Source organism: Phoenix dactylifera, chromosome 10, assembly GCF_051530095.1.
Source record: "Phoenix dactylifera cultivar Ajwa chromosome 10, Ajwa_hap1_PhDact_Kaust_v1.1, whole genome shotgun sequence".
Lineage (NCBI taxonomy): Eukaryota > Viridiplantae > Streptophyta > Magnoliopsida > Arecales > Arecaceae > Phoenix > Phoenix dactylifera.
In genome coordinates, this window is record NC_143199.1 from 29352501 (window position 1) to 29486191 (window position 133691).

General features: G+C 39.4%; 9 protein-coding genes, 1 long non-coding RNA gene and 1 pseudogene across 24 annotated transcripts; 4 read left to right on the forward strand and 7 right to left on the reverse strand.

Moving 5' to 3' along the window:
- Positions 1-1298: 1298 nt before the first annotated feature.
- Positions 1299-4761, reverse strand: LOC149752753 (uncharacterized). Of its 4 annotated transcripts, none has more exons than XR_016396703.1 (3): positions 4248-4761; positions 1763-3318; positions 1299-1618 (listed from the first exon to the last, which is right to left on the reverse strand). It is a non-coding gene; the product is annotated as an uncharacterized LOC149752753 (long non-coding RNA). The 4 variants fall into 4 exon arrangements; XR_016396705.1 differs by having other exon boundaries at positions 4244-4761; XR_016396706.1 differs by having other exon boundaries at positions 1763-1904; positions 2498-4761.
- Positions 4762-10572: 5811 nt separating this feature from the next.
- LOC103723976 (transcription factor ILR3-like) lies at positions 10573-13242 on the forward strand. Of its 2 annotated transcripts, none has more exons than XM_008815092.6 (5): positions 10573-10965; positions 11225-11287; positions 11718-11795; positions 11929-12091; positions 12724-13242. In XM_008815092.6, the coding sequence occupies exons 1-5, from the start codon at positions 10862-10864 to the stop codon at positions 13006-13008; spliced, it is 693 nt and encodes a 230-aa protein (XP_008813314.4). In that variant the 5' UTR covers positions 10573-10861; the 3' UTR covers positions 13009-13242. The 2 variants fall into 2 exon arrangements, with proteins under 2 accessions (XP_008813314.4, XP_038971331.3); XM_039115403.3 differs by having other exon boundaries at positions 10602-10965; positions 11210-11287.
- Positions 13243-14675: 1433 nt separating this feature from the next.
- LOC103724361 (uncharacterized) lies at positions 14676-25428 on the reverse strand. Its single transcript, XM_008815594.6, has 12 exons — positions 24721-25428; positions 21344-21460; positions 21040-21229; positions 20647-20813; positions 20307-20478; positions 18983-19050; positions 17203-17284; positions 15829-15886; positions 15604-15728; positions 15415-15507; positions 15244-15314; positions 14676-15158 (listed from the first exon to the last, which is right to left on the reverse strand). Exons 1-12 carry the CDS (start codon positions 25215-25217, stop codon positions 15032-15034), a joined length of 1767 nt encoding a protein of 588 aa, XP_008813816.4. The 5' UTR covers positions 25218-25428; the 3' UTR covers positions 14676-15031.
- Positions 25429-27836: 2408 nt separating this feature from the next.
- LOC120104396 (Pentatricopeptide repeat (PPR) superfamily protein) lies at positions 27837-30043 on the reverse strand. The gene has a single exon (XM_039115405.3). The coding sequence runs from the start codon at positions 29807-29809 to the stop codon at positions 28004-28006; it is 1806 nt and encodes a 601-aa protein (XP_038971333.3). The 5' UTR covers positions 29810-30043; the 3' UTR covers positions 27837-28003.
- A 258-nt stretch (positions 30044-30301) lies between these two features.
- LOC103723745 (vacuolar protein sorting-associated protein 41 homolog) lies at positions 30302-57069 on the reverse strand. 2 transcript variants are annotated; one of them, XM_039115404.3, is made up of 19 exons: positions 56512-57069; positions 53469-53738; positions 53183-53362; positions 52092-52352; positions 42551-42683; positions 42352-42442; positions 39818-39920; positions 38783-38886; positions 38615-38708; positions 38348-38503; positions 38195-38257; positions 37808-37873; positions 34735-34935; positions 31946-32023; positions 31744-31863; positions 31539-31619; positions 31351-31436; positions 30875-30956; positions 30302-30781 (listed from the first exon to the last, which is right to left on the reverse strand). In XM_039115404.3, exons 1-19 carry the CDS (start codon positions 56866-56868, stop codon positions 30419-30421), a joined length of 2889 nt encoding a protein of 962 aa, XP_038971332.3. In that variant the 5' UTR covers positions 56869-57069; the 3' UTR covers positions 30302-30418. The 2 variants fall into 2 exon arrangements, with proteins under 2 accessions (XP_038971332.3, XP_088562000.2); XM_088705874.2 differs by lacking the exon at positions 31946-32023 and having other exon boundaries at positions 56512-57053.
- A 1411-nt stretch (positions 57070-58480) lies between these two features.
- LOC103723737 (uncharacterized) lies at positions 58481-70912 on the reverse strand. Of its 2 annotated transcripts, XM_008814759.6 has the most exons (9): positions 70770-70912; positions 66000-66359; positions 65356-65481; positions 65129-65174; positions 64745-64827; positions 62025-62102; positions 61853-61906; positions 60991-61125; positions 58481-60906 (listed from the first exon to the last, which is right to left on the reverse strand). In XM_008814759.6, exons 2-9 carry the CDS (start codon positions 66309-66311, stop codon positions 58867-58869), a joined length of 2874 nt encoding a protein of 957 aa, XP_008812981.4. In that variant the 5' UTR covers positions 66312-66359; positions 70770-70912; the 3' UTR covers positions 58481-58866. The 2 variants fall into 2 exon arrangements, with proteins under 2 accessions (XP_008812981.4, XP_088561999.2); XM_088705873.2 differs by having other exon boundaries at positions 58481-61125.
- A 10139-nt stretch (positions 70913-81051) lies between these two features.
- On the forward strand, positions 81052-92069 carry LOC103724294 (BTB/POZ domain-containing protein At3g19850-like; annotated as a pseudogene). Its single transcript, XR_016396707.1, has 4 exons — positions 81052-81655; positions 81696-82715; positions 89818-89967; positions 91498-92069. The product of XR_016396707.1 is annotated as a BTB/POZ domain-containing protein At3g19850-like (transcript).
- A 5595-nt stretch (positions 92070-97664) lies between these two features.
- On the reverse strand, positions 97665-99130 carry LOC103724284 (pentatricopeptide repeat-containing protein At2g18520, mitochondrial-like). The gene has a single exon (XM_089925903.1). It carries the CDS (start codon positions 99087-99089, stop codon positions 97923-97925), a length of 1167 nt encoding a protein of 388 aa, XP_089782029.1. The 5' UTR covers positions 99090-99130; the 3' UTR covers positions 97665-97922.
- A 3491-nt stretch (positions 99131-102621) lies between these two features.
- Positions 102622-118528, forward strand: LOC103723727 (synaptotagmin-5-like). Of its 5 annotated transcripts, none has more exons than XR_015969462.2 (11): positions 102622-103898; positions 104208-104449; positions 113034-113052; positions 114790-114995; positions 115385-115494; positions 115573-115671; positions 116392-116842; positions 116943-117048; positions 117241-117469; positions 118198-118219; positions 118492-118528. XR_015969462.2 is itself a non-coding variant. In XM_088705875.2 (9 exons), exons 1-8 carry the CDS (start codon positions 103087-103089, stop codon positions 117029-117031), a joined length of 2028 nt encoding a protein of 675 aa, XP_088562001.2. In that variant the 5' UTR covers positions 102622-103086; the 3' UTR covers positions 117032-117048; positions 118198-118528. The 5 variants fall into 5 exon arrangements, 1 of the variants encoding a protein (XP_088562001.2); XR_015969461.2 differs by having other exon boundaries at positions 117241-117337; positions 117413-117469; positions 118198-118528; XR_015969460.2 differs by having other exon boundaries at positions 116943-117469.
- A 2134-nt stretch (positions 118529-120662) lies between these two features.
- On the reverse strand, positions 120663-121253 carry LOC148702350 (uncharacterized). Its single transcript, XM_088705323.2, has one exon. It carries the CDS (start codon positions 121251-121253, stop codon positions 120663-120665), a length of 591 nt encoding a protein of 196 aa, XP_088561449.2.
- A 3079-nt stretch (positions 121254-124332) lies between these two features.
- LOC103698781 (delta(24)-sterol reductase-like) lies at positions 124333-131337 on the forward strand. Of its 4 annotated transcripts, XM_017840972.5 has the most exons (4): positions 124385-124967; positions 125098-125217; positions 128961-130215; positions 130682-131337. In XM_017840972.5, exons 3-4 carry the CDS (start codon positions 128977-128979, stop codon positions 131123-131125), a joined length of 1683 nt encoding a protein of 560 aa, XP_017696461.1. In that variant the 5' UTR covers positions 124385-124967; positions 125098-125217; positions 128961-128976; the 3' UTR covers positions 131126-131337. The 4 variants fall into 4 exon arrangements, with proteins under 4 accessions (XP_008779051.1, XP_017696461.1, XP_008779052.1 ...); XM_008780829.5 differs by lacking the exon at positions 125098-125217 and having other exon boundaries at positions 124333-124545; XM_008780830.6 differs by lacking the exon at positions 125098-125217.
- The last annotated feature ends 2354 nt before the right edge of the window (positions 131338-133691 follow it).

A 133691-nucleotide genomic window follows, 5' to 3' on the forward strand; every position in this document is an offset into this window, starting at 1 on the left:
AAACATGCAACAAAAAATATATTTTGATATTCTAAATTAATGTATCATCTATCTTGCAATTAGATTCAGAAATAAAAGCTTGACGGTACGAGGCTTCCAATTAATATGTGAACTCTTATCGCATGGCATAAAGGAATTGGTGCAGCTCCTGACGTAAGTTGCCATGCATGCGGTTATTTGGTTATGAAATTGCCAAAAATCAGCTTCCGCAGATCTGATTAACTTTTATGTGCTCATAGTATTTTTCAGGGCAAAATTACCCCAAATATCTATTGTCCTGGAAAAATTCTAAAAAAATTAATACTGAAATATATTTTTATGCACCCAAGATCTGGGCTTCTCTCCTTTTGTCTCCCATGTGTTACCCGATCAATATAAATCCAATTCTCCTTCAAACTTGGGGTTTTCAGGTTGCTCCCGTACGTTCCCCCCTTCAAGCACTTCGATAATCTGAAATCTAGTCTCTTAAATACCTCCTTTTCTTATTTAACCCTCAGTTTATTGTTTTCATCGAGACAATGTTTAATCTCTGTGTTTCTCTTTCTGTGCCATTACTAGAGGTTTTATAAACATTTATGCTAATAGTTTATATTTTAAGAAGTATAATTGTGAGGACCTGTACGGACATGTGTTTAGTCTCACATTGGTTATTCGCTAGATAAATCTTGGGTACTCATACAGGATCAAGAAACCCAAATCATACTTTCTGGCTAGCTATTTTGAGTGGGTCTTGAGTTATTACTAATAGTATCACTGTATCACAGCGGACCCAGCCCATAACCTCACTACAAGAAAATACATATTCAGCGACTAAGATTCTAGTCGCCGAATAATTATATTTGGTCGCCGAAACCTTTTCGTGACTAGCATACCCTTCGTCGCCGAACCCTAGTCACTGAAAGGTTTTGGCGACCAATATTGTGTGGTCACCTAAGGTACACCAACAACGACCAACGTTTGGTTGCCGAAGAAAATTTTCAGCGACCGAATCTGTTGTCGCTAATTTCAACGTCAACCAAATAGTTGGTCGTGGAATGTTTGTCTTCCGCTACCAAAAAAATGGTCACTGAATGTCTATCTTCCCCCATCAATAGTTTGGTCGCAGAATGTATTGGAATGCATTGGCAACAAACATTTTTTGGTGGCAGAAAGTATTAACCTGTATTTAATTAACAATTCAAATTATATGCTTAATATTTATTTTTGGGCTCGTTCCAAATCCTGTACAACCAACACAGCCTATCCAATATCCATATTACATAATACATTTGCTCATCCAAATAGAAGTATACACAATGTTGGAGAATCCATAATCATTCATTATAAATATCATCATCTATAAGTCTAAAGTCAAGCATATCTATTAATACCATACATCACAATGTTTCATCCATACCATATGTTAAGGTGATAATCATCACCAAATACATCAAAATGTAAATTAAAAATCCCAAAATATCTGATCTTGCTATTCATCCAAACAACCATCATGTAGACAAAAATATTTTTATACCAAAAACTAGATTCTGCTTGTAGACAACTCCACCATGATCATCTGAACAAAAGCTATCCATGTACCAAAAACTAAATTTCACATGCTCATAACTCCACCATGTATCTGAGAAAGCAAAAAAGAATACAAAATTAATAACTACATGTGAAAAATAATAAACTAAAATTCAAGTATAAGTTCACAATGACATTTCGCTTAATTTGGTCAAAATCTCTAAATAACCTATGTAATATAAATGAGAATACATACCAACGAGTATTTGTACCACCAGTTGAATACATGGCCCCATCATGATGGATAGATGACTTGTGCGTTTGAGTCTTTTTCTTTAAGAACTCTGTCACCAAACTTGTAAGATGTGCAATTTACTTCTATTCTTCCTTTAAGAACTCTGTCACCAAACTTGTAAGGAAGGAAATGTTACAGATTTAATGAAGATTTGCAACAGTGAATAAACCAAGAAAGCAGACAACATGTGCAATATCACTGTCAGGCCTTGAAACAACAATATAAAGGGGATAATACTCAGGTTATAAAGGCTTCAACTGCAGGGCATAGTTTGAAAAGGCAATAATTTTCTTTGAGCTGAAGATTGGATAGAACACAACATTCCCAACCAAAGACATGCAATGGAAAATAATCTGATCACTTTTTTCCCCTTTTGGTTGGGCATGAGTACATGAAAATTGAGGACATGTGCCTTAAGATTCAAGGGAACTTCATAAAGCTTCAGGCAAACTTTTTCCATTGCATTATGCAATTGTGTTGCAGATTTATAAGCATGCACTAAGTTGACGATCAATAGATCTTATAAAACTAATGAGCTAAATTGAATATTCACCTAAAACAATAATCCAGCATCTGTAACTTTAAGACACATAGAGGACCTCAGTTATCAAATATGTAATGATAGAAAGAGCTTTAGTAATGTATTATTCATGCAAATAGTAAAATCAAGATTTTATCTAAAAGGAAATATACTACCTATAAACAACACACCAAAATTTTCAATGGTATTCAAGCTCCGAATCAGCTTTAACATATGGAGAGTGCACTGTGTTTGCTGAGCTGCAGTCAAATTGAATAGGAGGTGTGCCTAAACCTTGTTGCTGATCAGATTGTGGATGTAGTTGATCTGGTGGTAGATCAAGTCGATGCAAACTAGAGAATAATTGAATCCAACCTCAATGGCAAAGTAAGTGATAACACTGATTAGCTATCTCTGCCTGGTTGCATGTGAAATATGACAAATAGAATGTACTCTACCTAGAAAGCAGAAAAATACTTAGAATGTGCATATAAACAGAAATGCTGTATATATTCAGGCATGCATACAAAAATTTATCTGCATCATCCAAGTAAAATTATTTTCTTTGAATTATTTCTGAAAGAGCTGGGTTCTCCCATCAACTCTCATCTTATTGAGCTACTTGTGCTACAGCCCTCCTCACTGCACCAGTTGACCGCATTCATCTCCACTAAGAGCAGGGAGGAACCATATCTGTGAACTGATTGAATTCAAAATATGGAAGAGCTAGAAAATGGTTATTTCGACTGCACAAACTGCTGTCATTTTGTAAACACAAATCGCAGCATGGATCTCTCAAATCAGATGAGTTTTTAAGCAGCAGAAATTAAAGCTCCAAAGCAATGGCCACAGAAAGAGTCAGACTAACATACATCCCAGATGCTAGGGCTCTGCCAAACAAATTCTTCCATGGCCATTTATTATAGTTGAAGCAATTTCCATCCATCATCAGATCAAGCTACCAATCCCTTCTCATGATCACAATGTGGAGTAAACGCTGCATGAGCAAGTATAATTATAGTTGAAGCAATTTCCAATTCCATCAAGATCTAGCTACTAAACCTTTCTCATAGTTGATATGTGGAATAAACTCAGCATGAGCAATTATATTTAAATAAAATAACCAGAAATGTTTTCACATATAACACAAAGTGTTAAATAAATACTGCACCAGAAACAAAGTCACTGCACTGGATACAAACAAACAATTGCATGACATTGATTACAGAATCTTTTTAACAAATTCTGGCCAGTGAGACTAGAGACCTCTTACAAGAGAAGCCTGGGTAATGAGACAAGCAACATTGGTTCAGTGGTTCATGCTCAGCCATGTGGCAACTGGCAAGCGATAATCCTAACATTTTAGAAATAGTATTGGAAATGAAACCTGGTATTACACTCCCAAGCCATGAGATTGTTTAAGAAACCTCCAAAAATATTGCTTGAATTTATGCAGTTCAGGCACTTTACCAGTGGGAAAAGCCTAACCCAGAAAAGAATCATCATATGTTGGATATATGGTACATAGATCTATTTTTTTCATATCGAACTTGCCAGCTTAAGTAACTTTGAGCCTGAGAAAACTAATATCTCCTCAGCATACATATTCAGCCTTCTTATTACATAGTGGAGAAGAAAATCATGAGAAGTGATCCAAGAATCTCAGCCTCCTTACCGAATGGAACTATTCAAAAGGTGATTTTCACAGAACATATGATACGATTATAAAAATATAATCCCATTTCCTCCTGTGAGGAAACAAATAGCATTAATTATCCAACATATGAGAAATTTTTTCTTTATTTCAATATTACACTACCTACTTGAAGAAAGCATCTCTTTGTGACTCAAGAATCTTTACAATGAGGAAATTATGATGTAACAGAAATTAAGAGAGAGAGAGAGAGAGAGGAGAAATTTGCCTACGTTGGAAGAGAACTGGACCAACCGGTACCTCTCCCCATCCGGAATCGAGTTTGCGAAACCTCGATGAAGAAGAAGAGCAGCAGAACCCTAGGCGGCGGAACCAGAGGGGTCTCTGGTGGCCATCGAAGCAGCTCCGCCTGGCCGAGACGGAGGATCTCAGGGCGGCAGCGGAGAAGCGGCACTGGCACTGGGAGGATAGGAGGGCCGCCATGGGAGCTAGGGTTTCGAGAGGAGAGGGATTGGGGAAGCTAGGGTTTTGGAGTTAACGCAAAGGAGAGAGGAGGGGTTAGGGAGGAGGAGGAGGAGGGGGAGGGGTCATCCCTGCCGTGGACGGCCTTCCGGTTAGGGATTTGTTGGATTTGGGTTAGGGAGGAGGAGGAGGAGGGGTTAGGGATCGCTGGGGGGGGGGGGGGGGGGAGAGGAGGGGGGTGGGGGGTGTGCACGGGTTGAGGGGCGGCTGCAGGGCTGGAGGATTAGAATTTACCGTTCCTTGCTTTCGTGTTGGCGCCGGACTGGGGGGATTTGGGCGGGGCACACTTAGTTTCATTCTAAATTTTTCTTTTTTTATTTTTTTTAATTTATAATTTTTTAAAAATAATATTTTTAATATTTTTGGAATTAGAAATTAAATTTAGTGACGGAAATTTCTATCAATAATCCGTCACTGCCAAAAATAATCTTTTAAAAATTTATAAATACTTGGGTTACGATTTTTGTGACGACTGAATTTGTCACTGTCTGGTTGCAGTTTTGGTTACCAATTTTGCGACAGATATCCCGTCACTACGGTGGTCACTAAGTTTTGGCGTCCATCCTATCCGTGTATTCTGTGACCGGTCTGTCACTAATCTGTCACTAAGTTCACACCACGGTGACCAAATTTCTGTCTGTCACTACTCCATCACAAATAGTGACTGATAACGGGCCGTCACTAGTTTTCCGTCACTATACGCTTGTTTTCTGGTAGTGTCCGCCGCAACCGGACATGGTCTTCCTCTTCTCCAGATATAGGGCAAGAACTCGGAAGCGAAGAAGGCTTGGCTAGCACCGAGTGGGAGGGATTTGGGATTCTGGATAGGGGAACGGCGAACGGGCGAAGGAATTAACTACGGCGACGGGTGAAGGCAAGGAGTTAAAGCCGAATAGAGGAATAGGGAATTAGGGTTTGTTTGGTTTCTCGCACGACGTCCCTACATGCATACTTTTCTCGACTTTTGTGGGATTGAGATTTAGCCGAAGAGACGAGGATATGCCTAAGTGAATTAAGGTGTTAAACGGCACCGTTTGAAAATAAGCCGTTTTTTTTTTTTTTTTGAACTTAGAAATTAGCATCTTACAGGGGCTAGTACAACATCGTTCGGTTTTACGGGAACCTTCCACTACCAAAAGTTTGGTCACTAAAAAACTCAAACTTTCTGCCCAATTTTTTCATCGAAAAAAGGCGCCATTCGTAAAAGTTTTCCTGGACTAAATTTTTTTTAGTCGCTGGAGGTGAACCTTTAAGGACCAAAATTTAGTCGCCAAAAGTTTTACCTCCAGCCCGCCAACTTGGTATTGCTTTTCTGCGACCAAATATGCATTTAGTAGGTGTAGGACAATTATTCAGTAACTAACAAGAATGTTGGTCGCATATAGCTTTCTTTTTAGCGACCAAACTTTAGTCACTAATCGTTTTACCTCCACCCCGCCAACTTGGTTTTGATTTTCCGCGACCAAATATACATTTAGTCGGTGTAGGACAATTATTCAGTAACTAACAAGAATGTTGGTCGCATATAGCTTTATTTTCAGCGACCAAACTTTAGTCACCAATCGTTTTACCTCCACCCCGCCAACTTGGTTTTGATTTTCCGCGACCAAATATGCATTTAGTCGGTGTAGTACAATCATTCAGTAACTAACAAGGATGTTGGTCGCAAATGGCCTTATTTGCAGCGACCACTATTCATTTAGTCGCCGAAAGTGGTCGCTAAAAGTGTATTTTCTTGTAGTGCCTATGTGGACTAGGAGACACTGCAGCATGGATCTATTAGGGCTGACTACAGGCCAATCGTGATAGTTGTGATTAGATTTATATAGATGTGCTTTAGCCTGGCGAGGACGTCAGAGCTTCATAGAAAAAGTATGTTAAAACCCGTGCAGGCGTGTATTTAGTCCTACATTGGTTATTCGTGAGGTAGATATTGGATACTTACCACCTCCATACATTTAAGTGCCATAATATATATAGTTTTATTGATGCCTATTTCCGTCAACCTTTGCCTGATATTCCTATTATCATCCCAGTTGTTATATAACATGGTGGCGATTAGATTTTGGCATGCATATGGTTGATTGAAGATGGTTTTGTTGAAATTTCCCACCTAAGGGAGAATGTAGTCGATCTCTAGTGTTGATAGATTCTTTTCTTCATAGTGTGGGTACAAGATTCATTTTTTACTACCTGACATGTTGTTTACATCATTGCTTTTCCTGTAGATGGATACCACTATACTTCTCTAATTATCTATCATTTTTTGTGATTTAGAATCATATTAAATGACATAGTTAACTAAATCGTGTTAAGAATCATTGCTTATCCTACTTATGCTAAGATTCTATTTCTAGTTTTATTCTACTAGAATTTTTAATTCTTTAGTAATGATAAGTCTTATCCTTATTCTTTAGTAGTCATAAGTCTTATCCTTATTTTTAGCAGCGGTAAATCTTATCCTTATCCTTTATTAGCGATAAGTCTTATCTTTTAGTAGGTGTCGAATTTGGGTAGTAATCAAATATCCCATTCTATTTAAAGAGACCTTTAGTGTGGTTTAAGAAATGGAGAGTGGCGCGAGAAAAGAGAGAAAAAAATAGAGTGAGAGTTGTTCTTCTTGGTGAGCAGTGTGAAAGAACTTTTTCATGTGGTTCACTTTTTTAATAAAATATTTTTTCTCTTCTAATTATTTTTCTTCCAGCATATCTTTTTTGTTATTTTTTTGGTGTTTGTTCCAGATTTTGGCCCAGCATGATTGATCTACTCCGTGTAACGTGCCATTCTACATGATATCGGAGCAAAGTTAGAAAGTGGTTAAGCAATTTGCGGCTTCGATATTTATTCGGAGCGCAATTTTTGGAGCAGCGACTTGATTGTTGGTGGTTTGTATGTTCGTAGCTCGTCATGGTTGAAGAACTTCTAATAATTCATTGTGCAGTAGTGCAAGCGTGTGAACTCTTGTTTTAGTGATTAAAGAGATGAATCATCATGGATGATGCTACTATTTTCTCTCACAATGGGTTCGACGTGTCTGACTTTACCAACATCAATATGGCTACTTTTGTTACTACCGCTTTTCTTCGTAAATTGAACAATTCCTGTTATCCAATTTGGAAGGCTATTGTCAAGTCTTATTGGAAATGGCAAGATTTATAGAATATCCTAGACGAGTCAAAGTCGATGCTAGTAGATACTCTCAAGTTTATATATAGATACTTCAAACTCCTCAAGTAGGAGAAATGGTCAATGCTCACATTGATTGCAATTGGCAACTTGATGTTCACATTTTCTGGAATCTCGACATTGTGACCGACTGACCGTAGAGTCAATGCTAAAGAGAAGTATCTAAACTATCACTTTTATCCAAAAGTGTGCCAACTGATGCTCGAACAACATTAGGTTATCATAAGTACATATACATAAGTACACGAAGGCAATAGAAAACCCAAAAACTCAACCATGATTGTCATAAATAAATTTACAAACACCAATCTGTGCCTGCTTAGAACTAAGGAGCGCCAACCAAAGTGCCTTTGCTGCATAGCACAAAGAAAGCTATTAAATTTTGTACCCCTTGTATCTTCCATGAAATATTCTTTTCCAGATATTTTGCACTTTTGACTCATGAACATCGCAAGAGCATACACGACCTATTCCCACTCTCTCTTCAATCAAAATCCTAGATAAAAATATACATCTTGTTTAATACAACCCAACATGACATTCTCATGCTTCTCTACCTCATTTTTTTTGCTCCTTTTTTCTTTGTAACTATAGACAAATACTATAAAACGTCAAAAGAGAAAGCTAGGACCATATTTCTCCATACCCGGTCTATACCTTAATATATGAGTCTCTATTTTCTAGGCTGGAACCAAGGAGCTACAGACTGAATCCTTTCAACTAAATTAACCTAGATAATAACATCAAAGTGAAGGCGTGTGCGTGTAAAACCGGCAAACCAACCCGGCTTCCACGTGCTATAAGACCCCTATTTTTTTTTTTTTTTTTTTGCTTTGGAGCTATAAGACCCCGATTAGCTGGGGTGGTTCTATATACACCCCCCCTATTGCTCAGGACACCCCCCAAAAATTAAAAAAAAATTAAATACTCTCTACACCCCCCCATTTGCTAAGGACACCCCTAAAAAATTAAAAATTCCTAAATTACCCCCCACCCTCCCCACCCCCTCACCTAAATTGCTCTCTACACCCCCCAAACCCCCCCCCCACCCCGCTCTTCCCCTCCAAAACACCTCGCCAACGCCCAAAACCCCCCGTTCCCCCTTTTCCCTCTCGTCGCCGGCATTCTCCCGATCTCCGACCACCTCGCCGGCTTCTCCCGGAACCACCTCGCCGGCTTCTCCCGAAATTTTTTTTTTTCACGGTTCGTGCTCCGTTCGGCACTGGATCGCCGAACAAAAGGCTTCTGTTCGGCTGAACAGTGCCGGACAGAAGCCTTCTGTTCGGCACTGTGCAGCCGAACAGATCTGTTCGGTTGAGGGTTGCCGAACAGAAGGCTTCTGTTCGGCACTGTTCAGCCGAACAGAAGCCTTTTGTTCGGCGATCCAGTGCCGAACGGAGCACGAACCGTGAAAAAAAAAAATTTCGGGAGAAGCCGGCGAGGTGGTTCCGGGAGAAGCCGGCGAGGTGGTCGGAGATCGGGAGAATGCCGGCGACGAGAGGGAGAAGGGGGAACGGGGGAGGAGGGGTTTAAGGGGGGTTTTAGGGGTGTTTTTTTTTTTTTCTTTTCAAAACGAAACGGAGGAGGAGGAAGGGGGGGCGTATGAAAAATTTCAAGGGCAATATGGTAATTACACTAAAGGTTAGTTTGGGTTTTTTTTTTTTTGGTTTTTGGGGGGTGTCCTGAGCAATAGGGGGGGTGTATATAGAACTACCCGATTAGCTGTCACATTTTTAACAAGTCGTGTCGCGCCGCATCCCTCCTCCATTTTTTGTTTTTCCTTTCTAAACCCTGACAAAAGCTCATTTTAAAAAGCGGACCACATGCTCCATAAAAAAGAGTTGGACCATATGCTGCACGCAACCAATTCCAACCCCTAACATATAATTATCCCCATATATAATCCTTCCCCCTTTAATCAATGTACCAAAATCTAGTCTTAATCTCCCATAGAATATAGTCCTATTTGCTTAGAGAATAAAAAAATTATCTTAGAATTTATATTTTTTAAATAAGTGTTTTTCATACAATATTTAAGTAGAAAAAAATTGTATTTATATTTTTTATGCATTGAAAAATAGCTTCGTAATATATTTTCTATGCTCTTTTTCATTACTATTTCCCAGAATACTATGTTATTATATAAATATTATATTATATAATAATAATATAATATATATTAAAATAATATATCGTACTTTAGTAAAATAATATTATATTAAGTTAGAATAATATGATAGTATATTATATTCTAATATTATATTAGAATTATATTACATTAGATTATCGTATAAGGTATTATAAATTATAATAAAAATGTAATTCATTACATTAATATATAACATATATTATCTATACTATATATTAGATATTATACTATATGGTTAGGAATATTTTAGAAATAAAATAAAAAAATATTGTTCAGGTTGATGAAAAAAATGATTTATCCACCTAGAAGGTGGATAAAATTTTTCTTTTATTTTAAGAATAAATGCTATCTATAGGAAATAACTTATCCATCCGAAGAAGTTAAAAGAATGCAAGAATAAGAGTAGCTTATCAAACCTTTATATTTATTCATCAAAGAAGCAGCGGGTATACGGTGTTGGGTCCGAACAGCATTAGAAGAATAAGATAGCGACGGCCACTGACTCGTGGGTGACGTCAGCACACGAGGCGGCCACTCGATCCGTTCACGAATCCGCACGCGAATGAGACATCGGTGGTTCCGCTGCAGGTGGGACCCTCAAAAAGATGGACCGGCATAAAGTCCATCAAAATAACGGCCAAGATCGTCGAGTTAGTTACTGACCTGTCAATCGGACCGTCAATTGCGTCTATACAAAATTTCTAGTGCATGTATAAGGCCGCTTTCGTTCCTTTACGTTCAAACATTCCGAGCCGGCCCACATAAAAAAAAAGGAAAAAAAATCTTCTCAAAACCGCTCGTTCCTCTTCCCCTCCGGTTTCTTCCTTTATCCCTCTCCGTCCCTAGTTTCGGAAGCCCTAGCCCTAACCCTAACCCTAACCCTAACCCTAGTTTTTCCGGGGTTCTTGGGAGCTTGATCTCGTGGCCGTTTCCCTGCCGGAAAAGGGCCGGAAGACGGATCGGGCCCGGTAATTCGCGTTCTTCTTCCCCGGATTTGGCGGAGGAGGCCGCGGGGGATTTCGATCTGCGATGGGATGCAATTCGATCGAGGATTACTGGATCGATGGCGGAGGGTCGGATGGAGAGTTGCGCTGCGCTCTAGAGAGTTTCTGCGATTTGGCTCCGACATCCGGGTACGACAACGGATTTTTTTTTTCTAGGTTCCTTACGTTCAGTGCATCGCCGTGTTGTGAGGAGTCGAATTAGATCAGGCACCGATCACGCCCAGTAGCCAAGATTCTTGGGGCAATCGGTCATGCTCTGCTCAGTCGATTCGAGCTCGCCCCGAGATTCTTGGGATACTGGGGTTTCCTTTGATATTATCGTATTTGTTTGTGTAGTATATGCGTCTTTCTTCCGATGATCCAATGGTTTCAGTGAAAATTTTAACAGAATTGGGATTCAAGGGGCATGCATAGATGTTTGCAGTCTTGACCAGGCCAGCTCGCGCAAAAGGTACAATTTTTTCTTGATTTTGATATTATATGATGGATATATTAAGCATCTAAAATGGAAAATGCCCTGTTTTTAATAGCCAACATCGTGTGCAGAATATCGATTTTTAACTTGCATAGATCGGTAATTTCGTGGCCAAGCTCTACAATTTAGCTAATTCTTTATCTTAATCTTGATAAAAAAGTATTCTGATCACCTCTTAACCATTTCTTAACATAAAGCGTCTATCCTACGTCCTTTTATATTCTTGCTTTCTCAAAATTGCACAAGTACATTATATTGTTATTTCTTTTATTTATAAATATTTTGCATCATAATATTTTGAACTAATTTGCACCATTCTAGTTGGTATTAATAAAAGCCAGGAGCCTTTTGCAAATTTCTAGCTGAAGGGAGTATATCAAAAACTCACGTTCTCTAAATTTTCCAGGGTAAGAGATGAATCATGTTCAGGACCCAAGACTAAAGCGTGCCGTGAGAAAATGCGGCGGGATAGGCTAAATGATAGGTACTCCATTAATCACACTGAAACAGAAATGTGGAAGTGCTAGAGACTAGTTAGCAGAAAAGGTTTTCTTCCACATCCATTATTCCATTCTCACTTATTATTGTTTGATTAACTTTCGATTTTCACATTTTAGGTTTTTGGAATTGAGTTCCATCCTTGATCCTGGTAGGCCTCCGAAGTCTGACAGAGCCAGTATTTTGAGCGATGCGGCTCGTGTATTGGTACAGTTAAGAAGTGAAGCACAACAACTTAAGGAATCAAATGAAAATCTCCAAGAAACAATTAAAGATCTAAAGGTCTTACCATGCCATTACGCTTTATTCTCTTTCTATGGACATAACACAGCTTCTGATAGCCGACTTAAATTTCATTAGGTTATGTTATTATAAGTTTCTTGCTGAAGTATAGTTGTGTAGTTTGACATTTTAACCCCTACAGGTGAGGGGAAGGACATAAGAAAAGGTGGAGATACCATATCAATCATCTAACAGAATATATATTTCTTCCATAACTGAATGAATGATGCACATAATTTTACCAAAAAAAAATGGTGCAGTAATTTCCTTCCAGAAAGATCAATGTGCTTTTTGAGGACTTCTCTTCTACAGAGGTTTTGATAGTGAAGCATGATGTTGCCACAGCAAGCAGCCTTAAATTGGAGAAAATGTTCGAGCAATTAAAGACTTAGTGAAGTATATGAACTGCAGGGTATAAGCTAAGTCTCCAAAAGACAAAGAATATGTGTGAATAGATGAAAAACAAATGCTTTTCTGGAATATGTGATCAATTCACTTTGAAATGCATAATAAGTTAAGGTATTTGTAGATAAATTGTCCAGCTGATCTTTTTAACACAAGTTTGTGTTTGCATGACCAAGTTTTACCTTATCTATATGTGATATTCTTATGCATCTTCTTTGTTTTTTCAGGTGGAGAAGAATGAGCTTCGGGATGAGAAGACGAGGTTGAAGGCAGATAAGGAGAGATTAGAGCAACAAGTCAAGGCCATGAGCGTGCCTCCAGCAGGATTTATGCCACATCCAATTTCATTCCATGCTGCTGCTGCCCCTGTTGCATATGCTCCGCATGGTCAGGCTCCAGCAAACAAAGCTGCCTCCGTTACTGCATTCCCTGGTGTGGCCATGTGGCAATGGTTGCCTCCTGCAGTTGTGGATACCACACAAGACACCAAGCTTTGGCCTCCCAATGCATAGGCAGTCAAAGAGCAGCCATTGCATCATTTTGCTGACTGTTCTTTTGCTTCATTTTTCTCTTGTGCTAAATTTTAGTATGTATAGTCTCTAATGGGAGTTCATGTGGTCCGCTTGTGGCGTAGTTATTATGCGGCAGTCTAAAATGATGCTGTGACATTTTTACTCGATTGGTGATTTTGCAAGGATTATGCTTGTGTGAGTATTTCAAAACCCATGCAAGCACATTGTCTTACAGCTCTATTACTTCATATTATGGGATTTCTGGTCCGAAACAATCCTTTTATCAGAGTACCATTCAAGATTGAAGAAAACCATGTTACCACTTGTAAGTGCATCATTCCTTAGTTGCCGTAAGCTGCTGCATTCTGTGCAATTATACAACTGGATGGCTTCAGAGTCCTGTTCTCTACTAAAAAGAAAAGGAGAAGGAGAAGTTTTTCTTGCAAGAGTCTAAAATCACTTTTGCTGCGCTTGAAGTTTGGTATTGAAATACTCTTAACCTTATTGGACAAGCGGGAGTTGAAATTCAAAAAAGTCATCTATATCAAGCCAGATCTTATGGGCAACAAATTTAGAAAAATTCTGTTTTCTTTATCATTGATGTATGTGTTGCCGATCAGATCTGATTTGATAATGACTGATTTTAAATATGAATTTCACCTCTCTTTTGTCCAAAATTGTAGAGTGTTAAACAGTACTTAATTTAAAACTTAATTACTAAATAAGAACAAGAGACTGAAAATGAACAAATCTTTGATGATAGTTTATATATTTCACACAAAGAGGAGGGGAAAGATACTTATTATTACTTTTGCTGCTGACATTAGACCAACACAGGATTGGTGAAGTGTAAGGCGCTCACGCAACATGGATATATGTTAAAAATCCATAGATTTGTTCCCAAATCATCCTATAAGTGAAAAGGGAGGCATTTGAATTTTTTCTTTCTGAAAAAAAGTTCCTTCAACCTTTTTCTCAGTGATGCAAAAAGGTAATAGCAAAAGACGTAACCAGGGTACAATTTTCACTTGTCTCAGCATTGCCGATCTTTGGTGATGTGAAAGCATGAAAGAAGATATTTCTAATGTTCTACACTGCTATCCGTCAGTCTTATTCTCCGGGCCCTTTGGATGGTTTTGGAGTCCCACGTTTCCAACAATAAGGGCTTTAAAAGATGCGCCCGAGTCCTAGTTTAACTGCCCTACTCTGTTACACACTATTACACGGTTAGCGGGCCCTCAGTATTCATTTCCAAATTCTTGGCTTTGGAAACTTTGCTCAAGACAGGGGTGCCCTGAAGGGAAACTTACCTCATGGTTTCATATATAGTTTAAGCTCATGACAGGAAGAGACAAACCTTTAAAATCACTATTACCGTAATTAGTAGCAAATCTTAAAAAACACTAAATCAACATTTCGACCAAGGTCGGGAACCTGCCCTGTTCTCCAGATGGGGGAAGATGCTGCCGCAAAGCATCGATAACCTGGTCTGCCTGATAATTTGCCTCTGGGCTTGCACTGTAACATAGTTTTAGCATATCTAATGATTCCTACAAGGCCTCAAATCTAAACTTGAATTCAGTGGGCACTAAGACATATCAATAAAACAACCAAAACAACAGTGTACATCGAACAATAACTAGAAATAATCACTTAACCCAACATGCTTTGCAACGTCAACATAACTAGCCATTTGACTGGATTCTGCATATCACAATTAGTATTAAATTTCTTAGTCCTTGATCTCTATTGCACACAGCAGGGGTGCAAGGCACCAGAGACAGTTACATGGGACATCATTTGCCGGTTACAACAGCTCTGTAACACTGGCCTTTGATTTTTACAGGATTTGAGGGCTTATATTGGCCCCAATCCTCTTTTCTTTCTTCTCCCTGGCAGAACAACTTCAGAAAGATACGCACGTACATGGGGATCCGCCAAAAATGTACAATAACTGGCCAAAGAGAGGAGCCACATGACCAAAGCAGGCAGAGGATGCAATAAAAGTATCCATGTGATTCTGTCAACTGCTGCTCTGAAGCAGTGGTTCTGGCTGAGCCCTGTCATCAGCTTGAGAGCATGGGAGTTTCTGGAGAGAGCGGTATTGCAAGCGTACGCTTTCTCCACTGTCAAGAATCTTGAGGAGATACCTACAAGTCAGATCTATGGTTTTAGAGACTTGCTACATTTCAACACACGATACACTTAAAAACCGTAAAAACCCTGCAAGGTTACCAGCCATTCAAGCATTGGGATGTGATCACTGCTTCCCTTCCAACAAATTTGTCAGGGGTCCTCCTGTTTCCCTGTATATTTTCTAGTGTCAACACTTTTTCTCCAGAAGTATATCATACCATGGTACAGGCAATAACTTTATAAGTATAGGCTTGTAGCAAAAGAATTCACCTTGATCAACACTTTCTCATTCACTGCAAATGGATATTGAACTCCTTTTAGCGGTCTAGGGCTGTCACTGTCAACCGCCACCTCACCATTTTCCTGATAATTTCACAAAATAAATAAAAAAGTTGTAACAACCGTGGAAACTTATTTTGGCCACTAAATTAGCTTTGCAACAGATTGTCAGAAGTGTACCTTGCCTAGTTTCTTCAGGGCATCCATCTGCTCGCCTACTTCTTTCCTGCGTTTTCGGAGAGCAGCATTATGGAAGAGTCTCCTGTCATCCTCCATCTTCACTGCTGTAGCTGCAGCTCTCAAAGCTGTAAGAAAATAGGATGAGGAAAAAAAAAGTTAATAACTAGCCAAAAACGTACAAGGATCAAGCTTTACTGGAAAATTTTGCACAAGATCAGCAAGTACCAAAGTTAGGGACCAAGGACCCCGGATCTATTTCAGAACTGCATAGAGTACATCTAGCCTGATTGAAAAAGAACACAGCAAAAAAGATAGACATTGATTATTTCTTTATGCTGACAAAAGAAACCAAAAGATATGAATCAATAGTTTCGTAAAAGAAGCCAGACAAGAATATACAACAGGTCTTGAATTTCGTTAATCAAGTTTGTATTAGAATTTTGCTGAAGCAAAAATAGCACCCTTACAAATACAGAACAAGGTTCATAGTAAAAAATACCACAGTTGCAGATTATACCCTGGGCAAAATAGTCCAGAACACCCCCAATAACCTTTTTTTCCAAATTGCTAAATGTATTTCCAATTTAAACCAATACAAAGCCCTGAGTCCTTCAGCCTAAAATCCTCTCAAAATTCAGATGTCGTCACTGTTCCTCAATCCACAGCAGGGTTCTTTTTTTATCTCTCACACCACTGCTGCTACTATAAGCCTATACTGATTTTTCGCTTAAATTTGCAGTTTGAAGGAGAGTAACTACTATAGTAGCCCTAAGTCCTGCCTAGAATCCTCTCAAAATTCAGACATCATCACTGTTTCCCAATCCACAGGATTATTTTTTTATCTCACACCACTGTTGCTGACATAAACCTATACTGAATTTTCTCTTAAATTTGCAGTTTAATGGAGAGTAACTACTACTAGCCTGCAAACTTTAATCCACTTTGAGAACTCATAATTAGGGCTAACAATTGGGTCGGGTCAGGTCAAAAAATCTTTCAACCTGAATCCACCCTATTTATTAAAAACCTAGACCTGAAACTGATCTCTTTTTATTTATTGAACAGGTAAACTAACCCGACCCACACAACCCATATCATAAATGGGTTGAATCAAGTTAAATAATAAACAGGTTAAGCGGGTCTTAAATGGATTAAATAAACGATTAAGTGGGTCTTAAACGGGTCAAGTGGATCGGGTTAAATGGGCCCTAAGTGGGAGTAGCTTTTAAATGGGCCAAAACAAGTCCGAGGTCTAAACCTAAAATTGACTCGCTTAATAAATGGGTCCAAGTGGCTCGACCCGTTTATGACCCAGACCTATTTATGCCAAACCCGAACCCATTTAAAGTGGATCAGATGCGGGTTAGATCATAACTTGCCACAGTTATTCATAATTTTTCCCTAGTTCACAACATTCAGTTTTACTCTCACTTTCCCCCTCCTATATGCATTATCCGATTAGTTATTTTCTATTACCTATTGGAGGCTAAACTAATAAGTAACAATTTAAGTTTGATTACTTGAATCATATCACCATACTTCATATACTGCTTGTTCAGAGCATTACATGAAGACCAAATGAGAAGGATCCACACATACCATTTCTATGACTTTCTTCAACATGTGGCCACCAAATGAATGCCCGCAAGATACAACCATAGCATCCTCAAGGAATGCCCCCCTGTAACAACAGAATTTGACAATAAATCCATGAGAACCCATATCACACGAACACAAGATTGGAAATAAGAATAAGTCTGTCGAAAATTCATTTGCGTCGCACAAGCATCCAAAGTCAATAAACATCTGGAGCCTCTCTGCCAAACGTAATCAGAAAATATAGCATTTGGATAAAGTTAAGCGCTCTACTTCCATGTGATAACAATAATAGTAGCAAAACCACATAAATTTTCCTATACACATCTATTATGGGAAAACAGATAATATATGTAGAGTTATAGATACATGCATGCACACCCATCAACCTGCAGCATGCATTACACATATTGAAGAATGCATCAGAAGGGTACAAGTTCTAAAGGTAAAGAAGCTACAGAAAAGAAATATTCTGGTGAAAAATTGAGGTTCAAATGGAAACTACAGGAAAAGGTTATCTTGAATATCTTCTTCAAGGAGTGGCTAAAGATCCAGCTACATGAGCACAAAAGAAGATTAACGTAAAGTACGTTTGGCTTTAATTCCACTATAAAAAAAGGTATATTTGGCTGTTTATGATTTTACAAAAAGATAAAGGGGATCTGAACACCACTCAAGCCACTCAAGATTGATAAAGTGAAACTAGAGATGTAGATAATTTTACTGTACTAAGTTGGATATAATTCAATCTAAATAATTGATGATAATTATGAAAGATAGAAATGATCTCTCAAAGAAAAGGAAAGATGGAAATGTTCTTTCCAGAAGTTGTTAAATGGGCTCCCAATAAAATATAATCTTAGAGAAGCTACAAATAAGGTGGACAAAGATGTACAATGGGTCAATAAGGATAACTAGCAAGGAATGCGAACCCGTCCCGAATCGTGCTAGTGGCGGATCGGAACGGTTCCGGCATTCAAAATGGTAAACTGGCAAGTAGGAAGAGAGGGAGAAGGAAAGAGAGGAAGAGAGAGAGACAGGGGGGAGGGGGGAAGGAAGAGGAAGAGGGAGGGAGGGCCATTGGAGGCCTCTGAAGAGCGTCGAAGGGGCTCTGCCCTCCGGACCCCTGTTTCGAATAAAATAGGGGTCCATCGAGGCCCCTTTTTTTATTTTAAAAATTTTAAGTGATGTCGGCGATGGAGCCCCTCCGGCGACCCTCTCTCCCTTCCCCCCTCTCTCTCTCTCTTTCTCTCTCCTATTCTCCCTCTCCCGCTCCCTCGCCCTCTCTGCAGTGACGGTACGGGCCTGACACGGAATGACACAGAGGCGCACCGAACCGTGTCGCCGGCCGACCGGTATAGGCTTCGGTACCAGCACAACAAACCTTGATAACTAGACTAGAGATCAATTTTGAGAAATAAAAAAGTTAAAGTACTAAGACTAGCTGATACACATGAATATATGGAAAATCATAGAAGAAATTGTGTTAGTTTTGCTATTCGCTTATTCTATGAGATCTTAATCATGCAGAAGATGACATCGATTGTAGAACAACTATGGGTACCCATTTATTGAATAAGGTCGACTGCCAAAATTGTAACTAATGAAATCAAACTTATGAGGCACACTTCAATTTATGGGATAGGGTAACAAAATAATATCGACAAATAACAAGAACTAGTCTGATTATTCTTCCTACTCCCTAGTACGATGGTTCACAAAAAGAACCAATGAGAACATCAAAAAAAAGTAAATAAAATGTAGAAAGAGAACTGAAACTTACGATAGAGGGTCTGAGAGGACACTTCTCAATGATGGTTCCCTAATTAGATTATGATCATCGCATGCCACCTAAGAGAGAATTCCAAACAGGAAGAAAAAGGCCAGAAATCAGTCTTGTGTTATCAATGTAAGGAAAATGCTAATTGGTACGTTAAAGTTGTGAGAAACATGTGATACATAATAAAATGGAATATCCTCTGCTAGAAATGGTACTATAAATCTTTTTAAAAAATATGATGAGAATGTTCTTTATAGCTCAATTGATATTATTGGATAATTTTAGATTTGGTGCTTATTTATTGTGATCCTTTTATGTTAGTGCCATGACCATGACCAGATAAAAACAACAGTATGACAAGGGCATAGAAGAGATGAATGATAAGGAATCATTACAAGTAATATACAAAATATGAAGCAATAGGTCATTAGAGGGACATCTAAAGTAGTTCAAAAGTCAGGAATCTGAGAAAAGTCATATAAGGTAATCCATAAGTTCTTGCTCTGCTAAATAGGAGTTGTAAATGATGATGGAATAGGAACCGTGTCTAAATAATATGACAGGTTTTTTTTCCTTCATTCTTTTCTCAAATTCTAGCTAGATTCCTCTGTTCTCTTTTCTTTTCTTTTATTGCTCTTCATTCTTCTTTGCATCCTTAACTTTCTTTTTAGTTTTTACTACAACAGACTGAACTGTCATCCCTCTTTCTCCACTTTCTGTTCAGACCTCCTTTTTTTTACTCTTTATCTGGGATTCCAACTTCAGCTCCTTATGAGATTGTATGTAGTGACTGTAAAGTTGTGAAGCACTAACAACATCACACGATGTGGTAATGATTATCAATCGGGCATTATAGATCCTTCTTACATTTCTTATCCTTTTTAGATATTTTCATATTTTCTTTTATCCAAGATTTCCACCTAGATGTGTCCCTAATCTCCTAGCCCTAGGACCCTAACACTTTTGGCTCCAAGACTCCAACCAAAAAAAACTCTGTTTTCTTGTTTGACATAAATTCTTTACTTTGGGGCAAACTCTTGGATCTCCCTGGAAAAAACTTTGAAATGATTTCTAGTTTCTAGCTTCATTTGAAGCTCAATTTTATAACTTGTTTGCTTCATCTATAACCAGCAGTAATCATAGAACTGATACAATTTTTTAGCATATCAGTCTTCTACAACAGTGGTAATTCTAACATCCCATAATATCTAGTCAACAGTATAGAATGAGATCCCCTATCTTCACAATTAAGTACGGAATGCTCACAAGATGAAGGAGAAGGAAAAAACAATATGAAGATAGGAGATGCTTAAAATAGTAAACTCACATAGGTATTATCAGGAAGGTTGCACACATCTTCTTCAGCAGACAAGTCATCCATGAACTGGCTCACAGATATTGGTTGGTAACTTTGTGGGATTACATGGCCAGCAGCTGCAATTGGGGAGCAATCTAATATAGCATTGCTTTGAGGCATTAGTCTAAATGTCAGTGATGCCCTACAAACAAAGATAAAACAGGTCAGGTATTAGGAATAAATCGGGTATCAATTGTGTGCACAAAGCCATGAATTGTCCACTTGAAACTCCACTGTTATTGCATAGCAAGGGTCTAGCTTAGGCAAACTTATGTAGATAAGTTATGAGCAGATTGATGTAAATTCAAACCTTCCAGCAGTCATCATTCCTGAAGAATAGTCACCAGCGATCCTATATGAGGCAGCCGGGCGAAGACCAGCAGTAGCATGACTAAGTGCCCTTCCCGTAACCAACAATAGGTCACCAGGACCTGAACCACCATCGGCTAGGTACCAACGACCATTTGGGTCACAAACCTATCAAAGCAGTAACTGAGCAAATGATTTCAAGGAACAGAAGTATCCAAATACAGCGATATAATGATGTCAGAGGAAATGCATACCAGCTATCTTCCTTATAGTTAGAAAAAGTTTAAAGCTAAAATGAGAAGAGAGAAGAAGCAGAAGCATTGGCAGGTGAAGCCTATTCCAGAACCCTATAACTACTAGTTGCTCAAAATTCATACTAAAAGAAGCTAAATACCTGAATCCCAGGACTGTCAGAAGCAATTAATGTCAACATCCCTTTTTCGACTTCATTAGCCAAAGATTTTCCTGCTCCAATAGGCCCCTTGCCATTCTGTAATGAGGCATGAGAACAGGCTGCAACCAACACTGATGAAGAGACCTCATTGGCAGGTAGTGGGGTATCGTCAAGCAGATGGTTGAAAACACTGCCAAAATTTCTCACTATCATTCAAGGGAGAAAATCACTGAAAAACAATTCAACCACATGCAACCATTTCATAGATATCAGCTAACACTAACATCCACAAAAACTATCTTACTCGCTGCGTAGACGAAGATGTCTTGCTATCGCACAGAGAGCAGCACGAGCTGCCTTTCCCATACATCTAAAAGCATCATTCATGCATGCGGGTGACAGGTCTCCATCTTCCAAAGCCCTAAAATGCATTAAAATCAAAACAAAGAATTTAATCATCACAAAATACAAAAATGTAAATCACCCAAATATTAGTGAATTTTATGAAAAGTCATGCCAAATTGTACAGATGCACAAGGAAACATTTTGGCACAGTTTACAACCTTTCGTTTCAATCAATACAAACGATAACTTTCTCTTCACCCTAGTGGCAGACATAATGAAGCATCAGATGGCTTGAAGCCTTGAACATTGATGATTTTTTACCCCGTAAAAGTGTTTGATGTTGACTAACACTTGTATATAGTAAAATATTTTATAAAATTGCTCCAATTCTTATATTTTAGCCTTAAAAATAGATAGCACTGTTCCTCTTTATTTATGATATGACCAACATAGATAGCAGGGTTAGAAACAAATTCACTGTTTCCCTATACCCAATCATGGAGGGTGTGACTGCTTTTACACATACCCAGTCGGCTCTCTTTTCTTGACAAACACAGCATTTGAACCTGGAACCTCTCATCAGTGCATGCCAACAGACAGATCCATGTCCCTTTCATTTAGCTCTCTTTGAGCAAACATGTAATGAATATACATTTTTCTCGATTATGGAAAGCAAGTATGAAAAACATTTAGCTAAGGTGTAGAATATCAACATACAATAACAGAAAAATAGAGTCAACTCCAGCAAACCATCGAAACCCTCAGCAAAATACGATCCTTAAATAAGATTATTAAACAACCCCATCCACTGCAGTCCCATCTGGAGCCAACATGTCCATATCACAGTGCCATCTCTAAAGACATCAAAGCTAATTCTCACCTCAGCATGCTCCACCACATCAAACCATTGCAACACCATCCATGATACATCATTGTCAACTCAATATACATCATAACTGGCTCCTTTAGAGCTCGAAGCAATAATTAATGCCTCCTTAAAGTCACTGAAGCCAGCTGATGAATGCCTACTTGGAAATCATGAATAACAGAACCTATTAAATCCCAAATTACCCAACAAAAACCCATCAACTTAATGTTTTAAATACATTCAAGGAGGATATGAACAAAAACTAGTAGCAAAATCTATGACTTTGGCATTCTAATCAACTATTACTCTCTGTATAATTTTGGACAAACATCAGTTGAATACTTCAAATTTCAGATGACTTGGACTAAATTCCGAGTAACTAACAAACTGAATTATGGAACTTGGTGCAAAACATGGCTCATCAAGAATGATAATTGCATCCTTATAAGTATGTCAAATGACAGTCAAATAGCTTAAAAGCAAAAGAAACTTAAATTTGGTGCAAAAGAAAATGAATAAAAAATATCCTCGAGTAAGTTGAGAATCATCGTTGCATCACTTTTAATTGATTGGCAAACCCTTGGATCTAGGTGGTCGGCCATCTCACTAAAGAATCAGCAAAAAGTTCAAACACTTGTTCCTATGGTATATCATGTCCCATAAGCACATAATGCATGATCATTACCCAAATATGACATACAGTTATACATGGCACAATCAAGGAATAGGAAAAATTAGGACCATAACATAAATCATATAACAAGAGGAAGGACATCCGTCAATACTAGAAAACCTAGTTAAGGAAATCCTCTCGATGTATCAAGGCTTTAACTCAACAAACATATTACCAAATAGCGATCAGATCTAGGTAACTAACTAAGTGATCCAAAACCTCAAATAAGTTGTTGACAGAATATCATCAACACCACCCAAAAACCCTAAAAACATGAACATATTTATGTTGCTTCGCTCATCAAACCAGATATCTAGCTATAAAACATAATATATGCACATCTGTAAACAGAACCCTAAAAGACAAACCTACTAAACAAGCACTTTCTTGCAAACCCTGTTTTGAAGAAAATCAGTCAGGCCTGTTGAACCAGCTTTTTTATGAAGCACATGAACCATAATAGTGAGATGCTCATTAGTATTTCTGATGCTTATTACGTATAATAGGGATGTTTTGCACACACAATGGTGACTGGGAAATGTCAGAAAAGCAGCTTGTAAAATGGTAACCACAAAAATCAAAAGGCTAATTTGAGAAATGGGAACATGCATAAACCCATGCAATCTACACATGGGGGTTAGGCTGCATATGTTGGATTCTTTGCATACCCCCACAGTGGCGGGAGCCTCATACACCGGGCTGCCCATAAACACATACAATACAAGAAACTAGACGGCAAGTTTTATTCTGCTGATCCAAGGCTGTATAGATGAATCCACTTCTAATCCTTGCTCCAATCCAATGCCAAAATTTCTCTGAAATGGAAGTTTTTGAATCCTCTCCCCTTGATTTTATTCAAGCTTCTTTTGACTCCTTGATTTAAAAGTTTGTCCAATACACGAATGAATTTTCCAGATGTCATGAAGATTAATTCAAATTTATCTTCCACCACCTAGCTCCTGTCACTTCTTATGCTCAAGCCATAGTTAGACTCCTCTTAAGATCTGCCTTCTTCTCATAAGATAAAAGAAACCCATAATGTCACCTAAACACTCCATAGTACTTACTAGTATACATAGATCAAACATTTAACCAGAACAAGGGAATGTCCCGTTCTTCAAATAAACAAGTATGTAAAATAAGAATAAAAATGCTTGTAACCTAACTCACATAAGGTCCCAATTTTCCACTTATCCTGTCATGGTATGATAATATATATTCAAGGCCCAGAGGGGCACACCAACCAATATTTGAAGTTATAGGTAGTCAAGCTAGCGTCAAAACAAGTGTGCACCTGGATCAGATGTGTATGCACCAATTCATGACTTAAATTAGTATTTGATAAAGGCAATATGCAAAGCAGAAATATACATCAACAATGACGCAATATCAAAAGCTCCATCTGTGGTAATCCCTTTGCTCATAATTACAGATTTTTCGAACAAGAATGCCTTTTGATTATATCTTTAAGACTGGATATATACGATCCAATCAGGCATCTTGATAACTCACTGCCAAGTCAAGAAACCAAACCGATCCAAAAACAGCACCTACTTCGGTAATCTGACCCACAAGTTGCTTCCATCCATGCATTTAAAACAATAAAGTTCCATGTCTGTATTTCCCTTATCATAATGGCAGCATAAAAAAGACTAAATCCCCTCCTAAAATAAAACTTCTTCTAATTAACTCTTAACAAATTTTTCATCATGTTTCCTATTTTCAGCAATCACGAAAAGCTAAAAAAGACAAAAAAAAATACTAACTTTTATGCAACTTTGCATCAATTTCCTACCTCCCAGCGCGGTAGATGTAAACCCCGCGGCTCGCCTTCCCCCAGCCCGCCACTCCCCCACCGCCGCTGCTGCTCCGCGCTCTTGCTTTAAAGTACATCCTCACCGACTCCAGCGCGCACCGCACCACCACCGCCTCCTCGCTCCCGAGCTCGATCACCACCGCGTTGTGCCTCATCAGCGATCCCGACAGCGACTCCACAGCCCTAGCATAGGCGGCTCCCGGAGCACCCTCGTAGGGCGCGACGTCCGCCAGCCTCACCCTCGCGACGGGCGCGCCCTCGGCCGGGTCGAGGCCGGACGGCGGCGGGCGGGTCGTGGACCCGGGAGGCGGGATGAGGGGGAGGGGGAGGGGGAGGAGGCCGAGGGAGAGAGGAGAAGGGAGGTGGGACTGGAGTGGCGCCGGCGGCGATCGTGCGGCGGCAGCCGAGGAGGGTGGTGGGGCGGAGAGGGCAGCCGGGGCCATGGGGGTGGACATCTGGATCCGGGGGCCGTTCATCGGACATCGTGCGTTCGCCGGGAGGGTTGGAGCTCGAGGATGGGGATGGGGATAGGGTTAGGGTTTGGAGGGAGGGGATCCATGGCGGATATCGGGCATGTCGAGCGTCTATACGAGCTTCGCTAGGTTTTGTTTTCTTTTTAATTTCTTCCTTCCGTACGCGGACTAGCGATCAAACTGAAGGCGAAAGGAGGGTGTTTATTCTTCCCCACGGAACACAAGTCGGAACTTAAATTTTGTACTCGACGATCCCCGAAGAGCTGAGGTGGCAGCTTGAGCACTGGCGGTTCCGAATGGGTAGGTCCATGTCGGAAATTATTTGGCTGGTGAGATTTCCTAATTTAAGATTTTTTTATAAATATTATTCTAAAAATTTAAATTTGTATGTATATTTTTTAAAATTTTTAATTATTTTTAAATTTTTATTAAATACTATTTTTTTTAGTACAAGAGCAACCCATACACAACGGATGTGGGTGCAGCCCATAAGATCAAAAAGGATAAAAGAGTACCAAATGAAGCCTTCGGAACGTTAAGCCACAAAGGATGCTACCCAGTCCCTAACATAATAGTTCTTTTAACCCCATTAATAAAAATTATATTTATTTTAATTAAAAATAAAATAAAATTTTAAAATTACTTTTTTATCCTCCATCGCGATTGCTTTATTAATATTTTTTTTTTTACATCTACTGATTAAAAGTATTTTAGTCATTTTAATTTGAAATCATTAATTTTTAAGGGCACTAAACAGCATGGATGCATATTAAAAAATAAGAATAAAAAAAGATAGTATAACAAAACAAGTATTTTATGAGGGATACATATAAATATTAATTTTGAAAAAATGTTCATACAAATTTTAATATATTAGAGGATATTCATGAAAAAAAAAGAAAAGAAACTATGCTGTTGGTGTTATTAATTTCTTACATGTTCGACCGGCTATAGCTTATTTGGCCCTACGAAGCCCAGAAAGAGACAGCAGCGGCATCAACAGTAGTAATAAATAAAAGCTTTCATTGCAACCATGTCTTTGAAGGTATAAGGTGATGCAAATTCATGCCTCGGGGATGACTTGGTTGCCGGCGAGGTTTCTTGAGACATAGAGAAGATTTATCTTCAGTCTTTATTACTTATCAATATTTACGAGGCATGTTTTACGATAATCAACAAAGTGTGTTTAACTCGTTATTTTACTAGACATGCAATGCCGATTTCGAATGCTCCTCCCTAAGTGAAATAAAATAGATCCATCTCTTTAAGTTTAAATTCTTATGTAATCAAAGTTATATAAAAAAAGAATGGTAAAATGTTGAAGGTAATTAGATTTCATGATTGCCTCTAATCGTTGAGTGCATCGAACACTTTAGAGGCGGATGAAACTTTGTGGATTATAAAACTTTGATGTTTTTGCTTTAATCTAAATAAAATAGTTAGAATTAACGATTATGTTTTTCAAGACTTCTTAGTAAGTTGAAAATAAATATTAACTATATATTTATTTATTATATCGAGATAGATCAACTCGAACAAGCCAGGTCTGTTCTTTCTGAAACTCGGAAAAGATCGGATACTTCGGCTCGTTCATTCTCTTGTCGGGATGGATCCTTCATCACATCCAAATAGTGGATTCAGTGAGTCAGAATGGTCAAGCAAGAGAGATTGATTCCATGTGAGATCTCAAGAACGAGTGGAAAGTCAAGCGCATTGGTTCCAGTTCCAGTAACTTAAAATCTATGGCTTATATTCAACTCATTTATTTATCAATCAAGTTTATTGCAAGTTGAATTTTGAGTCAAGCATCCCTGCTTGAGAACAACACCTATATGACATTCACGGTTATGTGTTGTCGTATTTCATTGATAAAAAGTTCAATTGATGTAAAGATTTTCTAACCTTAGATTGAAATTAGGAAAACATCTAGATAAAAATTATTTTTTCTCATTTATATGTTTTAATTATTACTTTTATTGGATGTTTTACATTAATATATGAATCAAATAATAAATATTCCTTTTCATGTGCAATATAAGTTGACCGTGAATCCATTAGTTATTCAATATCATTAACTTTTGTGTCTATCTATTAAAACCTGCAAATGAAAATTTAATGATTGCTTAACTAATATAATTATACTATTGGTAGAGTTTGTGAAGACTCTTGGAGTCGTCGAAAGAGATTGTGTTTTCGATCCTACTCTCATCCTGATCAGGCTTCCACTCATGCTAGTTGTCAAAGGTGTTCTATCTTGATTAAAATAAAAGTATTTATCATATTCATAAACAATTGTGATAGTGAAGGTTTAAAGCATACTGTTGCTTAGCATTCTGGTGGTTCACTGTGAGATAGTTATCCTCTGACTTACGTGGATGTACTCATACTATAGTAGGATGGTTGCTGCTCATATATAGTTGGACGATTCCTTTGTAACTCTAGTAACTCGGTTGCATTAAAATGGTTACATGATTTGCAAGATTGGTTCTCAGGGCTTGGAAGATTGGCAAGAGATAAACGTAGGCTGTCTTATTGAGCTCTGGAAATGGTGGATCGGTCCAAACACTGGAAGATGACAAAGAAAACAGAGACAAATCATAAAATGGTAAAAAAAAAAAAAAATGCTGCTCAAGTACTCAACCAAATTGAGGCAGGCTTTCTTACAAAAGACTAATAGAGAGCTATGTAATGAGAGTATTTTGAAGCTAAAGGAAACAAAGACCAGAAATACATTGAGAATTAATAATGATTTTCATTTACAGAAGAAAAAGAAACATAAAAGACAAGCTTCATGCCTCATCCAACTTTATCAACTTGGTCAGTCCATCTAAAGTTTCATACATGTTATTGGATTCTGAATGCGACTCGTCGAAGGCAACAAATTCATGCATAGCACCAGTTACTTCTATCCAACTACATCCCCTAGTCTTCTCCACCCTTCTTCCCTTCATGGTCATCCTTAGACTGGCAGCTTCATCCCACTTGTGAGAAAGAGAATAGATGTTGGCTAAAAGTACATATCTACCACTGTGATGAGGCTCCATTCTAACAAGATGCTTCCCTATCCTTTCACCCAAATCAAAATCTTTGTGGATCATGCAGGCATTAAGCAAAGCTCCCCATATGCCAGCACTTGGCTCCATGGTCATGCTTTCTATCAAACGTAATGCTTCGTCTAACCGTCCTGCTCGCCCTAATAGATCAACCATGCAGCCATAATGCTCTAACTTAGGTCTGATCCCATAGTCCATCATACAATTAAAATAACTTTGCCCTTGACCTACTAGTCCCCCATGAGAACATGCAGAAAGAACACCTATGAAGGTAACCTCATTAGGCTGTACCCTTTCCTTTACCATCTCCGAGAAGAGATTCAAACACTCCGAGGCACGTCCATGCACTGCCATTCCACCAATCAAGGCAGACCATGAGTACACATCCTTCTCAGGTATTGCATGAAAGATTGTGAACGCATCATCTATGTGTCCGCATTTAGCATACATGTCTATCAATGCCGTTCCAAGAATGGAGTTCAGTTCTAACTTGTTCCTTTCTACATAACCATGAATCCATCGCCCTTGCTCCAATGCCCCCAGTTGAGCGCAGGCTGTCAAAACTGTGGCCAGCGTCGCTTGATTGGGTTTCACTCCTTCGACGAGCATATCTTGGAAGAAAGATAGAGCATCCGCGAACCCATTACACCGAACACAGCCAGCAATCAATGCACTCCAAGAGACAACATTTCTGCAAGGCATTTCTTCAAACAAGCTTCTAGCATCATCACAATAGCCACATTTAGCATACATATCCACAAGTGCACTGCCTACATGCGCATCCCGCTTCGCCCTCCCACACTCCACGTAGAAGCCATGGATGCATTTCCCAAGCCAAACATCCCCAACCATTGCAGCACCCTTAAGGACGCTCACAACAGTCACCTCATCAATCTCAACACCGGCAGTCCTCATCTTAGCGAAAAGAGCGAGACCCTCCACTGCTCGATCATTATCCACGTACCCATGAACCATGGCTGTCCAAGAGATAAAATCTCTAGTACGAATTCCATCAAACAGCTCACGAGCAGAGCCCAAGTCACCAGCTTTAGCATAAACGGCGACCAAAGAATTCTGTACAAAGGAGTCATTATCAAACCCAAGCTTCGAAATTTGGGCATGGATTTGGTTTGGACTTCTGTTTTGAGATCTGGAGAGGGATTTGAGGACCAAAGGGTATGTGTGCTCGTTAGGAATAACTCCATCTCGAAGCATTTGGGAGTAAAGAGTGATGGCTTTATCATGGTGGGAGCGCAACGAGTACCCTCTTAGGATGGCATTATAAAGAGAGGCATGGGGTCTGTAGGTTTGATGGAAGATGAGAGAGGCGTAGGAGATGTCAGCGGGCAGAGAGAGGGAGGCCAGATGGAGGATTTTGGCAGTGGGGAAGGCTTCTCCGGGGAGGCCAGAGGTGACGAGAAGGGAGTGGATTTGCTTGAGGTGGTCTATGGTTCGGCATCCTTTCAGCAAGGAGAGGAGGTGAGTTTGCAAGGGTGTGATTTTAGCGGCTACTGCTGCAGGCATAGACTTCCTGCGGTACATGTACAAATTATTTGTGGTAGGTGATGTTTCTCATAGAAGAAAGATCAACATATAGAGAAGCCAAATTCGGACAAAGAGACGCTAGGATTGTCTCCAGTGTTGCAATTTAGTGATGCAAGCATGCTTCAAGCCTGAGAGATGCCTGGTGAAGGATACAGATCAAACTCGGACAAGAGTTCAGGTCAGGGGAAGTTGAATGATTTTCTTTTTATTTTCCCTTTGTTTTTTTTTTCTTTTTCGAAACAGGATAGAAGGAAAGCTAGCTGAAATAGGATGAGAACAGGAAGTTCGGAGGCAGGTTATTGATGCCTACTTTCAAAGACTTCACCAGTTACTCTAGTTAGCACCCTGAAATGTATGAATAATGAAGAGCTTTCATGACCAACTTGAAAGGGCCAAAGCAACTGCACATACCCAAAAGTTGCGACTAATGATTCAACACATTAACTACTGACAGGCCTTTTTTATAAGGAACAATTGGAACAATCACAATTGGCAAAACTAATGCATTGAGAAATTTTTATATATTAATATTGATATACAAGATGCCAAATGGGCGCAAAAAAAAAAAATCTCACTGAAAAACACATCCACATCACAATCAAATGTTTACCCACCAGCAGTAGTGCATAAAACGCAACGCATTCGGGATCCACCATCATCATCATTATTAGATACATTGCCCACAGAATCTGAGCCATCCTGGAGACAGGGGACATGATATGCATGGCAACAAAAGAACACGACGACATTGACATTTTGTATGGACAAAGGATCAAAGCACAAGCAACACCTCCCATTGCCCCTTGTTATGGATTGAATTACCATCATTCTTGCATTTGCTACTCTCTCAATTGTTGGAGCAGAAGCCTCATTTTCCCTCTTCCCACGTGTTTCTTCTTCCATACTGCCCAAGTAGATGGCCCGTCGAGCCTCTTTGTAATACTTGATCAAAAGGTTGACACAGTCAGCCTGTAGAAATTTCTTAGATAATCAGAGACATGAGAAAGTGAAAGAGAGAAGAACATGTTCAAGCCGAGCAAGAAAACAGAAAATAAAGTTGACCTTGAGGATATCGTTACATCCATGTCTAAGAGAGGTTTCTGTTCGATAATCAGTGATGATTTTGACAAGGCGATCTCTTAACCTGTAAGGATCCAGTAGAACGAAAATTATGCCTTTTTGAAAGGAAAGCTAACAAAAAATATGAGGTACTAAAAAAAACTTTCAAACAGGTAGATCCATTGTTCATCCGGGTGGTATGGGAGCAGCATAGAGAGAGAGAGAGAGACAAACACACACACACACACATACACAGAGAGAGAGAGAGATAGAGAGATAGATAGAGAGAGAGAGAGAGAGAGAGAGAGAGAGAGCTTAACCTCCCACGCAGGCAACACTTAGCAAAAATGGACAAGGAAATTTTAGAAGGGCATCAAATTCATCACACACAAGTTCAGAAGGAAAATATCAAGAAAAAAGATATCATGACAAGTTAAAACAGTTGAATATAATACACAATAATATAATTTGATGCTCACCGCGGTATCTTTAATCCATTGGGCACCATACTGACAATATACAGAGGATCAAGATTACCAACAGTGTGCTCCAACAACATCCCAACCTGAGAGTTATTGAAAACAGATTATCCACATGCACCATGCAGGTTGAGACCAGACGATAATGTAACTCTAGTGTTTAAATTAGTTTTGTTCTTTCGGTGTACCATTTCAGGCTTATGGAGACATTGCTTGATTAGCTCCTCCCATAGATCATCATCACGCTGCGTACTTATGAAATCCACAGCCTGCAAGAGTAACAATGCTTGTCATTTATCTTCAGCTAATTCGGTATTGGGAGATGCTGTTGTGAAAGAAAAGGGCTCTGCCAGAAAGGGAAAATGTCTTTGGAAAATGGCTGGATGTGCATACCTCCTCTATATCTTCCAACTTATTTATGTAAACTGCGAGCGCTTGTTTGGCATTTCCCATCCTTGCAAGGATAAATGCCTGCTCTCTTACAAGATCTTTTCTAACACAAATTTCATAAGCCTGACAAGTAGCAATAAGTAATTTTATGGTTTTCCTAAAACAAATAAATTACAATTGTGCAAAGAACTAGTTGATTCTGAACCTTCTCAAGCTTATAATGATGACTGCTATGAAGAAATGGGAGTAGCATTCGTGGCTCGTATTCAGTGTAAAGCTCTACCTACAGACAAGGGAGTGAAATAATATCCGCACATTGTATCAAAAGAAAAGAACAAGATGAACACATCAAGATTTACTACATAAAAACAAATGGGTGCATAAATCGCTAGTGAATGTGATTCTACATCAGAACAATTTTTCTCATTCTACAGCATGAAGAACCAATTTATTAGGAGACACAGAATCAAGAACTGTAAGGTCGAACTCAAACGAAGAGAACCCTGACTTGGAAACTATTCTCTGGACTTTGATTAATTACCCATTAAACCATTACCACCTCAGCAAAATTAGTGGAAACAAAAGGAGTCTATAAAGTATTCAAAAGGGAATTGCTCAAGTCAAAGATAGAAAGCCCAGACTCTTCATACATAACAAAAATCATGAAATTTTGGTTGCATCTGCCATCCTTGCATATTTTACAACAAGAGACAAGCTGGTTGTTTTCATTTTGTTTCCAGTTTTCCATTTACAGGATACATGTTAGGTAGTTGAACCGTTTTCAGTTTCTGAAGCAAATAGTAGAGTACCGTTGATGCTGGTAGAAATGGTGGCATTGGCAGCATTATGGTGACAATGGTGGTAGCAGTAACTGCAGGGTGGTTGGTGATGGTAGATCATGGGTCTAGAGGTAGTGGTCAGTAGCAATGGTGGTATTGGCACTGGCAGGTTGATGGTGGTTTCCAGCGATGACAAATGGCTGGTAGCAATGAACAGGGTGGTGGTGATCATCGTTGCCGTAGCAGTGGTGGTAGTGGTGAAGTTGTGGCAGCAGTTTTAATTTTGTAAACAAAAAAAAATGAAAGAAAACATTTTCTGGAATATCTCGAAAATTCCAAAAATGTCCTTTAGAATAGGAAATAAAAACTGATATATCAAACATGCTTGAGCCTAGAGTTACTCATTTCCTCTTACTGAAAAAGCAAAGAGCAATTGCATTTCCAAGCGCACTCTTAGTTTTTCTGATTCCCTGTAAAATAATATTATAAGTGACTTCTGGAAAACTTAATCGACACAGTTCATGTGGGAAACAAATACATATTTACATTAATTGTTCCATAAATCACCAAATCTTACACTCACTTGCCAACTTCTCTCATGGTTTATGCACCTAAAAGATGGATCAAAGAGAAATAATTTACTTGGCAGGTAACAAATGCTGCATTCAAAATTTTGGCCAGAAAAAAATGTATTCATGTTGCTCTAAAATAAACAATCATATAACTTTCCATGTCTTCTTTCAAGAAACAATCATCAAAAATTTTTCCACCATGTCAAGCCTCAATAAGTTGTAGATATCCTAACAAGCACTTCTCCTTGACCAAAAAATCCCTCAACCATGGCCCTTTTGAGGGCAGTTGCTTAACAAGAAAAACTCGAGTCATAACAAATTCTATCACTAATATCACTCAAAACCTAGGAGTGGTAATTTGCTAGACTTTACAGCATCCCCTTGTCTGCTTTTATTGAAACCAAAACAGAAGAATCCCATATTTATTGAGCATTATAAGTTGTGGATATTAATAACAAAGGGTTATTTACCAAATAAATTCTCCCAGAAATATAACCTTGACACTTTAATGGCCTTGTCAAACAAGCCATTTAGAATTTGGATGTTTCTCTAAAAACTATCAGACCCCCTATAATACCCAAAACAAGTTAGCAGCCAATTTTCAGGTTGGCCAGCTACCTGCTTCAGTTATAGAAAATATATTCTCAAATGCCACATAGACCCCTGATCATTTAGAATATCAAGATGGACCTCGAATTTAGCACAGGACTAAAGAACAATGAAACATGCTTTGAAGGAAGCATGTAGTATGACACATAATAGTATGTGACTAATTAGTAGAATTTTCATTCTAGCAGAAGTTGAGAGATGAACTCTTTTTGAAACTGACTTATTTGAACCTTTCTGCCTCATATTATAAATATATTACTATGCATTTTTCTATAAAGAAAATAAATGAGAAAACAGCACTAGACTTACGTGCTTCTCCAATGTAAGCAATAGTAGTTTTTGTTGATCTTAGAGATCATCAAGCATGTTCTCCCTCTATTACCAAAATACAGGTAGACGAAGGACACCTTTAAAAAGGCCATTAGTTATCAAAAATGAGCATAAGCCACATCTTAACTCATATATTTGGAAATCAGCTTAGACATTTAATTGTAAACTACAAAGGACTCCAATAAAATCAATTACACTCCTTTCCATATTTGACTTTGCAACTTTCACTGAGCATACAGCGCTTCATCCAGTGATCCAGACACTTATTTGCCATCAAATTGCCATCTTGTATTTTCTTGAACACCAGAGTAACCGTTGCACTAACGAAACAATTCTTAAATACACTAAAGACATGTTAAAAATCTCATTGACCTGTCGAGACCAATGTTCCTCATAATTCTTTAAATACACTCAGTACCTCGCTCTCTCATAGTTCTTTAAATACACACTGTACGTCTCTTCACTAGATCACAATATACCTGAAAAATCCTTTTATGAAGTTTAAACTATAAAGGATGTCCTAAATTTCTTTTTTATTTCCCAACTCAGATAGAAAAAGATTGGATGTGCAAGATAATTATACCAGAAGGAAATTGGCGGACTGTTTTCCTTTTGAATTTTTACAAATCAGTAAAAAAGATAAAATGTGCAGCGTGGTCGCTGCTAGTTATGCAACAAAAATAATTAAGAAAAAGAAGAAATACCTGCAAATCATGGAATTCCTTCCCTCCTTCTGAGTCGATGTCAAACAGTGAATGCAGGTATAAATGCAGGAAAAATCTATTATCACACTTTTTACTGGCATGCAGCAGTTGTCCAACAACTTCAGAAGGGGTTATTATATCACGATGTTGAATCAATAGAGACACAGCTCTTTTACTGTCCAGCATCATCAGCTGGACAACCTGTAGAATGGATAAGAACAGTTAATAACTAGCAAGCATACAAGTACCAAACAAAGAACAAGAACTTTCAAGGAACAAATATCGAGCAGAACAATTTTAATTATCACACAAATGGCTATGTCATAAGGTGAATTTCCATTTTATTTCACCAATCAGTAAAAATGCCAACAACCTAAGGGTTTAACAACATCCACTATCCCTGCATGATAATGTAACAACTGAAAGGATATTGAAACTTGGAAAAAGAGTATTATAAGGATTCATGTCTCCCAAATACCTGGATTCTGCTTAAGCTTTTTTTATTAGAAAAAGTAGTACATTAACTTGACCACCCAAAATGAACAAAGCCCTAAAATTTATCATGTTATCTTGTTTTGACAGTGTCTGCAAGTCGTAATCTAACAAAAGTCCAGAATTTCTCATAGATATTTTACATAAAAATGATTATCTACAGCAGATGGCATGACATGATACCGGTGTTAGAGCTAGAACTCAAAAAACTTTTTGACGTCTTTCCTTCAGTAAACAACCATCTCAAGTATTCAGAAAATGATGAGCTCAAAACAACTGAAAACATAACAACCAAGGAATATTCCAACTATTTGAGGTTAGCCTTATGAATCCTTTTCTGCCAACTATTACAATTATTGCTCACTTCTGGTGTCACAGCAAGCTTTTCCAGTTTTTTATCACTGCGTTACCTTAGGCCTTGGCCATCTAGCCCTTCATACAAATCTAATAACTCAGTTATAATGGGGACTGGTCCCACGGTCATACCATTTTAGCACTTTTAATCAATTTGTCCTTAATTGGTGAAGCTCGAACACCAATTCCAACGCAGCCATTTCCCACCATATACTTCAAAATTTACAGCATATCCATCTAAACAATATAATGTTCATCCCTCAATCTTTCCTTACATGGAACCCTCCTATTACTCCACATTCTTAAATGTGTAGCATTGTGGACATTAATGTGATTGTATAAATTCCCTTAAGTTACTATTTGCCCTTTCTGTCCCATCTGGTGTGCCAAGAAACTCGTTGGCTGACAAAAAGGGTAACAAATCGAATGACACTAGGTAGATAGGTGCATGGGCGTGCCATCAACGTTAGAAAAGCTAGAAAGAGGATAATCGAAGAGAGGATACAAGAGCAGCATGGGTCCAGGTGCCTTGACATAGACTTTCACCAATCACCACCATGACACCATTGTTTGAGGAAGACGGATTGGGATACATTGTAGCCCTGGGCTACAGTGAGAGAAATCAAAATTAACGCTACTCCTGAGATAGAATCTTGTTAGAAAGTAAAGTGCATGATAAAGAAAAGCTAAGATAATATAGAATTCATTGATATGTTGGATGTCAAAAGATCTTTTACAAAGTACAATTCCACTTATTTATACTAAGAGATAGTAAGCGCGTACTCTGATGGTTGTTACCCATGTCTGGCCTCCATGCTTGGTAGTTCTGATAATTGACGCTAGCTGTCCTCTCACTATTCCATGTCCATCGGAACATCCTAATCTCGTGCCGTCTTTCAGACCAATCAACATACTTTATCGACCCTGACTTGTTGTTAACATCTACACAACATATCTTGTCATGGCTTGTGTTAGCCATCTCTTTTTAGTCGGCATATAGCACGGTCTTTTATACTTGAAGGTATCTTTAAAACCGATTCGATCAGCTCTCCTTATGCAATACTCACTCACCTTGGTCTATTCCTTTTATCGGCCATCTAGGTGACACTTTAAGCCTTAGCTCAAAATCTAAGAGCCCCATCAGGTTCCACTTTAGAGCTGCCACATGTACTGTGATCCTCAAGAGTTAGGATGTGATGCAAACAATTACCACCTCATTCATCAATCATATAAAATCTAAGAGCACTTCTGTACATTTGAACAAATCTCCTCCTATATAAGATGTCATAATCTATCTCTCTTCTTTTGTGACATAATCCAAGATATAAATCCAATCACACTATGCCTCTTGGTCATCAAATTTGACTAGAGCCTTAACTCCATTTCCATTTTCAATTTTGACTTTAGTGATTTTGGGAACTTACCCTCCAAGATTCCAAGTACATCTTCTTCCTGAAGGGCCAAACTCCTCTCGCCCTCCCCCCCAAATAACATAATTCAACCAGTTTAAACATTGAAGAAAAAATAATTTTACTTCATCTTAAAATCTAACATGACTTGTATATACAATTCTTCAAACCTAGACAGAAAAGCAAGGCCAATTTTTCATTAGCAAGCAGTAAGGTTTGGAGTAATTAATGTTCCCCATTGTAACACTAGATCTATTTCCTTTTACAAAGTATTTCAGACAAACCAATCATTATGCTCCACTACACTTACCAATTAATACTATCTGACCTTCTAAGCTCTCTTCTCACTATAGAAAGCCTACTTTGTGAACCCATTAGTTCAACTCCTAAGGCCTAAATTTGATTATTACCTTACTCTAGTTGACACTAGAAATATTTGAAAACTATGTCCTAGTAAATGCATGCACAAAATGCATATCTTACTGATGCACTGTAGAAAATGCATATGGGTAATGTTTCAGCCCCATGCAAGAAGAAATAGAATAAAAGGGCTAGTTTTGAGACCAGAGCAGAAAGAACAAAACTAAGTCCCAACCATTTGATACCAAATGCAACATTTAGAGAGCTTTTTCGTTCCTTTAATGATTACAAAGTATCAACTCTGATTAAAACTATGTATTTGCATAAGCAAACTTGGCCTCAGAGCATAGGCTATAACACAAAAGAACATATAAATGAAATGTTACTCCAAGATATCCAGTACGGAACTGATTTCATTATGGAATCTTTCATTGGATCTAGCAGGACAAAAGGCATACCTTATCATGAATGGCATCGTGCAAGCTATGTTTCTCAACAAAGTCAAATATCTCAGGCTTCATCAGCTGGAAAAAATTGGAAAGCTATAAACAGTTATGTCAAGCTAGATAACACATGATCATGAAAGAACGCAGCATGAACTTTCAGATTCTTCCTCTATTGCACACCCTTAAAAGTGCAATTATCATATCCATGGACTGAATTACCATACTGTACAGGTAAGGTACCAGTACCAGCATGCTCTCAGCAGCCTACCATGCCGATACATGGTACTATATCTCATATTTGTTGTACCACCATACAATACTGGTAACGTACTGGTATAGAGACTTTATATATTGGTTATATCAATTTCAATACACAAAAGTATAGAATGAAACACTTACATCAGCATATAATGAAAAAGCCTTCTCATACTGAGTATCAATTATGTATAGTTCACCTAATGCCTGTTACAAGAATAAAGGCAGAGTCACTTAGAAGTAGCCAATATAAGAACGAGATATCTACTTTAATTTAAAAATAATAAAGAAAATAACCTCTTTTAGTGAATCAGTCATGGAGGAGGTATTAAGCTGAGGTTCAATAGCTGAGATAACAGTTGATGCTGAATATAATGTAGTTGGCCATGATTTAACAGTTGACAAGAGAAGCCGGTGAAACGATGGACTAGTAGCCAAAGCAACAAGGGCAACCTGCATGACACATGTAATGTAATTAAGATCAGATTTACCTAAATTGATAGTGCATAGCAATTATGGAATCATGAAATTAAGTCCCATATCCATGCGACCTGATCTACAGACCTCATAAAGTGTATCACGCAGCCATGGATTTTCTGTAGGCATGTAAGGAACCAAAACAGGCAGCTGGCGGAGATGAGCAAAGTGGAAAACCCATCTATCAAAAAAAAAGATCTGATTACGATACAGAATTTTAAATGTATAGCATTCAAATGTAGGACTTTTTCAAACCTCTCCCAGGCTGAAGCAGATCCACGTAGTAACTTAGGACACAATGAAGCAGCTTCTGCATATTTTCTTTCAACAATTAAATGATCAAGGTATCTAGATCCCACCTGACATGTAAAGCATTATCAATAAACCTGTCACTAAATGGAGAGTGCACATGGGGTCTAATATATGAACAATGGAACTATGTTACATAAGACGGCAAGAAAGTATAAAACTTCACACTTGAACATTTGAAAGATGCCTCGAGGTGATAAAAGAGGGGGAACTACTAAATAAAGAGGGACTTGAATGAAAATTGGATGTGAAAAAATCAAGTATACACATAGCTTCTCAAAGGAGGCATTCAAAGTCAAAGGAAAAGGTTTCATAAAAAAGGATGACTGCCACAGAAAAATATCATGTTACTACAACTTGCAAGAGAACAATTTAGTTTTAGCACTTTCTTCTGAAGAACAAGTATTATGAGATGTTTACATTTTGCAATGTGATACATAGTGATTTATAGTTGAAGGTAAATATGTGCATGACATGTATGCCAACCATTGACATATACATTGATTAAAAAGGTTCTTTCAAAAATCTAGCTATTGAGTCATATCCATTACATTAGTCTAGTTGTAGGTTTAGGCATTAAAAGGAATGATAATTCACAGTCCTTTATTTATATACATGCTTGGCTACAATTTCCAAAGATATTGATGCCATATAACAACTAATAACTTCTCTTTCATAGCAGCAAAATAGATTTGAAAAGCTAAAATAATTCGTACAACGGAATAACATTAAGTGCCTACAATTCATGCTACAATCAAATTCAAAACCGATTCACATAAAAGGTGATAAAATTTACCTAAACATAATGTGAATGCAGTTCCTTCAAATAGAAAGGAGGTATTTTCAAGCATTGGATAAATTCATTCCGGTCTTTTAGCATACGAATACATAGAAATGTCATATGATTTTGTTTGCATTTAGCTAGTCGCAACAGAATCAGAGGAAATATAAAATGATAACAAAATTGTTAATGGAGTGTACCTCATCAAGAAGCTCAGTCCGTCCTTGTCCTGCTTCAACTGCAGCTAATGCTTTTTCATGCCAACCATGTTGAAGAAGCCAAGATATATGATCTTCAGCATCTCTAATAATAATTGCACAAAATCTTTATTAACACCAAGTTTGCAGCCATGATATGCTGTACCGGTCGGTACTGGGCGTACCGTACCAATATCGGTGGGTACCGGTACCCATATGCTAGTGTCGGTACGCCTGACATATCACATACCGTACCGTACTGACACTCGGTACGCCTATGCTAGTATAGCACCGGTACGGCGAACCTTGTTTGCAGCTTTATAAATTCATAAACAAAGCATGAACTTGTCATGATAGACAATAATTTTAAAGCAGGATAACCGGTAAAAATTATGAACACCCTAAACTCGAATATTTTGAAGTTAAAAATATGTAGCTAGAAATAACAGGTTTCTCGGTTATAATAGATAAAAACTCTCAATTGGATGACCCTGATACAATAGTTAAACTACATAACAGCTAGCAATTGAGTTTGCCATCCCTCTATTTTTCTTTTTACTTTCAGAAAATAATTCTAGATTGTGATGTAGTTTCAAGGTAAATTAAGATTTGTATGGTAACTAGATTTTTAACAATGAGGCTACTACAGAGAATCTGCGAAGAGTGATTATTGTCACTGCATTGTCAAGACAACTACTCGTAGATGCCCTTATCACTAGATAAACAAGAAGATTCATATATATTAGGGCATAGGAGGTCAACATGCAAGCCCCTCATACACTTCTACACCCTCTAGAAAATGTAAAATGCCCCTACCTAGCTGTCCATAAGCTCAAACATGTTGTCATAACCGGTTTTAGTATTTCTGTCCCATCAACATGAGATTTATGAAAAGAAATCTTGACTCCACTCTTTTTGCATGATACTCCTCCAACAGCAACACAATCCTACTAAATGGCGAAACATCACATCAAACAAGTCGTATGTTTCTGAAAGTAGTTTGGGAGGAGATCGTGTTTGATGATGGGCAAGTAGAGTCATGCATACATGAGATATGATGTGGGCTGGCTTCCTATATTTTCTTGAATAACAGAAATTGTGTTCAATGAATCACGACTCTTCGTATGACCACAAGTGGCTGCAACTATATGAAGATACCTCATAATTTGTTTATCAAAAGAGTGGATCCATGCCCCAACCAAGAAACCCATCCACAAGAAACTTCCCATGAATTTTTCCTGCTTCTCTTTGCTAGCAAAGTAACCTTTATGGGACAAGGATAATTGGACTCTTGGCATATAAAGAAAACAAATTGAAAACATAATCAAGGACAGCAATCCTACCCGCTCCCCCACCTCCTCCTACACTTTTGCCGTTGTCTGACAACAACATAACCTAATAAATGGTGCTTCCAACATGTTAGGTCGTAGGTTGTCTCATCTATTTGACCAGCTTCTGCATGTGATACACATAGTAAGAAAGACCTTTAGTGCTCCTTTCTCTATGTGATACATATTCCCCAAACATATGGACCATAATTTTATCTTCTCTTCTGCCTCTTTGCTGGAGCTCTTTGAGTGATGTTAACAGAAATCGACAATTCCACCAAATGGTGTTCTGCTATTAGCTTCTTCATTTTCCCTCCCTTACCCTTCCTCCTATAAAAAAGTAAAAAAATAAGATATTGAGAAGAATTTCATCTTCAATGTCAAGTATATTCTGATAACTCATACTACAACAAGCAGTCATCTTTATATTTTCTCTGACGTGGACTTCACCTTAACGCATTATGATAAAATACTTCAACATCAATTGCTACATCAGCTGACACTTCATAATTCACTGAACTGCTTAAATGAATCCAATCTGCCAGAAACCTGCATTCCTTTTCACAAGATATTGATACAAACTGATAGGCCAACTTCCGTTTTAACAATCATAAGATCAAGGGAGTTTTGAAGTTTTTGATGTACATGTTATTTGCAATTTTTATTTACATGGGCTATATAGTCGAGTTTTATATATGTATGTCGCATTGGGATCTCAGCCTATTGGCCTGCTATTCCCCAACTGCTGAATCATTGCAGAACTGCAAATGAAGCAACATTCTTCCAAAGTTTCACTTTTGAATTCCATTTTTAGTTACAATTTTCTCATTCTGTACTTCATGACAGCCTATCTCAGCACCCATTTCATCAAAAAAGTAAAATCATATTCGATGATAATATATTATCCATTATCATTTAGATGAAAGAGGTAGAAAATATTATTCAACAAAGCTAGTAATTTAATCTAATCATAGGTATGATATATGTAAGGACATGCATATATCATGTGTAGTGATACATTTTAGTGTCAAATCTGTTTTCCAACTATATAATCTAGTAAAGATTTGGATTTTTTCCCTAAAGAAAGAAACAAAGAGTTCAAGGCACTAAACTCTCAAATTCAGGAACATTTTATACAGCATAAAAGCCAAATGTCCCTGAAGTATAGGTAGTGTGTGTGTGTGTGTGTCTTACTAAATAATCACAAACCTAGGCTTTGCAACCACAACATCCTTGGGAGATACAATGTAATACAAAGGCTCATCGCCAGCAGCCCACTGGCCACCTGCATAGCTGCTTCCTACATTCAAATGCACAAGTAAATTTAAGTTAGTGCTGCTGGCAAGAACAATTAACTTTTGATGATTGAAGGCCTCATCTGTACTGAGCAATATGAGATGTTGAAAACCTGTAAAAGGGGCATGTGCAAGGGCATAATCCTTCGCCTTGTAATGCTCATAGCCATGCACAGGTAAAGCATCTGTTGTAAGTTCATCATTTTTCCATGTGACAATATGTACTTCTGGTCTCTGTCCAGTTCCCTGCATTAAAATTTTGTGCATGTTAAGGATGACAAATCTAATTGTTCTCTGCATGAGTCTTTTATAATGACTAAATACGTCTTCAATAGAAGCATAAAAAGTTAAATAAAATAAACCTTTTAGGAAGGGGTTCCTACCTCTCCAAATTCAATTTCTGAACAGTAGAGCAATAAGGAAATTTATAACTGATATGAATAAGATTTGCATGCATATATGGAAAAAGGTCTGAGGTAAGCAATGTATATATCTATGAAAGGATCTAGAGTCTATTGCTAGTGTATTTACTTGTTCTAAATTTTTATTGTGGCATCATCATAGAAATGGTCATGGGAGGTCAGATTAATTTTTTTTCATAGTTCTCTTGTAAATAATGGCTAATATTTATTTTTTTCCCTCAGTAATTGGTATCTTGACTAGAATTGTGGGAGTTAGGTTCACAAGCACATATTGGAGCTGTATAAAAGATGAGGTAGCAAGCATCTACAACATTGTCCATACAAAATAATATATTATGAAAAATATGCAATGTACTGGGTGGTTATCTGAAACATACACATTGTCCATTGCCGCATGTGACTGAGATTGTAGCAAATAACATGAGAGGCAGAATTAGATTGTTACTACCACCCTAAAGAATGTTGACATCATATAGGACAAAGATGATGCAAGTGTTCAGTCAATTCAAAGTGTGACTAAGCAGGGCCTCATGAAATTTGGCATAGGGATTGAGGATATGTAAGAGACCAATGGAGAATGCAGGGCTCCCTAAAGAGCCCCACTATTTCTGGTCACCAGTCACAATAATGCCACTGATGACAATGGTGATCAATAGTGATAAGTTTCAGAGGCTGATGACAAATTCATGCCAACGGCAAGGACGTGGCAATGTCGTACATGGTAAAATTTCTTTGGAAAGGTATCCAACTACCCGAAAGGATCCTTTGGATGTTCTGAATGACATGTTCACAGATGATAAGGAAATTAATACTATCCATCACAGAGCAGGATGCCCTGTTCTAGTGATGACTAAGGTTATAATGATGATGGGACTATTAGAGATAGTGGTGGTATTATACAGTCTCAACAAGGCCTGAAAATGTCCCCAAGGAGGTTAGTTTTGGCCCTTGTATCTATCAAGGTATTCATGGTTCTTGGACCAGTTCCAGCAGTTCCAAACCTTTTTACCAAAAGCTAGAGATACATTATCAGAGATTTGGAAAAGGTAAAACAGAAAGTCCTATAACGATTTAGGAGATCCATTTGATCCAAATATGAAGACTGTTCATTGATATGGTTAGGTCCATTTGACATTTAATATTTTAAATACATTTTTTAGTTCGCATATATCCATGATTTGCCGTATCGGTCGGTACGGGCCGGTACCGGCCGGTACATACCGGTACCAGACCCTACCGGTACGGTACAACTACATATTTCGGTACCGAACCGTACCGGCCCGTACCGAACCGGTACCGTACCGGCTCCAAATTTTTTTGGTTTTTAGCCCCATTAGTACAGTGCTGGTTCGGCTCCGTTTGGTTCGGTACCGTACCGGTACCGATGCCTACCGGTACGTCGGTACAGTCGGTACTGATAAGTGCTGAATAATTTATAATTTAGTTATCTTTTCATAGCACTTATCAATGTTCTTAAACAGATAAATACTTATTTTACCATGAAATTGAATAATCATTGAAATAAATTTAATACATGTTAAGAAATAAATAATTCCTTCCTTAAGCTAAGTGCAAGTAATTCTAGAAACTCAATAACATTGGGTTTGAGCTCAATGCCCAACTGCCATGCATGCACCCAAGCACTGTCCACCGTCCGTGGCTCTCCAAGTGATCCAACGGTTTAGAAATTTCCATCTCCGCATCACGATTCCTCCCAACCGTCCGCGATGAAGTATCCAATCGTTCCAGGATCCGTGCCATTCTTCAGCTCGAGCTCAAGTCAATCACATGATGGAGCTCAACCCAATAGACCAAGCCAAAACAGGGGAAATCAGCCCAACGCAAAGTGTGCAAGCTCAACCATCTCGCAGCTTGTTGAGTTGGTTTCCGCATCAGCCTTCCATCCCAGCGTCGAAGCAGGGGAAGCATCCAACCCTCCGTGATCCACGCGGTGCACCAGCGACCAGCTCCTTCCCAGCCGCATCCAACGAGTGCCCACCGCGTCCAGCTCCTCTGCCATCAGCCCGTCCCAGCCGGCTCCAATCACAGCGCTGAAACAGGGAGACTCTTTGATGCCGATGATTCGAATCCTCCCCCACCAAAGCAACCCGATCCTCCATCCTCGCTTCAAAACAACGGGACCTCGTATCAGCCGCGTGCCAGATCCACCTACGCGGCATCGTCTTCATCTCCGGCCCTTCTTCCGCCCGTGACGCAGCCCATTCCACCTCCCAGCAGCCGAGATCCCGCGACCCGATCAGCTCCTTCCAGCCAGCCGAGCGTCTTCCGCATCCAAGAGTCCGGATTCCTAGCTCCAAGCCGTGATCCGCTCCTTCCAGCTCGTGACCCCGCCTCCGCTGCTCTTCTCCCTTCCGCATTCACTAGCATCTGCAATCAAGCCCGAGATCCAGCCATTGACGCCCTTCATCATCTTCGTCCGCGATCTTCCCCCCAGCATCACGCCCCGTAATCATCAGCCCATGATCCATTCCCCTTTACCGAATGAGCACCCCGGACGATCCTCTTCACGGATCCATCGCTGGCTGATCCATAAAAGGAGGAAGAGGAGAGGAGGAAGGCAGCTCTCGGGGAGGGGGGCTCGGTTGAACAAAAAACAGGGGAGGCCCTGTTTCAATGAAGGGCCGAACCAGAGGAAAAAAAAAAAAAAAAGGAGAAGGAAAAGAAATAGAAAAAAAAGGAGAAGGAAAAAGAAATAGAAAAATAAAAAGAGAAAGGATATTTTGGAAAATTATGAGGAAGGTGGCGTAGACCCTCTCAGCGAGCCGATCAAAGTCGCCGAGCATCATGAGCAGCCAAACCTCGGTTTAGGGGTTGACGAAGCCATAGAGGAGTATCCGTTTTGTTCTTATTGATTTGAGTTTGTATCGTAAGATTGTTGCATGATGAAGAATTTATTAATTGATCTTATGATTTATTCAATTTATGTGAATTGTTTATCTTGCAGAAAATACTTTACATAGATTGATCTATTTCATCGAATCCAACACCTGAGGTTTGGAGGAGATATTCATGTGACATCAATTTTATTTTTTTTTAATGATTTAATGATCAGATGCATCATGCTAGGTTAGACAGGCCATGCTTATCGTTAGAATAGATGGTTTGTGCTAGACTTAGATGATTCATGCTGCGAATTAATCATAATTTTTAATGATTGCTTTGGCTTGTAGTCGGAAGCAATCAAGCCTTACATACAACTCAATCATTGAAAGCGTCACGGATATAAATCTATCGGTGGAATCTAGCCCTAAACACCTCTCTCCATAGATAATTCATACTACTACACCCATATTAATTCTTAGTTTTTATCTTTTACTCTAGCTTATCCCCTTTGAAGTAATTATTTAATTAGAAAAAATAACTTGTCTCCAATCCCTGTGGACCGACACCCGTAATCACTATCCTACAGGATACGTGCTATTGCGTGGTTTATTTTTGAAATTGAAATAACCGATCAATTTTTGGCGCCGTTGCCGGGGATTGCTAGCATAGTTATTTTTCCTATCATTAAAAAAAATTAATTAATTAAAAAAAAATTTCAAAAAATATATATATATATCTAAAATAAAATAAAAAATTATTTTCTATTATTGTTACTTTTCTTATCTCCTTTTTCTCTTCTACTAATTTTTTTAATTTTTCTTTTGGTCTTATTTGATCAGGAATCGAAGGAAAAATCTGGGATGATCAAAAGGAGAATAGCTGGAAAAGGAATGCTGTAGAGGTTTGCCTAAAAAAAAATTTAAATTGCTGGGAAAATTCCCTTTGGTAACCTCTAAACCTTTCTTATTTAAATTAATTATTAGCTTGAAATTTTGTGGTGATTGTTTGATTTTAATTTCAGCAAAAGTGTGAATGCATGCTTGATACACATACACAAATTAATCCGCACATAGTAAGGGCAATCACCCCAATAAGATAAGAGCCGGATTTCATCACCGGACTCTTGCCCAACTTAGGTGAACTCAATCTCACATAGTGTCACTTTAATTAAAATCAATTAGACGTTGGCTCCTAGGGACATTCGAGCTCAATAGGACGAAGATCACTGAAAGTTGCACCAATTTCGCTCTGTGGCTTAGTTGATGTCTAGGCAAGCTTTGTCCCTATAAGGGAGACAGTTCATCTGTTCGAGGCAAGTGGGTTTTAAGTGGGACCTTTGCGAATGCATCGTGACCCCTCCACTTACCTGGGAGCTTACTTGGTCAACTCGGTTCATTAGACCGGATTGGAGGCTTAGGTGCCCTCTTCAAACCAGTTAGGAGCTATCTAGTGATTTTAGGACAAATACAAGGATTGATGTGTTCATCTTTTATTGCATGCTTGACTGATCAAGTACTAGTGTATGCAAGGAAGTCGTTCTAGACCTATTACCTTTTGACCCTGAAATAGAACGGACCCTTAGGAATATTCGAGCTGAGATCAGAACATTAGAATCATCCCCACCTCCTGAGATGGCTGAAGAACAACCCAAACTCCTGAAGGAGTACTTTACTCCCACCATTTACAGTTCCCCATCTTGCATTCAGCAGCTGGTCCTAACCGAAAACTCCAACTAAGTGAACTTGAAGAGTTGCGCAATGAGGCCTATGAAAGTGCTAAAATTTATAAAGCAAGGACTAAGGCTTTTCATGATAAAACCATTAACCGTAAGTCCTTTGAACCTGGTCAAAAGGTTTGGCTATTCAATTCCAAGTTGCGACTCTTCCCGGGTAAACTTCGCTCTAGGTGGGATGGACCATTCATAGTGAAAAAAGGTTTCTCCTTATGGTGCAGTAGAGATCCAACACCTCAATGGTGGACATGTTTTAAAAGTCAATGGCCAAAGGTTAAAACCTTATATGGACTGTGTTGCCGACGGGCAATTGATCGAATCCCTTAATTTGACGAACCCTGTTTACCAAAATAATTAAGGATGCACTGTGTCTGGCTGAAGACAATAAACTTAGCGCTTGTTGGGAGGCAACCCAATTCTCTTAGATTTCTTTAACATTGAGGACAATGTTAGGTTTAGGTTTGGGGGTATTCATCTTGATTTTCATCCAAAAAAAAAGAAAAAAGAAAAAATGTGAGTTCATTTTCATTTTTTATAACATAATAATAAATAATAATTATAATAAAAAAAAAGTTTTTATTTTTAAAAAAACCTAATTTCTATACATTTATGCGAGAATGATAAATACACAAGGTATATAAAATCTAAAAAGCCCAATGACTAGTCGGAAGTAATACAAATTTAAGTTCTTTTTATTAAGTCTCTCTTAGGGAGTTGTAAGCTTATTAATACTTTGAAATTCCACTACATACTGGCCGACCCTTCTAAGGTCTAGGCTCGACATTATGTTGATAGTATAGTAGCAACCTTGGACCTTGATGAATCATACTTATCTAATCCAAAAAAAAAAAAAAAAATCATCAATAAAAATGGATTTAGTCAGGAACATCGAAAAGGGCTACCTATTGTCAAAGGTCAAGTGGGCTTGTGATGAGGACTTCGAGCATAAGTCCGTAGGGGAGTCTTGATGCCCGACACCTTATGCCAACTGGTGTGAGAGTTGTCGACTGATTGCTCGTTACACGGAGAAATCACCACAAGAGTAAAAGTGCACAATTTATATATCTTTCTTGAAAAAAATTCTTATCTTCAATGAAAAAAAAAAATTAAGAAAAAAAAATGCTGTATTGACCTTGAAAAAGACAATAGTGTGAAAGCCGTCGTTGTAAAAATTCGAGTAAACTGGAATATTACAGATAAAGCCCGTGAGGTACTAAAGTAAACATCCACAACTCTCGGAATCCTGCAGATAAGATGATTTTGAATCAGTGAGTAGGTCTTTTCGACCAATCCTTAGAAACTACTAGTATTAACAATATTTTGGAGATCCGAACCCTTAGCTTGTGTACGGTCCAGATTTCACTGAGCACTCCAGTATAAATAAGTCTTACAACTCCCTAACGGAGACTTAATGACCTCAACTTGAATTGCATTTTGACCTAGAATTTGGGCTGACTTAGTAAATAAAACCGTGTGTTTTGAAATTCTTATTATTTATGTATCTTAAATTAGATTTTAATAATAAAAAAAGAAAGTTTTTGAAATTCTTTACTAGTATGCATTTGGAATTTGATTTTCACTTCATAGATCAATCGATCTAAAAAAAAAAAGAAAAAAAAGAAAAAGAAATTAATAATAACAATAATAATAAATGATTTATTGAAGTTTGTGGGTATCTTCACTGAAAACCCTCACGAGACTATAACTCGTCCACTAGGGTAACCTAGGGGTTTAAAGCCTTGTTACATATGGTAAATGTAACCGCGATGCCTGCGAAAGTGAGTTAGAATTCTTCTTTTCTAGTTTTATTTTGCTCGAGGACTAGCAAAACATAGGTTTGGGGGTGTGATAAGTGCTGAATAATTTATAATTTAGTTATCTTTTCATAGCACTTATCAATGTTCTTAAACAGATAAATACTTATTTTACCATGAAATTGAATAATCATTGAAATAAATTTAATACATGTTAAGAAATAAATAATTCCTTCCTTAAGCTAAGTGCAAGTAATTCTAGAAACTCAATAACATTGGGTTTGAGCTCAATGCCCAACTGCCATGCATGCACCCAAGCATTGTCCACCGTCCGTGGCTCTCCAAGTGATCCAACGGTTTAGAAATTTCCATCTCCGCATCACGATTCCTCCCAACCGTCCGCGATGAAGTATCCAATCGTTCCAGGATCCGTGCCATTCTTTAGCTCGAGCTCAAGTCAATCACATGATGGAGCTCAACCCAATAGACCAAGCCAAAACAGGGGAAATCAGCCCAACGCAAAGTGTGCAAGCTCAGCCATCTCGCAGCTTGTTGAGTTGGTTTCCGCATCAGCCTTCCATCCCAGCATCGAAGCAGGGGAAGCATCCAACCCTCCGTGATCCACGCGGTGCACCAGCGACCAGCTCCTTCCCAGCCGCATCCAACGAGTGCCCACCGCGTCCAGCTCCTCTGCCATCAGCCCGTCCCAGCCGGCTCCAATCACAGCGCTGAAACAGGGAGACTCTTTGATGCCGATGATTCGAATCCTCCCCCACCAAAGCAACCCGATCCTCCATCCTCGCTTCAAAACAACGGGACCTCGTATCAGCCGCGTGCCAGATCCACCTACGCGGCATCGTCTTCATCTCCGGCCCTTCTTCCGCCCGTGACGCAGCCCATTCCACCTCCCAGCAGCCGAGATCCCGCGACCCGATCAGCTCCTTCCAGCCAGCCGAGCGTCTTCCGCATCCAAGAGTCCGGATTTCCAGCTCCAAGCCGTGATCCGCTCCTTCCAGCTCGTGACCCCGCCTCCGCTGCTCTTCTCCCTTCCGCATTCACTAGCATCTGCAATCAAGCCCGAGATCCAGCCATTGACGCCCTTCATCATCTTCGTCCGCGATCTTCCCCCCAGCATCACGCCCCGTAATCATCAGCCCATGATCCATTCCCCTTTACCGAATGAGCACCCCGGACGATCCTCTTCACGGATCCATCGCTGGCTGATCCATAAAAGGAGGAAGAGGAGAGGAGGAAGGCAGCTCTCGGGGAGGGGGGCTCGGTTGAACAAAAAACAGGGGAGGCCCTGTTTCAATGAAGGGCCGAACCAGAGAAAAAAAAAAAAAAAGGAGAAGGAAAAGAAATAGAAAAAAAAAGGAGAAGGAAAAAGAAATAGAAAAATAAAAAGAGAAAGGATATTTTGGAAAATTATGAGGAAGGTGGCGTAGACCCTCTCAGCGAGCCGATCAAAGTCGCCGAGCATCATGAGCAGCCAAACCTCGGTTTAGGGGTTGACGAAGCCATAGAGGAGTATCCGTTTTGTTCTTATTGATTTGAGTTTGTATCGTAAGATTGTTGCATGATGAAGAATTTATTAATTGATCTTATGATTTATTCAATTTATGTGAATTGTTTATCTTGCAGAAAATACTTTACATAGATTGATCTATTTCATCGAATCCAACACCTGAGGTTTGGAGGAGATATTCATGTGACATCAATTTTATTTTTTTTTAATGATTTAATGATCAGATGCATCATGCTAGGTTAGACAGGCCATGCTTATCGTTAGAATAGATGGTTTGTGCTAGACTTAGATGATTCATGCTGCGAATTAATCATAATTTTTAATGATTGCTTTGGCTTGTAGTCGGAAGCAATCAAGCCTTACATACAACTCAATCATTGAAAGCGTCACGGATATAAATCTATCGGTGGAATCTAGCCCTAAACACCTCTCTCCATAGATAATTCATACTACTACACCCATATTAATTCTTAGTTTTTATCTTTTACTCTAGCTTATCCCCTTTGAAGTAATTATTTAATTAGGAAAAATAACTTGTCTCCAATCCCTGTGGACCGACACCCGTAATCACTATCCTACAGGATACGTGCTATTGCGTGGTTTATTTTTGAAATTGAAATAACCGATCAGGTACCGCGTACCTTGCATATATCTAATACTTCTTCTAGCTATATTTTGTCAAAGCAATATACATAAAGAGCATACCATGCAACCTACTGAACTAATCACATCTCCTTTCATCATTCAAGTTCAATGCTTGCAGTTCACCTAGGACATTTCAAAGCTTGGATTTGAGAAGATTTCAGAAAGTACAAGAACTGTCCAGATCAAGATCAGAATGTATTTGTTTGCTACAGTTCTCAGTTTATAGCTGTTGTGCCATTTTAGTTGACAATACGGTACTCATACTCCATAGAGATCATATATGCAATTTATCATGATAAGAATGAAATCAGCTACAATTTGCAATGATGAGTCCACCAGAATCAATTGTTCTCGAATATACGAGGCTGCTGTTAGTATCTAGCTGTAATTTTGATGCAACTAGCATAACGCAAATAACAAGATTGGACCTCAGCAGGGATGCACTTTACCCAAATGAAAAAGATGCTCTCAAAACAGAGAAAGCAAGAGATCAAACATGAGGGCATAACAGAATGATAAGAATATAATAAATGTAACTCATGCCATGAAAACACTTACAATATCACATCATACATGAATCTCAATGTGCCGTCAATATAACATCATAAAGCCACAATCCGTGAAAAATAGTGCAGTATCTAGTTTAAAAACATTGAGGAAATTATAATAGTATTGTTGATAGACTTGTACTCTAGGTCTCAGGATCATTCTTTCAAGTTTGAAGGAACTCACCTGGCGTGACGAAATGGTGCTACTAAATTCTTTCTCTCCATTCTCCTCCTCATGAATGTATGCTAGAATGACTAAAGCATCACCATAGGGTGCAATACCAGATAGATAGTAGCTAGTCTGAAATGATGCCACAATATCCACATACTTTGTGGTTGATATGGTCATATTCTTTTGTATTCCATTGGCTCCACGAGGCGGATTGGTTCTAATAGCTGCAATCTTTACGCATGTTCCCCAGCCAATTACCAAGAGAGTGTCATCCTAAATAAGTTAAAGCAGTTGTCACCACAAAATACAGCAATTCTACAGATATAATTGATAGAATAGATAATAGAAAGGAGGAAAAAAACTGTTGCAAACCTTCTCAGAAATAAGCTATTCCTAACATAAGTAATTGCTCTTACAAGCAAAGAACATAGACATCATGCAATAACATAGCAGACAAGGATTAAGAGAAGAATAGCATGTATTCTTATTGCTGCAAGCAACCATAATTTATTAAACACCCAAAAAACCCACAATTGCTGAAGTAAAGTCCTCTTTTGGAATTTGCAGTGTGAGTTCATTAATTAGAACTCCAAAAGTAATAGAAATCGGACTTTACCGAATATATTGTTTCTCAAACTTTTCTGCATGGTACTCTAACTCCCAGATACTTTAGGGGTCCTACAAGAAATACAGAACTAATTTATACCAACCTTCACATATTAGCTGAGTATTTAACATAAAGTTAGCTCTGACCCAAATTATCAATAATCAACAATTCATACCCGATGGACTATATTTCCAAAACATGATATCTAGTATGGGTTTTATTACAGGAGGAACTTATGATTACTCAAAATTCCATGTTGATTTTACCCTGTCACCTTTCAATATATATATATATATATATATATCAGAACTGGTGACCAGAATTTTGCTCAGCAAATATATTATCTTGAAACTTGTAGCACCTCAATATGTTTAAAAGGGTAAAATGTTGAGCCTAATAAAACGGACAGCATCCCTCACTTTTTCATATGAAGTACTTGAATCAGACTACATCTAATGCAGAACTGAGTTGGTTCATATGACAACTTCCAACTGACCTGCCAAACTAAGTGAGGAAGTAAAAGCTCAGGTCGTGGGCTTCCTCGTGGCCTCTCAATAAATGCGATGCGTTGATTATTTGCCATGTCATAAACCTTCACCCCTGCATCATTAGCCCAAGCAATAAGACTTGTCCTCCACTTCACAGCATGTATTGGACCTTCACCGTCATGTAGAACCTAAGAAAGGAAAAAGTAAATTGCACAATAAACAAAACAGTATTGGACATTAAATTCCTAAAATTACCATATTTCTTGTATAGGAACTTTAGAAAACCAGACAAACCTGTTTGCTGAAGCCTAGCCAGTTCTTTGTATTTAAAAAAAGTTGGCCAGCTAAACCACCAGCAACAAATCTTCTAGATGATTTTCTTGAATAATCAGGGTCTAGAGCTATGGTTTTCATTGGACGATAATACTCAAATTTTAATCTTTCATCCGTAAAGAGACCATATATGACCACGGTACCATCATCTGAGCAGCTGCCAATATATTCGCCTTCCACATCAAAGCAAAGGTCATTGACAGTAGCTGCATGAGCAGCAAATTCTTTAACCTGAACAGAGAAACCAAGTAGTGGATTCAAATAAATAGCACATTACCTATTAAATGTTACAAGAAATGATAGGAAGTGCTCTAGAAGGAAGTAAGGCTACGAACAATCTGAAACCATATGCTGTGCGCTTTATTTTCAAAACTTTTCCAAAACATTTAACTCCAATTGATGTTGCTTCCATTTGTCAGGAACAAACCATTTTTATGTTTGTCGCACACCTAAATCAGTTCCAAAGCTGGAGAAAAAATCCATTACAGTATGTTTCATCTTAACACATTCACTAACTCAACCTTTTACAAATTTCTAGAGGATCTTAAAAGCTCATCATGCAACATTATTTTGATGGATTTAGCAAAAGCCCAAAAAAAAACCAATTGTTGCAGCTCCACAAAGGACAAATAAATGCTAAAAAAAAGAACAAAAATAAGGATAAAAAATGAACTTGATTATTGCTCTTGAGGCTTCAAAAGCTTATGAATTTCTCTTCCTAAAGACTAAGGGCCTCTTTGGACATCCAAAAGAACCTATCGGTCAACAATATCTTCCTCGAATGTCTCTTTGAAAATATGGCGAAAGGGGAACTCTTATTCCTATTTGCGAGCATAGTTAATCCCTTCTAAAAGACAACATATGTAATCCTAAAAAGCATGAATTAGTTCTGTTCTCAGTTGCCTCTATCTCTCTAAACCCCTTTATTTTCACTCCTCTTTCACCATATATTCAAAGCAAAATCTTTCCGTGGAGATCTCATCAAACCAATAGGATCTTCCACCATCCAAACAAGCCCTAATGCTGCAGTAACAAGCCTACCTGTATTAACAAGCCTAGGATAGGATTAGGCAGCCTAAGTTTTTGAGTCCCAAGAGGAGTCTCCTTAACTCACAAAAGGAGTAGTTGCTTTTAGCTAGCAACGTCTATAGCTGAGTTTGCTCAGAGCACATAAAATTTCGAACATGCACAACCACGTAACCCAGCCCAAAACAATACGAAGCTAGGCCCAGAGGGTCATCTTGTTCATATCCCTATTTTTAGGTTACAATTTGTTAGGTAGATTGGTGGTGTTTGTGAAAGCAAGAGCAAAGGCAAGTAATAGAGCAAATAACAAACATTGATCTAAGTGCAAGGATGTCATCATGTCAAGCTCTTGAACCAAAATGGGGGAGGGGGTGGTAAAGGAAGCACCTAACAAGCCTTTCTATAAAACAACGACTACCATATTTATTTTTTTAACTGAGACAAGTCTTGATAAAAGTAGTGGTATAAGGGGGAAACCTTCATTCAAAAAGCAGTATAAAAGTCGAAACAAGGTTCTGAAACTGGTGAGCTAGCTACCAAAAGACTCATCAAAGTCCAATGGAATCTCACATAGGAAGACACCTATGCCAATACAGAATGCAATTCTTATTAGTATTCCCTAAAACCAACCTATGGCTAAAACTAGAATTCTATAATCCAACCCAATAGCATCATAAAGCAATCGTTAAACACTTTCTATGATCAATGTTCTTTACCGCATCTCTAAATAACCAATCCTAACCCTGTGGCTAGAAAGCCAAACAAATAAAGTACATCTACTTTCACTGGAACACTTATTCATAACTACAATATAAAGACAAAAGAAGATACATAAGAACCCCAATAAGAAAATTAAAAAAAAAAAATCCTGGAACAAAATTGGGAAAGAAGATATTTGCAGCAAGAGACATGTAGACTGGAGGCAAAAATGGGCTTTTACTATGAAGGTCTTTTTAATAGATCTTTAAGAGCTAGTGGCATTACATATAAGCATATTTTCTACAGGAAGGTTGCAACCAACTCAACTTTGCAATTCATGTGTTTGTGTAACTAGTTTGTTTCTATGTTTAATAAGCCATCTATACTAGGGAACATCTAAAGCTTAGTGGACAAGTCTAAAATGCACAATGAGCCCTCCATCGTGGTGCCGCGATGTGTTCTAGATGTAAAATAATTATAGGCGAATCACCTTCAATGAAGATGCAAATCACCCCCACATCCTGTACCTTAATAATGCTTTGTTGGTTTGTAAAAAGCTTCATGATAACTTTGATGATACTTGTGCAATGTTCAACCTGATCCTGCTACCCTTGGTGGCCTCCATCTGATCCAAAAATCATCCCAACGCATAGAAAAAAACTGTTGCAGATACCTATTTTGTAGCCATGAAGAAAACATTCACAATTGGATATTCATCCGTATTCATCTTACTCTTACAAAAGAATTGTCAGCAGCAGAACTTTAGAAGACGTAACACCTAAGTACTAAATTGAGGTCTGGATAGGCAGCCAACAAGTTGCAAAACCTAATGTTCAAGGAAACCTCCAGCTTCATTAAAGATTTGAATTCATGCATTAATCCGCAAAGATTTCAACCATCTAAACAAATTCTGTTAGCATCAATAAATAGACGAGCATGTCCTTCTAGAAAAGAAAAGAAAAAGGTTTTTTTTTGCCACTAAAAAATCCTCACCGCGACTCGAACAGCTTCATGATCGAGCGCTTCATAAAATTCTACGTTTCTTGAAAAAAGATCTCGTGGTTATGAAACAAGATTCTAAGCGGATCCAGATGATCAGAATTCGAATTTTGATCACTAACAAACTTCTTTAGCTAATTTCTCAGGCTTGGGTTTGTAACCAAGAATTCTTCCAATTCTTCCAATCAAAATCATCAACAACACCCCAAGAAAAGGGGAATTTTAAAAGGAGAGAGAGAGAGAGAGAGAGAGAGAGAGAGAGAGAGAGAGAGAGAGAGACCTGATTGCCCTGGAAATCAAGGATGTGGACGGTGCCATCATGGGTTCCAAGCGCGATCATCCGCTCCGCGATGGCGATGGAGGACGCTGCATCGGTCGAGAGGAGAGACGGCACGCTGCCTCCTAATCTCTGGTACTTGAGCCTCGGCTCCTCCTCCTCCTCCTCCTCTTCTTCTTCCCCGTCCTCCTCTTCTTCCTCCTCCTCCTCGTCTTCCTCTCTCTCGTCGTCGCCATCGACGCCGTTCTCCAAGGGCTGGTCGGAGGCCATGATCGCCGGCGAGATCTGGCGGGCGCCGATTCGAATGGCGGCCCAGTCCTCCTTTCCCCCTCTTTTGGATTTTAGCTCTTCAATTCTCATAAAGGGGCGAACACGGCTCGTTCGTCGTTTCAAACGTACGCTGATTCTTTTCGCACGGGCAGTCGCCGAGCTGATGGACTCTGCCTCTTTAAATAACACGACAAGTAGAGGGGATCGAAGCCAGAAAAGCCCTTCTCGCCCCGTCTCTGTTCTCTCTGGATGTCCGTTTCCTTCAGTTAAGATGATGATTCGGATTCTGGTGCTCTCGCGGAATTTTCTTACTAAGCCGGTGGAAAGGCAGAGTTTCTGATCAGACTCAACTAGGCCCACTGGATTTTATTTTAAAATTATATTTAAAACAAAAGGAAAAACTCGCTAGCTCGGGTGAGGTCCTATCGACCAAGGGACCAGATTTATTTTAAAATATATAAAAATATATATTTAAAAATATATTTAAAAAATATATAAGTATTAACAATTTGTCTAATTAAATATTATATTTATAGGTCATATGGATTTATATCTTACACTACTTTTTACGTACAGCACAAATATAAATGATGATGAATCATCTTTTTTATAATAAAATACAAAAAATTATATATGATCTAGAAAATATATAGAACTAACTAATATCCTTTAATTTTGTTAAATAATAATATTTTGAAAAAAATCTAAAAAGAACAAAATGAAGTACATTTCTTTGTTTATTTTCTATCAGAGCATTCAAAATTGTTTGAATTAACTTCACATATCGTGTATAAGCATAACGTATCATCAATATATACCAGCTACAAAGCATGCCTCTGAGTAGGCCTGTTAACGAGCGGAGCTGTTCGGGCTCGACCTGGTAAAAGCTCGGCTCGAGCTTGACTCATTAGTCAAACGAGCCCGAACCCGAACCCCAACTGAAGCCCGTTTAAATCCAAGCTCGAACCCAAGCCGCTCACGAGCCCTTATATCTGCGCTAAAAATGATGGCGGTTGATTATAATAAAGAAAATAGCTATGTATCAATTACACTATTTTTTATTAAAAATATATTTTTCAAAACTTCTACAAAATATAGCACATAAAAATACTATTTAACTAATTGGATAATAGTTTTTATTATTTTATTCTAAAATATAATTGTAACACTAATTGTAATTATTATTATTTTAATGTTAAATAACTTGAAGTTATAGAATAGAATAAATGATGGATGTTACAGCGATCAATTGTAGTTTCAAAAGGATCCAGATAAAGGTCTTGATCTCCTCACTCTGGTTTTTACTAGCACCCTTGACTCTCTGACTTCCAAGTATGTGTATAACTTCAAGGGAATGCCGGAAGTAATTTGGGCAGGAAATTATTATAAACACGAATGCCCATACGTGGCAACAGGTGATAACTACAGTGACAGCAAAGCATAATAAAAGACACTACAGATGTATCATCAACCTGGTTCCGTGGCCAACTTTTATAGGTTTGCCGACACTGCTACTAGCTCCATTGGTTATATTGCCATGAAATATGTCAAACTAACAAACTTCCGCACGAGAAGGTAATTAACACCTCGGTTGCGTGAGACTATCAGCAACTCACGCCATGACGTATTCATTCCTTTAAGGACGTTGAGAAGAGAAGATAAGAAAAAAATGAACAAAGAAAACCAACATGGCAAATAGAAATCAACTTGAAACAGCTTCAGGTTTATATTGGAAAGCTCTGTTAGAATTTATGCTATTGAAAAGAAGAAACAAAAGATAAAAGCAGCATCCATGCGACCATCAGATAGAGAGGATCACTTCATAATATGAAAACCCGGAACGATATATGAGGTGACCCGCAGGGAGAAATTTCAATAATGATAACCGTCCGTTATAAAACTGATGGGTACCATCTCCCTGCTGCTGCTTTTCACTTCTGATGCACCTAGTGAAGCAATAGATCTAATAATTTGGTCCCTCTTGTCTTTGCCATCATCAAGTCTGAGTGCTCTCCAAGACAGTATAATAATGTAACCCTCCCCATGACATGTAATCATCAGCATTAAAACCTACAACTGCAGGATGAATCACTTCACACCAACAGATGACATCAGATCCTCATACTCGGCATCCGGCTCTGTGCTTCTCATCTTTGTAGGATCGCCTCCCTGCGTAGTAGGTGCAGATGAAATTGATGTTGGCGAGAAGGGATCATAGAATTGATTCCCTCCAGGACTTGAAGAGATTTTACCAGCCACGAAATGAGGATGGCTACCGCCCAACTGTTGGTTTGGCATCATAAGACTGCTGGGTCTGTTTGCTGGAGGCAACGGATTCTGATGCGGTTGCACAAAATGAATTGGGCTGGCAGACATATTACCGGACATATTAGATGCTTGGGGTGTCATAGAAAAGCTTGGTGGACCCATTTGAGTTGCTGGAGCCAATGACAGGACAGGATTTGGGTTTGGAAATCCTGGAAGCCTTGCCATTGGTTGGATAACACCTGGATTCATGGAAAAGGGCGCAACAGATGACGGTGGTGGTGGAAATCCTTGAGTGCTCACTCGGGGTGTTGGGTTTTGCATAGATGGCCGGAAAGATGGTGCTCGAGGTGGACCAAGTGGAATGGAAGCCTGGGATACAGACCAACTATTGGGCCCTGGAGTGGTTGGAGAGGCTGGAACCTGAGCTCTGACAGGTTGAAAGGTAAAATCACCAGACACTGGACGTGGGGGCCTCGGAGCTGCAATGGGTGGTGAAGCATTGACCGTACATGTTGCTGGTGTTACAGGGGTGAAACTAAGCATGCTCCCAGAAATGGCAACAGGTGGCGCAGGTCGTGGCTGTGGCGATGGCATGGGTGGCTGAGCTGGTCTCGGTGCCTGTCCAGCAGCTACCGATGGAAGGGAAACAGGTGCCCGTGCCGTTACCGGTGGCAGAGATTGAGAAGGAGCTGATGCTTGAGCCAAAACAGGGGTGGATGTGCTAACTAATGCAGCAGTTTGCGGAGCAGAAGGTGGACCTGGCATGGGAGATGGTGCAAGCACCAGCATGCCTGATGGTCTGGGTGCAGATGATTGAATTGGTGGAGGTATTGGAGCTGATGGAGGCATAGGTGCCTGTAATGGTGCTCCTGAAGTGGATGGAACCATTACTGATGTTGAAACAGTTCCTCTTGGGGGAGTTGTTGAAGAAAAAGCAGGTGGAGAAGAAGAAGGCCGAGAAGGAAACACAGCTGGAGGGGCAAAACTTGCTGGTGGAGGTCTATTGGGAACATTAGCCAGCTTATTTGGTAGGGAAGGTGCAGAAGCAATGACTGCCGGAGGCCAACTCGCCATGTTAGAAGGTATATTTGGTGCAGAAGGTGCCGAAGCAACGGGCGTTGCAGAAACAGCTGGCTGTGGCCTCATAGGTAGTGTCATTGAGGGAGGAGCCATCTGGGATGGCCTTTGAGTTGGTGGAACAAATCGGGGTGCAGTGGGCCATCCAGAGCTTCCAGGGGGGGCAGGAGATGTTAATGGCCTGTTGGAAAGTTGGACTGTGGGAGACATGGATGCTGGTTGTGGATTCACAGGCCGAGGTGGTCCTGGTGCTGGCATTGCTCCAAAAGGCATTGATTGAGAAGCGGAGAATGGAGGTGCAGTGGAAGCAGGCTGGGATTGCATAAGAGTATATGCTGGTGGGGGCTGCTGAGCTGGCATAGGAAGGCTTTGAGGTGTAGTAGCCTGGTTCAGAGGCTGTGGCATAGATTGCATAGCTAAATGAGGTCTAGAGGTAATAGCTGATGAGGACCTTGGAGTTGAGCCAAAGGGAGCAGTGTATCCAATTAATGGACCGACACTGTAAGGATTGGCAGGAGATTGAAGAAAGCGAATAGGATTGCCGGGCAAAGGTGGAGGCATTAATCCAAAGGGTGGATGTGAGGGAGCATTAAATGACATAACTTGGTACCAAGGTGCAGGATTTGGTTGATACTGTGGAAGAGCAGGCTGAGCAGTCACCAGCACTGGTTGTGGAATACAATGAGTGACACCAGCCACAGGTGACATTATATAAGTAGAAGATGTCTCCTTCTGGTCTCCAGCAACAGAGGTAGAATTTGTTGAAACAACTGCGGAGCTACCCTGAGAAGAATACGAATGGTTTATGCAGATATAGTACTTGGAAAATCCTTTCAATATAAGAATCTTCAAAACAGTGAAACTCACAGATACTGGAGTTAGTAGCAGCTCAATCAGTGAAACAGCAGCATCAACTTTCTCATATGTGTCAGCTGAGACATTGACGTACAGCTCCTCATAAGCACCCTGGACTTCAGGTATATCTGACTGCATAATTTCATGCTGAGGAAGGACAAATCAACTGTAAGGACAGTGATTTTATTAGTGTATACACATGGAAGAAAGCACATCAGAGTAGAACGGAGACGGAAACAGTTCTTTCGATGCACACATTCTAATTGAAAGTTCTGCACCGAAGTAAACTGAAGTTTCCTAAGAGATATCTGTTATATGTTTTAGATTGCTTACTGTCCCATGTTTAAAAAACAATTTTTTGCATGGCAGGAAAGAAAAACAAATATCTATATTAAGATTTGCCATATCGATCGGTACCGGAGCGTACCGACTGCACCATATCATATCAGTACTGAACTGGTGTACGGTATAGAGGGTGTACAAACACTCAGTACACCGAACCAGCCTCGTACCAAGCATACCGACGTGATAATAAGATAGTACCAGTACGGGTTCTGGTACCGAGATAGCGAATCTTGATCCAAATAATTATGAATGATTGAAGACTCGCTCGAAAAATTCTTACGTGATTCCTTTTGGAAATTGCATCTTCTAGGCATGTTAAATTCAGTCATACAACTACTGAAAACTTCAAAACATGATACATAATTTTCCAATTTTAAACATTGTTTCTGTAAGTGGCACAGAGCCACAAAGTTTAGAAGACCACCAGATGAGCAACAAAAAAGGAGCATATTCTTGTTCTACTCCTTGACCTTTCTTGTATATCTTGCTTTAGAATCTGGGAATAATCTTACTTATATATGCAAGTTACCTTCTCTCCTATATCCTTTTTTGTTCCATATACCCGTATCTTAGCTCCTGTTTCCTGGTTTATATCAAAGACTTAAGTGTTAGAACCAATAAGAAATACAGTAAGAGATAATTTATTGTGTCAATTTTTTAAATGACAAGAAATAGCACAAGTTCTGGAAAATAGTCCATACCTCTTCCAAACGCTTCTGGGTATTGCTTTCAGGCCCCAATAGTAGTACAGTAAAGTTGTATCCTGGATATGCTTTAATCTGCAAATGCAATAAGAAAATAAAAAATGAAAATATGGAATTGTATAACATAGAGATATATCCAGATTTGGTTCTTCACAAGTTGAGGTGAGGTAGTTACATTGCTTAGCTACGGACAAGACAAATACTTTTTATGATTTTGGTGATCCAATCGGAGAGAAGGAAGATTTTCTTCAACCCGTTCAACTAGAATCTCTTAGAAGATAACTAGAAGAAGATAGAATATTATGAAAATAGAATTTAAGTCCCCTTTTTTTTAATTAATCATTAAAAAATTGAGGTACATAGCCTCTATTTATAATGTGAGGTCCACCCTAACACAATTAAGGTCGGATTCCTCTTCATAATCCTAGTAGAACTCCTTTTTCCTAAAATAGACATCTCTAGTAGAAATCTTTTAGAAAAAGCTAAAAATCTCGAGGAGGTAGATTTCGACTTCTACATTAACTCTGCCTTCTGTCGCTCCATCGGATTCTTATCGGATAGAGAGCTACGTTCGATTAAAGTCTTACCCGAAATGGAAATTTTCGGTTTGATCGGCCTGTTTCGGAGTCTAAACGGTGAACTGTTTTGGAGTCTAAATAGTAAAATTTTATCCCAACTCAACCTCCAAGCTGTAGATCTCGAAAAGATACCAAATTTCACAGAAACAATTATCTCAATCGGGCATCGTATGACTAAGTTATGGCCTTTGAAAATTTGGCTTGCGACTTGACTTTCCGAAACGGCGGATCTCGCTCTTAGACTTTGTCCAGCCCCGCTCGTAGCGGTTAAAGTGACCCACATCAAGTCTAAGGATCCTCTTGGATCATTTGGATATAAAACTCTGTATCTCGACAAATAAAATGTTGGACAGGATACAAACTCTTATAATCATTAATTTAAATGGAACTAGATTCTTTAACTCTTGCATTACTATAGATGCAAATATTCAGAATCAATCGCCCCATCATCTTCTCTTTACTAGTAATGCAAATGCTGATATATTAAATTTAAATAATAAATATAAGCCAAACTTATTATAAATACAAAAACAAGCATTATCCCATCTTTTTAAGATTAATCTTATGGACTATCCTTTGCCACTGCTTAATCCTAGGTTAATTTCCCAAGTACAAAAAGTGTACTTATTATAAATACAAAAACAAGCATTATCCCATCTTTTTAAGATTAATCTTATGGATTATCAGCTCACCAACCTATGTTTTAGTCTTTTTGGGACTTTCCCTCATCTTTTAACCTTTCAGCCAATCTCCAGCTTCCATCACCAATGCACTGATCTTATGTAGACATTATGCATGCCCAGACTATTCTGAATACTAATATTCTTTAATGTGCTAATTTAATTTTTATCCTTGCTGCATTCTACCACATGACAATGTGAAATCTATGGTCACTATGATACCAGTTGCAATTTTACAATGTTACTAAATCAAATTTACTACTTAAGGTGATGCAAAAGCAAGTAGATGAACGAATGCTACATTTTCATTCAAATACTAATACTAGTACTAATACAAAACAAAGACATTCATTTGGGGGCAAAAATACTAATAGCATGGAAGTACAAAAAGAAATGCAGAACACAAATGTCCTTATGCTCAATGAAGACAAAACCAAAATGTTAAGTTTGTTAATTTACAAAACCTGAATGCTGGAACAACGGATGCACCATCAACTGGCAAATCAAACAAATGAATAAAACATCATTAGAACAAAGCTTAATGGCCGGCGAGAAAATCTTAGCAAGTCGACAAAGAAGTTCAAGAAACCAATGCAAAACAATACAGCAAGAACATATCCATTGTACAATGAAAGAGCATAACTATCAGCAGAAGGAAGCTTATCAAATATCTCCCCATGAATGCAATTCTCTAAAATACTTGCTTCTTTACATCCATTTAGTCTTTAGAGTCTCTTAAACCCAAGAGATCTTAGAAGGTTGCTCCCTAGTTGCATGAGCTTAAAATGCTACAATCATTACCGTAAGCATTTCTTCATGCTAATCGGTCCTCTTAAGTTTGATGCTGGAACATCTTGCCTAAAAAATATTTTTAAACAAATCTAATATGAAAATTAAGAGCTATAAAAAACACATGATTATGCAAAAGTTAGACGTTGACATGGCCCAATGTCAAAAAGCAAAGGATGAAAAGGAATACATGAATAGTGGATTTCTTTGTTTTGATTGGAGGGTCATGCAGCAAAGAGGCTTAACGTTTCCACATTGCCAACGGAGGTAAATTGTATCATCATGTAAAGAATTGAACTTATATACCCTTGAGTGCCCTTTCTGTGATCTTAACCCAGAAAAGAACAAAGGAACTGATAAATGCTTAGAGATGATTTGTGAATCAACTGAAAGTCTATGGGAGAACCTAGCAGCACATAAACTACGTGCAATGGTACATTTATCATCTAAATAGTAGTGATTGCAAGTACAATGACACTAGAAAACATTCTACTAAATGCATAAAATCTGTTACTGATCAAAATATTTTATTGCATGCAAAAATCTATAACTGATCGTAGTTGTGGTGTAACCTTACGACTAAAGAGCATAGCTTGGCAAACACATCATAGAATTGACTAAGAAAGTGCACAATATCAAGCAAGCCATAGTACACCATAATCATACTTACTGGAATAGGAACTTTAGCTTCTTTCAGCAATGGCTTATAATCTGCTGGAGCTTTATAGCTAGGATTTAGACGTAATATTTCACCTGAAAACAAACAATGTGCAATTAGAGAATACTAAAGAAAATATAAGAATTTCTTTTAAAATAAAATGGGGCACAAATAAAGTGGTCCTTAAAAAAATGGGCGGTCTAGTACACGAAGCTCCCACCACTGGAGATCTATGGAGGGTCAGATGTATGCAGCTTTGCACCCGCGTATGGAGAGGCCGATTCCATGTTTTGAACCCTTGACCTCCAGGTCAAGGCATGCACTAAGGCTTACCCTCACCAAGAATAAAATGGTCCTAAAGATACCTAAATCAATTAATTCTTAAAAAATGTTTACCAATAATTTCTCGTCTTTCCAATTCCAAGAGCTCATGCTTCTGGGACTGCAGAGTTCAGAGGTGAACGCTTAACCAATTGAGATCACAGTAGATATCAAATAGATGAGACTTCCTATTTATCGACAAATGAATCATCAGACGGTCCTCTACAGATGATTCAAAGAATGGTAAAGTTTTGACCAAGACAAGAAGTACAGGAAAAAAAAAAATACAGCTACAGTGGTACCTCATTGTCAACCTTGTGGCTAGCAGAATCATGGTTTGAAGTATGCTTTGGTGACTGAGAACCTTGATTATCTCCAATCTCCAGAGCTCCAGATTTGAGTTGTTGGGTGATTTGCTCCAGTCGAGCCTGCTCAGTCAGTAATATCAATTAATGCAACCTGGAATTGGAAGCTTCCTAATGTGAGAAATTCACAAGAAAAGTTCTTGCATTTTATTGCCTAGAGGGAATGGGAAGTCTCCCATTGACACAGGCGAAGTGTTTTCCTTCCCATGAACCAGAATGATGCTTGTTATTTGTTAGAATATTCAAGCCTCAACGAACAAACTACAGAATTTGCATGTCTATTTTCATTGTTAACTCTTAAGTCACAAAGTGCTATAAATTAGTTATATGAAACTTGACGATCATATGATGTATCGAATAGCTTAATATTGACAAACCAATATCAGTCGAAAAATAAAGAAAGCCAGTTATAGATATTTCGAGTCGAGCAAGGTCATCGTCTTTCTGCTGATCAGCTTTTCAGAAGATGAGCTTGATTTATGGAAACCCTCAATACAGAGGAAGCCTCTTAATCTAGGCCTTTCCATACTTTCTCCACAGAAGATGGAAATAGGGTATTTCTTAGTTTATTTTTAACGCACCTGATATGCTAAAGCTCTTCCTTTCCTGACAGCAGCATCTAGCATTACATCAGCACCCCATTTTGTTTTTCTCTGAACTTGTTTAGTGCTTTCATCTTTAACAGTGTTGCCACCTTCCGATTTTCCACCACCTCGGAAGATGGGAACCAATGAACCCGACAGCTTATTTTTTGGTATGACAAATCCAGATTTTGCCCCAAACATGGAAACCTTAGGATTACTTGCTGGAACGGTAGATGACGTAGACATTGAAGTAGTAGACTGCAGACGGCGAGATTCAACAGAAGAAGATGGATCAACTTTTGTAGCCATCTCTTATTGTACTTCCACTTTCCCTCGTGATAATTAACACAAAACACACTGCAATAGCAATAAAGCACATAGAAGATAAAATCAAAGGTGTCTCAGAGTTCACAATAAACCAAAATGCCACTACCAAATCATGCCAAGTATAATTTGTTTGCAAAAGTAAAGCACAAGTAGAAGATTTTTCTTACTACAAGAAAGAAATTAAGCACAAAAAAATAAAACCATCTCATTTCACCAATTCACTGGGCTCAGAAACAAGTTCCAGAACTATGATATATACTCGTAACATATAAAGCCATTTCAAGCCCTCATCAAGTTCAATTCCAAAACTACAATGATATACAAAAGGAGACCAGTTATTAACAGCATGGTTTCAAAACACAAGCTGTCTCAATGACATGTATTTGGTGATTGCATCTTGTTGTTTATATGCTTCCTGAAAATAGTGAAACATAAGATCAGCATTTTAAGTATCAAACCATACCGGGGGATGGGTAGCATATCTAAACCAATAGGGTCGGGGGTTTGGTGCACCCTTGTACAATACATGGTATGAAACTGTACCATCTCCAATATTTTACCATGTGTTAATACGGAGGCAGTGCTGTACAGGACCTAATACCAAGACATAAAACATTGTCCAAGATTGCATGACAACAAAATGGTTGCACATGTCAGTGTATTCATTTCTTTTCCAAGCAAATTACCACATATCAAAGTACAAGAAAAAGAGTTCATTAGAGAGCCTTAATTTGATTGCAAGGCTTAGGGCAGGGGAAAAACACCTTGTACATCGTAACTCATGACTGCTTTGAAATCTTAAGATCAAATAGAGACATCCAATTACAAGAGGTTTCCCCACTTATCTTTGAACTGCAACAGTCTAGATTATCATAATGGCAACCATGCAAGTATTGTCAAAACTAGTCTTCTCTTGGCGGTGCTTCTGATCATTTTTAACTGAGACACTGAATCAAAAAGAAAAAACAACACAAAATGGTCTATACAAAAGCATCAGCAGCCAACAACCTCAACAGCTTAATTTTATAAACTGAAGTTGGCATCAATGGAAAAACTTCCATCTCCATCATGCTAATATATTGAGCACCGGTAGGGCTGAAATCGGATCGGATACTAGTATATCCATATCCATATTTGTTTTATTTAACGAATACAGATATGGATATGTATATATATAGGTCAGTCGGATGTAAAAATTTATATCTATATTTGTTTTAAATGGATATAGATACAAATTAGATATTGAACGTATGCGGACCTGTGTTTAGTTCTACATCGGTTATTTGCTGGGTAGATCTTAGGTACTTATATAGGACTAAAAAACTCAAAATATATCTTTCGGCTAATCTTTTTGGATGAGATCCTAGGTTGTAACAAATGGTATTCGAGCGAACTCAACCCATAGCTTATGTAGACTATGGGATACTGCAACACGGGTTCATAGAGGCTGACCACGAGCTGATCGTGATAGTAATTAGATTTGAATGCTTAGCCTGACGAGGATGTTTTAACCTAACGAGGACGTCGGGGCTCGAATGGAGGAGTATGTAAAGATCCGTGTAGACGTGTGTTTAGTCCCACATCGGTTATTCGCCAAGAAAAACTTGAGTACTTATTCAAGACCAAGAAACGTAAAAATACCTTCCGGCTAACCTTTTGGGTGAGGTCATGGGTTGTAACAAATGGTACCATTTTATAACAACTTAAGACCTCACCCAAAATGGCTAGTCGAAAGATATTTTTTGGGTTACTTAGTCCTGTATAAGTATTGAAGATCTTCTCGACGATGTCGTACTAAACACACGCCCACACAGGTCCTCACATACTCCCCCCGTTCATATTCTAACGTCCTCATCAGGCTAAGGTTTCAAATTCATTCAAATCTAATCATAAACACCATGATCGGCCCGTGGTTAGCCTCTATGAATCTGTACTGCAATGTCTTCTAGTCCATATAGGCTATGGGCCGAGCTCGCTCTGATACCATTTGTAACAACCTAAGATCTCATCCAAAATGACTAGCTAGAAGGTATTTTTTGGATCCCTTAGTCATGTATAAGTACCCAAGATCTCCTCCACGAATAACCGATGTGGGACTAAACACACACCCACACAGGTCCTCATAGAACGTATAGATGTAAATACAAATATAAGTCGGATAATTAAACTTTATAACCACATAATCAAAGATATTACTAAGTGGATTATAAATTAAGTTAATAGCAAGTTAATGTGGGCATTTATTTTCTTTAAAAGTCCATGAGTGCTATATAAAATTAAATACAATTCCAATAGAATTGGATATCTGGATATGGATCGAATAGTTGTCTATCCATATCCATATCTATTTTTCTTTGACAGATATGGATAAGGATACGGATATTAGTTGGATGCTCAAATTTCTATCAATATCCGGATAACTTCGAATACAAAAACGAATATGGATGAATATTGTTCGATCCACTTCACCTCTAAGCATTGATGTTCTTACTTTTATATAATGGATTCTACATAAGGTGATGCATTTGATCAATTACTCTTTTGTTTGCTAGAATAATTAACACCTCGTTGCTAGTGTGGAACAGTCGGACTTTATGAAAAGATGATCTCTTGATCTCTTGAGAACTGAACATTAATGGACTTCCTTTTATTTGTTGGAGATGTTATCAATAAGGGAAGTGAGGATGGAAGGTCCTGAAGAGAATGATGTCAACTTGGGCTATGAAATCTATCTAATCCTTTCTGACCAATGATACAAATCATGTACCTCTTTGTTTGCTAGAAAGATTGAAATCTTTTTTAGAACACAAATAAATTGCAGACACCTATCAACAAAATTAGCTATATATGCTAAAGGCCATAAGGCAACTTATGAACTAATTAACAAGTGCATTTTAGGAAAAAAAAATGTTATCATGCCATAGAAATTTGGCTGCCGCTTGTGCTCGAGTCTTCTAGTTTCTTTTTTTATCTCTTAATTCCATTGCATGTTTTTAGTTACTCCTAGTTGCATGTCTGGTTCCAGATCTAATAAAGTTACTTGGCTAATAAAAAACAGTGATAATGTAGTGGACTGAAGAGGTGAATCCTTTATTTCCTTTACATTAACTACTAAATAAGTAAAAGGAATATTTTCTTTAAGGAAGTCAATAGTGATTACAGCAAGGCATATCAAGATGCAAAATAGATACTCAAAGTTTTATGATAAAAATAAGCTAGCACAAACATTTCTTAAAACAGATTGTGCAACTTGGTCTCAATGGCAGAAATAATAAAAAGTTCTTGAAGGCAAAGGCCGTGCCATTAAACACAACTAACTAGAATTGTATCTTTAAATATGACTACAATTAGAGAGAGGCTCTAGCCTCTCAAACAGCATTTACACGGTGGTGCATCTTGTTGGAATCTTCACCGCATGAGATGGTAATGAACAAGCACAGCAATATGTTTCAAGTGGTTTAATGGTTCTGCTTTTTCCTTCAAGCAAAAAATGCACATCATAAAAGGAACATTAATAAAATGACAGTCCAAGTTGATCTAATGAAAACTTTAAAAAAAAAATCCAAGGGAACATTAATAGAGCAGCAGACAAGAATGTGTGTTAAGTTCTTGACCCATTGGAACTACCCTAAAAGTCCACCTTGATCCTTCATGACAGTGACTTCTGAGCAGATATGGATAATTGCATCTTAAATTGATACCAAAGCAGAAAAAAAAAAGCATGTTCCTTTCTCAGAGCTAGTGGTGCATGATAAATGATAGATTCAAAAATTTTGGGACATCAAAAGCTTGCAGCCTTTTCATAAAGGTAACTTGATAGTTGATTAAAGTCTGCAGCCATTCATTATAATTATAAAAGTAATACCAAGCCCAACAAAACTTTCTTTTTAAGTTCTTCCTTGTTAGTTGCTATTGTCAACAGAATTAATTAAATCCATCGTAGCACTGTTTTGCTCATCAGAAGCCCTTATATAATAAAAACACAGATAAAAATTTTCTTGCTATCCACATAGATAGCCGGCATTCAAGTACAAATGGATAAATTCAAGTACCAATGGATACAACACCAAAACTTTAAACCAAGCACCATTTTTCTATTCAAAGCATAATATAGATCGCCGTGAAAAAAATCGTGAATTTCTGATCGAAAACCTAAATCAGATCAAATCCAGTCAACTGCCCATGAAAGGAATCCTCATTAAACCCTAAAACCCCAGCAAAATCACAAGACCAGACACCGTAGAACTCCTCGAAGGTAAAAATCGAACAAATATTAAATTTCTATATTTGGGATTATAGTTCGTCTTCTTCGTTGAGAACAAAGAACAAATCTAGGATCATATCAACCGAAACTATTCAAAGATCTTACCATCGCCAGCAGTGACGAAAGAACTAAAATTAGATCAACGGAACTAATTCGAATAATTTTTTTCCGCTTACCTCCGGTGCGCGACGCCGATCGGGGGCGCGAGTCGCTCGAAGCCCACGCGGTCGGGAGGAGCTCCCGAAGAAGAGAGCAAGGAATTAATTATCTAGGGCTGCAAGCGGGTCGGGTCTAACAAGCCCGACACGCCCTCCTTTTCATTCGGAAGAGGATCAGTTACTATTAGTACAACGACGTGTGAGCCTCGCGCTTCGTGTATGCGTTCACACGTGTGGAGTGAGCTGCACAGCCTCGTGCACCTGAACCCCACTTACGTGATAGTGAAATGAAAGTTAATCCGATATTATTAGAAAGGGTTAACTCATAAAATTATTAATTAATTTTTTTAAAATATGGTGATTATCTATCACTATTAAAGCTTAGAACTTAATAAACTGAAATCTTGAGATGTCGATCAATCTGTTTTATATAAACCGGTGCCTCATACTATACAAGCGTGAGTATACCTAAAACAATATGAAACAAGTATCTGACGCAAAGCGGGCGGGACGTAATCTAGTCGGCAGCTCTATTCGTCTTCCGAAAGATGTGCATTGCTTGGAAGGCATCAAGTTTCCTCCTGAAGGCTGAAGCAACGGGTGTAGCCCGTTAGTGCTGTGTCGTCTTTAGATCCAATTAACCATCGTGGTTGAGTCAGATATACCATTACTAATTAGAAAGTTACCAAGATAAATAGCACTTGTGTAACATAAAAAATTAAAAAAAAAAATCATCATTACTCTTCTCGGATGCAAGTCACATACAGAAGGGATTTTAAGCTTCGCATGATCGCAATGAATAAAAATTCTATTCTATAGGGGTTTCCCCGACGCCGGCGTCGCCACCCTATTGAGCGACCTGCTGAAGTGAGGTCGGCTTGGCGATCGATGGTAATGAATTCAGGTCCCTCCCACCAACCTTGCAGTTGGTGTCTACCTCTCTTTCCTCCATTTCCATGGCGGTAGTAGCTTCAGCATAACCCATCTTTCTTGGTTCATATACTACAACTTCAACTCCATGCATGCACCCCCCTCCCCCAACACACACCTGGAGCCCCGTCGATGTCATTGTCCTCTCCACCGTGCTCCCCTCGCTCTGAGGCACCACAGTCCCTCCCTATCAATGCCGTCTATGGCATCCTTTTCTGGCTTCGGCTAACCCGCCGCCGGAGGCAATAGAGCACCCGGTGGTGGACTTCTCATCATGAGATGGTGAAGGAGTTCAGGAAGCCGCTAGGAATGGCGGTGTTGGCGAGAGCCGATTAGGACGGTGTTAGTGAAGGTGGCGACGATGATGGCAGCGGTGGTAGATGCGACAGTAGAGATGGAAATGAGGGTGGCAGCAACGGCGAAAGCGGAGATGACTAGGGCGGTGGAGACGTGTTGATAGTGGTCGTAAAATCATGAGGTGTGCCCAGATACTAAGAAGACCATCGGCCACGTTATTCTGGAGTGCCCCACGGTAGTGCAAATTTGGGAGAGCTCTTCTGTACAGCTCCATCAGGCCTCGGTGTCAGTAGAGGATATGTTACACTACTTGAGAGAGTTCATGAGGCGACCCAGCACAGCTGAGGCAGAGGTCACGAGGACATACCTGGCCTATTACATTTGGTTGGACAGAAATGCTCGTATGTTTGAGGGCAGGGGATCACCGCCGAGTTCAATGATGGGCAGGGCTTTCCGCCATGCGTCGGAGATCATCATGATTACCACGTCGTTCACCTTTGGAATGATCAGGGACATCTGGGGTACCCACTCTGCTATTACAGCGCCCAAATTTGTCTTCTTCTCTTAGGTACCTCCACTTCTTGGTCATCTCAAAGTAAACTTTGATGGTAGCTGGTTAGCGGACGGAGCACACAAAAGAGTAGGTTTTGTGATTAGAGATCATCTGGAAAGACTGATTGCAGCTGGAGGGCAACACACCACCGGCCTGACCATCATTGAGGTGGAGCTACAGGTTGTGCTTGGGAAGGCTTGTCCTATGCGCGGAGGGTCCTTAGGATTGACAGGATGCTCTTAGAGGGGGGACTCCGTCATGGTAGTTGACTGGATACGGAGAGCAGATCCGATTGGAGGCGGGCACCCATTGTTTCGCGAGATTCGCAGTTTCGCTAGGACGACAAGTTTCTTCCAAGCAGCATATGTTTATCGAGAGGCGAACAGTGCGGTAGCCTGGATCGCCTTCTTTATTGCTCGGCATTCGGGTGGAGAAATTTGGACCAGGGTAGAAGATGTACCCGACCCTCTGTATCATTTTTTTTCTTTTGATTTGGCAGGCTGTACTCATGTGAAAACTATATGAATGCTGCTTTTAATCCCAAAAAAAATTATGAGTTTATTATTTTTAAAAAATATTAAAAGTAAGAATTTATTATTTTTATTTTTAGCTCAAATTAATGGATGTGATTTTAAAAAATAATAATAATAACAATGGTACCATACTTATTTTTTTAATCTTGAATTCTATAATTTTATTTTTAAAATAAAAAATAAAAAACAATAACGATGCCAAGCATCCCCTATATCTAACATGGTATAAGCCTACTTTTGCTCTAATTTGTTATAATAATGCCCCAAATCGCTCAACAATCCAAATAGCTTGAAATGTGCATCCAAATGCATCCTTGTAGAGTTAATGGATCGAGCCTCTGGATTGTGGAATCCATCAAAGAACTTCATGAAAATGCTGATAGAATGAAGGTCTTTTTCCATCATGGCAGAGCTGGTTTCATAAGATTCTCCACGGCTCAAATCTATAAGTTTATATGGAAGATTTGAAATTTATAAACTATTATATTCATATTTAATGTTCAGTTCGATGTATATTAACTGTTTATCGAGTTATTTCTTTTAGTTTGAAAGGTATTGACAAGTGACACTACATAAGTTACCGTTTTCTAACATTTAGACCGTCAATATATAGACCTCACCGTGATGATGGATCTGGTCAATAGAAGTGGATCCAAGTTCTTTATCCTACCTCTAAAGCAAGGACTTTAATTCGTTGAGTCATTAAAAGGATAAATTAAAAAAGAAAGATTCTAAGGAAGATGAAATGTGTTGCTCGTTGAATATTAATAATATAGCATAAAATATATCATATATCCTTCGTTGCATGAAGCTCATGTACAGGTAAGACTTGAGCTGCTCATTGGAAGATAGAAAGACTGTGGCCCCAGTGCCCACGTGGGGGCCACATGAGGGAGGAACACGAGGTTTGTCCGGTTCTGAGGCCCGCGCGCTCGCACACACGCCACTCAAACTCCTTTCTGACTTTGTTTTCCACCCAAAATGCGTCTGCAGAATTTGGAGATACCCGCCTCATATGCCCAGGCTCTGGAACGAGTCTAACCGATGTGGAATCTTTCATTCACCCACCCAGAGTCTTCTTCGCCTCTGATACCAAATGTCGCGCCTCCGCCTGCGCGGGGCACGTGAGGCACCCAGTACCCACGTGGGGACCATATGAGGGAGAACACTGAGCTCCCGTGCCAGATATTGTCCAGTTTTGAGGCCCGCATGCGCTCTGCTCAGACTCCTCCTCGATTTTGTTTTCTACCCAAAACGCATCTGTAGAATTTGGAGACACCCACCTCATATGCCCAGGCTCTGGAACGAGTCTAGTCGATGTGGGACCTTTCAAAGACATTCATTGTCAACCTCACAAGTCACTCAAACTCCATACATGAGCAAGTTGAGTCTCCACTTTGTGTAAAATTAGAGCCGCATCTATTGATGGTTGAAAAAATCTTGCAGCATCAAGAAAGATTTCAGTTTCTAAAATTCTAGGAGAGAGCCGTTGGACTCACCACTTTGTAAGATATATAATCAAAGGTAAAAAGCAGCGGGCAGCATTGTTGTTGTGGTATCGAGTGTGTTGGCGGTGGAGTAATTAAAGTCATCTTCATGCTTTTACTATGAAAAGAAATGGTAGTTGTTACTCAAAATAACTTCTCTCAAGGACTAGTTTGGTATGTAGAAAGACTTTTTCTTAAATATGATCCCTAAAAAAATAGTTTTAATACATTTGGTTGATCATAAAAAAGTAACACATTGCAAAATGATTTATATTTAGTCGAGCATCTGCTTTCATAAAAAAGTTGTATGAAATGCTTATTATACCCTTAACAAAAAAAAAAAAACTTTATTCATGAATTTTGATGGCTTATGGGTATTTTTTAAAGCAAAAAAAAAAAATCACAATTCTCAAATGATATGGAAAGTAGCTTTCTTCATAGGTTTTTCTTTTTCATAAGACGTCAGAAGCTTATTTTTATTGGAATAAGGGAATCTTATTTTCATCTCTTTTTTTTTGAAAACTTCAATCAAACAAGAGTCATTTTTTCATTTTTCTGTTAGCCATATATATTTTTTTTTATGAATCGAATGAGTTCTAAGTTGTTTTTTCCCATGAAAAACTATCATTTGGTAATTTGTTACAAATTTCATGCATAAGTTCATTAATACTTTGATTAAACTACGGTCAATTCATGATTATCAACTCACAGTTGGTCAACCGATTTAATTTTTGGTACAAACATTCTAACGGTCGACGAGGCCTTGTCACCTTTTTTTCTAATGATATGTCGCATACAACTGCATGGGACGGATAAAAATGTCGTGCGTAAGATCGCTATATCTGCAATCATGTTGCACTATAATTGCACCGAGACAAAAGCATGCATGTCCTTTTAACCATTTAAATGACATTAATGAAGCTCGTCATATTGCATACTTTCAAACGAGAATCGGACCAGCACACAGTCGACCAAAAAATAGGTGGATGTACCTCCGGATTTTCAACTACCATGAGCAAGATTGATGGGTTCTTACAGTGCATTGCTTTGCATGAGGCAAGAGAGGCATAAAGACCCTGTATTTTGTGGGTGATGGGTTCTTACAGTGCATTGCTTTGCATGAGACAAGAGAGGCATAAAGACCCTGTATTTTGTGGGTGAGGGTTGTATTCTTCACGGTGCCAACTATTTGATCGCATCTTGCATAAATTTCAAAGTATTCTAATTTTTTTTCTCTATCTATTTATGCAGATCTAAAATGGTTATTGCATGATCCAACAGTTGGTGTTGTGAAAAAAAAAAAGAAAAGAAAACCATTCTTTCCCACGAAAGACACAACATGAACCCATATTTTGTTCATCCTAACAGGAAACTCCATTCTTTTAGATCCAAGAACTGGAATCGACTTATTACACAGCTTAAGTCGGTTTAAGAGTTTGCTAAAAGCCTAAAACATCCTTGAGATGATTATTTTCTTGCATTTAGACACATCCATCTTCCCCTCATGCTCCCAAGGTTGCATCACCCCATGGTTTTGCTTCCACAGTATCCACATCATGACACAAATAGTCGAACTTGCATGCAAGATTAGTTCGAGGACGTACAATGGTGAGCTTCTGAGACCCATCTCTCCTATTTCTAAATTCCAATACTATATCTGTTGGCGCATGTTGCGTGTCCTAATAAGACCCTGTCCTTGGGGCATAATTCACCATCTCAAGACAAGGTTGGGGCCCTTTTCTACGTCAGGGGCCTGAGCAACTTGACACAATGGGCGATCGACCTCCAGGCGACCACTTGGATGCACCAGCTCTCAAAGTAGAGAATCTGAGATGGTTTCCTGACATCCATCCATCATAGGCTAGAGTCCAAACCAGGACTGCGACTTCAGGCCCCATTAGGTCGGCCAGATCATCCTCCCTTAGATTTTAAAAGAGTCTTGCTTCCCACCCTGCTCATAATCCTAGTAAGCTATCTCCGCTGATGTGGTAGGAGGAGATTGGTGCAGTGTAGGAGTTAGAGTTGAGGCATCATAGGCTCTTTTTTTTTTCTTCTTCTTCTTCTTTTTTCTATTTTGGACAGAATTAGAGGATTTACATGAAGAAGTTCATCCATGTCAATTGGACCCATCATGCTCTGAATCATAGATCTGGAGAGTACTTAACAAGGCCAAGACCTGGTCTGTTTTTCGCATGGGATGACCTAACGATCGCAAATTTTTAAAGCTTCCTTTAGATCTCCAATTTTACTGGTTCTCTCTAGAGGCGAAGTGATTTGGTAATTTCGGTCGATCAAGATACATGCTACAAGCCAAAGAATCAATTAGCTAAGGTCGCGGACAATCTAAGCCTAGTCATGCTTTGCATCGTCCAGGCTGTCATAAGTGTTTAAACTTGGCTTGTTTCCACATTTGATCATGCTCAAGCAAATATATCAGCGCAGCCAAGAGTTACAACTTGTTCATTCATCAAAGCCAAGCTTCAAGATCAAACTCAATTTGAAATTTACAGGCCTTAGCTGATGCGAGCATAGTTTTATCCGGGATAGTGAAACAAGTAGAACAATTTTGAGGCAAAAATGAAGGGATAAATTGGAATAAATCTATTTGATTAATCATTTCAGTCAAATAGTTTTACTCTAGTTAAGAGGAATAACCGAGAACAAATTCAGCCTCCTTTATGGAGAATGACTGTTGGGTGGTATAATAAATTGTGCCAAGAGGATTTCATTCAGTTTTTATTCCACATTATTCATGAAGAAGGCTGAAACTCCAAACCATTTGCAGGCATGGTTCAACAAGCGAGGGCAGATCCTTTGTGATGCACGAGCAGCACCATAGAGTACTGTGCAGCCATGAATGGCCGTCATCAATAAATGGATAGCTCTCAAACAAGACAATTCATGAGCGCATGTCATGTCATGCACGGTATGTATTGTTTGATAGCTGTCCATCTTCTTATGGCGGCCATCCAAAGATGTACACCGTACTGCACAGGATCAAGTTGCCTACTTTCTGTACTTTTTAGGTGTTTGAATCCTAGCAAAAACAAGCAAGTAGCTCCGTATAACTGTTCAGCTTTCCTCGCGCTCTCAGGCAACTTAAGGTAATAATTAGAGCCATGCAACTTGTAGTCTGATCTCTGGCCCATCGGCCACGGCAGGGAGCAAACTCAGGCCCCCCTGGTGTCCTGAACCTGCGTCTTGTAGCTGCATTGCTCTGTATACAAGCTTGTCTCCAGTTGCGACCTCGAAGATATTATGAGACCCTGAGTCAGTCCTCTGCTTAATGGATGCTCTACCCACACCTGGCCTGACCTCTGACAACAAAACAAGGCTTTGAACCCTTACTGTTCTATTTTGTTGGATATTCTTGGATCTTCTACTCCGTTGGAACTGAAAAATATCCAATCACTTGAGCATTGGCAGTTGCGACTTGAATCCCTGTTCAGAAAAGCAGCATGGTGAAGGCCGCCATCTCGATCCAATTCAACAATTTATAAATACACTAACAACTTCCTACTAATATAATTTTTTTCATTTCGTTTTAGAGAGCGAAGAAAGCCAGGTTAGTTTGGATGTGTTAAGGGGAGAATAACTATAAAATGCTCTCAGAGAATGGGGTACGTAGTGAGACTTTTTTTTTGCATCAAGATTTCATTAACATAATGAAACGTCGAGTCTAGTTTACATATTATTACTGTTTGGGACATGCCATGCATATGCTTTTGTTCAAAAAAAAAAAAAAAAAAAAAAAAATGAAGCATCACTGATGGAGTCTAGTTTATTTAAATGCAAAGGCTTAAGATTCTAGCACAATGTTGGATGTAGGCCTTGGTACCATCATGCTAGATTTTACTTAAGCAATATTGATGTAACTTAGGAATCTCATAGTGAGAATGTGGCACTCTATGCACCGGCCTTGTACCCGATACCAGCCAAATGAGCAATGCTAATGTGCCAGACAAATTGGGCGAGCTTTCCTGAATTATCCATTCATTTTTTTTTATTTCAAATAAATTTTGACTCGCACTTGATCTAGGGTTTTAATGATAAAGAACGGTTCGTTCTAGATGAGCAAGTGCTTTTAATTGTGTTGGATTGAACTAGATTGGATAATAAAAGGCTTGGTTTTATTTTTTTTTCTTTTAGAAACAAATTGATTCAGTGCATTATTTGAAAGATAGGACTGGATTTCATCAAATTTAGCTAGGAACCTTTGCTCTAAAAAAAAGCTAGGAAACAGCTCTCTGTGATCTTATTTTGCATACCACATAAACATAAAAACTTACAAGTAGCTAGCACCTATCATGCACCCATGGTTTATGGGGATGCTTATGATCCCATCCTACTCAAGAATATATATATATATATATATATATATATATATATAATGATAAATATGCTCTCATTTTTTAGTTGATACTAAATCTAAAGTTCCCTACTACATGACATACTAAAATTAAAGAAAATAAAAGATAGTCATATAAATTGCAAGACAAAATGCATGTGAAGCAATTATGTAGACTTTGACTCCATTTCAGCCCCACGTAGAAAGATAAAAGATTGACCAGTGCTTGATGTACAAGAGGAAGAGGACTACGGTTTGCTGTTTGCTTCTCCGCAGCCAAAATGTTTTCTCCCGTCTCAATCTCAAAAGCTGTAAGTGTTCTCCTGCGTCAGCCATGGGGCTGTTTGGGAAAAAAAAAATTCTTAAATAAAAGTTCTTGGATGCGATATGCTCCCCAGAGAGTTCTCAATGGCACCGGGAGCCAATGAAGTCCTCTGTGATGCTCATATCAAATCAAAGTTCTTAAACGCCCGTGAACCCCAAGGTGCTAAAAATGGGCCCATCAACTGAGAAATGAAAGAAATTTCCCCTCGACCCCCTCCATTTGAATTATCCTGAGGCCAAACTTCTTCTCCTCCTTCTTCTTTTCTTTTCTTTTTTTTTTTTGGCCATCAGATGGGTGAATCATAGAGAGTTGCTTGTTTGCATTCAAAGTTTTGCCACCAAAAATATCCTTCCATCACCAACTAAAAGAACAAAATCCTATTAGCTAGCATTACAATACTAAAATAATAAATAAATCTTTATTAGCATAATCCTGTATCGGTAGTATTATTTTTTTAGTTAGCGTGATCTTGTATCGGTCAATATTATTTTTCTTTGTCAACATGATCATGTTAGAGTGATTTTAGAGATCACATAACAACTATATTAGTGAGTATTATTTTTTTTATTAGCATGATCCTATATCACCTTATATTATTTTTCTTGTATGGTGTCTGTACGTGAATATATATAACTCCTGAGATGTATCGAATGTGACAGAACAAAAAAATAAAATTATTTTTTTCTCTTATTCTGCAGATATTTTAACAGAAATAGTGTTAATCTGCATGAAATTTCTACATGCTTCGGCAATTTTCTATAGAATTTTGTTCGAAAATTTATTGCTCCTATATTATTATTACTCATCATTCTAATAGTATGACTACCATCAGTTACCTAATTTATTTACAGACTAATATTCTGAGAATAAAAAAATGGCTGGTCGCATAATTGCCAAGGTAGGCAAAATAGCGGTATATCTAAGTATTGTTAATCTTACCGGTCAACAGTTATTATATTAGAATGTTGTCTAAATAAGAAACATCATTCGAATACCTGTCACCTATTTATTAAAACAGCCATTACAATGATTATTTTATTATGCTTTTATTTAATTTTTTGATTTCAACACTATCTAGATGCAAAATAGGTATCCAAGGAGGAGCTGAACTAGTCTCGTGAACATGCTTAGATTTTCTTGACAGAATAATTTGATTCTGACAGAAACCAACCAACCTGAATAACACTATTAGATTTCACTCGACTTGAAGAGAAGCAGTAAAAAATAGTCTTTTACTCCATAAAATTCAAAATCCAAACTCATTCAACCCAAATCTTGATTAAAATTTGCTACTTAATTCCATCTGAAGGGGCTCCCGGTCCGAGACCCAGATGTACAGTTTGTGTCATGACCTTCGGTTTCTCTCCCTATATATATATATATACGTACTTGGTGGTGGCAATAGGAGAAACAGATGTTCATTGCATTGCCCAAAGAGGGAGAGAAACCGAAGGCATATTTGTCATTAGGAAATTAATATCCAACCCTTCTACGTACTGCATTATAGGGTGTTAGCAGGGCTATCCTTTAGCTATTATATCCAACCCTCCCACACGGGGCTCAAAAGGTGGCCACTTCCTACTTAATCCCACCCTTCCTTTCTCTTACATAGTCACAAGTCTTGCCCTAGTCTTCCATCTTTGGGAAGGAGTCAAGAAGCTCCCAACTCACCTCCAATGAAAGAAAAGATGCTCCTGTCTTGTTTTGCCCATTGGTTTCTTCCTCACCAGGATGGCTGCTTTTATTGAATTCCACAAAGGTGGTCCCTCTCCCTCCTGATGGGCCCTTAGATTTACCCTTCTTCATGCATCAAAGCCTTCTCCTTCCACATGGCCTTTGGTGTAAGCTCATATAGAAAAACTATGAATGGTCTACACCTAAAGGTGATAAAGCCATTCAAAAATAGTAAACCAAAAGGATGCTTGACTTCTATCGCCTGCCACCAGCTTTCAGACAAAATCCAAAAGTTTTCATTGCAAATAAGAAGGGCAGTAATAGAGGGAGCCCTCTCTCACATAGGAGAAGTAACCCATAGTGTTTTGTAGAAATTATAAAGCACAAAGAGACAACTACTGTTTCTGCATGCATGCGCTTATCCATCTACTCACATGACTATTAACACAACTGTGATATGTGAAGCCACCAAATCTTCTTCCTTGCAAACATATTACAAACCGCAGCTCTCTTTCCAATCCCGTATTCTTTTCCCTTGTATCTCCACTTGCTTAATATCTCTCTCATCTCTTTCTCCACCTTTCTTGATATCACTCAACTCCACGCAGCCATGAAGGATCTCTGCGATCTCAAAGTTCACATCAACGGACAGCACACCTTCCTCGTCCATCAGGTAATCTTGAAACCCAAAACCCGAACCAAATCTTTGTCTCATCTTCTTCACATATCTGTTGATTCTTTCAAGAAAATCTCTAAGGTTTCTTTGACTTTTCCTGCTCCTTTCTTCTTTCTTGCAGAAGGTTCTCTGCTCATTCTCAGGAAGACTGAAGAAGATGGTGAAGCAAGAGAGGAGGAGATGCCAAGAAAAGGGCTCTGGGCTGAAGATGATGGAGTTTCCTGGAGGCCCGGAGGGGTTTGAGCTGGTATCAAGGTTCTGCTACAACAGTGGGAGAATTACCATGAGCCCAGCCAATGTCAGCCTACTCCACTGCGGCGCCATCTTCCTCGAGATGACCGAAGAGTTCTCCACCTGCAATCTTCTGAGGCAGACGGAGACCTTCTTGGATGGCCTCTTCTACTGGACTTGGGGTGACATCTTGGCAGCCTTGAAGATTTGCGAGCTTTTCTTTTCCATCGCAGATTCATCTGGCCTAATCCTAAAGCTCATCGCCTCTCTCGTCGCAAAGATCTCAGCCAATTCGGAGGTTCCGCTAACCCTAGCCGCCCCACTGCCTTCCTCCTCCTCCTCCTGCTCATCCCCTAATACATCCCGGTTCAGGCGCTTCTCTTCCACCAAGACCCTTGAAACCATGAAGACTTGCTTCGCTAAGGAGTGGTGGTTTGATGACCTGACTCTTCTTGGCCCAAACATCGTAGAAAAGTTCATGAGGATCCTTGGATCCTATGGCAACGATAACAGGAACCTCATACTGACCAGGTTCCTATTGTACTACCTCAAAGAAGCAGTCAAAGAACCAACCTTAGACAAGTTACAGTATGGTGGCCTTGCAGACACTGCAGTCTTTGGGGTGGTGCTAATGGGGAGGTCGGCCTTTTCTTGCAGGGGGCTGTTCTGCGTTCTGAGGTTGGTCTCTGGCTTGGGCTTGAGCAAAGAATGTAGGCATAAGTTGGAGAGGCTGATGGGTCTGATGCTCGACCAGGCCACTTTGGATGACCTCTTAGTATCAGGGTGTGATGGGGTTGCCTATGATGTGAATCTGGTGCTCAGATTGGTTAGAGTCTTTGTGAGTGAAGGAGAGGGAGGAATGTCCTTGCAAAGGATGAAGAAGGTTGGGAGGTTGGTAGACAAGTACTTGGTGTTAGAATAATTTCAAAATATGGGCTTACACTGATTGCGTATTTTTGTTTTATAAAATGGGTTAGACGTATGGCTCAGAATGGTACTATGATTAAGCCCAATATGATGTGTGATCATTTTGTTTTATGGGCTTTGGTGCACCTTGGATGTATAGGATTGAGTCCTATTTATTGTGGTACTTTTGGTATGTAGGCCAGGAAACCCAATTAGGGTTTTGGAGCCTTTAATGGGAAGGCTCCTCTATGTTTCCTATATATAGGCTAGGTCCCCCTCTCCTCTCCATATGGTTGATAGCTTGCCCCATTGACGGCTATCTTTTGTGAGGAGCAAGGAAGGGAAGATCCAGCCGCTATTATTCCAGGTGATTGAAGAACGTATTCAATATGTCTTCCGCAGGTATATCCCTTAAACTTGAATACGGTATTATTTTGTGATTCTAAACCTTAGCATGTTATTATTTATGACTAACAATTGGTATCAGAGCCTCCATGCTAAGATTAGAGTCCTTCATACACAATTATGATTTCATCTAGACTTACGGATTAATTTTATGCATCGGTGAATGGATCTTCTACATAAATCTGCATACACAGATTTTTCATTGATAATCAAATATCAGGTTTGATTTTAATTTAAATCTGCCATTGTATATTATTTTCGGATTAAAAAAAAAAAAAAACTCTGTTTTCCTTCTCCCGCATACATCCTTCATCTTCTTCCCGTTCTACAACTCCTCTCTTCATGGGCTAAAAGAAGAAGAAGATGAAGGATGGCAAGGGGCCTTCCTCGCCGCTGGCCGGCGCCTCTGTGCCGTGCGACGGCCGGCGGAAGGAGGCCGAGGCGGCTCGCCCGCCACCACCGCGGGCGGACGGCCGCCCCACGGTGCCACAGCAGGCGGACGCCGCCGCCGCTGCGGGCCGCGGGCGCGTCCCAAGCCACCCCACGGCCGGCCGCAGGCCGTGGGGGCCTCTCGGCGTCGGGGGCTTTCTTTCGGCCACCCCACGGCCGGCCGCAGGCCGTGGGGCCTCGCGGCTTCGGGGGCCTTCTCCCGGCTACCCCACAGCCGGCCGCGCAGCGGCCCGGGGAGCCTCGCCGGCCGCTCGCAGTGGCCGGCGTGGGTGGCAGCCATGGGTGGCAGCCGCGGGCTGCCACCATGGGGCAGCCATGGGTAGCAGCCACGGGCTGCTTCCCAAACAAGGGAACAGCGGCGGCCAGGAAGAAGATAGGCCAAAAAAAAAAAAAAAAAAAAAAAAAAAAATTTTAGGGTTTTGCCCTTTGATTGGGCTTGGGCCTACTAAGCCCAACCTGAATGGGTCCATGGTTGCAGGTTGGGCTCTTTTATATAACCAACCCAATTTTATTTAATGGACCATAATGGGTTTTTAGAGCTGGGGCTAAGAGTTAGTAACCTATTTAATTATTATTTAAATATTGAATAAGCTGAATCAAGGCCCTCATGCATATTAATTATTGAGGTGTTAAATTAATAAATTATTAAATTTTGGACATCTCTTGCTGCCATATATGTCTTTTGTAATTAACATTTTTTGTTTAATCAATCACATATGTTGTTTTTGATTATTTTTGTAGCATGTTTAATGGTTATGATTTTGTCACATAACTATCATTTTGTGATTGAAATTGTTGGGCATAAAGACTATCCTTATTTTCCTATTTGAGAATATTTTGAAATTGAAGTGGGTGGTAGCCGCCAAAGTGGCACACTCACTGATATTTATCTGATTTTCTCAAAAAAAAAAAAAAAAAAAAAAAAAAAAGGTAGCATTGCATTTTGCCAGATCATTGAATGCAATATCTTGCCCGAAGGTGTTATTGTGTATAATGATTTGGAAAAATGACATGAAGTGATTAATGGGATTACATTAGCCTAGAATCATTCTTCTGCCCAAAGGTGATGGTGTTTTTGACAGCTGATGTGATTTTGTTAATTGGCTTCATGATATGTCTTAAGAGGACCTTATAGCGTGTTGTATTGTTAGCCCAAAGGTGACTTTACAATGATGCACCAAGGCTCTTACCGTAATTAGACTTATATGTTTTTCAAGTTTGATTACGGACTATCTAATTAATAGCCCAAGTTGATTAGATAGATATGTTATCATCCATTGATTGCATGCATCACTTTTGGATGATATTAAATAAAATATGTTGTTTCCGCTTTTTTTTTTGAATGCCTGTTCCCTATCAAGCCAAATGTCTGTCGTTGAAACCTTGACTGGAAATAATATGTGAGATGGAAACGAGGCATAGAAATAGCACTGAGTTTTCTTGGGTTTAGATTTTGCTTTAGAGGAGCAGCACCGAGCTACGACCTCTCTAATGCACTAGTAATTTCAGCACCTCTTCACTAATCTGCAGATCCTCTCAAGTCATGAGCTAGGCTTCGGTTCAATTTTGATAGTCAAGTAATGGTTTAAGTTTTATGTAGGCAAACAGATAGATCCCAAGCTCATCTACTAGGTTTTATTGGGGAATTAAGAATGTGTCGATAAGCATTAGGCTTTTCTAGGCAGAAGTTAATGAGGGTTTTCAAGATAAAAAAAAAAAATAAATAAATAAATAAATAAATAAATAAATAAATGATGATGGGTTTCTGGAATCAAACAACAGTTGAACTGATATGGAAAACAAATCGCCCGCTGATCACAGATCCATACTTAGCAGCAATGGATGGAGTGATGTGAGCAACAGACCAACTTGCTAATCAAAAATCTGCACTTAGTAGTAGACTGGTCACGGTTAGTAGACAATTAAGAGCTGAGTATTGAGACAGCATGTTTGTAGACAATTAAGAGATTGATTTGAGCATCGGAAAGGGACTATAAGGGGCTGCTTTAAGAGCAGACCGAGCTAGTATAATCAAATCTGAGCTAAGTCGGACCAGAAACCCTTATTCAAGCTGGTGGCTACTTCTGATAGTTGAGGTTATATGCATGTAGAACTTGAAGCAGATTTAGGCTGGTTGGGTGCAGAAAAGGGAAAAGAATAGAAAATATTCTGAAGAAAGAAGACTTGCTCCAGACTCCCCATCTTGGTCAAGCCTTTTACTGAAACAATAAAGCCCCTAAGTTGGTTCAAACTTGAAATTAATTTTTAAGGAATCGAAACATTAGAGAAAGTAATATGTGACCTTTTCATAACCAATACAAAGGTCAACTCATCTCAACATTTTTGTCGAGATTCATCCAACATCTTTAATATGTCCTGAAATCATGGCAGACTCCATGAGGACTACTACAGCTAATTGATATGTCCTAAATATGTGGTAGACTCCACAAGTCCTACTACAGTTTATTGGCATGCCCTATCTCCTTTGGCAACCATGACATTCAATATGAACCTGCTAGCATGGTCGTTTTATGGTCCAATTTCATGATATAGTCACCTGCAATAAGGCATGTACTATACCTACTATTAAAGGCAAAATGCAATTTCCCCAATTGCTTGGAACAAAAGATTTGGTCATCGAGCCTCTGTTGGTTTTGATGCAACTGATATATTTTAAGCCATCAATAAACATCCATTTTCTGTGTTGTGGCATAAGCATTTATGCCACATTTCAAAGGAGCGAATGGAAAGATTGATGAAAGCTGACATTCTGCCCTCTCTGAATTTTTCAGATATTTACACTTACGTAGATTGTATTAGGAAAAAGCTGACTAAAACTATAAGGAAGAGATCCACTAGGAGCGATGGTTCTTTTGGATCTTATTCACATCGATATTAGTGGACCGTTACTTTCTACTATATGTGGGAACAAATATTTCATAACCTTCATTGATGATTTCCCGCATTATAGTTATGTTTACTTGAGTAATGATAAATCTCTCGCTCTTGAGAAATTCAAGATATTTAAAATGGAAGTTGAAAAACAATGTGGGAAAAGTATCAAAGTTGTGAGATCTGACCGTGGTGGTGAATACTATGGTAAGTATGACGAGTCTGGTCAGAACATGGGTGATTTTGCAAGATTTTTACAGCAAAGTGGGATAGTCCCTCAATACACAATGCCAGGAACACCTGAGCAAAATGGTGTTTCTGAAAGGCATGATCGGACTCTGAAGGATAAGGTTAGCAGTATGATTAGTAAAACAAATTTGTCAGAATTCTTATGGGGTGAAGCATTGAAATCTATCGTATACATTCTGAAAAATGTTCCTAGTAAAGATGTTGAGAAAACTTCTTTTGAATTGTAGACATGACGTGAACCCAATTTAGCCCATTTTAGAGTTTGGGGCTGCCCAGTTGAGGTTAAGATTTATAATCCTACTGAAAAGAAATTAGACCCCAAATCTACACCAGAATTTATAGATCAAAGGGCTATAAGTTCTATAGTCCTAATCATGGCACCAAAATTATTGAGTTCATTATGGAGAAATTTCTTTCTTGTACTTGGTACTAGTGGGAGTTCTGTATTAAAGAAAACTTTTACAGAACCGAGTCAAGTTGTGGTTTCAATTTTCGTTGTACAAGAAAGAGTTATTTTTCAGCTGATTGCCACAGTTCATGAAGAACGTAAGCATCAAGAAGAGCCTCACGTTCCTCCTCAAACAGTGGTTGAGTTAGTTTTTTGAACCACAGGTTAGGAGACCACAAAAAAAAAAAAAAAGAAAGAATGTCTGCCCTGCCTAATGACTATATTTTCTATTTACTAGCGAGTGATTTTAATATTGGGCGTAACATTAATTCCGTCCCTTTTAAAGAAGCATTAACAAGACCTGACTCAAATAAATAGCTGAATGCCATAGAAGATGAAATATTTTCTATGAAGAGAAATAGAGTTTGGAAACTTGTTGGGCTTCTACCACATGTTAACACCATAGGTTGCAAATAGGTTTACAAATTCAAGTTAGACTTAAAAGGAAAATTTGGTGTGTAAGTTGAACAAATCTATATATGGGCTCAAGCAAACATTCCGACAATGATATTTGAAATTTGATGAAGTTGTGACTTCTCTTGGTTTTATTGAAAATACAGTGGACCAATGCATTTATCTCAAGATCAGTGGGAGAAAATTCATTTTTCTCGTTTTGTATGTGGATGATATTTTACTTGCTAGTAGTGACTTAGGGTTACTTCATGAGATAAGGAAAATATCATTGCTAATTTTGAAAAGAAAGATCTTGGGGAAGCTTCTTTTGTACTATAAATTGAGATACATCGTGATAGAGATCATGGCTTGTTGGGACTTTCGCAAAAGATATACATACGACGCATCCTAGAGAGGTTCAATATGCAAAACTGTGCACCTGGTGATGTACCTATAGTAAAAGGGGATAAGTTCAGCAAAGCCCAGTGTCCAAGAAATAAACTTGAAAGAGAATCTTTGAAGAACATACTCTATGCAAGAGCTGTATGGAGCCTGATGTATGCTCAAGTTTGCACTAGAGCAGACATAGCCTATGCAGTGAGTGTCTTTTGTAGATTTTAATCGAATCTAGGACAAGAGCATTAGAAAGCAACTAAGAAAGTTTTGAGATTATTGAAAACGACTGAAGGTTATATGCTTACCTTTCAGCGTACAGATCATCTTGAGGTGGTAGGCTACTCAGATTTTGATTTTGTAGGATGTCAAGATAATCTGAAGTCAACTTCAGGTTATATTTTTATAATGACTGGTGGTGCTATTTTTGGGAAAGGTATTAAGCAAACTCTAGTGGCTTCTTCTAACATGCAGGCTGATTTTGTGGCATGTTATGGAGCTACAGTCCAAGCCATTTGGTTGAGAAATTTTATTTCAGGACGAAAAGTTGTTGATTCCATCTCGAGACCAATTACCATCTATTGTGATAATAGTGTAGCGGTATTCTTTTCAAAGAATAACAAGAGTTCTGGTGGCTCTAAGCATATAGACATCAAGTACTTGGTGGTCAAAGATAAAGTTAAAGAAGGGCAGACAAAAATAGAGCATATAAATACAAAAGCAATGATTGCAGATCCATTAACTAAGGGACTCGCAACGAAAGTCTTTAAGACACATATTGCTAATATGGGCATTGTGGAAACCTTTGATGTTTTTGGTTAGTGGGAGTTATTTATGTAAGAGAACTATATTTTGGCTTGATCCTTTTTACAGGGTATGTAGGCAACCCATATGCTTCGGGTACAGCCTCTTCCAATTAAAAAAAAAAAAAAAAAATTTTATCTTCCTATTTATAATTCTGTATTTTGTGCACAGAAATTATAATTATGTTTGAGCATGCATTGCACATATGTCTTTTATTATGATATCATTTTGATCTCGAGATATAATGCATAAAGACATGATGTGAGTCTCTTTTGAGACATGTGGCTTCTTTTGAAGCATTTATGAGGACCAATATGAATTAGCACACCTTTGATCACATTTTGGTGCTAAGTTCATACTACATACTACCACATTGGTTGGAGGATGGGGATCCATGTCGATAAGGATGTTAGCATTTGTAGCTGTGGAGTGGTCTTACATCGATTAAATGGTGTAACGACTTCCATGTTCAATGTTGATGTTCTTGTTGGACCGGATCATGTATCCAAGGTGATTATCATTTGAGCTATATGTGTGGCCACTTTTGTAGTCTAACCCGAGAGTCGTTTTCAAAACAAAGTTTTTAAATTAATATGACAATCCGTGTTCGCCCAAGTGGGAGAATGTTAGAATAATTTCAAAATATGGGCTTACACTGATTGCGTATTTTTGTTTTATAAAATGGGTTAGACGTATGGCTCAGAATGGTACTATGATTAAGCCCAATATGATGTGTGATCATTTTGTTTTATGGGCTTTGGTGCACCTTGGATGTATAGGATTGAGTCCTATTTATTGTGGTACTTTTGGTATGTAGGCCAGGAAACCCAATTAGGGTTTTGGAGCCTTTAATGGGAAGGCTCCTCTATATTTCCTATATATAGGCTAGGTCCCCCTCTCCTCTCCATATGGTTGATAGCTTGCCCCATTGACGGCTATCTTTTGTGAGGAGCAAGGAAGGGAAGATCCAGCCGCTATTATTCCAGGTGATTGAAGAACGTATTCAATATGTCTTCCGCAGGTATATCCCTTAAACTTGAATACGGTATTATTTTGTGATTCTAAACCTTAGCATGTTATTATTTATGACTAACACTTGGGTGAGATCTCCCCTGACCAGAGCTTGAAGATGTCCAAGTTTCTTGGGGTGGCTGAGAGCCTGCCAGATTCTGCCAGGGACTGCTTTGATGGGGTCTACAGGGCTTTAGACATCTATCTTGAGGTAAGGCCACATTACCATCATCTTTTCATTTCTTTTTTCCCTTCTTTACAATATAATGGATGGGTGGATACATGGGCAGGAGTATAATTAATTGCCTCTATTTCTAAATCTTTTAGAGTTTATGCTTTGTGGTTTGCTTCCCAAAGATTGCTACCTGGCTTGGTACTTCAGATACTATTATAAATAACTTTTTATTCATGTAATTTTACGTTGGTTTTTCTGATTTTGAATTAAAATTAATTGTTGGCATCTGTTTTTCCTCATTTCAGTTTATTAACTTTCAAGCATCGACGGATTTAGCGATTCTGCTCAAGCGTAGTTAGTAGGTTTTATTTGCTTCTTGGACTGCTTCCTTAATATGTCTGATTAATTTCATGTGCATATAATAGGTGGCTGGTTGAAAACTTCATAGATTTTCTTGTTTTCTGTACCAAGCAAAATAGTGTCCTGTGATCATCTCTCTTTTCTTCTGTTGGTCTTCTAGCTTCTCACTCCCTTTTTGGCAAATGGAGGGAATATACTTGACATAAAGTAAACAAGATTGCATCCCTCCTTCCCCACTTTTTTTTTGGAAGGAGCATTCTTCCTTTCCCTATAATGTAACAGTGGAAGCACAGACGCCCTTACTTGCCAAGAAATCATTCAAGGCTTTTGTATACGATGTCTCACTTTAGAGTACAAGGGGAGGGGAGCGCATGTCTCATGACTGGCAGTAGGCAACCCGACCCTGCCGTACTTATATTTCATTTCAGCTGCACAACTTGGATAACACTCCAAAACTACCCTCTTTTAATGATTTTTGAGAGTACTTTTGGACTTTATTTTGAAAATTTATGTAATTCCTATTATTTATTTACTTCATATAAAATTCGTCATCTTGATACCAAATTTCATATCGGTGCCATACTAATATAATATCAGTATGGTATAATGCAAAATTTTTTTGGCATACCAAGAAACGGTAGGCCAGATACCGAATCGGTACAGTACAGTACGCCCCGAACCGCTTGGTTCGGACCGGTACAGTATACCGTGACTTCATATGATTTATAGTAGGCAAATACAACTAGATATTCTATTATAGACATAGTTTTGCAATGATAACAGATACATCTCACAACAACCCTTGTACCTCTGTGCCCTGCACATTGGATTTAAAATATCCGAAAAGCAGTGAGTGAGTTCATTTATAAGAGTTGTATCTAATTGGTGGCATAAACTTAGGACTCCTCACATGATGCTTCCTACAATTAGGAGGAGGGGGAGGGCCACTTGGGTGGGTAACTACATGAATTTGGAGCTCCTCTCTATAATTAGTTAATTACCAATTCTTTTAATAAAGTCTTGGGTGCCTTTTGCCTCCCTTAATATCAAAAAAGATAAAAATGATGCTTCCTACAGTTGTACCCCAAACAATACATTTCACAAATACTTTTGTGCCTACGTAAAACTTGAGATCTCTCCCAAGTATCGATCTAGTATCTACATTGGCTTATTTTGCATTGTTGTTCATTTTTTTTTTCTTTTCAGTCACACCCAAAGCTGAACATTGAGGAGCGCTTGAGACTATCTCAATGCCTAAACTATGAGAAGCTGACGCTCGAGGCCTGCAAAGACCTTGCCAAGAACAGGAGGATCCCGCCAGGAGTTGCTGTCCAAGCATTGGCTGCTCAGCAATCCAAGCTTCGGATCAAGACGACCATGACGGATAGGCTCGACACTGCCGCAACCCAGAGGCCAGTCTTGCGCACTGCAGGGGATGAGGCCAGGAGGGCTTCTGTAGAGTTATTGGATGAGAACGATGGGCTGAGGCTCAACCTACAGAGAATGCAGAACAGGGTTGTGAAGTTGGAGAAGGTGTGCAGCGAGATGAAAGGCCAGATGTCTAAGATGGTCAAGACCAAGGCCATTGACAGCACCTGCCACCACAGTAGTAGGGGAATGCCTAGGCTCTGTTGACTTTTCTCATTCCTCTCCCTCTCTCGTAGTCTCTTATCTTTAAAAGATCAACACATGCATTTGTTCTCGTTCTTGTTCTTCTTCTTGTTGTTGTTGAGCTCTAGGGAGGGAAGCAGCAGGGGTACTGTGAATTTCTAGGTGATGCATCCTTATGTTAATTATTTTCTTCTTCCAATCTTAGTTGTGACTTGAATTTTTAGTTGAGTTGCATTGTAGCACTTGTGAGATCATTGTGATAGAAGAGTGTTTGAGGAGTCTGTAAAGCTTTCCACCTATGTGAGTAGATGAAAAGTTGTTTGATTTTCGACTGGTCTTCCAACAGGTGCATTTTGCTGACAAGGGAAAAGATGTTTAGTTATGGCTTTAGGATGCAACGAACTCCCAGAAAATTCCTCAAATCCCTACTCTGAAATCCCTTCACGGTTTGGATCTTGGTCTGGAGGCTAAATGCTTAAGCTTAGATTGGGATTCCACCATTTTCCCTAAAAAGCCCAGCCTGTACTCAGAATTTGCCTCCCCCTCCCCGGATTCTCGACAGTACCTCTAAATCATGGTCAACGTTGGCAAGCCATTTCTGGAAAGCCTTCTGCGAAAGACAAAGTTTTCAACAATGTTGGCTCAAGTACTGCATCACAATTAACTTGATATATAAAACATGGATATCTAGAGACATTTACTGTAATTTTTACTTTCAGTGACCAATCAAGGAAGAGAGAGACTTCAAGACAAAATTAGATGGCTTAGGACATGTCTGTGGACATCTCAGATGGATCTCATATGACACATCCCAAAATATAGAAGAAAAAATAAAGAAAGAAAGAAAAAGAAGGATTACTGATTTTTTTGAGGTGAAAGCATCCAAAAGAACGGCAAAGGTGCAATAAAAGATGTCTGTTTTCATGGGACCACGGACTTAGAGATGAAGCCAAGCCTAAAATGTAGAGTCCTACTAACCAACTGGCTAACTCATTTTTCATTCAGAAAAATCTGATATCTCCCAAAAAACAATGTGTCAGCCACTGATTAGGCAAATTCCGACTCTGGACGATGCTATAATCCATGTCATAACATAAGAAAACGCATAAATAAGCCTTCGACAGAGCTCCATCAGTGTATATAGGTCAGTGGCTAATGGACACAAACCAAGCGAATTATTTCTTTGCAGTCACCTCACAGCAAGCATGTTATGGCATGGAGCCTTTAGATGCCAACCTACTGCTTTTTTTCTTTTTTTTTTTACTAGGACGGATGTATGATACAGTGCGGGTATGAATACATCCAAAAAAATTAAAAAATAACAAGTCACGGAGTGCACTAGATAACTTTCTCTTTTCTATCTGGAACGCACTGACTCAGAGGCCCGGGCCAGGGTGATACTGTGTATGTTCTTCGTTGAAAACATAGATTTCTGTTGCTGGGGGGAGTGTGTCCGTTGAAATGCGGACATAGATTCCTCTCCACGACAACTTGTGACGTGGTATCGCCATGTTATGTTCCATGTGTCAGGCAACACGGAAGCCAAGATGGATTGGTTGCAACGGCGGCAAGCCCCTAGTTTCCTCTATTTCCATAGGAACGAAATGGCTGGTACGAGCATGGCTTCCAAGGAAGAAGCTATGATAAGAACAACTCCTTCAAGCCTATCGTCAAAACAAGAGCACCAGTTGTGGCTAGCAACTTGGCCTCCTATTGCAGGGCAACGCCCCGCTAAGCGGCACCACATTGAACGTACGCTGAAGACACAAGTCTAAACGTTACGGCACCTCCAAAAGCACATATTGATACAAATTCTGAACCATGCAGCAACTAGAGAAACCCTTCTCCAAACCGAAAGAAACTGTAATTTGTCTCACCTTCTTCCTTGCAATAGAGTACCCCATCAGAAATGGAACGCCATCAGAATGCAGCTAACAAGATCATAAAATAAAAGACTACATCAGGATGGTTCGCCTAGATGAAACCTTCAAAGTGGTAGGCTGCATAGAAGGTAACCTAGTCTGCAGCATCGTTTGACTCTCTATATACGTGCATGGCTTGCTGGGAGTCACACTCCCTCAGCAATCTGCGGACGTCGTGGAATAGTGGCTTCTCCTCCACACTACATCTCCGACCCCGAATTCACTCAATCACCATGGCCGAGGCCTCTTCGAGGAGGATGCGATCCGCGCCTAACACCAGCCTTAGCATATGTAATGCCCTCTCATGCTGTTTTAAGCTCGGCGCAAGTAGCAGACGTGTCGAATATCCGCTCTGAACTCATCCTCTTCATCAATCAAAAATAAAGTTCCAACTTGCAGCAAATCCAGAATTTGGAGAGCCCCAGACCAAAAAAAAAGAAAAAAAAATGACTAAATGCCAGGTCAACATCAAGTACCACTTCGGCTTGCTACATTGTAGATGTGATCAGCCTACCTTTTTCTAATCACGCACTTCATAAACCCTACAGAACACTAGAAGGCAATTTAACCGAGATTTTGAATATCTTCAGGAAACACAGTCAGAATGAAGATATTAGATGGTTGCCCATCAACATAAAGACATAATTAACCAACATAAGGCCCATATGAAGAATTTTTCTTAATTCTTAAGCAAAGCTCTCATCGCTCAATGTTTTAGATGTTACTAAATGTCACATTAAATGATAAAAATTGCTTACGAACTAAGGAACATTCATCCTCCAGAAACAGCACATTAAAAGCTTCCTTGTTACTATTTGCAGAATGTCAGTTGTGACATACATAAGTTTTTGGTTCATGGATCGATATCAAAACATTTTCTTTATGATAAAAGCAGTGAAAATTAACTTTAAATAGATGGAGCACTAAATCCCACGTTGGCACAAGAGATTGGTAGTGCAGAGATTGTAGAGTAGGGTTAGAACTAGGCCCCAGCCCAGCTCGAGGCCCATCGGGTAGGCTGGGCTTCAAGTCAGGCCTTAGGCCTGGCCAAAAGGGTCTATGCTCGGGCTCTAGAGCTCAACCGAAAACCGGGCCGGCGTGAAGCCCAACTCAAAGCCCGACCAGCCCGGCCCACCCCTAACCCTAATCCTAGAGTTATTATTCTTAAGTATATCCTTGTGCAACAAATCTTCTCTTTCGAAATAAAATAGGTTATAGATTTTAGAAGATATTCTAGGTAATAGTTATTTAACAAAAATATACTTCTTCCCATAAACTCAGTCGAGTATATCCTTTAGAAATCAATGCTAATGCCTCAATTAATTAAAGAATAAATCAAACCCCTAAATAAAAGTCATATATCTTCAACACCAGAAGGCCAAGATTTCCAAGCAAGCTATGCAAGAGTACAATTTCACTATAGCAAGATGAAGAAAATGCACAATTGCCATTGCTCGAACAATTACAAAGCTATTGAAATCATGATCTTCATTTTTCGCTTGATAGACATCATCTATGGATCATTTGCTAGCTACATCCAAAAACTTTTGCCCCAAAGAGCATACCTTATTAAAGGACAGGGGTACAATATTAGATTTGATGACTTTTAAGTTGTAGACTATCATTTTGTTAGAACAACAAAGCAATTTGGTTAAGAGTCCATTTCAATTCTTCAAGTTCTAATGTCGAGAGACCACCATGTAAGTTCACAAAACTTAATAAAGATCATTAATCACACCATGCCCACCAATCGATAATGTTATTATTAAATGATGACAGCATTAGGTAAAAGACACAAGAGAGCTGACTAACCCTAGCATACGACAATATGGCGTATTGGTTTGCGATTCATCACTTTATTATCAAGAACCTTAATTCCATGCTCACCCTAGACATCATATGTTTGCCCGAATTAACTTTGGGGGTGGATGCAATTTAAAAGCTGAACTTAGGGAGAATGTTCATAAAAAAAATTGACATGCCTATTTGTGCTCGTAAACAATCAAAATATTGGTCAAAGGACGAGAACAAAAGAACCTTTTGATGAACTATGGCCGCGCATTTCACCATGAACCTGCTAAAAGATTACCCACAGCCATGAATATGTTTGTGAGAAAAGATGATCATGTTTCAAAGCTTTCTAGCATCTTCATTTATAGATGGAACGGGCATTAATAAGAATAGAGGATTAACATGACTAAGACACAAGATATACATAAGCACCATTTTTCCCCAACTAAATTTGAGATGGATAAGCCTATGGTAGATGAGTGGAATTTGCATACTTTCATAAGTATTCAGCATATCCACCTCATGTAGATCACCTCTTTGTTCACTATATAAACAATGCACCATAACATTCACAGGTTATAAGCAACTAATAGCAATCACAGACCCTTTTACAAGAGCACATTGAGTATGCAATACAGTTGCCATAACATATTCTATAATTTAACGCTTTCAAACGCAATATCAAACAAACAAGAGTAAGTATTAAATGTTCATCACATTTTTGACCCCCTTGGCCCCTTCATTAGAGGAAAGATGCCCTCCCATTCATTAATCCACCAAGCCATGCAAATAGTTTATCAAATCCCAAAGATTTTTAGAAGAAGAAAACCTGAAACCACTAAGGTTTTATCCCCTTTCCCTTCCAAAATTGAGAGAGACCTCTTCTATCAAATTTAAGTCGATTCTTGACCAATAGTCATGGTTTCCTTGCCTGTATCTTCCAATTGCAAGCAGACTGTCCTACATCACCTAAAGTTAATCCTCATGCCATCATCAAGAATGGATGGACAAGTAAAAACTCAAAGGGAAGCCAAAAAATGTGGTTACTTTATATGATGCTTAATTACAAAAAAAAAAAAAAACTACTTTTAATTTTCCTGTCATCTTCAACTTGATTTCTTTTAACATGTAAAGTTACAACGCAATTCAATTTCCATCTACCAAAACAGAGTAGGGAAAAAAAATCTTATAGCTCCATCTCCCTTGTGGATATAAAGTGCTCTGCACTATCATTTGAACAATCCAATAACAATCCTTGATCTAACCAAAGAGGCAAAACCAGGTAGTACAATTCTGCTATCCATTCTTTGCTTAACTTTTGGCAGAATAAGAAGGCGCTTGGCAGCAAATACATAAACATATGATTCCGAAAAAAAGGCGAACATAAGTCAAAGAATTCTTGCTATTCATTATCCTAAATAAGCTCAGACCCATTAATGGTTACGAAGACAATATGGTGAAACCAAAATACACCATGGCTGCTTAAGAATATACTACATACAATAATAGCTATTCAAAGAAAATGTTGTTATCATGGAAATTCACTAGAGTTATGTTATATGATAAGCATAATATAGCACAAATAGCAGAAACGCTAGTGATTTAGTGCAATACAATCAATATTTATCATGATAAATGTGTTAGAGTTTTAATTAAAAAAGAATAATTTTTTTATTCTCTAAACTTTAATTGATTTAAATGTTTTAAAATATTTTTTTATGAGAAAGGTTATGTATTTTCTGAGCTATCGCATCTTTTCGATCTTTCGGATAGAATTTATAAATGGACTATTTTCGGAGTTTTTTCTACAGACAAAATTTTTCAACTTTCTGCTTTCTATTTTTTCTTCTTTTTTGAGCATCTAAACCTCAAATCTACATGTAGGGAGTGAATCACGTTCTTAGGGCAGTGTATATCACACGTCTTGATCCAGACAAGCTCTTTTCAATCTTCTGATTTTATTTTAGAAAATTATTTTTTTATAATACTTTTATAAAATAAAAATATAGCAGTCCCTAACAAAATACTTTTTCAACAAAATGCACCTTATAAAATAAGCCTCATCCAGGCAGGCCATATGTTATTGCCAGCAAAGTGCAAGGGATACAATTTCATTCAGTAATGCAGCATTCAAGCCTCTCAGAAAAAGAAACTGGGCTTGTAATCAGACAATCTCACCTCTTTGCATATGGAGGACAACAATTCATATGCAATCTGGGCATCGATTTGCTCCAAAATGATTGATTTAACAAAAGAAACCCCAATCCTCACATATGCCATCCAAATTCCTTTGGAAAAACTCCAAACTTAGGCAGCTTCTGCTTGCTCAGATCCTTCTCCATCCACATCCACACCAACTACCTTCTCAAGCTTCTTCCAGTCCCCTGTGAAATCTTCCGGGAATTTCTTCTTCAGCCCACTAACCACCCTCTTTGCAGCTCTAACCTTCGATTTCTTCATCAATCCCTCCACCAGAAGCTTTACCGACCATAAATCCGGCACCTTGTGCAGCTTCACACTATCCATGAACACCTCCAAACCCCCATCAAAATCCTCAATTTTACATAAAGAAGCCAAGAAATTCTTGAAAGTCGCAGTATTTGGAGCGCATCCCTTCTCCTCCAAACCCTTGTACACATTCTTTGCCTCCTCGAAGCGGCCATGGCTACAATAGCAGCTCATGAGATAGTTGTAAGTAATAGTGTCGGGCTTCAATCCTGCTGCCTCGATCTCTTTGATCAAATCGAGCACGTCTTGCGGCTTCCCGTCGAGGGCTCGGTGCATCACCCGGACATTATAAGCCGGCAAATCGGGCTTGCAGCCCTTCTTCTGCATCTCCTTCCACAATCCCTCGGCCTCCTCGGGCCTGCCCTCTTTGTAGAAGGAATCCAGAAGGGTGGTGTAGGTGACGGTGGTGACCTCGATTTTTTTCTCCTGCATCTCCTTGAGGACGGCGAGGGCTTTCTTGGTGTCGCCCGCGAGGCAGTAGGACTTGACGAGGATGCCGTAGGAGACCTTGTTCGGGGCGATGGGGAGGCGGCGGGTGAGGTCGGCGAAGAGGTCGGGGACGCGGCTGCGGGAGGCAACAAGGGGGGAGTGGTTGAGGGCGGAGAGGAGGGCGTTGAGGGAGAGGGCAGTGCGGGGGGCTCCGAGGGAGGGTATCTCGTCGAGGGTGCGGAGGGCGCGGTCGAGCATGCCGGCGGCGGCATAGGAAGTGATGACGGCAGCGAGGAAGGGCTCGTCGGAGGCACGGGGGTCCTTCTTGAGCGGCTCGAGGAGGGCCTCGATGTCGGAGAAGCGGCGAGCGCGGGCCAGACGGCGGATAGCGGGGTCGAAGGCGTGGCGGCCTGAGAAGAGCGGGGCGGCGGAGGGAGCGGTCGGAGGTGGAGATGGGGAGGAGGAGAGGAGGCGAAGATGGTGGCGGAGGAGGAGGAGGAGGGAGCGGTGGCTGCGGGAGGAAGCGACAAGCGCCATTGCCGTGTCTTTTTTTCCCAAACGGCTCCGAGAATTGCAATGCCAGATGGCTCTAGGGTTTAAGTTCTGGGCCCTGGGTGGCTGGGCCTGGATCCAACCCAACGTTGCGCGGACATGAGGAATGGGCTCCATATGGAAACTTCGTGGGTTGGACCTGGCCAAAATTACGAGTGCACGAGACCAAATGTTTGTTCCGTGGTTGAGTTCTTTCGCATTTCTCGTATCATTTTTCGTGGATTAGCATCTCGAGGTCCTTTGATGGGCATAAAGAAATCGTCTTGGTAGCAACCACCAAACCAATAGAACAAAAGTTAGCTCTGCAGCTGGCAACTCCGCTCTAGCCCAAAAGGAGATCTTCTGGAAAGAACGATCGTCAGTCTCTTGGCGGAGATCGCAATACGAAGTTTTTTCAACCTAATCCGGCATCAGACAAATTCGATAAATGGAAAATGACGTCAATCCATTGAGATATGGTATGCTACAAGTGAATATTTGAGACAATAAATGAATCCTCATTTTCGGATGACTGATCCTTCTAATCCAGTCCATCTGATGTCCTTTATTTATTTTTATTTTGATTTCGATATTTTTTTTTATTGTCTATATTAATACGTAAGAAGGCCAGAGAAATTTTTTTTTTTTTCCTAATTCTAATTCTTCGGAGGGAAAAATTCACTTTTTTATCCTGTTGATAGAAGGTTTGTGATTACTAATCATAAATAGAGGTAGGATAAAAAAATAGATCTGGAGGAAAAAATCAAAAGTTATTACCCGAAACTTCTAACTCTTATTACAAGGTAGCTGCTGGGACAAAAGAATTGAGAAATTTTTTGTTTCTTACTTCTGTCTATGCCTCAATATTCTTTCTTACCATTTCCGGCTGAGGAGAGTTAACTGGGGATAGCTGTTATGATCACAACAGATGAACTGTAAGCCCATAAGCGATCTGATCTGCTTTTCCCGTTAGAAGCATACGCGCAGAGGCTTATTTTGAGAGTTCAGTAGAGCTGTAGTAGCGGGACTAGTAGCTAGCTCCAGTCTTGTAGAGAGCTGTCCTTTCAATAGAAACAGCACAATGTTCAAAGTCTACTAAAATAATTTTAAACTATCATGTCATCACCATGTGAAACAAATTCTTAACAGCCACTTGATGGAGACACACGGAAGGGTCGTATTACATCGAGATGCAACTTTAAGGAAATAATTGAAACTTTTTGAAGTGCCTGTGAAATAATTGAAACTTTTTGAAGTGCCTGTGAAACACGAGCGAAATCGCGGAGGTCAAAAAGTGAATTTTTTTTTTAATTGTACTTTTTAACAAATGTCCAAAAACACAAGTATCATTGGGTCCATAATTTAATACCTTGACAACTAATCGTTTGTTTTCTGATGTTTTGACAACAAATTTTACAAGTTGCACCTAATGTCATATAGCAAACAAATTGTCCATATACACATAACAGGAGCCTCGTAATATTACTCAATGTGTTGAGTTGGGATTGAACAATAATATGTTGCCTATGATGGCTAATGTCCTAGAGTTATCTACATGAAAAGAAAATGTGATCAAAATTGAGCCAACTATGATAAATATTGAAAAGACTTGAGGTTTCTTATGAGAACCTTTTTATGTTTAGATGGATCCTAGGTCCATTATTCTCATATTTTTCATATTAAATCACGATTTGCTTGCTATGTGGAAAAAGTTGGCGATATTTGTAATGTTTTCTGTTAATATGTTTGATAAAATAAGTGCATTTACATGAACTCTCCCTTATCCGTCCATAAGGATGTAGACTATCCATGGTTTTCTAGCGATATTCATTCTGATTTTGAAATAATTTTGAGACAAGTTTGTCATTGCAATAACAAGAAAAACCAATTCCATTTTCATTTTTTGTAAAAACTATTTTTTTCCAATATAAATCATTTTAGGTTATAATATTTTTGCTATCCGCGCTCCTTATGAGTAATTTTTACATGTGCAGTGGTCAATGAAGTTAAATGTGCATTCATTTGAGGATAAGGACATATGACCAAATCCAAAAGTGCTACTTTTATGGAGGAGATAAAAAAAATACAATTATTTGTTTATTGCAAATGAAAATAAAGTGGATCTTGGTGAGTGTGAATGATGTTGAAAATTGTTGTCTATGCATCTTAAACAAATTTGTAGGATTCAAAAGAATAACATCTCCAAATCTCTGTAATATCAGCATATTTTAGATATCGCTAGTTACATCCGCACATTTGGCAAACACTGCTCATTTAATATCTAAATGAGAATTATCGGATCCTACAAACAACCATTTAAAATTGGCAATTACATCTTCCTAGTTTCCAAACCTTTCTTGCACAGTTATAATTCAGATTTTGATTGAAAGTGTATGCGGTGATACTTACTAAGGTTCAATGTACATATTACGTGTGGTGACAATTAATAATGGTTAAAAATGTTAAACTATTGTCTTTGGAAAAGATCCTAACAGGTTGTATGTATCTTAAGCATTGTACATTTATGTCAACATTGACTTATGGCATTGAAGTATGAATCTTGGAAAAAAAAATCTTGCTTGCACAAACCCTGATCCCATATGGGACAATAATATTCTTTCCAATGAGAAATGTGACAATAATATTGAGAATAAGATTCATGCACTCTTTTGTTGTACCTTTAACCTTTTGACTCGAACCTTACCGGTCTCTTGGAAAAATGGTAGCGCAAGAGGTGCCATTTCACTTGCTCTCCAGCAATGAAATGTACAAGACTTGGGTGGTGTTTGAAGCAAGACATGAAAACTTTGGATAAATGACATGGATATCAATCAAACTTTTAACAATGGGCACAAATATAATCAAAATAACATTTTTTTTCTTTTTTTAGTAAATTATGAATTTCTCACCTCCATTAAAACTACATCTCTATTTCTATCATCCATGTTTTGCATAATTCAATCACTCAACGTCCCATGCCAGAAAAATAGATTCTACACTTTTCATATATTATCTTTTTTTTCCTTCTTATGGGACTCAGATCGATCAACTCCAAAGCTAATTCTAAGTATTTATGAATACAGGCCAATCCTAATATGTAATTCTATAATTTTGCTGATTGTATTAGTCTAACCAAATAGACGTGGCCAAAATATTTAATCAATTATTACTTATTATTCTATCCTGTGATGCAATTTTAATTGCTATCAAAGATGGTGTATCTACTATTCCAACTTCCAAGTCCTTCACGGAACTTATTTTCCTTGAACTTGGTTACTGATTATTCTATCCCGTGATGCAATTTTAATTGCTATCAAAGATGGTGTATCTGCTATTCCAACTTCCAAGTCCTTCATGGAACTCATTTTTCTTGAACTTCTTGGGCCAACGTCCCAGAATAGCTGGACCACCACCTTTCTGCACGAGCCGTGATGCCAGAACCCAACCCCACCTGGACCGCGCCCGCTCACCGACCGCGCCCGTTACGTTCGCGCGCGTCCCGGGCTATCGTCCACGCGTCCCCCACCCAAAAGGCGGCAGTGTTTTCCCACCGATTGGGCGAGCGCTCGCCTCCGTCTTTCCATATATCTTTTTCTCCTCCCGGGATGCCGGTTATTTTATCCTCCCCCTCGCAAGTAAACGGAGTCCCGCCCTCGCGCCCGCCTCCGTCCTCCTCTCCGTCGAAACCCCACCGACCAAACCCTTGTCGTGGTCCGATCTTTCCGGATTTATTCTACGATCGTCGTCTCGATTTCTTCGAGGTTTCCCCCTTCCAGTGGTGTTCTTGGTCCGGCGTCCATGGAGGTTTCCGCGTCCATCGATCGGAACACCGGAACCCCTAATCGCAGGCTCTCGAGATTGCGGGCTCTATAGAGGTAGATCCGCTCGAGTTCGAGCGTCTCGAGCCGTGGGCGTTCCGGCTTGGAATCTATGTTTTCGGCTGTTGTTGATGTGAATTGCGCCGCCCAACGTTGGATTGGGGCTGGCGTTTCTTGCGCCTGGAATGCTGGTGCCGCGGGACTCTTTTGGGTTAGCTCTCTCTCAGGTTCGTTGGCGTTCGCCTCTTGTTTTCCCGGACAAATTAGGAGGTGGAGGCATCGGGTATAGAAGAAGGAGACGAAAAGGATTGAGTTTTGGATTAGGTTTGGGTGAGATCCGGAGGTGTGGATCGCAATGCGAGGCGTGCATGCCTCCGGCTGAGAATAAAAATTCAAATTTAGACATTGAGTTCTTGAAATCTACCAGGAAAAGTGTGAGAGCTCAGAAGCATATTGTCGCGAAACAGTTCTCCAACGAACTGGATTACGAGGAATCTGAGCCGATGCAGTTGGCCTCCAGCTTCACAAACTGCCAAGAAGATCCATTGGTGGATAAATTGCGGACTCAGCTCGGAGTGATCCATCCCATCCCATCTCCTCCCATCAACAGGAGCATTGTTGGCTTCTTTGTACTCTTCTTCTTTGTTGGAGTTATCTTTGACAAGATTTGGACGTTTAGGAAGAGGAATAAATCAAGCCAGGATGTACGGAATGGTACCTGGCCTCAGGTGCCGACTAGCTTCTCTTTGTTTCTGGAGAAAGATCTTCAGAGGAAAGAGTCAGTTGAATGGGTCAACATGGTCTTGGGGAAGTTATGGAAGGTGTACAGGTCTGGACTCGAAAATTGGATCGTTGGATCAGTCCAGCCAGTAATAGACGACCTCAGGAAGCCTGATTATGTGCAGAGGGTCGAACTTAAGCAGTTCTCGCTGGGGGATGAACCGTTGTCAGTTAGGAACGTCGAACGGAGGACTTCTCGCCGTGTTAATGACTTGCAGTAAGTTTTTCTTTGTTGCGTGAAACATAAGTTCTGCTAGCAGTTTGGCATGCCAGTTTAATGTAACCTGTTACTGAATTTCTGTTGTCTTTCTAAATATGGAATCATGTCTCATGTTATCTAGCTAAATTTGATATCTGGTACCCACATCTAGAGTCTCAAATGTTAATAAAATTCTTGGCTAATTTTCCAACTACATGCTTCCATTGAAATTTTATACCATTATTTATTCGAGAAAACAACCCCATCAAGGGGAAAAATTGTTGCACACTGATCTGATTTTCTATATATACTTTTCTCCTGCATCAGGTATCAGATTGGCCTTCGTTATACGGGAGGTGCTCGCATGTTATTGTCCCTATCCTTAAAATTTGGTATTGTCCCCATAGCTGTACCTGTTGGAGTTCGTGATTTTGATATTGATGGGGAGCTTTGGGTTAAGTTACGATTAATACCAACAGAGCCTTGGGTGGGTGCTGTATCATGGGCTTTCGTCTCCCTTCCAAAGATTAAATTTGTGCTGTCACCATTCCGTTTGTTCAACCTTATGGGTATGTTTTAATTTTCTTATGACTACATTTTATTTTCGTATATTTATTACTTTTAGTATAAATTTTATTTTTTCATTAAACAGTTAAGACTTTGAAATTTTGTTGTTCAATATGCCAGATAGTAAGCTAATAACTAGAAGGTATTTGCATATGTTCGCTCATTGTAATGCATGGGCATTGATAGAAACATTTTCAGTCATCATCTTGTACATAATTTGCTTATGTGCTCATTATTGTCTGCTTCAATTAATCATATGGTGGGGCATTATTTGTTAATGGCAAGTAACACCCAGAAAGTTGACATTTCACATGGAACCTGGGTGTTTCATTCTGATGTCAATTGGTCAGTTTGAACTTGTGACAGGAGATAGTTTTCAGGCTAACAACTATCAAAAGGCAAGCCAATATAAAGTAAGTAAGAGAGAGAGAGAGAGAGAGAATGGAAGAAGAACATACAATTGTCGAATGGAGCAGGGAATGAAGAAGAAGAATGGAATTAATCTAAATTGAGGTGGCATGAATGGTTGTAATCCATAATAATTATGTATAACACCTTTTAGTAGTGAAATTGGGAATAGCAAAGGCAGCTTGTATAGATTAACCATTAACCCACAATGTTTTGCATAGCAAGTTCATGAGATTTATTGGAACTAGCTGATGCAGCACCAGTGCGGGGAAAGAGGAGAAGAAGGAGGAACAAGAGAAAGAGAAGGAAGAAGAGGTTGTAGAGACGCAGGAAGAATAGAGGAGGAGAGGAGAAAAAAAGAAGAAAGAACGTAGGGGGAAAGAAATTCCAAATCACTTCATTAAACCCTAATCATGAAAATAGTTCCCTATATATAGGGCCCAAATACACAACTTGCATAAACCCCCCTTACACAGAAATAAATCCTAATGAACCCACAAATAACACAAATAAGCCCTAAAATGCAAATAAGCCCAGAAATAAAATAAACCACAAATAAACCCTAGAATGCAAATAAGCCCAAAAATAAAATAATAAAATAAATATGCAAATAAACGAGTCTGGCTCAATCCGGGGGCTCAGGATCATCTGGATGAAGGGCTCTGATGTCCCCATCAACTCCTCCCGGGTGAGAAAAACTCGACCCCGTCGAGTACAGGTCTGGCCGGCTGTCGTACTGCTCCAGAAGATCGGGGTCAATGCGCTGCAACTGTGCTTTGGAAATCCACGTCACATCAGACTTTGGTCGACCTTTCCACCGAACAAGGTAACGTTGGTAACCACCGTTCCTGCTTGAAATAACCTGCTCATCCAATATATGTTCTATTTGTTCTCTGCGTGCATGAAATTTGGGAGGTGGTGGCTCAACAGCAGGTAATAGGGCAGGGTATCCAACATAGGCAGGTATATCAATAAAGGGGTCAGAAGGCAGGAATATTATCTTTTTGTATGGGACTAAATCTTCAATATTAAATGTCGCACTAATCCCATAGTCATCAGGAAGATCCACAACATATGCATTCGAACTGGTTTTCTTTAAGATTTTGAACTGTTCTGCACTACAAATTTGCAATTTCTTAAACGTTTCCGAAGAAAGTCGTTCAAACCTAATTCTTATCATGATGTAATCTCTTTCACTTAACTCATTATAACGTCTGTGTAAATCAGCAAAGGGTTTATATTTTAAGTTATTAAAGTGACTACAGTTGCTGATTTCTCGATGCAATGAATGTGGATGTGATACAATTGATTGTGCAGACTCAAAGACTCTATACTGATGAGACATGAAAAACAGGTCTATGGGTTGCCTAAGTTTGTAATCATGCACTACTTCGAATGGACTCATACCTATGGACTTGTTAACCGAACTATTACATGCAAACTCAACTGTCGGTAACATTAAATTCCAGGTCCTAGCATATGCATTCGGTCTGAGCCTATGATGTAGAAGGTTGGGCAGAGATGCTCCGGGAACTAGATCGATTGCGCGTTGGATATCATGCATTGGAGAAAGTGCATCCGGAAGATCATCAGGGAGTGCATCAGGAAACTCCTCTAGAAGGAAAACTACTACCGGGGAATGTTCAAGGTTGGACTCCGCATGGGTAACTTTAGCTACAAGTGCCAATTCAGATGATTGGCTCTCAATATCTGTCACTACCTCTTCCACAGTTGTGATGTGAAGTGGCTTGGTTGTACTTAGATCACTAGTCTCCCTTTGGGAATCATTTTGGACAAAGTCTAATTCTGTAGGTTCGTCTTCAAAGTCTTCTTCATAGTCTTCTATATTTGGTTCATAGACTTCTTCGACATATTCGGCCTCTTGGTTCCTAACTTCTGGTTCAGTAATCGGGTAGGTCTTAGTGGAACATTGGGGCGCTATATAGCCGAATTGTTGACACCTAGAGTATTGGGTTTGGTGCCTAGGAGAGTAGGGAAGGACTACAGGTGGTGCGACCAAACCGATTTTAGGTTGGGCTGTAACAGGGGTTGGCGATTTAGGGGTCCTAGAATGTTGCACGAGCTCACGGATCTCTTGTCTGAATTCTTTGTATCCAGCCCGTATGGCAACGATCTGTTCTAAGACAGACCTCAAAATGTCGGAATCCATGGTAGCTACAGGGGTTTTATGTTGACTGAGATAGTACTCCATATCACTACAGGTTGGCATGCAATGATGACACTGGGTGATGATGTGAAATGCAGTGTCACTAATGAAACCTTAATAACTATAATGTAGGACCAAATTTGATGCAGGACAACCTACTAATGCAATCTATTATGATTTCAGAAATCAGCAAGTCTTCACAATAATAACTTAAAATTTAAATGTTGCTGATTTTTACTTCGGTTATTCAGAATTAAGGATTAAGATTATTCAATTTAAGAAGTTAGATTGCAATCAAGTAGTACAGTTGTTCTGATCCTAAATCAATATGATCGAAGAATGTTGAGAAGCATCCAGTTGTTAGGGTGTGCTAATTTAATATTTAGATTTTAACAAGGCAAATAGGATGGGTTTGAAAGTAGGGGTTCTATGTTCTGAATTTTGACAACAATATAAATTTTCAAGTATATGGCTATCATGCAAGAGAACTAGAACATAATTAAATGAACAAGTCCAAGAAAAAGTGGAAACCTATCACCTGTCGTGAAGTAGTCGACCAGAATCGTGTGCTCGTGGACTGGGGCGACGATCGGTGTGCGGCGAGTCGGCTCGTCAGATGGCACGAATCTAGTCGAATCACAGCAACTTGGTGGACCTGATATCAGCAACTTGGGGGCCTAATCAAAGAACTTCGATGGGTCTGATGATGGGCCTCAGGGGCATGGCTTGGGCCTGATGAGTTAGCTGGGCCGCAGGTGGGTTGAGGTTTGATGGGGCTCGGGTGAGTGCAAATACGGGAGTGGGCGGGTGAAATGGGTTGGGGTCCTGGGCGTGTCGTGTGACAGAGGGGAGGGTTTTCGATGGTAGTGGCCTGTGGAGTGAAGGAAGGGTGTCTCGGGTGAGTTACGGCTGAGAGGAGGGGGGAAAATAATGGGGAGATTGGGACCGGCGGCCGACGGAGAAAGAGGAGGCGGTGCGGTAGAGCAGCAGCAGCGGCGGTGATGGAGGCCGCGAGAGCGGCGGCGATGGCTCGAACTCCGGCAGGGAGGTGCGGCAGCTTCGACGATGAGGAGACTGAGCGGCACGGAGGTGGCGACGGCGAAGTGGCGGCGGCGTAGGCGGTGGCGGAGAAGCGACGGTGGAGAAGAGGGGCGGATCGTGGCGGCGGAAAGGGAGAAGATGAACAGGTGCTTCTCTCTCTCTTCTTTTTTTTTTTCTTTTTTTTTTTCTCTTTTTTTTTTTAACTCGGATCCGTTAGGATCCGGATTATCGGGTTTGACCCGACCCTATACCCGTTACGGGTTTGTCACGTGAAATCACGTGCGTTTTTTTTTTTTTTTTTTTTTGGGGCTACCGGATTCGGCTTAACGGGTTTAGGCCTTACCCGTTAAACCTTTCTTCAACCTCCCGATGGGTTCGGGAGGATACGCCGATCTCGGCGGCGGCGATCGCGAGGCGGGGCGGCAATCACGGGCGGCGGCCGGTCACGAGCTCCGGCTGGTGGCGGCTGCGGACTTTTGGCGACAGACGGCGGCCACGGGCGGCGTCAACAGGCACGGGAACCCGGGCGGCGACGTTTTCGTGGGGATATGGCTCCTCCGACGGCGGGCTCGGACCTTCACTGGGCAGCGGCGGCGGCGAGAACGTCCGAAGGTGGCTCGGCTCTGCTAGCGGCGACTGGTGGCGGCGGTGGGCGCGGATGAGGTGGTGGAGGCGGTGGCGACGACTGCTGGCGGGAGGATTGTTGGAAATTATGTCCTAAATCCAATCAATTGTTGATTGTAAATGTATTTGAATCAATTATAAATAACATGGTATTTATTCATCACCAGAACATCTTCACAAACTCCGATGTGATGAAGTCCTTAGGACTGCTTTGTGTAATGAAATATGATTTTGTCACACAGGTCCTTAAATGTTCATGACCGTATGATATACTATTAATAGGACGATAGTATTATCGGGCGTAGGTCATTGTGTATCATATTTGTTGGTTGTCTTCCAAACCAAAGAGTATAGAGATACTAGTATGGTATACAGGTGAATGGTAGTGTACGTTCACTGAACGTGACCAATTGACGGACTCTCTCTTGTCAAGAGTTGTTCCGAGTGGATATGGGTATATGTATCCTTTAGACCTGAGATTGCAACCGGTGGCTTGCAAGCAACTCACTGTACTTTGGTGCCGGACTACCTGAATTTCTAATCCAGCGACGAAAGGTTTCTGGGTCCAGTCAAGTACTTGTGGTAGTCAGTTGCAGATCAAGATGGGATTGACCTCCCTTAGAAATAAGGGTGAATGCCTTGTGTTTTCAATTAAGTAGTATCCTGGCCAGGGAAAGTCAAATCACTATCACTTGACTTATTGAATTGAAACATATTTCCGGATGGATCGTTTCAGGGTAGACAGACTCTAAACCCATCCTGGGCATTTTCTGGTCAAGAGGATGAATTATGCAGTAACCATAGTCCATAGGTTCTAGAATGTTGCTTTGCATCTATTCGGCCTATCCGGTCGTCGGGTCCCATTGCTAGATGGTTACTTCGATTAGTGCAGGAAGTGTTCTTGTACTACCGGCTTAGGTTCGAACCTGTGAGGTCACACGCTTAGAAGTTTCTGGATTGATCAAATGGCTGATTGACGATTGAGAATCGTCTAGAGGTAAAATAGTCAATGTGATTGACTGATTGCCCTAAGCAATTGTTGCTTGGAGAAGTTAATTGGTGATTAGATCACTGATTAGACTCAATTTGATTGAGTAATAGAGATTGGGCTTGACCAAATTCAAATATGATTTGAAGTTGGTAAAACCGTAATTGACACCAAAATTGGTTTGGTGAAAATGTCTAATTTGCCCCAACCAAATCAGATTTGGCTTGAGTCAAATTGGATTAAAATCAATTATGATCCTAGTATGACTAGGACTTCCTTCCCTATGTGGGATCCACATACTGTATGTGGGACCCACGTCCTGCCTAGGTGGGACCCACATACTGTATGTGGGACCCATGTCCTGCTTAGGTGGGACCCACATATTGTATGTGGGACCCACATCCCGGCCACCTCACCCCTTTGCATGCGTGACACGTGGCGGAGCAGGACACCTCTTTTGCTTGCATGCGTGACACGTGGTGGAGCAGGACACCTCTTTTGCTTGCATGTGTGACATGTGGCGGGCCTGGACACCTCACACTCCTCCTGATGTCATCCATGACCTCATCTGCCTCATGAGGTCATCCATGACATCGCCCTCCAGGCCACCTCACCCCTTTGCATGTGTGACACGTGGCGGAGCAGGACATCTCTCTTCCTTGCATGTGTGACATGTGTCCTGGCAGGACACCTCACAGGACACCTCATAGGGACACCTCACCTTCTTCTTGGCCTATAAATAGGCCACCCCTCTTCCTTCTTCCCAACACATGGAGAGCACCAGAGAAAGAGAGTGAGAGGAGAGAGTAGTTCTGAAGGTGAAAGCCCAAGAAGGAGTTCTTGAGCTGTGAAGGTCCATCTTCTTCCTTCTCCCTTTCAGCCAACCTTCTGCCTCCCTGCGAGCTAGCACTCCCCGGGAAGCTGATCATTCCGGAGCTTCGCGTGGACGAGTCATCGAGGCCGGACGCTTGTGCGGCTGCGAAGCATCCTTGAAGGAACCCCCTTCTAAAGGTAAGAGATCTGATCTCTTTTATGGTTGAGATATGATCTCAATCTTCAAATCACAAGAAATTGTGATTTATGCATATTGATTTGAATTACACAATCCTCGGGATCTGAGGGCTTTGTGATATATGGTGTCAAAGCAAAGGATTAGTGGAGACTATCCGATTCTCGGAAACTCTCACGCGTGATCGTGTGACGAAGCGTGGCTCTCCACCCGGGGGCTCATATGATGAGTGCTTTGATAGGCACGCGCGGGTGTCACCCTATGTATTAGGACTGAGCCTGCGCCACATGTGATGTGCAGTTGAAGACTGTCTTCGACTGGTACCAGAGTTAAAATATCTAAAATATCAAGCATGTTTTTGGTTAAAATGTTTAACCCGTTCTTTCCGCATAAAAATTTTCTGAAATTCATGCTTAGCCCTCTGCACGCACACCATCAAGGATCCGGCGCAGGGCTTCTGTGTGGGAACCGTGAAAGAAGAAAGGGAAAAACAGAAGGTTTTTTTTTTTTTTTTTGCTGTTGGTGGGAACCGAGGGAAAGGAAGATTGTAGTTGGATCGTGGCTTTGGCAATAGAAGCAAAACCAACCCGCTCTGATACCAAGTTGATGCAGCACCAGTGCGGGGAAAGAGGAGAAGAAGGAGGAACAAGAGAAAGAGAAGGAAGAAGAGGTTGTAGAGACGCCGGAAGAATAGAGGAGGAGAGGAGAAAAAGAGAAGAAAGAACGTAGGGGGAAAGAAATTCCAAATCACTTCATTAAACCCTAATCATGAAAATAGTTCCCTATATATAGGGCCCAAATACACAACTTGCATAAACCCCCCTTACACAGAAATAAATCCTAATGAACCCACAAATAACACAAATAAGCCCTAAAATGCAAATAAGCCCAGAAATAAAATAAACCACAAATAAACCCTAGAATGCAAATAAGCCCAAAAATAAAATAATAAAATAAATATGCAAATAAACGAGTCTGGCTCAATCCGGGGGCTCAGGATCATCTGGATGAAGGGCTCTGATGTCCCCATCACTAGCATTGTCTAATGTTGTGCTTTCCAAGATATGTAGCACCCATGTGAGAGTGTATAGTGGGCTGCACTTTGAGAGGTCTTTAGCTGCTTGAGAAAATTACCATTATAAAAGCATGACTATCTTTCAGCATGTTCAATGCACATGCCTTGGGGAGGGGAGTGGAAAAGAAAAAAAAAATAGGGTAGATTTCCTTGTAAGACTTTTCCCTTAGGAGGGATTTCTTTACTCGACTTCCCTTACCTTTACTGCTCTAAAGATCGGTCGTTCTTTTCAAGCACTCCCTTGTTCCCCTGAGGGCTATTCTTGAATATGAAAAAATGTTCTATTTCTTTTATCGTGCAATCTAAGGTGTTCTCAAACGGTGACGCCTTGTGTTCGGAAGCCACAAGTTGCTCTTGGGAAGGAGAAAGAGACAGCCACTCTTGGAAAAGTTAAAAACAGAAAGGAGGGCAGAGTCCAACTTGGTGGATCAAGATGCACCACCCAGAGTTTGCATTTTACATTCAGAAGACAATTATATCAAGAAGTAGAAGATTTTCTTGCAGATTGATTCACCCTTACAATGAAGATAACAGCGTAGGATGTAGATAGAGATTGTGATTTGATATGGCTTATTTTTCTTTGGAATAATCTACATTTAGTATGATTAATTAATAAGATAACTGATTGGTCTAACACAAATTTGAAATCATTGCACAAGAGATAACCATTATGGGTCATCCCAATAAGGTTGCCATCACCATACAGCAAAAGGTTTATTTTGAATGGTAATCCTTCGAAGACTCTAGCAAATCCAGCATTTTGGGAAGGTGGCAGGCATAGTTCACTGATTGTGAAGCTGAGGTGGCATACTTAGAGTCTGTTGTTCTGTATTTCTATTTATAATTGTTTTTCACCAATGAAGCAATAAGAGAGCTATATCATTGTCTCTAAAAGAACTTATGAAGTTCCCCTCAAAAGAGTGCATACCCAATAATGTAATGGGAGTTGATTTTGATGTTTTCCTAGCCTTCACAATTTTGCTGATTATTTTTGTGCATCAGACTGCTAACCGAAGAGGATACATAGAGAAACTGAGATGCTTTTCAGTATTTTTCAGTATTTCTTCAGCATCACAATTTTTTGGGCTAGTTATGTGATGCTAGGCATCACAATTTCTGGTCTTGTTATAAACCACTATATGCAATTTATTCTGATACATTTTAGTCAAAGTGCTTGAAATGTCCATGTGGATATTTATATTGCACAATTACTTTGATGTGTTACTAATGGTAACTTAAATGTTCTTTGCATGGAATCGGCAATTCTTCACCAGCAATTCCTGTTATATCAATGTGAGTAAAGTCATCCATGTTCTTTCTATCTCCTCTCTCTCTCTCTCTCTCTAACTCATTTGCAAATTCGTTGTTCCTCTACTCTTAGATCTCATTTCTTACTGCATGGCAATGTTGCTATGATTATTATTTTTATTTTTATAAACATTATGCAGAAATCCACATGGCCAGGCCCTTTTCTCAATAAACTTGCGTAACTAGAAGTGGCTAAAACAATTTTATTTTTATAATACCATTTACAGCAAACGGGGATTCATGGTAAAATAAAAAAATGGGGGTTATCGATAGATATAGAAATAACTTCTATTCTCTAAAATGGTAAAAGAAACTTGATTTCAATTTTGTCAGCATGTTGAGTATGTCACTATCCTGTGTCCGTGTGATATTTCTTTCTCTCATGGTAATGCCAACTTGTGTTTTTTAAGTTATATCAAGTTTGAACAGGGCTCCGGAAACCTATCATAACTTTAAAAGTGTGCCAAGGGTTTTTATTGTCATCTTGGACAATTTTAGATGCTCTGTTGTTGCAGGTTTTTGCAGGCTAATACTAGTGCATTTAGAAAAATTTGGACACTGCTTTACCTGAGTGGGTCGGAATTACCAGCAACCTAGAATCACTCAACCTCGGTTTAGAGGTATCACCTGACCCTGCTCAAACTGAGGGTGGAGATAATCAGATCTCTAGAACCAAAAGATGCCTCATTCATTTCACTTACACATATATGGGCATAACACATGGTAATCCCAATATTAGCGTATCTACTTCTTGTGTCTGCCATCTTATCTGTATCCTTCGTTATCTGGATTTACCATATCAACATATATGAAACATGTTATATCTAAATTTGTGTTTGTGGCCATGCTTCTTACATGGTTGCTGTTTCTTAAGACACTTTAAGAAATGATTTCTATATGAAATGTTTGGGTTTCAATATCTAAATTTGTGTTTGTGGCCATGCTTCTTACATGGTTGTTGTCTCTTAATACACGTTAAGAAACAATTTCTATATGAAGTGTTTGGGTTTCCAATGGGACTCAAAAAGGCACAGTTTTAACTTTCAACCCAACTAAAGATTTTCAGCCTGTAGCCCTACATGAGAAATCTCTTGAATTGTTTTATATCCTAAATACTTCTTTTAAGACATAACATACTCTGTGACTCGCACACCATATTTTGTTGGTGAGGATGGTGAATATATTATGATAGGTGAACGTAGAGACCAGAAATGGCATCTTATATAAGTAGCGAAGTAGATATATCTTCAATATGGATTTATATGAGTTCTTCAAAAGGTGGTGCGTAAGGTGCTACATTAGTGGACGTGATGTAGCTCCTAAAAACACATGTTTAAATTTTTTTAGTATGTTCTGTGAATATCTGGGCATATCCTTGTTAATTAATTGTTACTAGGGTCCAATCCTTTTATCCCTTTCCTATTTTATTTGCATGCTATGGTGTTTCTTCTTTTGACTCATCTAACCCCTCATTGTCTTTGAGTGGATTTTCATATTTTTGTTTTTGACTGAAAAAGTATCTTATGTTTCATCAAGTGCTATGCTTTACATTTTCCCGTTTGTGCTTTCACCCATTATGCAAACATGATAAGTCTCCTCTCTTTATGAAGATTGCAGCCAAAACTGATGTTTGTCGATTATTCATGCTATCATATGATGATATATTACTTTGGTTTGTTATGCTACATTCTGAGCTAAAAGCTTTACTTTTCTTCTTTCTAGGTTCCTGACGAAGCTTCTAACTGAAGATTTGCCTCGACTTTTTGTGCGTCCAAAAAAAATTGTCCTTGACTTTCAGAAAGGAAAAGCACTTGGCCCTGTTTCAGATGATTCTAAAACTGATGCAATTCAGGAAGGAAATAAAGATTTTGTTGGAGAGTTATCAGTGACTCTAGTTGATGCTCAGAAACTTGCTTATGTCATATTTGGTACCTGTTCTTACCTTAAGAGAAAAGTTTCTTTGCCATTGATCTTCTATTGCATGTAAAAAGAGGCCCGACTCTTCTGTTTTTATAAGTCCTTCCTTTTACATGTCAATTAAAAAATACAGTATTTAACTATTTATGGCAATTTTTGATATTTAGCCTTTGTTTTGGTTGACCTGCTGAATGTGATTCTGATTCTGGGCATCTCTACAGGAAGTCAGTGCATACCTATAGTTCTTTTATTTTGTTAGTTTCAGAAGCATGCATTGTCAAGTGGAATCATGTTTTCAGATGTAAATTTGTTTTAAAATGGTTTATATTTTTTGTTTTGTAATCATTTTTTTTATTTTATATTTTAGCAAAATTTGATTTACCCATGCATGCATGAGCAGGGAAGACAGATCCTTATGTTGTTTTAAGTTTGGGTGATCAGGTAATTCGAAGCAAGAAAAATAGCCAAACAACGGTCATCGGGCCACCTGGAGAGCCCATCTGGAATCAGGTAAGCCATCTTTATTGTAAGCATTTTTCAGTCAAGTGCTGAACTTTTAAGGTGATGTATATTTTGGCATGTGAACAGGATTTTCATATGCTTGTTGTGAATCCTAGGAAGCAGAAATTATATATCCAAGTAAAGGACTCCTTTGGATTCATGGATTTCACTATTGGCACAGGCGAGGTAAAGTATTGCTATGTTGAATGGTTGATCCATCAGAAGTGGTTAATTAATAAATTTGACCATGTATCATTCACATTGTTGTCCATGCTTAATACATCTGTAACAACACCCTCAACAAATGTCATATAAAACCGTTTTTAGATCTTGAATAGAAGTTGTATGAGACGTGTTGTCCTGTAACATAAGATTAAGATTCTCAAGTGAAGGTGCTTCCATTAGTAGCTGGCTTCAGAAGTTCTAATATAATATTTTTCTTTGAGAATGCTTACCGTGTATTTGAGTAACTCATTTTAAACTTTGCATTTGAATCTTACCTTAACTACCCCACTCTGGTTTATCTGAGATTATCATGTCGAACACTGATAATTTATTGTCATCGATAAGATACTCTTTTAAAATAATAATAGGGATGATTTATGTTTTGGTTGTCTACATATGATCTTCATTGGCTTGGAGAAAGCTTATGTTATTTTACCAAGAAAGGCAAGTTGGTGGCTTTAAGAAGGAAAAATGTGCAAATAAATGATACTTTGAAATCATTAAGGACGTGTGATGGGAAAGTGACAAGCATTTGGAGTAGCTGTAAACTTGAATAGATAAGGCAGGGCCCTGAATCTATGGTTTAGGCTTTATGTTTATATTTTTTTTTCTTCAGTTTCATATTAGGTATCTTTCTGTTGTTTGTAATTCATATTCATTATGACTTTCATTGTTTACTAGGTTGAGCTAGGATCTCTTCAAGATACAGTACCAACGGACAGAATTGTAGCTTTACAAGGAGGTTGGGGATTGTTTAGGAACCGATCTTCTGGGGAAATATTACTGCACCTCACATACAAGGCATATGTTGAGGACGAAGAAGATGATAGCGTAAAAACAGAATATGCAGATGGTGATGCATCTGATGACGAGATGCTAGACTATGAACATGCAAATGGCACATCTGGACAAAGTAAAAGTGACCCTGATGAAAAAGAAAGAGAATCATTTATGGATGTCCTAGCAGCTCTGCTTGTAAGTGAGGAATTTCAGGGCATAGTGGCATCTGAAACAGGAATTCCAAAAATTCCTGAGGAGTCCAATTATTCAGAATCAACAATATCAAGAGCCCGTGGTCGTAATGCTGAGACCTCACGTCTTGAACCTGATAGTGTTTCAAGTGGTGTCAGAGGTAATGCCAATTTTTTTCCTATTTCTGTTGATATATGCATTAAACAGCAAACTTCATAAATTTTTTATATTGTGATTTAACTTTTGTTTTATTTTTGCAGAGTCAACATTAGTTTGGCTTGCTGTGATAACAACTATAGCTGTGCTGATCTCTATTAATGTTGGCGGTTCAAGTTTCTTCAATCCGTAATATCATTCAAAATACCTGTGAGCAGCTGAAACATCCTTTTTGATTAAATCAAGAAATTCTTAAAAACTCATCATCTTGAACCTTCTTGCACTTTAAAATCCTGAGGAAGCTATCTTTGCCTACCTGCTCTTTATACATTGTAAAAGCAATATCACCAGTTTGAAGGCTACATTTTATTTTTGTGATGACCCGTGCATTTTTGACCTTAGGAAATCAAGTTTAACAACTACTCGCAGGAGTATCCAGCCAGTCTTTTTGGATCTATATATGCTGGAAACTGTGTTGCTACTGGCTACTTTTCTGAGGGTGAACCCCTACATATTTTCATGGTTGAAACTTGTCAATAAACTTGTTGATTTCATTTTTTGTTTTTATTGGCAGACTCCCTTTTCAGTCCTTTCTGCACATTGGGCTTGAAAGTTATGTGACAATCTCGAGGTATTTTAAATAGCGATGGAGTAAATGACAATTTATTCATTTTCAGTGATGTTCATGCCCTCATTTTATCAAGAAATGTTTTCTTTGCTCTTAGCCTCTTACTATTATGCAGATGTATAAACTGGACCCTAATGCCTATCCACACAGTTCAATCTTAAATATTAATATTCCCATTTTGGATGTTTCTTAAAGAAGTTCCTTCTAATTTTTCTTTATCTTATTCGAATAATTATACTGCAGGGTCGTGTGCTTAATTCGATGATCTGCTATAATTAATCATTTAACTGTACATACAGGACATTGCACACAGTCTATTCTTAATGAATGTCATAAGATAAGTGCACAAAAAAGATCTGAAATTTGGGTGGAGGAAAATCCCTATACCTGCTTTGCTTGTATAAATCTTGTAAAATATGTGCGAGCAAAATAAAGTATTAGCTATTACTTGAGGATGAGTTTAACAGTACCCAGCACCTGATCTATTAGCTTTTTGAGTGGTGATTATGACGAATGGGATCTTTTTATTATTCTTTTGTTCACAACTGATGGATGAATTACTTTAATCTACTTTTAGAAGCTTGTACTTATAGATATAATCGGCCAGATCTAATCTTTATTTTTTCAATTCTGTATTTTGTTTGAATTTGCTGGCCCTTCTTTTATGGCAATAAATTTAAATTATTCCTGAGAATGACTAGATGTTTACTGAAAAGTCGTTCTGTTCGCAGGCGCGGCAAAGAACATTTCAAGGTAGAGTGATAATCAAGTAATACAATGTTTTCTTGTGACTGCATTCTGTCTTCCTTTCTGGTGTAATTCAACATACTAGCAGAGGAACAGGCTTGTGGTGGCACACCACCCCCCCCCCCCCCCCCCCCCCCCCCTCATTATTTTCCACTGATGCTTGTAATTTTGTTATCCATACCTCATGTCCATATGCCATAACACTTGTATTTCTGATCTTGACTCTGTCAATGTGTAACTGAAAAAGCATTAGTTTTTGGTTGGTTTTGTTTGTGCAGAAACCTGGGGAATAAATTCTGTCTATAATTTATGTTCTTTGACTTCTCTTTCTAAGATACCATTCTGAATTGTAAGCATGCATGCATATTCTTTTTGCTTGCGAAGCATCTCTAGTCCGGCTAAAAATTATGCACTCAGTAGACTGATCTTTTTCTATTGATGATGTATCAAATGGTTGAAATCTCTTTTCATGGATGGTTTCTTCCCTTGTATGTTGCCTATTTTGAAGTCCTGTAAAAATTGAGATTGGAAGCACATCTGATATTTTTATTTTAAGATCGTTTTGGTCACATGGATGACTCATATTTCTAGTGTGAATACATCCAAAAAAGTCAAAAGATAACAACTTTTGAAGCGTTCTAGGCAGCTTCCTCTCATCTACCCAGAGGGCTCCCTCGAAGTGGTTATTGATATACGAGACCACCCAATCCGTAGCTCCGTTAGTCTTTCTATAAACATGCTTAGTCTGGAAGGCAACATCTCCACCTACTATGGTCCGAATATTCTTGAGCAATGGGTGGCAGCTACTTATGTCGCCGGTGCATCTCTGGAACCAGCCAATCACCATAGCCGAGTTGCCCTCAAGCAAGACTATGCTAACCTGCAGCACACGCCAGGCTTGACACAGCGCTGCCCAAGCAGTCTTCAACTCTGCCCCATTCGCCGTTAGAAAGTCTCGAAACTTTCTTCTCTCCACCTTGTCGGTGTAGACCCTGTCACTTCTCTTCGCATTAGGCTCCTGGGTTGCATTTGAAGTTTCCAGTAACCAAAGTCGAGATCCCTTGAGACACAAGATTGGTGATCTCACCCTAGAGAGCCCTCCTCACCTTGTAATTAGTACTAGTATATACTCTAGATATAATCCAAGGAGTTTCATTAGGTTCCGAAATTATGATTATAACTTGCTGGGGGCAGTGGAACACATCCACAATAGCGACACCCTACTTCCATAAGACCATGATGCCCTCCGACAGGCCTCGAGACTCCACAGCAAAGGACTCCCAAGTAGTCGAAAGGCGACACTGAGCACGACAGAGGCTGTCTTCAGAAAGCCGCGTCTTACACAAGAAACAGATGTCCTGGCCATTTACCTGGACCAGTCTTCTAAACGAGGTGTTGAAGGAGGGCTTGATAGCTCCCCTGCAATTCTACACAAGGATCTTCATTTCGCACAATACTGCAATTTCGGCCCTTGTGCCTCGCCGCATAGGGCCCCATCACCCAACATCTCTAACTGGGCCGACCCATCACCAATCCCCTCACCATCAATCCTTTCCGAGTCGCCCCCCAGCACCGTCATCCTAGCCCTTCTCACCGCTAATTGGTGGTCTAGAGGGGCGGTAGTGGAGCCCGAATTCAGCCCGCCACCCGCCAGCCCACCGCCATTAGCCTCCTTTCCTGCCACCTCCCCCCGGCCTGGAGCCCGAAATCCTCACATTCAACTTGGCCTGGGCCTCACCTCCGGACGTCACAAGGCTTGGAGCAGCCCCGGGAGACCTCACATCCACCGGCCCCAGCGGAGTCGGAGAAGAGTCAAGGGTTGCCAGGTTTGTAGTCCGGGCTCATTGGGAAAGATGCTGGCGTATGGGCGAATGGGGGGAAGCCCCGTGCTCTGCACACCCGAGCCCCAGTCAGGCCCAGCCTTTTGCTTGGGCACCACGGGTGCACCCCGCTCGTCCGCACGAGTGGTCCGGCCCGCACTCCCAAGGCGACCCACATTTGAATAGTCCGGGCCTACCCCGACCGAACTGGTCACTGGGCTCCTGGGCCTTTTGTTTGATAGACCCAGGCCTGCGTCCATCATCAGCACCTATGGGCCGGCCTGCACCCTGGCCAGCCCAATACTACCTGCGTCATCCGCTGAGTCGACTAAGTTAGTCGGCGGGTCAAAACTCGACCCGACTCGGCGATTACCTTGAGTCATTCCCAACCCTGAGCCCGAGTCACCCCCCTCATCGGCCGGCCAATCCTTCGGGGGTGGAACGTCGCCGCGCCATTTTCCCCGGCTTTCGCCAACCGTCCAAGTCCGATGGCAAGCCGGGAGAACTTAGGCGGTTGGGCGGGGACTACAGCTTGGAGGAGGATGACTTAGGGGTTGACTCAGTCATTTTTTTCGGCTGCCGCGACCTCTTTGTGCAGCTCGCGGGGGCCGAATCCTCATGGCCGCCAACTAATGGCCAAAGATCGGATGCCGAGACTCCTTGCCAGAGATCGAGTCTTGCTCCCCGTGGCCTCCATCGGTTTCCATCACCACGAGGCTAGGGGACCACGTCTGCTCCTGCCCCTCCTTCTCCATCATCGGCGTCGGAAACCTACAGGCCGCTTCGGCATGCTCGATTTGCCCGCAACCGTAGCAGAAGTCGGGCATGTTCTCGGAGACGAAGGGATGCCATAGCACCCTTACCTTCTTCTTGATCTGAATGCAGGGCAACAACGGTGCAGTGGCATCGATGGCCACCTTAACTCTAGCAAAACTCATCACCTTCTGCTGCTCTGTTGTCCCGTCGACGGCCAGCAATTGGCCAGCCACCATAGCTATCCGAAGGATTGTCTCACTCGACCAATACTCCACCGGCATCCTTGGTAGCAGGATGTAGACCATTGCCGTCTTCACTGCATCCAGGCCGGGCACAACATCGGGAGCCCACAGCTCCATGGCCAGCAACTGGTCTGCCAGCACCCACGGGCTGCTGGTGAGGGTGAGATCCCGGTCAGCAATGGTCTTGAAACGGAGAGCGAGGTAGTCGTCGGCGAGCAGCATCGCTTCCACCTCTTGCTCTGTCTTCCCCCGAAGAGCGACGTCCCGGGCTATCTACTCGGCCGGCACCCGACGACCAAGGCTTCAGACAACCACCGCCCGATCCTCTCACTCATTTCGAGATGCCTCGATCGACTCCTCCGGCAGCTCGAGGATTGCCGTGAAGTGCCGCCATAAGTTCTTCGCCTCCTCCTCTGAGATCGGGTGTGTTGCCCAGCCCTCTAGCTTCGCCCGACCACACTTATCCTCCCCCCGCGTCAACGATCCTCGGCTCCCACCTGCAGCAGCGTTGCCCATCACCTTGCTCACCTTCTCTGCCATTACCAGTCGCACAAAAATCAAAGCAATCCCCTGAGAGCGAACTAGCCGTTACATGTTAACTCTTTAAAAAGGGAGTAAGCTACCCAAACTCAAGATTCAAACAACTGAACATACAATGTGAAAATATTTAGAAATCAAAATTTATATGGTTTAGTGGTCCCTAATTAAATCACTAAGGCCCTGTTTGGGGGAGCTGTTGGCAGTAGAGCTGTTAGAAGTAGAGCTGTTGGAAGTAGAGCTGTCTGAAGTAGAGCTGTTATAAAAAGCTGTTTGCTGTTTGGTAACTACATTCGTAAAGTGCTGTGGTACTTTATTTTGTGTTTGGTAAACAAACTGAGAAAGTACTTTTATATGACAAAATTACCATAAAGGACATTGCATAGTATTATACAACAGAACATAATAAAACATAACATAAATTAATACATAAATATATGATATAGTATAATATTATTGTAATATAAAATAATATTATGTTGATATAGCATAATAGTAATATAATTATTAGAGTAAATTAATATTTGGTAATATAACATAATATTAAATTATTTAACATAACATATTAATGTATGCTGATATAATATAATATATATTATATTTATAGTATAATACAATAATAAAAGTATAAAATATTATAATTATTAGTATAAATTAATTTCTCATAATATAACATAATATTAAATTATTTAAAATAACATATTAATGTATTATAATGTAATGTAATATAATACAATATTTATAGTATAATACAATAATAAAGGTATAAAATATTATAATTATTATTATAAATTAATTTTTCATAATATAACATAATATTAAATTATTTAAAATAACATATTAATGTATTATGATATAATATAATATGATATTATATTTATAGTATAATACAAAAATAAAGGTATAAAATATTATAATTATTAGTATAAATTAATTTTGCATAATATAACATAATATTAAATTATTTAACATAACATATTAATGTATTATGATATAATATAATATGATATTATATTTATAGTATAACACAAAAATAAAGGTATAAAATATTATAATTATTAGTATAAAATAATTTTTCATAATTTCTCATAAAATAATTTTCCGCGGTCCAGGGGCTCTTCTTCGTGGTCCACGCTCGAGGAGGACCTCAGCGTGGGCCGCGAGGTTGATGATAAAAAAAAAACAATAGATTGATTTTGGAAGGTATGGAAAAGGATTAAAAATTTTTTCTTCTAAAATGTGGTTCAAGAGATGCATACAAAATTGAAAAGAAAAATACCTTTTCTTATGGAAGGGAGTCTGACGGCTAGGGTTCTTGGCTCCAGCAGATTTTTAGGTTTATAAAGGGACAAACTATGTAATTATGTTATTTTAATATGGGCATTTTTGTCAAAAATACAGCTTTCCGAAAAAGCTGAAACAGCTTCCTCCCAAAAGCTCCAAATTGGAGCTTCCTCCCAAAAGCTGTTTTCAGCTTCCCGCAAAAGCTGAAACAGCTTTTTGAAAAATTTACCAAACACAGTTTTTCATCTAAAAGTACTTTTGGAGGGCCAGAAAGTGCTTTCTGGCCCTCCAAAAGCTCCCCCAAACAGGGCCTAAGTATCAAATGGATGGTTTTAATATGATGAAAAGCTAATAAATTTAGATTCACAAATGTTTTAAAATGTGAACATTGTGATCCATAAAATGAATTTTTAATTTTCTTATCCTATTATGTATTTTATCCTATTTCTCATCTACTGGTCTCAATGAAATAACATTAGCATACTAAGAGTTTGATGGATGAATATGTCTTCCTTCATCAATGAGAGACTTGGGGTCGAGCTTTAAAAAGTCTCTCGTCAATCCACTACTTTTTTTTTTTGTAGCCTGGTGATATCGAGCCTCAAAGTTACTGCCAAACTCTCAATCTTTCACTTTCTTTTTTTTTTTCTTCAATCTAGTGGTTTGGTTCTATAATATGGGTTTCAAATAATCCATGTTACGGAACCAAAAGACGACTAGGCATAGGGCCTCCAACTTGACATCACTTGCTATGAATATAGACGGAACTGAGACCTTAACTTCTTCTTAATATGCTAATTCTGTTGTTCACTTTTCTAGTTAGAGTATACCATTATTTAGAACCATTTTTAGAAACAACATAGTAGGAGACGAGGAATGATTAAAAATGATAAATTTGAGATCGTGTCGAGCGCCCTCCCACCTTCTCTTTGTGAACTATTTTTATATTATTATATAATGGCCATAAATAAAATTTTAAAAAACTGAAAATAGACTTTTTTTTATACCCTATCTTATAATCATACCCATACACGCACACACACATCGTGTATGTGTATCGGACTACACATTTTACATCAACCTTATATTAATTTTAAGAAGCGAGCTAACGAATTTAAAACCAATAGCAGACCGTTTAAATCAAAAATTCAAACGGTCATGTATGATTGACACTATAAAAAATATCTAAAAATCAGAATTTATATAATTTGATGATTCTAACCCATGAATCAAATTTGTACAACAACAGGCCGGTTTAGCGAACGTACCTACCACGTTGAGAGAGATCATAGCTGGTATGCTAATAAATAAAGAAAGAATAAATAAATAAATGAATTAATAAATGCATAAGTACTTAATAATAGAAACAGTCACTGTTTCTCCGAATTCCGAGACAACGGCGCAGAACTCAAATCTTTTCACCACCGTCCGATCCCATTTTAACGAACTCGATTTTGACGAAACATTGAGAGTACGCCCGAAGTCAGCAAATACGACAAACTATATCTCATTTTAATCCAACTCCTATTTATGTATCACCAGCCAAGAGCCTTGCATAGAGCTTCACCGCAAAAAAAAAAGGAGAAAAACCTTACGTAGGGAAGTAGATCGTGAAAATAGAAGTGAGAGAAGAGGGAAGGGGGGGAGAGAGAGAGAGAGCAAGAAAGCTCTCTGGCGTGTGATTCCTGTTGAGGTGCGAATCGGAACGTTAGTTTGATTCTTTAATGGCGGATTGTGAACTCTGGAACTGATTTTTCTCTGAAAATCCTTAGGATTTTTGTTGATTTTTTTTTTTAATATTTTGTTTGGGTGGAGGGAGTAAAAGAATTATTCTTTGTTTCCGATATCTCAAACGGTCGAGATTTCCGATCCTTGATGGCTTCTTTCTTTCTTGTTTCTTTTTTATCGAATCACGTGGTTATCTGAGGTTTGGTCGGATTCTTGGGAATCTTTACGCTCTGGGTCGCTCTTAGATCTCGACTTTTGCTGTGTCTCAACATTAATATATAGCTGGGAAGTAGCTTTTAGCTCTGATCCACCTTTCTTCTCCCTGCCGTTTCCACAAGGCAGTGCCGGAGCCCTTTCCGGCTCGGTTCTGAGTTAGATTTTCTAGAGGTAATCGTTATCCGCTCCCCTTAACCCCCCTATTTTATAGATTCTTCTGGTTCTGGTTCTTTCCGTTCGGTGATCTCAGTAGTTTGATCCGTGGTCTTAGAGTTCTGTGTTCGTTTTCTGGATCTTGCAGGTTAAAGTTGTTCTTTTTGGACTGATCTGCTACTCGTCTATAGTATTAGTTTTGAGACATTCTTTGGCGTGAACGCTATATCTCTTCTTTGAGTGTAGGACCTGCAGCGGATCTGGAACGGTTAATGCTTCTTGTTTTGCTTTTCTGGCCATACTTGGGGTTTTCTCTGATTTTCTTTAACTTATTCTTTTAGCTCATCTTGAAGTTTTCTTTTGCTTTTTTTTTTTTTTTTTTTTTTTTTTTTTGAGATTGAGAACAGTACTGTTGTTTATTTCTGGTCTCCTCTGTTTAATATAATGCCCTGTTTGCTTTTGGTATTGTATGTTTTCCCTTTTTTTTTTCCTTGATAGTACCCATAGAATTGTGTCTAATTATTTCTACCAGAATTCAGAGTCATGGGCTTAGTAATCCCCATAGTTTGATCCATGTATCCGTACCAGCTTGATACGGAGCATACCATACCATATCGGTACTTGATACAGATGGCGTACTTAGTGTTGGTATGCTAAAAAAAACTCTGTACCTAGTATGGCACCGGTATAGGTCCAGTACTGAGACGGAGAATTTTAGTTTGATCTTTAATTTCTCCTGAGATATTTGTCGCTAGTTGCTGGTTTCTTATTTTAGGTACAGATTCCTTTCTTTCTTTATGATGATTGGATGTGCGTCCTTAATGTGTATGAGTGGCCCTTCTATATAGATTTTTATTTTATTATGCGTGGCATTTAAAGTAAGTAGGATCTCTGGGTTTTCTATTTCACGTGGTTGCTGGATCGGAGTTGTTCTTGAACATTTTATGCGGTGACTATGTTCATGTTCCGGGGAAGAATCCGTACATCCAATCATGCTGTTTTCTTTTGCTCTTTTGGTTCATCAATCTGTCCTCTTTTTCTGAACTGTTTGTTATTTGGTATTTGTATCAATGTTGTTTTCTAAAAATCATCAGTCCTAAGGAATCATATTGATCCTGGTTTCAGGTTTCATGCTGTCATTTCCTGCTTATTTTTAGTCAGAACTGTATTAAATGGGCTAACTCCTGCTTCCTTTTATCACACCTTTAGTTGAAAATCATATCTTTTTACGGTGAGCAAGGACTGGCTAACAAATATTTTACCAAGGAAGCAGCCTTGCTGCAGCTTTCATATCTCTGTGCTGTAATCTGTGTATTTACTACAAAACGTAGTCGATCCACTGTTTTCTGGTTAGTGGCATATAAATAGATCCTTCTGGATTAGTCTTGCAACTTAGATTGGTTTAGTGAAGTTGACCTCAATTGTCAAACAGGTTATCACTTCTCGATTAGAGTTGATGTTCTTGGATTAGCTCATGTAACATGTCCTTGATGTGGATTTGTTTTAGTAAATGTAACATGAAGTTCACATGGACATGGACAATGCTGTGGGTTCATTGGAGAGTTTGTGGTCCTGTCTTTGCGTTAGATTGGTGCTGAGTAGGCCTGCATATTCTTTTTTCCTCAACAGTGTTGATGTATACACGTAGTGGGTGAGTGCATCAACCTTTCTATTGGAAATTGCAATGTTCTTTATGTGTGCATAGTATGTGGATGTTCGATCAGTCGCTTGGCTTGCCATTGTAAAACCATCTTTTCTGCTTGTTGTATTACCACAACCAATTAAAGCGATGCTGGATGTGGCACCATGCATTGGCATGGGGTAAAGATGACGGCAGATCAGGCAGTTGCATTAAAATTTTCACGAGTCTGCTTAGAGTATAGCTCTGTTCCTTTCTAGTTGGGAATTTTTGCGGTAGTTCATATCATAATATTCCCTTTTCATTGCTTTTGAGCTGATGTTTTCTTGTGACCAGTTGAGAACAAAACAATAACGAGGTTACTCTTCCACTTGCTGGGAAAGCTTTCGTTGATCATTCTTGATGATTCTCTGTATATAGTAATTTGAGTACACTTTCTATTCTTATTTTATGAAAATTTATTTCTTTGGAATTTGTTTATTTTCTGTCGTAGCATCATCTGATATGTAGTGTAGTATTCCAAGCATTACAGGCGAAATCTAAACGATCTTGCTAGTTAATATTGATTACGAGCAACTCCTGAACAATCTTAGGCTCAATAGAAGCTTCAGATGGTTCATATTCATGAGCTCACAGCTACCAAATGTGTAGTATGTAACTTCTCTACTTTGGATGACCAGTTTAGATGGTAATGATGAGGGCCAGTTTGGTTAAGTTAGTAATATCTTGCATAAATGTTCAATTTTTAGGTACCATGGTCTTTCCAGGTTGGATACTTGATCCAACCATCCTTGCTATTGCTCAAGGTTTATCAGCTTGGAACTATAAAAGATTTTGTTTGAATTCCAAAATGCTCAGTGCCTTTATGCTATGATTTCTGCAGTCACTTCCTTGGTTAAGTTTCATAAGTTCAGCAAATTTGGCTCCTTTAAATCTGCAGTTTTTCATCTGCCTATATTCGATCTAGTACGCTTAAAGGTGAGTGTAGTTGACATCATTTCACCACCAGCACTGTATCATGGTTTGCAGCTTCATAAATTTTCACCTCCCCTTGCCAATCAATCTCAACATGGACCCTGCAGCTGTCTTCCTAGAGAGCTAAACAAAAATCAAGAGACATATCTGGGTTTTTAGCTTGCAACTGGACTGAAGTTTTCCTTTATGTTGTTTCTCTTTATCACTAGGTTCTTGTCACGTTGAGCTTTACTGTCCTCCAAATCATTATGTTCTTTTATTTCCTATTCTTGGAATATTAATTTGAAGTTTTTCTAGCTTCCTGTTGCATTTGGTTGTTACTATCATTTCTGGTTATCCTTGTCCATGTTTTGAAGTTGGAGATGCTAGATCGGACACTGATTTCCTTGAAATGAATCATTGCATTGATCCACCTAAGGCTTTTCTCACGCACCATATCCCCTGGACCCTACCTCCGATATTTGTAAACAAAGATCTCATTTGAGATATCATGGTTTAGATGGTGCATCAAAACCCTTGCCTTTTCCCCCCTCACTTTTGCATAAATTCAATTTAGTCTGATCTTGCATTAGATGGCCATGTTGCATGAGAGACTATGTTAACCATCAAATGTGTCACCTGATCAGAATAAACTTTCCAGAAATATCACAGTATCGAAGCATTACTGCTATTTTTTTGTTGTATGTCAGTGCAGTCCCCTGTACTTCATCACTGTTTCTTTTGAAATATATGGTGTTTTGATAATTTGGGTCGATCTTTGCACTTGCCCTACATGAGATAAATCTATCATTTGTTCCTCCCATACAGTTCTACTATACTGTTGTGAGTCCAGCATCATCTAAGAATATTTTATGAAATACTGATGAAACAATTGGTATCTTCTCTACCATCTTGATTGCTAATGCGTCTAGTATTCTGTAGATAGGACCTTTCTTGTAGGTACTTTCTTCTGCTAAGTGTGTATAGTTGTGGAAATCTTTACAGAGTATCTTCTTGCTTGTGGTCAGTTCTTGAATTTTTGGAACTTTCATGGAGTCTTGGTCAGGATTTTTTTCCTAGAATATGCCTTTTGCTCCTATGCTTCTGAAGTGAAAACGAGCATCAAGAGCAATCCTGGCTATTAATGGTAGAGTATGTTGGGCTCTTTTAAAAATTAGATTGGATTTTTAACTTGTTCGATTACTCCAAGGTTTATAAGGCAACATTCTCTCTTGGAACTTATCAAGTCTTCTTGTCTCTATAGTTCTTAGAAATTTGTTCACAAGTCAATGATCTAGAATATCTGCATCGAGGAAACTACAGTTGTCACATCAAGCTTGCACATTTTGAACTGTGAAACAAATAAATAGTTTGATGTTTTTCTTTTTGTGATTATAATTCTTTATGTTTCTTTTCAGCCTTCTGCTTTCAACCATGTCAGACCTACAAACTCCTCTGCGTCCAAAAAGGAAGAAGGATTGGGTAGACTACTTTGTCCACTTCCGGTGGATAGTTGTTATCTTTGTTGTCCTTCCAATCTCTTTCACAATCTACTTCCTTATATATCTAGGAGATGTAAAATCTGCAATGAAATCAGAAAAGCGTCGTCAGGAGGAACATGAAGAGAATGTCAAAAAGGTTGTTAATCGCCTCAAGCAGAGGAATCCAAAGAAAGATGGTCTTGTGTGCACGGCAAGGAAGCCATACATTGCTGTTGGCATGCGTAATGTTGATTACAAACGTGCAAGACATTTTGAGGTGGATCTTTCAGCATTTAGAAACATCCTTGAGATTGACAAAGAGAGAATGATTGCGAAAGTGGAGCCTCTTGTAAATATGGGTCAGATTACAAGAGCTACCGTTCCTATGAATCTCGCCCTTGCTGTTGTTGCAGAGCTTGATGATCTCACTGTTGGAGGATTAATTAATGGCTATGGAATTGAGGGAAGCTCACACATCTATGGCCTTTTCTCTGATACAGTAGTTGCCTTGGAAGTTGTGCTTGCAAATGGACGAGTCGTTAGGGCTACTAAGGATAATGAGTACTCAGACCTTTTCTATGGGATTCCCTGGTCTCAAGGAACACTTGGACTATTGGTTTCTGCAGAGATTAAACTTATACCTGTAAAAGAGTATATGAGGCTAACGTACACTCCAGTGAGGGGCAATTTGAAGGAACTTGCACAGGCTTATGCTGATTCTTTTGCACCTAGAGATGGGGACCAATCAAAAGTTCCAGATTTTGTTGAGGGAATGATTTACACGCCAGCTGAAGGTGTCATGATGACTGGGAGATATGCTTCCAAGGAAGAGGCAAAGAAGAAGGGCAATGTCATCAACAGTGTTGGGTGGTGGTTTAAGCCATGGTTTTACCAGCACGCTCACAAAGCGCTCAAGAAAGGTGAATTTGTGGAATACATTCCCACCAGAGATTATTACCACAGGCACACCAGGTGCTTGTATTGGGAAGGAAAGCTGATCCTACCATTTGGGGACCAGTGGTGGTTCAGGTGGTTTTTTGGGTGGTTGATGCCTCCAAAGGTTTCTCTGCTTAAGGCCACCCAAGGTGAAGCTATCAGGAATTATTACCATGACAAACATGTGATCCAGGATTTGTTGGTTCCTCTCTACAAAGTTGGGGATGCCCTTGAGTATGTGCACCAAGAAATGGAGGTATCTCTCTGTCTTTTGTATGACTGGTTATGGTAGCCTCTTATGCTGCCCAACGTTTCTCTCCATGGAAACTTACGGTTTGCAGGTTTTGATTATTAACATCACATCAACTTGTTAGAATGGAAATGTTGTTTATCGAGTTCATTATCTGATAATTATTGTCACCATATATGCTTTGTTTGATTCGCTTCTGGATTTGATTAGCCCGTGAATTTTTGTCCTAGCACTTCTCAATTACCATGCCTTTTCTCTATTATATGTCTTGATTATTTTCAAAAGGAGTTTTAGACTCATGAAAGGAAAAAGTTACGGAATGCTGGCTCATTCATAACTTGGTTGCCAGGTCTTATATTCACACATGCAAAAAGGGGAAACCTAATAGTTCTCTTTTCCACATATACTAAATCAGAAGAAGCGAGGCATTTTTTGCTTAAGTGATGGTAGGGATTCTTCTGTTATCTTTCAGGTGTATCCAATCTGGCTCTGCCCCCATCGTCTCTTCAAGCTCCCTGTGAAGACTATGGTATACCCTGAACCGGGCTTTGAGCTACACTACAGGCAGGGAGACACAAGCTATGCTCAAATGTTCACAGACATTGGTGTGTATTATGCTCCTGCAGCTGTCCTTAGGGGTGAGGAATTCGATGGTGCCAATGCTGTCCGCCAGCTTGAGGAATGGCTGATCCAAAATCACGGATTCCAGCCACAGTATGCAGTTTCTGAGCTCACGGAGAAGAACTTCTGGAGGATGTTTGATGGGGCTCAATATGAGCACTGCCGCCAAAAGTATGGAGCCATTGGGACCTTTATGAGTGTCTACTACAAGTCCAAGAAAGGGAAGAAGACAGAGAAAGAGGTGCAGGAAGCTGAGGCGGCCATTCTTGAACCAGCCTATGCTGAAGAAGCTTGATCTGAGCAACTGTTTCATATTTGGATTTGGTAGGAATTTTCCAATCTAACTAGTTGTCTGAAGCAGAACTCCCTTGCCTTTGAGGTTGTTATTTGTAGTATTTCCTGCTTGTTTGTTTATCCTAGTCTTCTTTCTACTAGTTGAACCTGGCTGGAATTTAACTGTTTGGATGCTGATGCCAATGTTAATTAGTGTTTGATTTGCTCTTACCAGTCCTCAGATTGTTCTCCATGGCTGAAATATGAGGAAGTTCTTAAATGCTGATTTATTAATCAAGTAGCTGGCGAAGGCAAGATGATTTTAATATATTGGTTGAATCTCGAGGCAAGGCATAGCTTTGGACGTGGGATCAAAATGGACGTTGACTGAAATTTCTCTCTTTTGCTGTGTATGTCTATCTTGCAGTTCGCGCGGCAGTGGATGAAACATGAATTCCAGTTACTGGTGTCATCTCAAAAGAAAAAAAAAAAAAGCAAAAAGAAAACAAGAGTGGTTGTTAAAAAAGGGGCAAGGACGAGATTCTTGGATCCTGTCTCCATGGGTGTCAGATACGATTTCAGTTTTCACAAAGTCTCAGGTGCTCCATCTCTTGCCCTGATGCCATTCCTTCACTTATTTTCATCCATGGCCATTACAAGCTGCTCGCTGGCAGCAATCGAGCTGGTCGTAAATTTAAGATAGGTTATATGGTAGCATTAGTGTTCAGAGTTCTCATCCACAGGAACAGGCATGGAGTAAATAATCACAGTGAAGTTACTGAAGTACCATAATGGTCGAAGGTAGCCAGGGCAGTTGAGGCCATTAAAGAAGGCCATTAAGCTATCTTGAGTGAAATGGATTCTGGGTACGTCTTTACATGCCCAAACAAAGGGTTTTGGGTGGTTCCTCTTTCAACTGCAAAGCTGGCAATAAGCGCAGCCCATGGTTGGATCACGGGAGTAACATGGATCTACTGACAAATTTGATTCTTTGAAGATCTTGTGGACCATGGAGATGCTGCATGTTTGATATAGATGGATGCTGGCATGTGCATTATGAAGACACTGGCAATCAGGGCTGCAGGTTACAAGAAATAAAGAGCCCTCTTCTTGTCCTTCATGATCACCATAGTGTTAAAAAAGAAAAGAAAAGAAAGACCATGCCTCACTGGTGTGCAAGGAGATGGCCATTACAACATAATATGGGAGAAACCATTCTATAAAAAAAATAATTATCTTGAATAATTTTACACCATAAATACTGTAATTTGTCTTGGAGCAGAAAATGATAGATGGTGATAACAAAATAAATTAAGTTATTTGATGGAAGAACACAAAATACTCTCATAGTGTCTTTATTCTAAAATATTGGTGAAAACAAATATATATTTATATTTACAATGATAAGCTAAAGTAATAGCACTTACTTACGACCTTGTAATGCAAAATAGGTGTTCCAAGAAATTTGCAATACCAACTGAATGGACTTGAATCCATGTCAGTAGTAGCAAACTTTCAGTAGCTTTACCAACTGAACTGCATGATACTAGAGAATTAAAAGAACCATTGTTCAAAACCATGGCTCATAGCTGTATTTGGTCAACCAAGCGCAAACATGAATAATATAACTTGAAATGGCCATTTGAGGGATGAAAATTCATGGGGTTTAGGTCCCAGGTGTCATGACCATTTTGCAGTCTAAGTTGTTGGATTTCACAACCTTTTATTTTCCTTATCATCTAATTTAAAGGTGATTATAGTTCTACAACGTTTATGTTATGCAAACATGCACTTGCCAAATTATCCTCCCATGCTCTGCCTCTACTCAGAAGTCAAGAGTTTAGCCATAAGTTCTGGAATGAAGCTTAACGCAACCAATTAATATCTTGACCCAGCCCACCTAAATGCGGACCAGGCTGAACTCCTTTATGGGCCGGCCCAACTTATTGACAAGGACCTCCGGTGGGCGTGGGGTGCAATTCACGGGGCGCCATTTATACGTAAATTTCCCGCGCTCTCCCTCGGCTCCATTTCCAGCGAGTTCTAGGGATAGGGTTTTCCATCGCAATTCCGACGAGAAAAATGTTCTCCAGCCAGCCCGACGGCGGACTGTCTCTTTTTCTGGCGGCGGCGTCATGCGATCTCTGGCCACCCAAATTCCCGGCCAATTCCTCTTTCTCGATCTCGTTCCCTTTTCCTGAACTTCATCTCTTTCTCAGAATCGGGGTGCGCCGAGGGTGTTTTCGGTGACCGTGAAGCAGATCAGTGTGCCTATCACACGAGCGATGACAAGTCCAGCTTCGTAGTTGATGGGTTCGATGCCACCAGTGTAAAAAGGCATTGCCGTCATACGTTGATTCTTCTTAAAGTTCTAGCCGGAGCCCTAATTTGTTTCTGGGGAACGGGATCGGTGTTCTTATTTTGGGTGGTGGCAGTTTAGGCTCCTGGAGAGGTGTCGAACAAGGCACAGAGAAGGCAACAGATATCACCTGGATCGATGTCATCAGATGGTAACTCTTATTTTTTTTTTTGATCGCGGTATACTTGATCTGATTCTTTAAAAAAGGTCTCATATTTGAAAAATCTAT

Coding starts and splice junctions, on each gene's coding strand:
- LOC103723976 (XM_039115403.3), top strand. CDS start 10,862: ATGGGATGCAATTCGATCGAGGATTACTGGATCGATGGCGGAGGGTCG. Junction 11,288..11,717: donor CAGGCCAGCTCGCGCAAAAG/GTACAATTTTTT, acceptor TAAATTTTCCAG/GGTAAGAGATGAATCATGTT. Junction 11,796..11,928: donor CGGGATAGGCTAAATGATAG/GTACTCCATTAA, acceptor TTCACATTTTAG/GTTTTTGGAATTGAGTTCCA.
- LOC103724361 (XM_008815594.6), bottom strand. CDS start 25,217: ATGAACGGCCCCCGGATCCAGATGTCCACCCCCATGGCCCCGGCTGCC. Junction 20,479..20,646: donor GGAATGATGACTGCTGGAAG/GTTTGAATTTAC, acceptor CTTTGTTTGTAG/GGCATCACTGACATTTAGAC. Junction 15,508..15,603: donor CCCTGAAGAAACTAGGCAAG/GTACACTTCTGA, acceptor TGAAATTATCAG/GAAAATGGTGAGGTGGCGGT.
- LOC120104396 (XM_039115405.3), bottom strand. CDS start 29,809: ATGTACCGCAGGAAGTCTATGCCTGCAGCAGTAGCCGCTAAAATCACA.
- LOC103723745 (XM_039115404.3), bottom strand. CDS start 56,868: ATGAGAATTGAAGAGCTAAAATCCAAAAGAGGGGGAAAGGAGGACTGG. Junction 37,874..38,194: donor CTTTTTCATTATATGCTGAT/GTAAGTGTTTCA, acceptor AATTTTTTCCAG/CTGATGAAGCCTGAGATATT. Junction 31,437..31,538: donor GTCTCCATAAGCCTGAAATG/GTACACCGAAAG, acceptor AATAACTCTCAG/GTTGGGATGTTGTTGGAGCA.
- LOC103723737 (XM_088705873.2), bottom strand. CDS start 66,311: ATGGCTACAAAAGTTGATCCATCTTCTTCTGTTGAATCTCGCCGTCTG. Junction 64,828..65,128: donor GGAAAGACGAGAAATTATTG/GTAAACATTTTT, acceptor GTTTGTTTTCAG/GTGAAATATTACGTCTAAAT. Junction 61,126..61,852: donor AAAAGGATATAGGAGAGAAG/GTAACTTGCATA, acceptor GTCCTTCCTCAG/CATGAAATTATGCAGTCAGA.
- LOC103724284 (XM_089925903.1), bottom strand. CDS start 99,089: ATGGCGCTTGTCGCTTCCTCCCGCAGCCACCGCTCCCTCCTCCTCCTC.
- LOC103723727 (XM_088705875.2), top strand. CDS start 103,087: ATGCTGGTGCCGCGGGACTCTTTTGGGTTAGCTCTCTCTCAGGTTCGT. Junction 115,672..116,391: donor TCACTATTGGCACAGGCGAG/GTAAAGTATTGC, acceptor ATTGTTTACTAG/GTTGAGCTAGGATCTCTTCA. Junction 116,843..116,942: donor TGTTTCAAGTGGTGTCAGAG/GTAATGCCAATT, acceptor TTATTTTTGCAG/AGTCAACATTAGTTTGGCTT.
- LOC148702350 (XM_088705323.2), bottom strand. CDS start 121,253: ATGCTGCTCGCCGACGACTACCTCGCTCTCCGTTTCAAGACCATTGCT.
- LOC103698781 (XM_008780829.5), top strand. CDS start 128,977: ATGTCAGACCTACAAACTCCTCTGCGTCCAAAAAGGAAGAAGGATTGG. Junction 130,216..130,681: donor ATGTGCACCAAGAAATGGAG/GTATCTCTCTGT, acceptor GTTATCTTTCAG/GTGTATCCAATCTGGCTCTG.